This window comes from Carassius gibelio, chromosome B24, assembly GCF_023724105.1.
Source record: "Carassius gibelio isolate Cgi1373 ecotype wild population from Czech Republic chromosome B24, carGib1.2-hapl.c, whole genome shotgun sequence".
NCBI classification, from domain to species: domain Eukaryota; kingdom Metazoa; phylum Chordata; class Actinopteri; order Cypriniformes; family Cyprinidae; genus Carassius; species Carassius gibelio.
The window spans coordinates 3,480,891-3,625,069 of NC_068419.1; the positions used below are offsets into that span (position 1 = coordinate 3,480,891).

Consider the following 144,179-nt stretch of genomic DNA (forward strand, 5'->3'; position numbering starts at 1 on the left):
CAGCATCTTATAGGCAGCATGGTTAATCACAATCAATTTTCCACACCTGCATCACAGCACTTAACCTAAAGACACAAAAAGTGTTACCCCATGACACCTGCTGGGCAAAATAAAATACTACAGCCCCTTGGATCGTCACAGTAGATTCAGACTATAACTTTTGACTCTCCTTGCTATATTCGTGGAGTTATGAGTTGGTATTTTTGTGTATGGCACTCAGAAAGCAACAGTATTTAAATAGTATATTTTGGCGAGTCAAGAGCTAAACAAAAAGTCCTGTTTCATTACAAAATACTGTAACTTTTATAAACATTATACTATCACCAAAAAATGTCAATTAATATTTATTAAAAAATAAATATTTCATAAAACTGCAATTAAATTATATTATTTCTATAGTCTATACAAAAAAAAGACAAAATAATAAGGCTGAATAAGCTGATCTATAGCATGTTAAATGATGGTTGCCTGTCTGTGAATGGTACACCCCTCTAAGCTCACAGAAGTGGTTTGACCCAAGTCCTCAGCAGCCAATGACATTGACCCGTTCAAACTGATTTTTAACGCGTACTTCACGTGTACTTCACGTGTATTTAACACGTGAAATACACGTTAAATACACGTTAAATACACGTTAAGTACGCGCTGATTTTTAACACGTAAACAACACGTATTTAACGCGTTAAATACGTGTTGTTTACGCGTGAAATACACGTATTTAACGTGTTGTTGACGCGTTAAAATTCACGTGAATTTGACCCTCTTGGCCTTCCATATACTGATCACGCGTCTGTTGAGGCGGCGTACTTGTCACGCGTCTGTTGAGGCGACGTACTCTTATGACACGCAAAAGTACACGACTGTCGACTTCGGCAGGTAATCCTGTCACATTCCACCCGCCATAGCCAACCATTTTATAGACTCTACTGAAGTTCGCGATTCAAAGAAGAGCAGCCGCAGCGTCGGTCGTCAGAGAAACAACCGCTCGTCGCGGACTTGGACTTTTACTTTATCACTTGTGGGAAGTCGAGACACCAGTGATGGGAAGTTCTGATCATTTTACCGACTCGAACTTTTGAGTCGCGTTCAGCAAAATGAACGAATCTTTTTCCGATTCATTTCGTTCATTTTACCAAAATGTAGTTACGTGTTACTTCCCCAACACATCTAGTACTTACGCAAACGTTGATCACACTACAAACAATACAAAAATAAAATACAAAAATAAAATGCTATAAAGATACAGAAAAGATTAATTAATTCTCTACCTGGGTCTTCAGTCTGTGACTAACTCACCTCTTGTCTGACAAGTCTTCGGGTTCAAATCATTCCTTAATCACATGACAGCCACATACGCTATTTCTGACATTTCTGTGTGTTTTTGTAACTGTTTCTTGAGGATCTGTGGTGTGTTATTATTGTATAAATAAATAAAACCTTGTTATAAATAAAATATTGATTAATTTGTCTTTTTGACTGTCTATCAGTAAATAAATACTAGGCTATATAATAATATAATAATCCAAGTATTTATAGCCTAGTTAAATTTTTTATCCAATTCTGAGTTTGCTGGTATAATAATTGCTTAAATTGGTCTTATTTTTTTATAAGATGCTTGCTCAAAAAGGACATAATGACATAAATTAAAAGCAAATAACATTTTGAATCCTAAACAAGTAACACTACAGTTCTATAGTCTAATCTGAAGGGTGAACTCAAAAAGACATAAATCATACAACAAGGTAATTTTTGAAGATTACAATCCACTGTAAAAAAAAAAAAAAAAAAAAAAAAACCTTCAAAGTGATGTCGCCGTCATAGAGACGACTCGTTCTTCCCTAGTCACATTAAAGATTCGAATCGTTCAAGAACAGTAATTCTCAAAGTGTGGTCCGCGTCGCCCCCTAGTGGTCCGCGAAACGATGACCTAAACTAGGCAAGTGTTTGGAGCCAGACATTGATGTAGGATAAGCAGCACCACCCGTCTCATTAATATTCACGTTAAGTTTTAGATGGAAATCTCAAAATCTAGAATCCACAGATCTATTAGTTTTGTAATGTACTAGTTTTTGTTTCATGTGTAAAATCTAGGGCTGAAACGATTCCTCGAGTTACTCGATTACAAAAATTCCTCGAGGCAAAAACTCTGCCTCGAAGCCTCGTTAAATTCCTATGACGCGCACTATACGCGCGGCGCAGGGATTTGATTGTGTCACACGGACCGTTTATTCACACGGACCTTTTGAATTTAGTTGGCGCGATGGCGGAGAATAGATCTATAAATAAACGGCAGAAATTGTCACTTAATAAAGAAGAGAACAAGGTGCAGTGTCTCTACTGCAAAATAGAGCTGGCATACCACAACAGCACATCTTCCATGATTCAGCATCTGATCAGAAGACATCCACTCTATGCTGTTTCACCAAGCATCGCTGAAACAAGGTAAGTTAACGTAGTCTAAGCCTATTGATGTTCGCTGATTTTAATCCCATACTGCATTTGTAGCGATGTCGTGATGCGGTTTGACTAGATATGATGTTTAACTTTGATGACGTTTTAAAGTAGTAAACGTAACTATCACGTTCAATTGCAAGAGAGTATAGCCTAAAAAAAGAACCCCTTCACACACACACAAACACACGCACGCACGCACACACACGTCAGACCAATTGCAGCAATGCATCACATATGCTTAAACTTTTATGTAGCCACGCAACAATAATTTCAGCATGCATTCACTGTATACACCGGGACGTGATGGAGGAACAAATATTGTATTGCAGTCTTTGCGAGACCTTGTTTGTATGTCACGTCTGCCAACATGTTACAGTAAGTTCACTTAACTGTACATTGTTCTATAATTGTTGGCAATGCCAACTTGGCAATTAACTTTTGGAGCCAAACTTTTGGACTTGGAAATAAATACCTCTGTTGAGAAATAAAAGCCAAATGCTTGTTCATTTTACAGCCACATCATTTTTGTTATGCATTATTTGTTTTGGTTGTTCAAAAACACACACAAATCGTTTTATCCGATTACTCGATTAATCGATCGATTAAGTGCTAGATTAATCGATTACAAAAATAATCGATAGCTGCCTGCAGCCCTAGTAAAATCCCAGTAATTTCAGTGATATTGGACATTAAGGGGAACATTCTTTTCAGCATTTTATTGTTACCATAGTTACAACCATAGACTTCCTATACCCACCACCTCAGTTTTAAACTAATGGCTCTTTGGAATGGCATTAAGTGGGACCTAGGCTGTTACAGTATGTTTAATTGCAGTTTTTTTTTCCACATGTGCAGTTTGTTGTTCATATTAAGCTGCAACTCATTTCACATTTACTTTTTCAAATTAAATAAAAATGTATATAATAATTTCTGATCATATTATTGCATTTGTGTTTGAATAATTAGTTTTTTACTTGAAACAGTTGCATATTAAACTTAAATTTAGCTTATCCTTCCTATTTTGTTGGTTTTTGGGGGCGTGTTAGAGTGGGATTCTGTTAGGTGGTCCTCAGAAAAAAAATTGGAAGATAAAGTGGTCCTTGTGCTGAAAAAGTTTGAGAAACACTGTTCAAGAATGACACATCACAAAACACCGAACAAAGAGCTGGTAGGTAACCTTTATGTATGGTTTAATATGTTTGTATGGTTTTCTCAGATCAATATTTTTACACCGTCAGGCTCTGCTCGCGTTGGTCGTGGTTGATTTCAATCGAATGTTCAGTCAAAGTTTAATAAAACACAATAAAAGTAAAATACGCTGCAGGCGCTTTCAAACAATAAACAGTCATGGTGATTTGCATATTTTGTATCAGTTTATTTTGTGACAGTGACCACATAGCAAGATTGCACCAAATGACAATATGCACAGAATGTTCCATAATAATAATTGTATGGTGACACGTTACTTGTTAATGCATGAGAGTAAGTCAGTTAGATAGTCAGTTAAATTGTCAGGCCTAACTTAGTCATTTACACGTGAAATGACATGGATGCATTCTGTGCATTTAATTCACAATTAGATTTTTTTTTTTTTTTTTTTGAGATTGAGAATAACAGACACACATAAGTGTTTCTTTTGAAGGCAGGGAAGAGAGCAGTGCCAAGCCATGAAGTAAAGATATAGCAGAGATGGGACCAAGTCACACATGTGCAAGTCTCAAGTAAGTCTCAAGTCTTAACCTTCAAGTCTCAAGTAAGTCCCAAGTATTTTTTTCTTGGGCAAGTCAAGTCAAGTCAAGTCACAAGCTATGTCAAATCAAGTCCAAGTCAAGTCACCTTATTATTGTAATTTTACCTGCAGAATCTGATCTTAATAAAGTTAAAAGACAAGATATAAGTAACTGTCCAACAGACTCCTCTCTGAACACCTCTCTCTCTCTCAAACACAGTTTACATACAACATTAAACTTTGTTACATTTCTCGAAAGTTTGGGCACCCTTTGCAGAATCTGTGAAAATGCGAGTAATTTTCAAAAAATAAGAGAGATCATACTTAATGCATGTTATATTTTATTTAGTACCGTCCTGAGTAAGATATTGTACATAAAAGATTTTAACATTTAGTCCACAAGACAAAAAAAAAATGCTGAAATTATTAAAATAACCCCACTCAAAAGTTTGGGAACCCTTGGTTCTTAGTACTGTGTGTGGTCACCTGATGATCCTCGACTGTCTTTCTGTTTTGTGATGGTTGTGCATGAGTCCCTTGTTTGTCCTGAACAGTTAAACTGAGCAGCGTTCTTCAGAAAAGGTCCTGCAGATTCTTCAGTTTTCCAGCATCTTTGCATATTTGAACCCTTTCCAGTAGTGACTTTATGATTTTGAGATGCATCTTATCACACTGAGGACATTTGAGGGACTCAAACACAACTATTAAAAAAGATTAAAACATTCACTGATGCTCCAGGATGCTCCAAGATGTAGTAATATGCACTGTAATATGCACTTCTCATCAGGGCCGTGCAGAGACCTTTGGAGGGGCAGGTGCTTAAAGTATAAAAGGGGCACATGGAACAAGGCTTTAAAAAGCGCGGTTCAAAATAGCAATACAGCAATATATTGTGATGCATTCCTTGCCGATTTGCGTATCGATATGGATGATTATGTATTGATACGGCAGCAAATGCTGTGATGCAGTTTTGAAAAAGAAAAAGATTAGAAGAGACAATTTTAAGTTTAAAAGTAAAAAAAGAAAAATTATTTCCATCTAATAATAGCTCTGGGATTAGAAACTGAAATGTCTTAAATTGTCCCAACCTGATGGCTTTTTCTTCTCTGTTCTACAGAATAATTAAGAACAGCTGTTATAGTAAAAACTACAGAAAACACTCTACATTTTCCTCTTTCTCACCAGCCTCTGTCTCCTGGCTTGCTTACCTGCTCTTACTGTCACTTGTGCGTCTACATTTGCCTCTTTTTCTTCCTCTATCTCCATCTCTTCATCTGATCTATTACTTTCCAGTCTCTGTCCATCTAGGAACAAGGCACAATCTACTATTTCATTATCAATCTATTATTTTAACCATCACTACTATTCTTGCACCTAATCAATAAGTCCACCTTAAATATTGATACAAAACAATAAACAACTGAGTCATGCTATGGAAGCACTGTATAACTTATATAGGCTTATGTTTTATGAATTTTTACTTTTTATTCAAAACAATTCCAAACATGCTTAATATATCAGGAAATATCTCGATTCTCAAACGTGTAAGTAAACGCGTTTTGCACCTTTATAGATTGTTATTTGATCAATAAATGGAACGGTAGTGTAATCTATTAACTAAACATAAAACCCCGACTTTTTACTTAAGTGCCATATCATGCCATAAAATATTTTTAATACGACTGAATTTGTATTTAATGTAAATTTTAATAACAATATTGTAAGTTACTTATTTTAACACTTTCATTTTACAGAGAGTAAAGAACATTTACATTAACAAATAACATTTTCATTCAGTCTAGCCAGAGTTCAGGCACTCTCAAAAACTACCATTACAATCACTAAAGCACTTTACATTACATTATGCACATCAGGATTTTTTTTTTTTCTCTCTCTCTCTCTCTCTCTGAAAAGAATTCGCTAAATAATCTTCTGCACGTCTCCGACAGAACCGTTGATTGGTTATAATGAAGCTTTGTACGAACGTCTCTGGCCCAGCGCCAGCCAGCGAACACAGATTTGAATTTAGCAGCTGATGCTGTGCACTGAACAATCAAATCACTTCGGTGTGATTGTAACAAATATAAAAATATTATTCGCTATTTTTTATTTTTTTTTGTCGTTTGGAAGCTGCATTTAAAATCGACTTGGCTCAGAAATCTTTGAATGGGCATATGACGCCTCTGCCCTCGATGCCTGTGAAACGTTTCTCCCTCAAACAGCACGCTAACGTTACTTTACACTACAGGCTACACACCGCAATATAAACAACATATCTGCATGTTCTCACATCACGTCGTTCCTGTAAAATAATAATAAGTAAATAAATATCAAAATCACTTCGCTGAGAATGAAACACCACTTACCAGCTTCCGCGGTAATGAAAATATCCTCTGACAATTAAAAAATGCGCGTGCGGCGTGACGAATCGTCCGTCGTCGTCGTCAGGTCAAAGGTCATCATGTTGGTCATCTTATTGACGGTTAAATTATTATTCAAAATTTTACTAATATTTAGATTGGGCATGAGCAGGCATTTACAAAAGGAAACGTTATGACAAAAAAAAAAAATTAGAGGAGATTTTGCTTTGACAAAAGGGCACTTTGGGCACCAAAGGGCAAAGGGGCAGGTGCTCAAGCACCCAACACCCCCCCCCCCCCCCCCCTCTGCACGTGCCTGCTTCTCATGATTAGGTAATCGCGGCAGCTGTAGTCTTATTCACATTTGTTTTTCTAATTAATTGTTTTGCTCTATGAGAAAGACAAGGTAACAAAATATTCGGGGCTTAAGCCCCCTCAGCCCAGCCCTAGCGTTTTTTGACGGCCTGCTAGCAGATCGTAGGGGGGCGTTCGCATAGCACGTCTTTTCGTTATTTCCAATGTAGGCGCGCGGTATGCGCGCTCATAATGGAAGCAACGGTGCTACTCGCTCGTTTTTTCCAGGCGCGTCCGCAGCGCATAGAGTTAAAAACATCTGAACTTTTCAGAGAGCCGCATGCGCACTGCAGGTCATGTGACAAGAACTAACCAATCAGCTTCATCCTTTCCCGTGACTACGTTGAAAGCTCAGCCAAGATGAAGGAACAACTGATCATAGTTGTATATGGATTGCCATTTTGAAATAAATTTAGTAGAAGAGCTACTGCAAGCGATTTTTAGAGCTGCAAATACATTTATCCTTTGCTGAAATTTTCGCGTCTTCATGGAGAGAGCAGGTCACGGAGCTCGTCATGGTTGCTTAGCAACGGCAGACGCCTCAGGGGCGCAACTGCCCGAGCGCTTTGGAAAGAAGGAGAAAGCGGCGCACCCAGCGTTTTACACGCGTTTTTAGGTGCGAATTATTGAAGACAAAAGCGATGACCGTCAGTAACCCTCAGGCTGACATGTTGATGTGATGTGATATCTGATCTAAGTGGGCGTGGTGTGTGTAATTTAGAGAGGACATGACTGATGATAGTCATAGTGTCCCGACGCTATTCTCAGCCTGCGCTCCAGCTGAGTAATCAACTTTATTTTTTAAAAATAATTTATATATTTTATATTTAAACTGAAAACATGGTGTGATTAACACTCAAGTCATTCAAGTCATCGTCTCTCAAGTCAAGTCAAGTCCCGAGTCTTTAACTTCCAAGTCCAAGTCAAGTCTCAAGTCATAAAAATAGCGACTCGAGTCGACTGGAGTCCAAGTCACCAAGTCACAAGTCCCCATGTCTGAGATATAGGGAGTTTCTTTCAAATAAAAAAATAAAAAAAAATATTTATTCTCAAATGTAACTTAATAGATATATACAGGGATGACAAAAAAAACTAAATTAATCAAAAAAAGTGGTTTATTACTGCATTTGTTTACAAGTAACTTTATTCAAATAAAAAAAAAAAAACAATAAAATCAATAGGATTTACGTAATATACTGTAGAATTTAGCTTTTTTTTTTTTTTGGTCACTGGCGGCCACCCCATTCGGAGGTAGTGCCCCAGCATGGCCCCCCACTGAAAATGCTCTAGACACGCCCCTGTGCTACTGACAAGTTCTTCCATCGTTTCAGAAGATAACAGTCCTTCAATTCTTCTCAAATTTAATAATGATGACTCAATTGCCATCAACTGTGCGTTTCTAAGGTTTCCCTGGCTTATTGATCTTTCAACAAACTTGCATTTTCTACATGTTTGAGTAAGAACTTCTGCTATGTTGCGCCTCCTTTTTTTCTCCCCTCTCATCGTTTTCTGTCTAATCTCTCTCCTATATGTTGCTGACTCATTAATATTTAACATACAATTACCATACTGGGCAGAAATAAAAATTTAAAAAGTACTAGTATCTATTAAGTTTATGATATCTCTGGTCTAAAAAGTTACTAGTAACTAAAAAATAAGTACTAGTTCTATTTTGTGTTGACACGAATAGTTTAATTAAATACTAGTCACTATTGGAATAAGTACTAGTATCTAATGATTAAGTACTAGTATCTAATGAATAAGTACTAGTAACTTTACAAAAGACACTAGTACCTAAAGAATAAGCACTAGTAGTTAATGAATAAGCACTAGTACCTAATGAATAAGTACTAGTATTTAATGGAAAATATACTACTGTCTAAAAAATAAGTACTAGTAACATGAAAAAAAGATACTAGTACAGCTTATAGATTAAATGTTAAAAGGCTTGCCATAATAAGCTGTACTAGTATCTTTTTTCAAGTTACTAGTATCTTTTCCATTAAGTACTAGTACTTATTCATTAGGTACTAGTGCTTATTCTTTAGGCACTAGTGTCTTTTGTAAAGTTACTAGTACTTATTCATTAGATACTAGTACTTAATCATTATATACTAGTACTTATTCATTAGATACTAGTGCTTATTTATTAGGTACTAGTACTTATTCATTAGATACTAGTACTTATTAATTAGGTGCTAGTATTTATTAATTAAATACTAGTACTTATTGATTAAATACTAGTACTTATTTCTTAGATAATAGTATTTATTTATTAGACACTAGTACTTATTCATTAGATACTAGTACTTATTTTAATAGTGACTAGTAACTTTTACATTGTTACTAGTAACAAATTAATTTTTTTTGCTATTGACTTCTATGGGGATCCGTCATTGTGATATCAATTAGTGACTAGTACTTAATTTTTATGTACTAGTAGTTATTCATTAGTGTGTATTTTTTAGATACTAGTACTCATTCATTAGATACTAGTACCTATTAAATAGACACTAGTACTTATTTATTAGATACTAGTACTTATTATTAGATACTAGTACTTATTCATTAGGCACTAGTGCTTATTTATTAAAAACTAGTTCTCATTCATTAGATACTAGTACCTATTAAATAGATACTAGTACTTATTTAATATATACTAGTACACATTTATTAGATACTAGTACTTATTCTAAATGTTACTAGTATGATTTTTTTATTTGTATAGTAATTTTTTTTTTTTTTTTTTTTTTTTTTTACTCTACTGTAGCCATTTGGACAAGTCATAACATAAGACGAGTAAAAAAGCAGATCTGACTAGTAAGATAAGAATACTAGTAGTGATTAAAAAAGGTACTAGTGTCTAAAGAAGAACTAGTACCTAATGAATAACTACTAGTATCTATTAAATAAGAACTAGTTTCTAATGAATAAGTACCAGTATCTAAAAAATAAGTACTAGTATCTAATGAATACTTACTAGTAATATTTAAATAGAAACTAGATACTATTGCAATAATTACTTGTCAGAAATTAAAAGATGATATCAAAAACTGAATAACTCCAAGTCCCTGTTCGTTTGGAGATATCTTCAACCTCATTAAGAACTAGTAAGAATGCATTTGGAGATATCTTCATGATCATTCTAACCATTGTGTGATAGTCGTAATCCCAATTCAAGATATCTTTAAATATGATTTGCCTAGTCAAAATACTATTTAAGATATCTTTAATTATTATTTTTTAAAGATATCCACAATACATTTGTAGATATCTGCAATTCATTTATGACTAGTCAAATTACAGTTGTAGATATCTTGAATTTGAATTTTGACTAGGCAAATCATATTTAAAGATATCTTGAATTGGAATTATGACTAGTCAAAACCCATTTAAAGATATCTGCAATTTAATTATGGATATCCCAATCAGATTTGTGACTAGGAAGAACTAGATTTAGAGATATCGGCATTTAGCTTTGTGACTAGGCGTAATTGCAATGTAGATATCTGGAATTAACAATTTAACTAGTCAAAATACGTTTGTAGATATCTACAATGTGCATGCAAATACACCTTTGTTAAGACCCACCTTGAATATTTTATTTAACCAATCCTAGCTTGGAAACTGTTGTCATACGCAATTTTGCCTAAGAGTTGTATAATAAAGGTCCCGCGACTTTGGGTGATTTTAAACTGTTTTATAAAGAAGTAATTCAAAAGTATGGAAATAAAAATGTAACTGGAGCATGTGTAAAAGTGGTAGGTTAGACAGAGAGGACCTAAATAGGCTTTTGTCCTGTTTTTTTTTTTTATCGTAATGTTGAGACGTGTGTGCTGTGGATAAAATTGTGTTAGCCTTTATTTACAAACGAACACATGCATAAGCCTCATGTCAGCTGTTGCAACATTTGATATAATGTTAAAAGAATCAGTGTCTATTTACACTAAGTACAAGTATACCATCGCCCACCAACACATCAGTATCAATTGTGGTGGATTAGTGGTTAAAGTATGTGCTTTTTGACACAATCGACCCGAGTTCGCGTCCGCTTTTTCCCAAACATTTTTTTCTCCTTTTTCACATCTCATATCGTATCGGAAAGGCATTTATTTTCTATAAAAATTAAGGAAATAATTAAAAAGTTGAAAATAAATATTGGGTAGGGTTAGGGTAGGTGTGGGGAGGGCTTTAATTTTCCCAGTAAGGTGGCATCCATTTAAAAATTTGAATTAAAATTCAAATTAAAAAGTTATTATTGCGTACTGTTTTATAATGTACTACAATACTGAGGTGCAGATAATTGCCACTATTTCAAATAAGTAGTATAAATAGTGTATTGATCTAGATTAATTTCAAGATCACAGTGAGATTAATCTAGATTAAAAAATAATCTATGCCCACCTCTAATTTTAACTGAAATTTACTATGAAGTGTTACCTAAATTAGCTTTGAAACCAAAATTACCAACAAATTCACAAACAAGAGTGGATGGATGATTCAAGAAAAGAAAAAAAAATGCATAAATGACTATTAGTCTACACAAATGGATATAAGATACTCTACACATTTTTCAGGTCAATGTAACACCACAAAATCTACTAAAGCAATAAAGGAAAAATAATAAACAAACAGGAAAAATAAAAAGGACAAACGAAATGACAAACAAATAAAGGCAATGTAAGCAAATCCAAGATGGTAATAAAAAAAAGGAGAAATGAGAACAAAATGTGGAAAAAACAACAAGGACTTTTTTGTTTAGATGAGGAAGCAAGCATCATGACGATTATAATAAAACCACAAACATTTGTGTGCTTGAACTATTTTAATTAAAAAAGTGACCTGTTGTCTCTCATCATTCACATACAAAATGTTAAGGAATGAGATTGCCAGAGAAAGACAGAAAGTGTAAAGCTCTGCAGCGTACAGAAAATCAGAGAAAGAGTCAGGCAGATACAGAATACAGTATTGGCCCGGGAGAAAAGAGAGATCAACATTCATCAGACAGATGAGGTAAACCACTGCCGCTCCAGAATAATACCAGCACTACACAAACACTTGCATTGCTACTGTTCTCAGTTTCAACTTAATCATTATAATAGTGACAATAATAATAATAATACAATTCTTTAGTAAGGTTTAAACTCAAGTGAAAGATATAGTGTAAGCAGTGTTAGGCAGTACAGGAAAAACAAGACAAGACCTTTTTGAAGTATATATAGATATCAATATTTCCACAATGACCATACCTAATTGTGCAAACGAGAACTCGTGCACTTGAAAGGCAACTTTATATTGTTTAAAATGCCAAATATGAGGGCATAACAGAGATAATAAAGAGTAGAGCTGCCAACGGATTGCAAAGACAAACTGGAAAAACTACAAGGAAGTTTAGAAGCCCTTGCTCTCAGTCCAGCCAAGTGAAGCAAAGGGCCTTCAGCAAAAACACATTCTCGTGAAATACAGCTTTAATGCAGACTATATAGTGATTGTACATGTTTGATGTTGATGAGCGTATATTATTCATTTAGCAGTAAAACCAGTCACCATCTTCATGTCCTTCACAAATATAATAGCTTTTGGTATTGTATATTTCAATGCAACAATTGTGTTCAATCATATAGTGGTTATAGTAGTATAGTAGCATGCCTTGCATCTCTTGCGTTCTTTTAATTATTCTGTCAGTAATTGAAAGGAATATCTCACACAAAAATGAAAACTAGACAAAATGTATTCACTTTCAGGCCAACCAAGATGTAGATGAGTTTGTTTCTTCATCAGATCTGGAAAAAAATATTATTATAACACTCACTCAGGCAGCAATTAATGCTCTGAAGTGAATGGGTGCCGTCAGAATGAGAGTCCAACAGGTGATTAAAAACATCACAATAATCCACAAGTCATCCACACCACTCCTGTCCATCAGTTAACGTCTTGTGAAATGAAAAGTTGCATGTTTGTAAGAAACAAATCCACCATTAAAGCATTATAACTTTAAATCATCACTTTAGGTCAAAATAACATAACAAAATTACTTAAAACAGAATTTTTTTCTTGTGAACGGTGATATTTGATCAGTGCATATTTCTCTCCTGATTCATGATGAGATTACTTTTTTATGGACTCCTATTTTAGCCCGAAGTTCAACTGTTTTACGTTAAAAACCTCTTAATTATCAATTTGTTCATTACAAACACACAACTTTTACGTTCTTGTTGATTATTTCGGGATTATTGCGATGTTTGGAGATGATCCAAGCAAGTATTGGAATGCAAAATTTCTCTGAATCCGAAGAAGAAACAAACTCATCTAAATCTTTGATGACCTGTAAATTCTCAGAAAATCATCTTTTTTGAATGAAGTTTTCCTTTAAATCACACTCCTAAATTTTCTACTTTTTAAAAAATAAAAGTTTAGTATAAATGGTTTAGTATTAATATTAACTGCATTATAATCACGAGCACATTTAGCTTTGAAAGCATCCTAATGCAATTTAATCAGTTCATTAGGAGGTTAACCACATCATTTAATTCCAAGTTCACACTATTTAGAATTAAAATCATATCAGATTTTGTACTATAGGAGACGTCTCTTATGGATACAAGTAAACAGGAACTATTTGCAAGTGACTGGCCTTGATTTATTTTTGAAGTTAAATCAAGTATTTGAAACACCTGAGATAATAACAGAAATCTGTTTTGTCGTAAATGATTTCTTCTCAGGACATTGCTTTCTTTTTGCCTATTACACATATTTAAGCTTGCTAAATACATTGTGAATAATTATTAAGTTATTTTATATTAACTTAAAGAAACAAAGAAAAAGAGTACATTTACATAATAATAAAAAAACAGTTAAAATTAATAGACTTAATAGTGAGATCAACAAATCAATGTATCTGGACAATCACATTAAAACTGCAGTCACATGTAATATTCTGAGTCATTAGTCACTGAAATCGTAAATATACATCTGCTCTGGGTTTCAAGTAAAATGACACAGGATTTTAGTCCAAAGTCAAGTTATTCTAACACCTCAAAATATCCAGTTCAGATGAGGAGTTATTTTTTGGATGTGATTTATGGTCCTGTAAGAGCAGTGAAGTGCCTTCATCAGAAGGAACAGAGGTGATGCATTACTGAGATCCTCGCTCAAGCTTACCTTTAATGAACCTACAACCATTACATTAACTGGTCAGATCAGTAACCATTAGACGCTAATCATTTCAATTCTTCATTAGATTTAAAAATGAGGACCAAATTAAATCTAAACGGACTGGTCCTTCTGGAAAACACGAAAGGCTTTCCGCTATCTCTTGCTTTTAATGCTCTTTCATACATTTATTAAACTAATACTTTTTTTAGACGAAGCAGCTTCCACCATCATGTTGTTTCATGGCTTCATGGCATCGATTTCTACAGCAAGCATGGAATGTATGAATGCATGTTTGTACAGTATGTAATAACAAACATCCATTCAAACGAACACACACACACAAACACACTACTTTCTAGTTCTATGTGACCTCGTGTCTTCTTCTGACCGTCATGGGCCTTTTCGGTTCGACCTCTACAGATCTTTTTTGCTTTTCTTCGAGTGGTTCTGCTCAGCTTTGGACGGGTCTAGTTTCTCTGGTGACATCAGCTCCAGAAGATCCTCAAAAGCCTTCTTGATATCAGCTCCAAACTTGTGAGAATCCTGCAATTCAGAAAGGATATTAATCATAATTTTCATTAAACACTGCCATAACCACATGTAGCATCGTAAAGAAATTCATAAATGTTTTATAAGAGATATTTCACACAAAATGAAAATTGAATGTTGTCCTAAACCTAAATTATTCATTGTTTTTATTTTATTTCTATATATATATATATATATATATATATATATATATATATATATAAAACCAAGCAGCCAAGCAAGCAGTATGTATGAAACAAAATATTATGAAAGTCTATTTTTATATTTTTAGCATTTAATTAATTCTTTAATATTATTGATATATTACCATTTACTTTCAATTCCGTTTTAATTTTAAGTTAGTAATTTGTACAGTTCATTATAATATTTAAATACAATATGCGATTAGTCTTTTTCTTTCAGTGCGTACTATTATAATATTTAGGCCTATTTATATTTTATGAGCTTTTATTTGTATATTTTCAGCTTAAGATTTAGTAATTTTGTTACATATAACCATTTAACCTTTATATTTCATTTTTCACCTTTATTTACCTTAAATACCACAAACAATATTGAAATGGTTTTTATTGTAGTTTAGATCCTAACCAACTTAAAAAAAAAAGGCATTCTGTCAATTAGTTTACTAGTCTCAATTTTTCCATTTTCTGTAGTTTTAGGATATTGGAGATGGAAAAAAGCAGATGTTGGTGTACTAACAGTCTGAGGACATGAGTGTTTGCAGGAAATGTGCAGGTTGATCATGTTTTCTCCGATGATGATGTAAGACACTCCGTAACCATCATCTGCAACCTGTCAAGAGCACACAAAGGAAAATAAATGAAATGCACACAAAAGAAAAACTGAATTTGTGAATTTGCATGAATATTTCTGACCGGGCCAAATCCTCCACCGCAGGTGGTGTAGTCAGGGTGGTTAACGAAATCAAACAGCTCCACCTGCTGGAGAGGAGTCTGACTGGTGGACAGACGCCATGTTTCTGAAAGCACCTGAAGAAAACACACACACACACACTTAATAAAATAATAATTGTTTTATTTGCATAGGTATTATTTCAGTAGCAAGAATGAAATCTTTTTTTATAACGGTAATGAGAACTGTCATGAATGCAAAAAAAAGAGGAAATTGTGAAAGAAAAAATGAGGAAATTTTCTTTGCACAATTGTTTCTTTCATTTATGCAAGGGCATTTGCAAGGAAGCAAAAATCACTTAAACTTCCCTGTTGAGCAGATATATAGTAACTGTGTGTCACACACCTTGTTAAGGAAAGGGGACTCCTCTCCCAGGTATTTGGACACGATGTAGAGACAGAAGAGGTGTCTGTCTATTCCTCCTCCTGTCATTGCCATCCTGTACAGATGCTGGTGTTTCTCAGCCGCCGTGCGGAAGAGACGCCGACACACTTCCTTACTCTACAGTCACAGAGAAAGAGATGTTCAAATATGCACTTGTGTTTGAATTTATATTTGATTTGTGACCTAACTGTTCTTAAATGTAGCAATACAGTGTGAAATAATGTAATCTAACGCAATATAAACCTACATTCATTATTGCATTAAATTGGGAAAATTATAGCGTTTACAGTATTTGAATGCATTTTTTTATGGCTACCATCATAACCTGGGTTCCTCATGGCAATTTAATTTAACAGCATTTAACAAACGTTTATGTCACAACAAGATCCGAGCATGTAGCTGTTCTTCATCGATATGTTGATGTATGAGTGGATGGGTTACCTCTCCTCCCTCCAGAGCTCTGATGAAGGCGCAGCTCTCGCTGGTGCAGGAACGCACCGTCTCGGTCCGGCCCTCGCGGAACAGACGGGTCATAGACGCTTCGTAGGTCAGAGAGAACGTGCCTCGATTCTGGATGTGGGGAAGGAACAAGAACGAAAGAATATTATTGTTTTATCAATTATTTAGTCAAGTTTATATTTTAATACAATATAAATATGTTTTACTTTTTCTTTAGCAAGTTTTGTAAGCTTCTAACATATTTTAACACATTGTTAGCAGGTTACTATCATGTTAACGCCTTTAAAGTCTTTAAAGTTTCTCATATAAAAAACGATCTAGGGTTAAAATATGAAAACTAAATGTATTGTGCCACACTGTTTGTGAAGCGTTACCTGATCATATTAATTATTAATGTAATTCTACACATTCTGTTAGTGTGAACTATTGGAGTTCACTACATGTGGTTTTGTGTGTTACGTGGGTTTAATCTTACCCTATAATAGGCCAACTGTAGCGCAATCTGAATGAAGGCATCCGGGCTGATTTTACACTTTTTGATGTCACCCTTGCCAAACTCTTGAATTGGCAACACATGAAAGTCGACATCATCAGCTAGAGCCTGTGCCACAGCGAGAGAACGTTCGATACGCTCCTGACACTAAATGCACATACAGGAAGATTAATTATTCAGTGTGTCCATTAGCGGTCACCGTATACTCATATCTGTAAACATTAGAAGATGTGACGGTGTGTTTGTACCTCTGCAGGTATGTCCCAGGTCAGTCTAGTAGGTGGAGGAAGAGAGGAGGCCACGTCTCCTTTACAGTGACCTTCTTCAGTATAACCCAGCTGGAAACTATCGGTGGTCATCACATACTTAGACAGAAAGAGAGACCGCAGTGTTTGAAAACATAACAACAACAACAACTATACTGCATTTAATGAATAATAATGCAAGTCAGCAAAAGAATAATGAAAATGTTATTTAAACTTAAAGGGTTAGTCTAACCAAACAGATAGCAGTGTTAGTTTTATTAACTAAAACTATTAAAATATTTACTGGAACTTAAGATTCAATAAAATAAAAATTACATGAAAAACAAACCAATACATGTTGCTTTGAAAAAATTACTGAAAAGACCTGAAGAGAGTGATTTAATAATTAAAAAAAATGGACAAAAGCATACAATATCACTAAAACTAAAGAAAACTGAACAAATAAAAATAAAAGCCAATTAAAATAAAAAATTTTATTATAAAAAAATGGGTTGATGACGCATTTTAGTAGTCTTTATTTTCACATTTAGATTACCTTTACTATCCTCTTAAACTTGCGTAAAAAATTTGTACAATCATAAATAGGTGTATAATGTGGTGAATGTAGTCTAAATTAATATCAATTTTTTTATACTGTACATTATAATGTTGTGATGCCTAATTTCCCTTGAAGGATGTAAAACGATCAATTTATATTTTCCTTTTTTTTTTTTTTTTTTTTTTATACAAAATAGAACAGAATTTTCATAACATTGACAAAATAACTATCTGATCAGTGCTGTCATTGTATCCCTATTATGTAAGAATATTTAATTCAAACTAGACTATGAAGTCTTATGCTTGAGACAAAAAAGAGTTCTTTGAACGACAAGCATCATTAATGAGCTTATCTGGTATGTTACTCATTCATTTCTGTATTTTCTAAAGAAGACTCTCTTTTCTCTCATTCTGTCTCTCACCTCCCACACGTGAGCCATTATAGGTGCGTCTGCCCAGGAGTGTTCAGCATTGAGGCCGTTCTTCCCATTCTTATACACCACCACAGTGAACGACTTATCAAACCACCTGAAACACAAACACTCAGTAAAGACAAATCTACAAGACTATTTATTCTATTGACAATTAAGTCAACATTTAGAATGTTTAAAAACGTAACCGATGGACAAATTTGGACTGAAAATCATCTCACCTGTCGTAGCATTTGCCGTGCAGAAGGGACTTGGCATAGCGATCCAAATTGCCAGCAGGATCATCTCCCCTCATGCCTTGCTCATCGTCATCCAGGGCAACAAAGAACGCCGCTTTCTCAATGCAGTCCAGAGATCTCTTATTCACTCCTGAGCTGAAGAACTCTTTTCTGGCCTGAGCCCAAGGGATTCTGGGAATGAAGTTCAAACATCTGAGCTTTGTAGCAAGAATTTAAAAAAGTAATCTAGAGAGGGTTTCCGTAATATACAGATTTATATCATCAAGAAAGATTCTTAATATAAATGCATGTGAAATACTGAAACTTCAGTTAAAATTTATGTACCGAAATAGTTCAAACAAAAATGAATAAACTATAAACAATTAAAAAAAAAACAATAACTAATAAAAAGACAAAAGCAGAACTAAATTACTAAAACTTACTCAAATTAAAATGGAAACTGAAAATACAAAATAAATCTATTCTACAAGAAAAACATTCTCTCAATGATACTAAAACACATTAATATATTAAGGTATTTTATACATGTATGTACCTGTCTCCTGCCGTCAGAGCCGCGAGTTTAGCCTCTCCGGGCACTGGGGGTGATGGGTTGTCCATTATACGCTGAATCTGTTGCTCGATCTCTCTGGGAGACAGCATGCGGCCGGCGTGGTACAACCACAGGCGGAAATAACGGCCTCGGTGGAACACCGCCACATACTCGCTGTCCTGCCAGTGGATCAGGGAGTCTAAATACACACAGAAAACTAGTAAATGAACACCAATGCTCACCGTTCACACTTGCAAATGATGCCAAAAATTAATTAGAAGATTCTCAGAGAGGAGGACACATCTGATCTGAGTGGGTTTGACTGGGGCCAGTCTGTGTGTACGGTACAAACCAGGTCTGTCCAGGGTGTGTGTGAATGTTTATACGGTACAGTAAGACGTGTTTTTACTTGACACTTCCAGGAAAAGACTAAAGTCAAACATCTTTTCATCCTAGAAAGTATGAGGAAATGTGGTGGAGGAAAGACTGAAAAATTTACATTTTGAACTTTTGAACTGTTATTTTAAAGAGATTATTAAAGGAAAGAACAAATAAACAGTATATTAGTAACAGTAACAATATATATATATATATATATATATATATACACACACACACACACACACACATATAAACACACATACATACATACATACACACACACATACATATGTGTATGTATATTCATATATTCATACACACATATACACATATATAAAGAAAAGTATATAATATGTATTTTTGAGGATCAAAACCTTTCATCAAAGTTTTCCTAAAACCTAAAAACCAAAATGAGCTCTTGTTCTTAGGACAAGTCTGATGAACTTTTTTTGATCTTCTTCAAACGTTGACTACTGTATATTTAGATTAATAAACCTAGTTGTCTGTTATTCATCAAGTATGCATTCAATTGATCAGTGACCGTAAAGACGTTGCAAAGATGTTACAAAACACTTCTATTTGAAATAAATGCTGTTCTTTTAAACTTTCTATTCATCAAAGAATCCTGAAAAAATGCATCAGTTTCCACAGAAATATGAAGCAGCACAATTGTTTTAAACATTGATGGTAAGAAATGTTGCATAAGCACCAAATCAGTATATCAGAATGATTTCTGAAGATCATGTGACACTGAAGACTGGAGGAATGAAGCTGAAAATTCAGCTTTGACCATAGAAATAAATTACATGTTGACATATAAATACAAATAAAGACAGTTATTTAAAACTGTAATAATATTTCTCAATACTGCTATTTGTTCTTGGCTTACCCGTCTCTTCTCCTGGAATGCGTGTGGTGTTGAAGATCCTCTCACATTGAGCGGCACACAAAGGAACATTTAAAACTGGCACGCGACTCTAAAAGACAGAGTTACACTTTTAGTCAAAGTAACCAAAACGTAGTTTTAATTACACAATTAAAGGGACAGTCCAACCAAAAATATTATTTAAAAACAATATTCATTGTTACTACAATATTTTAGTTTGGACTACTCCTTTAAGAATGCTGTAAATGATATGTAAGTGACCTGTTATCAGTATCTAAACTCCACGTGGCATAGTTTAAAAGTTTGATTATCAATATGGGCCAGATTGCTAATATGATGATATATAAATTCATGTAATATCCTAAACTGATTAATATTGTATGTTAATTGGACTCAAGTTAAGTTCAAACCGAAAAAAAAATCTAACCAAACTCTTGAGGATGTTTTATGTTGTATAAAATTACATATACAAAGCACAGTATACTTGTAGTAATACATTTTTTCCAGTTATGTTCTCTTTAATGCAAATATGCCAAACACAGACTCAGGACACAGAGCCCTGCGGGTCTTCTCTATTCACACACAGTCTCCATCAACCATCCATATCCTAACAAAGTTCAATGCACAGCTAAAAACAGCTCTGCAATCAATCTCTGTCATCGCTCGGGGTGGCCAGACTTTCACCCCCCCCCCCGCCCGATAGCATCTGTCAGCGCTGTAATGTGGACTCACAGGTTTAATTTCCTCTCTGTTGAGTTTCCTGCGGTACAAGAGGCAGGCATGCAGTGTGTTTCCTGCTCTCGCGGCTTGAATCGGTGTAGGCGTCACATAAAGGAAGTCCTGAAGATGAAAGAGAAGGACTCAAGAGACTTGAATATGAAAATATCACTTTAGAACTTGTTTATGCATCTGTGAGCCGTACCATTCCATAATAGTTGCTATTGACCATGATTGGGCCACGCCCCCTCAGGTAGACATACTCCTCCCACCAATCACTGACCTGAAGATGCAAGCGCAAGAAAAAAATGGTTAGGAAATCTTTGTACCATCCTACAGTTCAAACCCACTAGCAAAATATGATTATCAAGTCAACATGAAATTAAATTAATTAAATTATTATTAAATGTTATATTCATTTTAATATGTTTAAATTAAATTAAAATTAATATTAAATAATAATATTAAAGTATTAAATTAAATATTAAACTCCTTGATTTATTAGCACACTATTTATTCTTTTTTTTTTTTTTTGCTTATGTAATGCCCATTTTAAATTAAATATTTAATAAATATTGAATTCCTTGTCTCTGCTTATTAAGACACTATCTATTCTAAATAAAATATAAATGTAAGCCTATCCTCTCCTTGTATAACCTTTAATTTGGTATGTGATGCCCATATTAAACTTAATATTTGATCAATTTGAAATATTACAGAGTTGCAAACAGGTAAGGGGGAAAAAATGTGAGAACATGGCACGGATCAGGGGCAAGCTCCACACAGAATTTCTTATAATGATATTTGCATTACATGCTTATTTGAAGTTACTTAAATAAAATGTATATATTTTTTAAATAAGGTTATTATTATTATATATAAAAAAAACTGATTGTTTAATGTAAGATTAGGGAAGCATTTTTAAGGTTGCATAGACGATTGACAGGCATTTTGTGAAGTTTTTGAGTATGGTTTGCTGTTTGCTCTCACATAGTTGGATGCCCACATGGCTTTCAGCTTGAGGTACCACTGCAGGCGGTTTCCCAGACTGCTCTCAAACTCCTTGGCCAGAGTCGTCATCTTCTCATAATCAGAATCGCTCATCAGTGGACGTGCAGACTCCAGGAACTGTAAGCAGGAGAGAATGTTAACAAATAAAAAAAAATCCCCCATATAAAGTGGTTTGGTGATGACGACATTATGATCTCACCCTCTTAACAGTGTCCTTCACTGCTGGAACAGGCAGGTTGGGCAGAGATCCTTGGTAACTGTACAATAGAGGCTGTCTGCCTGAGAAGATCCTGACCATGGCCTGAAAACAAGCATAATTGGTAAAGTGTGTGATTTTGATGAAATTAAAATACTCTTCAATACAGTTTATTATGCATTGACAATTATGCATGAGTAAATTATTTGTAGGATGGTTCCCTCAAAGCCCGGCACAAACACACTGACTCCACCAAAGCTGCAAAAGTCCAAACTTCTCCTTTATTCACCGTAACAGGTCGGGTGGTTGTAGGTTAGGTGTGTCTGGTAATAGGACTGTACTAACCGCCCAGACTTTGGTGGTGTTGGACACTTTCCCATGCTGTTCAAACATCCAGCCGTGATACGACAGTAACTGCTTCAGACAAAGCCTCATGGTGAAGATCAGCAACAACCAGAGCAGAGTGCTGAACAACACGGCAGAAACCACCGTCCGGCACTGAATGCTCAGAGAATCTCTACAGACAAAGAGACACTATATTACACTGCTGTATGCAATACTGTAAATAATGTTTTATTAGTTGATGGGACACTCTATGAAAACAGATGCAGTCTGATTTTTTAAGCACATTTTTGAAAGATTTTAAATATCATATCAGACAAATAATGTATTTAAGTGTTCACTTTCATTGAACTTTTAGATGATTCATTTTGTTTATTATGCAAAATCAGATCAGATATTTTAATATCGTCCTTGAAAGTGTCCTGTCCATAAGTTATCTTCTTAAAAGTATGATATATTCAATATGGCAGTTTTTTTTAAGTAGTAAATCATTATTTTAAAAAGGAAAATAAGACTGGAGAAACAACTAAATTTATTTTTAACTTGTTAAATGTCACCCCGTCCCGTATACGGGACACCTACGTTGACTATACTATATTACAATCAAATTTAATCTAATCTTGACAAACTATATATCGTTGGAAAGGTCTAAGACTCCCAAATATATATTATACCAATATTTTTTGTTAAAAATTATGTAGGAAAAGTAATAGATCAATTTATGACAAGAGTGCACCCTCAGAAATCTACATTACAAAAGGAGTTTTGACCTTTGTTTAAAAAAAAGACTTCCTCGATGCCTTTTTCTCTATCACATTTTAGAAATCATCAGAAGTTATATATCACTTGAAAACATAAAATCTCAAAATTCATCCTTCAAAACCCATTTTAAAATCAGACATTGCATTAACAAAAAACAAAACAAAAAATAAATATGTACATTGCTATTCAAAAGCCTTGGGATAGATTTTTATTTTATTTTACACATTTTTTTAATAATTATTTTATGTTCACCAAGGCTGTATTTATCTGGTCAAAAAAAGCAGTAATACTCTAAAATATTATTATTATTTTTATTGTAATATATTTTAAAATGCAATTTATTCTTGTGATGTTTTGCTGTATTTCCAGCATCATTACTCCAGTCTTCAGTGTAACAAGATTCTTCAGAAATCATTCTAATATGCTGATTTGCTGCTCAAGAAACATTTATTATTATCAATGCTGAAAACAGTTGCTTTTTGATGTCTAGAAATTTCAAAAGGACACTTATTTCAAACAGAAATCTTTTGTAATATTATAAATGTCTTTATCGTCACTTTTCCTCATACTTGCTATATAAAAGTACTAAATTCTTCAACAACAACAACAACAAAAAAACATATTGCTTCAAACTTTTGAATGGATGAAAGAATAATGTCTTAATGCTAGCTGTTGTTTCCAAATATGTTTTAATCGGAAATGCTAATAGAGATGAAAAAAACAACAACTGCAAAACACAGTGCTCCTTGTAGCGAAAACATTTTATTAAATTAAAATGACTGGATTATTGTTAATATATTTAGATTTTTTTTTATATTAAATCACACAAAAGTTAAAACCAGCTATTTATTATTAAAGTCATTGTCACACACATATGAGGGACACAAAATAACATCTGTTCTGTAGAATAACTCTTTTGCTTTTGTCTGAAAGCATCTGAATGAAGGTGTGTAAAGGTACACCCTCTTTGGGAATGTGTTTATAAGTTCATGGGTGGGAACCCCATATTTTTTTAAGTTTCAATGTGAGTTACATAAGAGGATGACAAATGTTTCAGTGTATGTTTGAGCCACTGAAGCGGTTCACACTGCAGATAATTCATTTGTTTTGCTAGTTCTCTCTTTAAAGAGCAAGGGATCAGATTTCCCTTTGGTAATGTGACCTCGATTACCCGACTGGCAGATGTTCCTGGATTTTAGCGATGAGGCCCATGGAAGGGTCCGAGCGTGTGTACATGGTGGCCAGGATTGCGATGACAACAAACAGCCATGAGGACGGGCTGGCAGGATACACACCAGTGATCACGTTGTTCTGTACAAGAGAAAGAGTAAACAAACACAAGGGGAAAAAATGAGGAATGATCTCCAGCATAAACAAAAGACACTTTACGAAATCCAGCTGGGGAACGTGTGACAATAAACATTATACAAAATTTCTAACTGAGCTATTTGCTTTTGTAAAAGAGCCTATATTGCTCATTTTAGTGTTCATGTGTGTATATAATTCTAAAATAAATGCATTTTATAATCAAATAGAAAATGCATTATCGACTTTAAACACATTATTACATGCACAAAAATAAACAGACTTTGCAGATGACAAAATAAAATCTAAATTAGCTATTTGGTTTTATAATAAATAAATGATTGCATATTTTATTTTTTCATTTGTGCATCTCATCCTTAAATAAATAAATGTGTATTTTATAATCAAGTATACAGATGCATCAGCAACATTAAAAATACTATTACATAAAAATAAGTACAAAATTGACGGATTTAATAGGTGATGAAATAAAATCAAGATGTCATTTGCTTTTGTAATAAAGATTTTATTGTGCATTTAATTGTTTGTTGTGAATTTTATCCAAAAATAAATGTGTTAATAACCAATCCGATGCGTTATCAACATTAAATGCACTATTGCATAAACATAAATAAGTATAAAATTGACTGTTTAATAGATGACAAAATAAATAAAAATGAAAATTGCTTTTGTAATAAAGATTTTATTGTGCATTTTATTTTTACATAAATAAATGTTTGTTTTTATAAATATTTGTTTTATAAACAAATATAAAAATAAACTTTTAAACTTTTTGACACACACATATACATATATATATATATACACACACACACACACACACACATATATATATATATATATATATATATATATCGTAGTATAGCATATATAGTACAAGCAATTTCTCACATAAATTTCATCACAAAGGATATTAAATGCATTGCAAATAGCACTTCATGTTACCTTTAAAGCTGTTAGTACGTACAGTATAATGTAAGTTTAGTTTACCTTCAGCCGTGTGACCCGTTTCTTCCAGGAGCGGAGGCCTGACAGATAGACCTGTCTCAGGGCCTGATGGGAAAGCTGAAGGTCGATCCCCTCTGGAGTGATAGTGAACTGAAACGCCACGGCCTGATGGGCTTCTGCCATTTCTAAAGAGAGTGTGAGACAAAGACAGAAGCTTATAAAAACAGCAGCTCAAATTTCCCTGCAGCAAAGGTACAGTACTTAGTGCATGATTGCAGCCCTTGACGTCCATCGCTTTATCTCACTTACACTTAGTTGAACCCCATCCAGCATCCATTATAAATCAACAAGTTGAGTTATGATCCATTAAAGCAAAAGCAGTGAGTGCTGATACAGACGTTTCTGTTAAGGGCTCATTTTATGCCTATAAAACCGATCAACAGCTACGGGAGTCTGCTTCCAGCCTGTGTAAATGAGGGGATACTTCCTTCAAATCTCTTCTCCTTTCTGCCTTTATCCAGCCTTGTCATGCTTTCATTGCTCATTCAGACTAGACACTTAGACTTTATATATAAATAAAACATATAAATAAATAAAATCACTCCCACATCTACATCCAGACAAGATGTATCTATGGCAACAGTGTTGTTATGGAAACCAGGAGCAAAGGGTTCCCTCATGACTACCAGTCTGCTCAACCAAAACACAGTTACAGTGTTCATCAACAATCCTCTTCATATATACAGTGATGCACAGAGGTTTGGCAAAAGAATGCAAAAAGAAGCAATGCAAAAGAAGCTTTACATTGTCAAAGATTTTTATTAAAATAATCTAAATACCTATGCATTTGCACTTGAATATAAACAATTCTTATAAACAAATAGCATTGATATTGTTGAGTAAAATTAAAATAAATTAAATGTAAATAATAAAAAACTAAAACTGTCTAAATGAAAACGAAAATATGATAAACTTCTAAATATTAATTAAATATAAATATTATTAAAAAACTACACTAAACATAAGTATGTTGGGTTAAAATGAGTCATATTTGGATTTAATTTGTAATTTTTTAATATCATGGATTTTTGAGTCATGAACATCAAAGCATGTTTTTAGAGTAATACCATGCTCAACTCCATACACAACCTCAGGAAAAAAAATACTAAACATTAATCAAAGTTCTAATAAGAAAGTACGTTCAAAATTTGTGTATGCAAATACACAATCCCAGATCAGCCTATGGGACACCGCTTTCTATTACTAAATCAAACTCAAGAAAATATGCAAATGAGGCCCTTTCACAAACGACCGGAAGAGGGCGCTGCACAGAGATGAATTGAATGACCTTTAACCCAATTAAAAAAACGACTTAAATTAATTCACATAGGTTGCATTAGATCGAGGAAATGTTGTCATTTGGAACAATAAAGCAATACTCAAACACTAAAAAATAAAAAAGTAACAAGACGAACAGGTGCTAGACTTTAGCAAGGGTTTATCGATTAAACGACATTTAAACCCTCCTACAAAGACACTGGCCTTTTTTTTATAAAAGGGTCTATTGCAAAACAAAACAGTTAATCATTAATCACCGATATTGATCTAAAAATAAAAAAACTGTAAGACACACAGACCTAGAAACACAACACACTGCCAATATAAACGGCGCTTGATCAACATGTGGGGAGCTTTATAAGATCAAAATGACAGCATGCTGCTAAACTGGGAGTCCAGTGTCATTAAATAGAGATGGAAACGTACATTTAAGCATGCCCAAGGCCAATAGCGGATGATGCTTAACCATACCAGCTATAAAAAGCGTAATCTTAATAAACATCCCACAAATATCCATCATCCATCGTCTCCAGCACACACAGACCATCCGCCTCAGATTAGCATCACAGTGTCAGAAAGCATCATTCCTAACGTTACCTGCTGTTTACTGATGACGGGAACAAAGTGACTGACTCCTCTCCTCCCTTAGGCTTTTGAGGAACATAAACACAAAAAAAAATTGACAAATAAGCGCGTAATAACCCCAATATAGATGCTAAGGGGTTCACTGGTATGAAGCGTAACTGTAAGTACCTTTGATACAAACTGCGAAAGAATGTAACAGATACAGCGAAAAGGGCGGAGAAACCAGCGGCTCGGAAGTGAGCTGTGATTGGTTAGAGAGCTGCTGACGTGTGCGTGGTGCAGCTTGACGAGCGGACTGGCAAATCAGCGGATAGAATGCCGCGCAAGGCGTCGGAGCCTTCGCTGTGATTGGACGTCACGGCTGTCAATCAAGGCTTACGGCCAAGCATCAGTGACATGGTTTACATTTTGAGTTTGGGTGTGGAGTGGGGAGAATAAAACGCAACAAAAAAATAATATATATATATATTTTTTAATATTATTATTAGATCACTTAAAGAAAACATTTTACAGTAGCCAGGGGGTGAACACAAAGAAAAAAAAAATACAAAAAAAAATTAATAATTTCCATCAAAAATATAAATGTCTACATACATTAATACATTTAACAGCTTTCTTGTTTATCAGACTGTAAATAGATTTTAGGTATTGCTTAACTTCTGATTTCAAAATAAGAAACAATGTTTTCTAATTGCCATACTTGCATTTATAAATACTTAACTTTGCCCGCAAAAGTTAAAAACAAATTAATCAAATAGTATTCCTTATAGAATGACATGTCATAAGTGTAAAAACCAAATAAAACATTTTCAAAACAAAGTTGAAAGCTGGGCATGATATATTTTCTAACAAACAAACAGGAATCTGCAAATTATTTAGTATTAGTATCAAGCAGAGGTAAATATTCATGCATAACCATTTCCTCTACGTCATATATAACCTATACTTTTATTATAGGTGGTCAATTTAGTTCATTTGTTATCTTCTAATTTTATTTATTTGCTTATTTTGTATTTCTTTGTTTCTCTATATGTTACATACATATCAACATACATATGTGGGTTAATTAAATAAGGATGTCTGAGATGATAAAAAGTAGAATCTTTAAAAAATCTAGTTTAATTAAATGTGCCCTGGTCATGGAAACGTATTATTATGCTAAAGTTTTAGTTTCCTACAATGCTAGTTTCCTTCAGTTTTATAAAACATTGATAACACTTTCCATAAATATTTTGATGTAATGACTCAAAAAAATGTCAAGTGAACTAAACATTTATGTAAAAAGTAGAAAAATAATTTCCTTGCTCCTTAAATACATGTTTTAAGAAATATTTGAATGTTTTCAAGGTAAAACATTTATTCAGAAATGCTTACATATAAAATATCAGCAATTGCATGAAATATATTAAATATTTGTAATAAAATATTAATTAATACAATTAATTGATATATTACTTTTGCAGACATATAAATCAGTTCAAGTCAAATAAACTACAATATGCACCGAAATGAAAATTCTGGATGCACTTGGACAAAAACCGAAAATGCTAAAGTGTTATGTAAAGTTACTACTACAGACGTAAGCACAGATTGGTTGTGGTTCGCTGTTAATCCTTCTTAAGGATTCATTTTCAAGCGTAGAAGTGGGAAAAGACCACCCAGCCCCTCGATCCACACTCTGGTCTTATAATAAGATGTTCATTTGACCTATTTCACAACTGTGGGACAGCAATGAACAGGTTCTACCACACTGTTTAATCAGAATCTGTCACCTTTCCCACACTTACTGAAGTCAAGATGTTCATAATGTGGAGTGTTGTATGAATCTGGACCTAGTGTTAAATTTGTTCTATTTATTCTGATGATTGTCTACAGTGTAGATTATTTCCCTGCACCGCAATTCAAACACACACACAGTTGTTCTGAAGAAAAGATTCAGTAGTTTATTTTGATCACGTGCACTGAAGAACTTTGTATCCATTAAAAAATATCCAAGATCCGCAAAGACATAGTTTGTTTCTTCATGGGTAGAGATTTAGAGAAAGTAGCATTAAATCACTTCTCACCAATGGATGCTCTGCAGTGGATGGGTGCCGTTAGAATTAGAGTCAAACAACTGCTAAAAACATCACACAATAAACAGTAATCCACAAGTAATCCACACCACTCCAGTACATCATTTAATATTTTTCAAATATTAATAATGAAAAAGTATATCCCTTGTTGTCCTCACAAATCAAAGTCAACATACATATTTGTTTATAAAACAATTTTGGACTGCTGTGGCATATATGGTGCTTGATCTCTGCATATTTCTCTCATGATTCAAACTCTTTCACTGGAGAAAGCAATATTAAAGGATGTTAAAACATAAAAGATGGATTTGTTTATTCCAAACTGAACTTTTAACTCCACAAGACATTAATTGATGCACTGGAGTGGTGTGGATTATTGTGATGTTTTTGGCTGTTTGGACTCTCATTCTGGCGGCACCCATTCACAGCATAGGATCCATTGGTGAGCAAGTGACATACGGCCAAATTTATCCAAATCTGTTTCCATGAAGGAACAAACCCCTCTACATCTTAGATGGCCCAAGGGTGAGTCAATTTCCAATTATAAAGTCTTAAAGTTCAGGTAAACTATTCCTTTAAGAAAGTTTTTATTGAGGCATTTGACACCAAAATCACTTCTAGTGTGGACTTTGACTCAGAACTTCCGTTACAGTTGCTGACACGACCTCCAACTTATCGCGGTCTTATCTATATGTAATCAGAACAGATTCCTAAAACAAATAGTTAGGTACTACAAAATTGCTGTGGGTTTAATCAAACGTACCGCCCTGTTTGTCCACGCGGGGGCGCTGTTTTCGTTTTATACTGACAATGAGAGGCGGCAGCAACGCAGCATCCCGCATCACACTGAAGGATGCTGGCAACCATGTCTGAAAACACACACACACATATGGCTGACGAGGTGGAAACAGCGATGTAGCTTTCAAGATGCCGTCCCTTTTCGTCCCTCGTTTTTTCTTTTTTATATTTTTGTGCGGTTTTAAAGGGACAGATGGCAAATCGATCCCTGAAAGGGAAGCTCTCGGTGAGTAGAGAATAATGGGACGCATAGCGGGTCTGGATGAGGGAGTGGTGGGCTATTTTGTGCCCAAAACATCGAGCAAACGAGACAAATGCTACTGCAACATCGTATCATTAGTATGCATCGGTCTATGATTGCTAAACGCAAACTCGGAAACGCAGATTTATATCAATTTCACACTGAATGCATCGCATGGCTTTATAGACAGGAAACAATAAGTGCATATTATTGAGTATCAGCCTTTACAAATTATATCACAATTCGACATAGCCTTCTCAAGCTTTTTGGCTGCGCGAAATCTTTCTAAACAGCAATTTGTCAATTATGCAAATCTGAGATTTCCTGAGGCACTGACAGCTCAGTATAAGTGTGCTTATATATTACTTCAGCTGTCTTCTGTATGATGGCATGCTATTGTTTCAGAGTGAGCTGTGAATGCTATATGAGAGTTACCTGATATGTTTTTATTAGAACCATGCAGTTGTCTGTGTTCAGATCTTTCTATATGAACTTGGTCTTTTATTTTATCATATTTTTGGGTTAGAATCTTATGATAGATTTATTTTTTTTGAATCCAAACGTGTCTGAAGACGTTCTCGCCATGCATCTGATCATATGAACTTGTTTTTGTCCCCTTCAGAGGTGCAGGTGAGGGTCCAGGTGTTTGACAGCGGTGATCTTTCACCCCTGGCTAATGCTGCTATTGCCGTTCATGGGAACCAGACTCTGCTGGCACAAAGCAAAGCAGGCAGTGATGGCGTGCAGGTCGTCAGCTTCCTGTACCGCACGGGAACATGGGTAATCATTACGGCATCTCAGAGAGATTACCTCACCAGCTCTGTGCCATGGCACGCCAGCCGTTTACCCTGTGAGTAAACTCTAATGTGAACTGAATTAACTCTGCATATTAAAGTCACATCTTGTTCAGAATGTTATTTTTCTTGATTTAATGTCATAACGTTCTTTGTTTTCAAATTTTATAAAAATCCTAAAACTTTGTTTATTAAGTGTTAAGTGTAAAAGGCGATGCTGAATAAACTCATATAAAATGTTTAGTCATGCTTAACCCTTATACTGTGCTGAAAAAACTTTACCCAATTTACTTTTCCCTATAAAAAATGGCTGGCCTATTGAAAATTTGCTTGTAAATTTCTTATTATGGTATTTCTATTCCCAATTTTTGGATTCAATCTTTTTGTCAACCTGTTTTCTCATAGTTAGCATTAGCTGAGATTTTATATTTCCTTCTGGAACTGAAGTATAAACCTCATTGGTCTGAGCTTATGCATCTCAGTTTTTGAGTGAAAAATGCATTATTTGTGCATAATTTTGGCCATGTTCACTCCAAAACTGAGGTGTATAAACAAAGATCAAAGAGACTTATGATTAATCAGTTCAAAAAAGAAAGCAAAGCTGTATTTCTGTTTTAATTAACTATCTTTTTAACACATCTCTATTTCTCTCTGTTAGTATATGCCTCTGTCAGTCTTTACCTGATGGCCCAGAAGCCCGGCACACTGATACTATACGATGATGTCATCCAAGTGTTTCATGGCTCCCCGAGTAAGAAAACGTCAATGACCATTAAAACAACTTTATATACAGACACAAAAACAAGCATGATTATCACAATATTCTTATCAGAAAATATAAGATTATTATTATTATTGCTTATTTTGGGTGTACAAAAATGTGAGAATTGGCATATGCATGTCCTTAACAAAGTAGTTTTTCCTTCTCACCCACTGTGTGTTTCTATTCATCTATTTTTATGGGCATTTTGGAATATTGCATTAAAAATGCTGGATGGGAAATCCCAAGATGCGTAAAAATTCTAAAAATGCGCAGAAAAAGCCAATGCGTACATTTTATCTGATAAGAAAAAATGTGCATAGCATTTAGTGCTAGTTTACCAGGAAGTGACGATTTTGTTCTCTTTATTCGCAAGTGTTTTATGCGATATTCAATTTTTGCACATAAGTGTAAATCGAATCTTTGGATTTAAACTTTGCTATTCAGGCTTTCAGCTTACGTCATCCTGACACTTAAGTTTTTTTTGCAGCTATCACCATAGCAACAGCAGAAATATTCTAATTCCATTACAGAATCGTTTGACATCTGAATCTGCTAATTGCTCTAATTCCACTGTAATGATAGGACGTTTATTGCAGCATAGAAGGCATCTATTGTAAGGTTATCAGTTATGCGCCTCGGAGAGGCTTGCATTTCAGAAAATAATAGAACAAAAGAAGTGAATTGCCTAAGTGGTAACCCAGCTACATTGCACAATCATTACCTTACATTCAGTAATTTTGCAGTCACTTATTCAAAGCAAAGATGTCCTATACACACACACACATTGGAAACTGGCATAAGATATTTATATTCCAGAATACACTACTTAGGCTCCCAGGCTTAATAATTTAGTCTGTTATGCAATCAGAATATTGTTGGTTTCCACAAAATGCACAATTCTGTGTGTCTTCCAAGGCTCCAAATAATGTGAAATGCATCAAATTTCACCACAAGTGCCTTTGATTTTTCAAAAAAATTTATTTCATTTCAATTCATTACGTAGTTTATAAGTTAACTTCTCTAAAAGTACATATGTATGTTACTTGACAGTCATTACACATTTTTCCTATGCTGTTTTAATTTCAGGTGGGCGGAGCCAGCCATGGCTGCAGGTTCCAAGGCGGAGCCTACAGTTTAACTCGTCCTACACAGATCTGACTGCAGTTTTAACAACAGCCAGAGACCAGAATGAAATTAACTCATTTCCTTACCCTCTCGCTCTGGAACCCAACAACACAGGTATTAAAAATACGAGAGTATTTCTATATAAAGATATTTAAATATTTAAACCATAATAAATTCTCCATAAAAAAAAAAAAATATATGAAGGAGAGACTTACTAAAAAATATATAGCAATAGATAATACAGTGTATTTATAACAGTGTAAATTGCTTTAAGGAGGAGAGAATGGCTGGACAGATCTAACAACAATAGCAGCGGTCAGCGCACAACTGTTTGACCGTGAGGGTCGAGCGGTTGAGGTCAGCGAGCCAGTTCACATCTCTGTGCCACTGCCTTCTGATACTCGCATACGATCTGCCACCAGCATACCTGTATGGATGTACGACACCAAGACAGGTTCGCACAACCTGATTTAGGCACCAAAAAATAGTGTTGGTAACTATGTAAATATTGTCCTATCTGGTATAATGGAAGCAACATGAACATCCTGCATAAACCCTGTCAATGCTAGCTCCTCTTTTTGGGAATAATGCTTTGCATTTTCTCTCTAGGATTATGGGTACGAAACGGAACAGGATTTATCACTCGAGAAGGATCACAGCTCACGTGGGACTTCACTGCCTCCCAGCTTGGCTACTGGATTGCAGCTTTCCGTTCTTCAGCAGGTAAAAGTGGAAAAAAGTGACGTGACATTCAGCCAAGTATGGTGACCCATACTCAGAATTTGTGCTCTGCATTTAACCCATCCAAAGTACACACAAACAGAGCAGTGAACACACACACACACTGTGAACACAGTAACATACTTGAATGCAATTGCACTTGTACATGCAACAATATACACACTTGTACCTCCTTGACTCAAACACAATTACATGCAGACATGCTAATCAGGCTTTATCTTTGAACACTAGGCTCAAGTTTGTCTCACCCAGGCCTGAGGGACATCACTGCCTACCATACCTTCTTCCTCCTGTCTATCTTGGGATCTCTTGCTTTGCTTGTACTAGTCTTGCTTTGTGTTCTACTTTATTATTGCAGGTATGTGCTAGTTTGTCTGAATTATGTGTACTTAAAAGTAGCATAGACTCAGAGGAAAGACATGCCTCTATTTTGATGGTGCTTTTGGTGCCTATCACTGGGCATTTCACTTTGAAAGTTGTTTGAAACATGCAAGAAGCAACATAATACCCTTTTGAAGAACTGTCACCACAGGCATGTTTTCCCTCTGAGCCTGGGTTGATTATAAGTTATATTTCACAAGATTACAGCAAATGACTCACTGAGAGTGTTTTTTCTAAATGTCAACATCCGTTTTCCAGACGAAGATGTCTGAAGCCCCGACGGCAGCAGAAACAGGTTCAAGCTCCATCAGCTCTGAACGGATCCAAGCGGGACCAAGGCACCTCTATGTCCCATTTGAACCTCATCTGTGGTGGCCATGTTGAATCTGCCTCCTCCAATGGCAACTTGGACGCCAACAAATCCGAAGGATCCCCATCCCATGCCTTCAAGGGTGCTCGGGATGAGTTTACCAGGCACATTCCTACCCACAAGCTTCGGCACTCCTCTAAGACCAAGCAGTCTAAAGGAGCCCAAAAGAATGCAGAGAGTTTCCCCATGAAGGTACATCGTTCCACAGATACAAGCAATCTGGATAGCAATCTTATACATGATGACTATGGACGCAACTATAGCCCTGACGACAAGGATAACGAGTATCGCCGGAGGCACATTGTCAATGATAACCGGGGCTACACATCCGACCCACCCTCTCCACCAATTGTGGACAAGCCACCGGAGTATTCGCAGGTCCTGCAAGGGCCGGATCACCTCGCTCGCCCAACATCACTCAACACACAACCAGGTCAAATTATATTCTGCAGCTCACTGGATCAGATGAAGGAGAACATGTACCGTTCCATGGTACCAACTCTTGTGATCCCGGCCCACTACATGAGGTTTTCGTCCGAGTATGGTGCCACAGATCAGGGTAAAGATGGGGCAAATCAAGCAGACCGTGATGGACACAGTTCACAAGGTGCCAACAGTGGGATTCAAGGCCAAAACCACCAAAACCAAACCCCTGGTTCAGGCCATGCAGAAGCCCAGCAAGGTGATTCTCCAGCAGGCTCTGATGAGAGTGTTTGGTCCCCCGGTGGAACACCAGCACCAGTTCACATACCTGTTTTATTTAATGACTCCACCATCTCCCAAATGAACGGGGAGCTGCAAGCGCTCACTGAGAAGAAGCTTCTGGAACTGGGGGTGAAGCAACACCCTCGTGCTTGGTTCATATCACTCGATGGACGTGCCAATGCTCATGTGCGCCACTCATACATAGATGTTGGTGCTGATCTCAGCCACAGTGGAACACATAGTGGCAACCACAGCGCCCAAAGCACGTTGAGCGCTCCTGCCGGGAGTAGCAAGGACCGTAACATAGATACAAGTTTCCAACCCACCCAACATGAGCGCAAGTCCACATCCAGTCGCAAGAACAAAGAGGAACACTATGGAAGCGGGCGTAAGGGCCATGGAGGAAGCAGTTCCAACAGTACAAGAGGCGGGAAACACTACTCCAAACCAACCTACCATGACCCTCTGGACCTAAGTGGAGGAGTAAGCCGCATGGGAGCCAGTTCACCACTGGAAAACCCATTGACCCCTCTTTTGGATGACGGTCCTGAGGATCCAAGGGGGTCTTCAATGCCGAAGAGGGGTCGAAGCCGGGGGAACAGCTCACGTAGTAGCAACAGCGAAACACAGCGTGACTCTGTCACCAGCCCAGAAGATGACAACGACTTGGATGATAAGGATGAGAACAAGAAGAGTCCCTGGCAGCGCATTGAAGAGCGCCCCCTAATGGTTTTTCATCCCAAGAAGTAGAGTGAGAAATCAATCCCACTAGCTGCCTTTGAATAACTGGACTATCTAGAGATGTGTTCAAATTGATTGACTAATGACTAATGACCCAGTGATATTTTTACAGACCGACTATTTGTGTCGTTATAATTTGATAGAAGTTACCAAAATGATTGGTGCGCCATTGAATTATAATTTTTTTTGTCTTTCTATGACAACGTACTTTCACTGATCAATTTGAATGCACCTCAGGGGTCAAAGAACACAAATTTGGTGGCATCATACCATCTTAGTGTTTTGCACAACAAGAATCACATTAAATTCAAGACTAGTTATAGTGAAAGTGAAGTGACATTCAGCCAAGTATGGTGACCCATACTCAGAATTTGTTCTCTGCATTCAACCCATCCGAAGTGCACACACACAGCAGTGAACACACACAAAAACCATGAACACACACCCAGAATGCCATTGCATTTGGAGGAACACAAGATACCAAACATCTGGGCAAGTGCATTAAAATAAAGCACAACACAACATGCTGGTTTACAACAGGAAGACTTTATCTTACAATCCACAAAAACATTATCTTACTGTTCCTCTATTTCCATACCAATTAGACTCAAACAAACGATTGCATCCATAAGTACCCAAGTACCTTTTCACTCTCAACGGCTTGGTGATAGACTTTTTCAATGGATGGCTTTCTCTAAAGCTTGAATCTTCAATATGTTGGGATCAAGAACTTGATGTTTTCCAAGAAGTCTTGTAAAATTTTTAGATTCCCATTTTCTTATGTTCTTATGCAGTATATTCCTTGGTATCTCGTCCCAACTTGCCGTTCTTCTACCTTCGAAACTCATTATTTTGATGTCAATTAAAATTTTCCTTCAATCTTTTAATACTATTTCATATTTTTTGTGCAGTGCTAATCTGAAATTTACAGTTCAAGTTTCAAACATTCCACATTTTTTACTGTTTGTCTTTAAGTAGATTAAAATAAGAAGGCTTAAAGTTTACATTTATGTGATGTTATAGCAATTTCTATGTCATTACACATTGCATTTTTGATTTATTGTATTAAATGTTATGCCACACAACATCTTCCATTCCAGTGCTGTTTTTGAATATAATCTTTAAAAATGTGATAGACCTAAACTTAGCATTAGTTGCATTAAAGTGCAGATTTGTATAGGAAAAGCTGATTCTGAATCTGGGCCACAATCTCACTTACAATGAAAAAGCATTGACTGTGATACAGTAGATATGAATGTATGTTCACCACAGTTAGCATTTTCAGTCCAGCTTTTCATTTGTTTAAAAGTGAGCCATTAGAATTTTGTGTATATGTATGATAGCCTTTATGTGCATGAGATATCTAATATAGGACAACAGATTTTTTTAAGCGTACAAATTAAAATAGACACTATCAAAGCATGAAGGTGGATAATAGGTGCATCTGCTACAGATGCCTGATAGGAAGAAATTTGCCAAAATTTCAAATGAAATATTATATGCCAGTTTACAGGCCAGTGTTTGGCTAATATTTCCATCCGAACTATCCCATGCACTGTTAATATTCACATTGTCTGCATTGCATTGACTGTGATAAAATTCTGACTTTAAAAAAAAAAAAAAAAAAGCCATTCAAATATTAAAAGCTCATAATTTATGACACTTTTCTATTATTTTTCCCATCATTAAAGACATGACATGTTATTTATGAAGCAACATTTTATGAATAATTAAGACCATAAGGAGCATGAAGGCTGAGACACTCAAGAGCTATTTGATGACTATCAAACATAATACAAAGAGACTTGAACTAAAATAGCTCTGCTCATGCTGCTCTGGTGCCAATCACATGTAGAGCAGTGATTAACGCTGTCTCTTGTGATGATTGTCAACTTGACACTACTGTTGCAACATGCCTCATATGTGTGTCAGTTGTTTCTCAACCCTTCATAACTTCCTCATAATAACTGAAACATATATAACTGGAACCGAGATTAAGTACTGGATTATTTTATACTAAGCTGGCGATTAAGAGTGAGACTTAACATCTAGTGTAAGATTTAGTGGTGGAATTCTTAAGAGGATTTTAGTTTGTTTTATATTATATACTCGGTGCTGAAACCCTTAACTTTACATACTGACCCACAATTTCACTGATTTTACATTTGCACTCTTTTTAGAACGAGTTTCACTCAAACCTACTAGAACTGAAATCAAAGCCATTTTCTTCCTCTGTCTGTTTATATTTTGTTCCCAGCCTGTGGGTAAAGTTTCACTGGAAATCTCGATATGCCTTTGTCAGTGTACATTTATCATGTGATGTGGTGCTCTGAAACACATTTCCCTCTGTACTGTGTAAATATTTCTCTCTCTGACTGAATATGAATATGACTCTGATGATAGTATGATGTTGTTTCCATTGTGCACAACAGCTTTGCTTAATTGTTCTACAATCAAGTCAGACGGACCTTTTGCAATTTTATAATTTGTTCATAATATCCTAGGGGAAAAAAATCACATGTGAAATGGACTGTTTGACTTCTGACGTGTCCGAAAGTCATGTGCTGTACAATAAACAAATTACATTTTTCCTGGATTTCTGTTTTTATTAAAAACAAAACTCAAAGTAATCCTGCATTTTCACACATGGCAAATTGTGTAATTTGCTATTTTTATTATAACTATTAGTATTAATAGTTTAGAACTTTTAGGCATTTTTAACTGTATTGGTTAAACATAATAAAAGCCAAAGTTAATAAAAATGTTAATAAAAATGTAAAACTGCATTGATTCAACAAGGAAAAACATTATACATAAAACTCATTAAAAGAGTAAATTCACTTCAGTTAGTGATAAAGAAATACATGACCTACCCACATTCACAAGCTTTTTTTGTAGTAAAGTCTGGCATGATCTTTGGAGATGTTTGATCCTTTAATTTTCTTGGGGAAAAAATACATATACTTCAATAAATATACAATTTTACACTTCAATTAAAACAAAACTTAAGGGACAATAATTAGATTTATTATCATACACCAGGTCTGAAAATGACCTCATCCTCTTGCCTACTAAAAAAAATAAATAAATAAATAAATACATTTTATAGATATATATTTGTACCTTTTTATCCCTATGGGGTACATATTGTTACCTTAAAGGTACATATAGCTTTGTACTTTGTGGTATATAGCTCTATCATCTGATTAAACACAGTCAGAGTTGTTAATAATAGTCATTATGCTCACTAGAAAACTAGACGCAGTGTGTTCGAACAAGATTAACTGGTTTTAGGTTGACCACCTTTGTTCTATCCAAAACATTGTTTGTTTAAAAAGTAGGATTGATTCATTGTCTACAAGCGTAGAGAAATGACATAAGAAAACCACACATTGTGTTGGATGAAATCATTAACCAAATGTCAAAACAGTGCAAGATTTTTCAAGATAGCCTCTTGGAGATCTATTATTTCTGCTCTTGTCTGTCATTGCATAAATAACAAAGATGGCATTAAACCAGTTTGTTGGTTCAGGTAGGTGTTTAGCAATCATTAAAAAAAGGATGGAAATGTAGACGTTTTACTTAAAAACGTGTTTTTACCTACAAAACAGGGTTGTCGTTGCGCTCCAGGCCGCGTGGCGGCGCTTGTTTGACGCGTTAAAATCGTTTACAAAGGAAGTAGAGGAAGAGAGACTTTACGTTCGAAGCGCACAGGTCAATGTTATGAACACAAATAATGGGATTATATTTATCTAGCATTATTATAGAGCCACCAGACCCTTTAAATACTTGCTTCTAACTAGCATATTGTGTTTTGAAATTCATCTCTGTTTTTCATCTATGCAGAAACGCGTTTATAATTTCTGTTTCACGTTTATGAAGTAGGTCATTGCTGTTGGGTAAGTGCGTCTTCTGTATATTTTTAACATTTTTAAATGTCAGTGCTGTTTATTAACGTCATAAGTCACATTATTATTGTGGTATGGGTGATTTTTAACCCAAGCAAAATGTAACTTAAGTTTTACCACTTTATGTGTTAAACATAGCAAGACAGCTATCATTATGAAGTCATTATTGAAATTAGAAATGTTGTTTGAATCTAGATGACCGATTAATCGTGTATTTACATATTTATGTGCCCGCATTTTAAATTGAAGTTCCAGTAAAGGCCGCTAGAAGGCGCCAATGACCAACATTCATCAGCCACATACTGTATAATTAGATGTTAGAGGGTAAATAACTATGATTTGTGTGTTTCAGCATGTTTCTTGTGGGGTTAACTGGAGGCATTGCCTCAGGGAAGAGCACAGTGTCTTCTCAGCTGAAAGAACTGGGCTGTCCTGTCATCGATGCGGATGTGGTGGCCCGGAAAGGTGTTTAGTGCTTGTTAGTCCTTAGTGTATTATAACATTACTTTGTAAAGTAATTCATAGGATTTTGTGTTTTGAAAAAAAAAAAAGAAAAGAAAAAAAGGTAGGCAGCATGTAGAAAATTAACTTTTTCTTAAGATAACAAATTAATGAAAATAAAATTCAATTTCATTTAATTGTAAAAACTTAAATAACTTTAGTAAGTGTGTATTCTAGATTCATTTTTTATAGTTTAAATATTAAATCAATATATAAATGTAATTTATAATGTGTATAGATTTTTATTTAATTGAATAATAAAAATTAACGATTTTTTTATTGGAAAAAAATGTACATACACATATAAAAATTATTGGCTTAAAATTGGTAAAAAATAATATAGTGCGTATTAATACATACTTTATCAAATATTTAATATTTTTAGCTATAATCATTTTAAAATAATAATAAAAAAATTGATTTAATGATATTATTTATTTAATATAAATTGATTTATTCAATCAGTGCTTTAATTGTGTGATTTTTCTTTGTGTATCAGTGGTGGAGCCCCAGAGTCCAGCATACAGACTGATCGTGCAGCATTTTGGACGTGAAATTTTGTTAGACAATGGCGAGATTGACAGACAGAAACTGGGGCAGATCATCTTCTCCAGCCCCGAGAAACGAAAACTTCTCAACTCCATCACACACCCAGAAATACATAAAGAAATGTTCAAACAAATACTGCTGTACTTCCTTAAAGGTATACTCACACATGCACATAATCAAACAGAGAATGATAAAAGTGTAGCAAAATCTCCTGAACTAATGTTTATTGCTGGTGGATCTTTAGGCTACAGATATGTGGTTTTGGATGTGCCGCTGCTTTTCGAAACACGACGCCTCACTCGTTTCCTAACACACACGGTTGTCGTTTACTGGTATGATGTTTTTTCTCTCTTCCATTTTCCTTGTTTTCATAAATATAAGTCAGACTGGGTTGTGTGATACTGTAGTTTTTAAAGCAAATAAAGGGTCTTTCAGTGTTATTTTAGAATTATTTATTAAGTTTCTTTTATTACTTGTTTACATTTTTGTATTATTTATTTACAATTTATTTTAAATTCAGCTTTTCAGGGAAGGACTTTGTTTTTCTTTAATGGAATATTTATTAAACTTTTTTGTAATTTTTAATTTAGTCTCTCATCACAGTTAACGGTTTTAACAAATTTAACAGTAATAAGCCTGGTCTCTTCAGCTCATGTGTCTGTATTTGGGCAGTGACCCGGCGACACAGCTGTCCCGTCTCATGCAGAGGGACGGTTTGAGTCAGGAGGAGGCCGAGCAGAGGATCGGCGCTCAGATGCCCCTCAAAGAGAAGCGTGGACTCGCCAGTCATGTGATCGAGAACTCGGGCTCTCGTGAGGACACTCACAGACAGGTGCTGAGGCTGCACACCAAGCTCGAGGACTCCATGGAGTTCCTGGTCATCAGGGCCATCGCCGTTGCAGCCGTCGCTGGGCTCGGCGGTCTGTTTTTATGTACAGTCAGACTGCTGGTCTCTTAGTAAACATACTGAAATGCTTCCACAACAATGGCAATAGGACTTAAAGGGATAGTGCACCCATAAATCTACATTCTGTCAACATTTGCTCATTATCTGCCGTCTTCTTTCTTCTGTGGAAGTGTGTGGACAGTGTTCCACAGAAGAAAGTAAAGTCCTATAGGTTTGTAACAATGTGAATAAATGATGACAGAATTTACATTTTTCAGTAAAGAAATGATTTTATATGCTAACATAGGTTTTTGTTGTCTAAATCATTTTTATGTGATGTTTAACCTCACTTTGTTGTTGATATTCTGACCTCACCACCGTCAGCCTGAGCTACATAAAGAGCCACATTTATGTTATTTGATTTGCACAGGCTGCGTTACTATAATCAACACAATTATTGTGATATTAGTCCTAAATGTAACACTGTATAAAACGGAACTATGACAACAATGCTTCTTTTTTAACTCGAAACATGTTTGTTTAATTCTGAATTCATGCATACATGGACTGAATGTATTGATGTCTTCTGCTGCTCTTTGTTAATATCAGATATTTTTATCTATATCTGAATTAAAAAAATGTCACAACTTGAATTGTTGCAGCAAATTCATTTTTTGTTATGCTTAATGACCCATCCAGTGATATGCAGGTTTAAGAAAAAAAAAAAAAATCACATTTGCAGATTTTCAGGATTATGCAAAATAGTTTCCCACACTTGTTAAAAGCAGTGTATCATTATATTAAATAAAACTAATTCTTAATAATAGATTATTATTATTATTTTTCACCATACTAATACTAATTATTTACATTCTATACATATATAAATAACATTTATTTTACGTATTGGTTTTAGTTTAGTTAAAATCTAATTAAAAAAATTAAGTAATACAAGTTAAATGTAAGTGTAAGGTAAGTAATGCGGGTAATTAAGAATCAATAAATATATATATATAAACCTTAATAAATAAAAAAAACATGACAACTAAAACTTTGGTTAAACAAAAACTGAACAACAGCTAATTAAAACCTAACATTAAACTATAAAATAAAATAACTGGTAAAATGTGTTAACCTGCAGCTTTTACCTAATTCAACAACAACGACAAAAAGTGTGTAGGTATAGACTGCTGTATTTAGGTTGGTTCAGTAATGTTTAATAAATATTTTGAATAATATTTTGACATAATTTAGTAATTAATTTCAGTGCATATGCATTTTTTAAAGCAATTTTTAACTCTCTTAGGCAACAGGTTTTGTTGCTGCAGCTCCATTTTTTTAGAGCGTTTATGTTCGTCTCGCTGTGTAAACATGAGCAATATACATGTACATCAGCCGGACACACAGACAGATATGACAGTTATGAGTTCTCTCTCTGTCTTCTTCACTCAGTCCTTCATCTTCAGGGTTGGCCTGTGGTGATGTTCTCTGTCTTTAATAAGCTGTTCTTATGCTAACACAGAGTGACGCGGGCCAGCGGCCCTGCACAGTAAGACCTCTCTGTGTGTGTGTGTGTGTGTGTGTGTGTGTGTGTGTGTGTGTGTGTGTGTGTGAGAGAGAGAGATGGTCAAGGTTTTAAGATTGTGCATCTGTCATTATGCAATGGATAGAGATTGTGTGTGTGTGTGTGTGTGTGTGAATGCAGTCCTGTCAGAGCACTTTAGTCTGAAACAAACATAATCAAGTGTCTGCATATCAAGAGCTAAAGTATCTAGAGTGAAAAGTAAACTTTTTGAACACTGTCACTTTGAGAAATGTTATGGGTGAAATTACCAGAAACATCTCAAAAATCACAAGTAACTAAAAAATGAGGTTTTTTTTGGCATAAAATTTTAAAAAACATTTTTAGTACCACACACACATATATGTGTATATATATATATATGTGTGTATATATATATATATATATATATATATATATTTTTTTTTTTTTTTCTTTTTTTTTTTTAAGTAATGATGCTGAAAATACAGCTGCGCATCATAAGAATAAATTATAATAAATTATAAATCTCCCAGGGAAAATTTCCTTGTTGTATCAAAAATAAATAAATAAAAAAGTTATTTTATTGCTCATAAAAGAACTTTGCAACAATTGTGTCACACCCCACTGATATGATTAGCACTTCAAAGAACTTTGTGTGGTGTCCTGATTGTGACCATGCATTTGTTTCTGCTAAAAACCTTCTGTGTTATAGTCCCACTTTATCAGCTCCTAACTTGTCTTTGCCTTTCAAGCTATAAGTTGACGCAAGATGATCCTGTCTGTTACTTTACCAAGAAGTTTTTGAAGTCTCAACAAAACTATAGTATCATCGAAAAGGAAGCTCTTGCATTAGTAATGGCACTCAGGCATTTTGAAATCTATGTTGGAGGTAGTTGTACCCCTCGTATTGTTTACACTGACCATAACCCTCTTGTCTTCCTGTCTGGAACCAACGTCCTGTTTTGTGGTAATTAAAGCAGTTAAAGGGTTAGTTCAGCCAAAAAGGAAAATGATGTCATTAATGACTCACCCTCATGTCGTTCCAAACCCGTGAGACCTCCGTTTATCTTCAGAACAGAGTTTAAGATATTTTAGATTTAGTCCGAGAGCTCTCAGTCCTTCCATTGAAGCTGTGTGTACGGTCTACTGTCCAAGGTAAGAAAAGCATCATCAAAGTAGTCCATGTGACATCAGACGGTCGGTTAGAATTTGTTGAAGCATCGAAAATACATTTTGGTCCAAAAAATAGCAAAAACTACGACTTTATTCAGCATTGTCTTCTCTTCCGTGTCTGTTGTGAACATGTTCTGCTGACGTGTTATCTTTGTTATTTGCCGCATCAGAAAACACATCAGCAGCGTCATACGTCATCAGCGCCATGAACGCACCTAAACAGACCAGTGGTGGACAGTAACAGAGTTTTATTTTGAGTAACTTTTACTTTTACTTCACTACATTCCAAAGCATAAGATCGTACTTTTAACTTCACTACATTTCATAAAACATATCGTTACTCCCTATAATATATCACGTGCTCCAACACGCAGAAGCGGTGTCTGATTCATCATGAACGAACTGAGTCTTTTCAAAATAAACTTTAATCGGATCGCGAATCGCACCAAACGATTCGTTTACAAATTAGAATGATCCGATTGCAGCTGTTCTGGAGTCGACCACTCACTGATTCAAATGAACCGTTTAGTCCGAGTCTACAGAAGTAAGAACCGGCAGATCTTGTGAGCGCACGTGCGTCTGATGTTGCTAAAAGTAAGTTATTAATGTGGAAATTTAAGATTAATTATTGTAACTGAAAATCATATTTAGGTCAAAATTGTCAGTTGTTTGGGAACTAAATCCGCTGTAAAGAGTGATCTGTTTAAGCCCACTGAAATGCTCGAGTGCAAACGATGCAGACACATCAATCAGCGTCTCTGTGTTTTAGGTTAAAAAAATAAAATAAAATAACCTTAAACTAACACAGATTAAATAAAATAACTCATGCATGTCCAAATTCCCCGCTACCATAATATTAACAGTTTTATTAAAATGCTACCATGACATCTGTTTTTATATTGTGTATCAACAGTAACGTTATAACATATGTATATTGTTTGGATTAACTAGACGAGTAACGTTAGACACATGAATGTTTATTCATAACCGTACTGAAAATAAGTAAATATTGTAGCTGATGCTAAATGTCTAGCTAACAAGCTTGCTGGTGCTAACTTGAGGTAATTTTTATAAATAATGTCCAAATATTTTTATTCAACCACCTATATATATATATATGTATATAGATTACATCTAGGGACAAAAGAAAGGATGTAATGTTCAGAACATGGTAACTACAGTAATTATCAAAGAGGGGAAGAGATGCACCCCATTTTTTTACACCACAGACGAGGTTTGAGAAGGAAAAAATCATTATGAAAATATAATTATATTTTCCTTAAAATGTTCTTCCTAACTTCAGGCCTTATTATCATGTCATATATAACTGTGATGTTCTGTAAAACCACAAACTTTAAAAGACAAATCCATATCAGCAACAAAAATATATCTTGACTCCATAGTGGTTATTTTGGAAAAAAATCCCAGGTATTTTGAGCAGTAGGATTATAAATATATATAAAAAAGTGCTAATATAAAATTAAATTAGCCTATACAAAATTGTAAACATCTATCTTTCAGTACTTTTTTACTTAAGTACACAACAAATTGAGTACTTTTGTACTTTCACTTGAGTAAAACTGAAAAAGGAGTACTTTTACTTTTACTGGAGTAATATTTTATTATACGTATCTGTACTTTTACTCAAGTTTATTTATTTAATTTTAACCTTTTTTTGCCTGTGAGGGGCCTAGACGCGCCGCGGAGCGTCAGACGCGCGTGAGGACCAAACGCAGCAGAAAGGTAGGAAACTTCACTCCTCTTATTATTTCTCTTTTACTATAGCGATTTATTTTTAGATATGTGATCCGAGTCTTTCATAGATTTGTAGAGTTATCAGAGTATAGAGTTATTAGAGAAATTTAGTTATTTTTTACATTCTTTGGTCGAAGTTTTCAGATCGGCACTTCGGAGCCTGTTCGCGACTCTGTTGATTCAGATCGGCACTTCGGAGCCTGTTCGCGACTCGGTTGATTCAGATCGGCACTTCGGAGCCTGTTCCCGACTCGGTTGATTCAGATCGACACTTCGGAGCCTGTTCGCGACTCGGTTGATTCAGATCGGGACTTCGGAGCCTGTTCCCGACTCGGTTGATTCAGATCGACACTTCGGAGCCTGTTCCCGACTCGGTTGATTCCAGAGATGGGACCAAGTCACACATGTGCAAGTCTCAAGTAAGTCTCAAGTCTTAACCTTCAAGTCTCAAGTAAGTCCCAAGTATTTTTTTCTTGGGCAAGTCAAGTCAAGTCAAGTCACAAGCTATGTCAAGTCAAGTCCAAGTCAAGTCACCTTAATATTGTTATTTTACCTGCAGAATCTGATCTTAATAAAGTTAAAAAGACAAGATATAAGTAACTGTCAGTAAATTAAAATAATTTGGATTTGCATTGTAAATACTCATGTTCAGTAAAATACATCATGGAATCAAACAAAATTGTAACTTCCTAAAATTATTTATTTTTCACTTCTGCCAACAGTGTTTGAAATGTTTTACATTTTCAACATTGAGTCCATAAAACAAATAATAGCTAAACATCCAACAGACTCCTCTCTGAACACCTCTCTCTCTCTCTCTCTCTCAAACACAGTTTACATACAACATTAAACTGTTACATTTCTCCTCTCTCTCTCACACACACACACACACACTCTCTCTCTCTCTCTCTCTCTCTCTCTCTCTTTCTCTCAGAGTATAGAATATAAATATGACGTATTTTCAGTTGTTTCATACTTTTTTGTTATGTACAGTACAGACCAAAAGTTTGGACACACCTTCTCATTCAAACAGTTTTCTTTATTTTCATGACTATGAAAATTGTAGATTCACACTGAAGGCATCAAAACTATGAATTAACACATGTGGAATTATATATGGAATTATAAACATAACAAAAAAGTGTGAAACAACCAAAAATATGTAATATTCTTGGTTTTTCAAAGTAGCCACTTTTTGCTTTGATTACTGCTTTGCACACTCTTGGCATTCTCTTGATGAGCTTCAAGAGGTAGTCACCTGAAATGGTCTTCAACAGTCTTGAAGGAGTTCCCCGAGAGATGCTTAGCACTAGTTGGCCCTTTTGCCTTCTGTCTGCGGTCCAGCTCACCCCTAAACCATCTGGATTGGGTTCAGGTCCGGTGACTGTGGAGGCCAGTTCATCTGGCGCAGCACCATCACTTAAAATACGTCATATTTATATTCTGTTCTGTATATATATATATATATATATATATATATATATATATATATATATATATATATATATATGCACTTCTCATGATTGGGTAATCGCGGCAGCTACATTAGTTTTTCTGATTAATTGTTTTGCTCTATGAGAAAGACAAGGTAACAAAATATTCGAGGCTTATGCCCCCTTAGCCCAGCCCTAGCGCCGACCCTGGAATGCGTTTTTTTCAAGGCCTGCTAGCGGATCATTAGGGGCCGTTCACATCACGTCTTTTGCGCGCGCAAGTACGTTATTTCCAATGTAGGCGCGCGGTATGCGCGCTCATAATGATAGCAACGCGCGCGCGTCGCACCGCATCGAGTTAAAAACTTCTAAACTTTTCAGAATGCCGCAAGCGCACCGCAGGTCATGTGACAATAACTAACCAATCAGCTTCATCCTTTCCCGTATCAACGTTGAAAGCTCAGCTAAGATGAAGTAACAGCTGTTCATAGCTGTATATGGATTGCCATTTTGAAATGAATTTAGTAGCAGAGCTACTGCGAGCGATTTTTAGTGCTGCAAATCCATTTATACTTTGCTGAAATTTCCGCGTCTTCACTGATAGAGAGCGTGTCATGGATGCTTAGCAACGACAGACGCCCCAGGAGCACTTCTGCACGAGCGCTTTGGAAAGAAGGAGAAAGCGGCGCGACTAGCGTTTTCCACGCGTTTTTAGGCGCGAACTATTGAAGACAAAAGCGATGACCCTCGGTACCTCTCAGGCTGACATGTTGATGTGATGTGATATCTGATTTAAGTGGGCGTGGTGTGTGTAAGGTAGAGAGGGCATGACTGATGATAGTGTCCTGATCCAGTCACGACGCTATTCTCAGCCTGCGCTCCAGCTGAGTAATCAACTTTATTTAAAAAAATAATTTATATATTTTATATTAAAACTGAAAACATGATGTGATTAACACTCAAGTCATTCAAGTCATCGTGTCTCAAGTCAAGTCAAGTCCCGAGTCTTTAACTTCCAAGTCCGAGTCAAGTCTCAAGTCCTAAAAATAGCGACTCGAGTCGACTCGAGTCCAAGTCACCAAGTCACAAGTCCCCATGTCTGGTTGATTCAGATCGACACTTCGGAGCCTGTTCGCGACTCGGTTGATTCAGATCGACACTTCGGAGCCTGTTCGCGACTCGGTTGATTCAGATCGACACTTCGGAGCCTGTTCGCGACTCGGTTGATTCGGATCGACACTTCGGAGCCTGTTCGCGACTCGGTTGATTCAGATCGGCACTTCGGAGCCTGTTCCCGACTCGGTTGATTCAGATCGACACTTCGGAGCCTGTTCGCGACTCGGTTGATTCAGATCGGGACTTCGGAGCATGTTTGAGATTTTTTTTTAATTCAGATCTGGACATCGAAGCAGGAAGTGTTTGTCAAACAGTTAATTGGTGATAAATGAATATTTGGACTTGAGGCTTTTTTTTACCTGTCGATTCAGCATGTATATGGACCCACACACAAAGTTGGACACACTCTAGACTTAATCATCTTCATCCATTGTTATTAAGGAAGTTATTCATAAACGTACTGAAAATAAGTAAATATTGTTAGCTGATGCTAACTGTCTAGCTAACAAGCTTGCTGGTGTTAACTTGAATTAATTTTTATAAATAATATTTGTATTCAACCACCTATATATATATATATATATAGCATCTGGGGAGAAAAGAAAGGATGTGATGTTCAGAACATGGTAACTACAGTAATTATCAAAGAGGGGAAGAGATGCACCTCGTTTGGCCAGGGGTGTTTTTACACCACAGACAAGGTTTGAGAAGGAAAAACTCATTATGAAAATATAATTATATTTTCCTTAAAATCTTCAGGCCTTATTATCATGTCATATATAACTGTGATGTTCTGTAAAACAACAAACTTTAAAATACTTTGTTCTTACTGGTGAAAATCAGATGGTCATCTCTGTTTTCTCTCAGGTACATCACAGTGTAAGCTTCACAGTTAACATTACTCTCATCAGTGTAGTCCATATCAAGAACAAAAATATATCTTGACTCCATATAGTGGTTATTTTGGAAAACATCCCAGGTATTTTGAGCAGTAGGATTTTAAAAAAAAAATTGCTAATATTAAACTAAATTAGCCTATATAAAATTGCAAACATCTATCTTTCAGTACTTTTTTACTTAATTACATAAAAAATTTAGTACTTTTGTACTTTCACTTGAGTAAAATTGAAAAAGGAGTACTTTTACTTTTACTGGAGTAATATTTTATTATACGTATCTGTACTTTTACTCAAGTACTTGATTTGTGTACTTCGTCCACCACTGCAACAGACCCAGAAGAGAAGACAATGCAGAATAAATTCGTAAAGTTAGTCATTTTCGGACCAAAGGGAAGAAGAGAAGGGAAAAGGGAAAACTGAGAAAACAAAAACTCTTGACTGACCCCAGAACAGTAGAAATTATGTCACAGGATGTAACGCATGTAAATGTCTTTGCTGTCCCTTTTGATCAGTTTAACACATCATTGAAAAATAAAATAGAATATTTATTGCTTTACGGTATTAAAAACTATGTTGCAAGAAAGTTGTTGTTCCTAAAAACAGGCATCATTTTAGTAAGTTATTTATAAGTAATGAAAATTAGGTGGCAAATTCATATTTTCTTATTGTTCCTTCTCATTTCTTACTGTAAAACTTCTGGTTCCCTTTCAAGGATCCAAAGATGTTGAGTTTTAATTCACAGCTTCTTGAATGAGTGGTTTGTATGGGACAGGCAGCAATAGAGAAGCATTTGATATACAGTTTTTTAGGATTAACTGTGTGTCCTGTAGATATTTTCCCTAAACTCTCTCTCTCTCTCTCTCTTTCTGTGGCCTGCAGGCTCGTCCACATCATAACACACTGTCGATGCACCCAGCCCTATCACAACACGTCAGCTGGAAAACACCCACCAAATGAGAAGTGACAGCTGCTTGTGTGTGCGTGTGGCCTGAATGTGGAAACTTATTTAATATACTGAATTTGACTTCTTAAAGTATTGGATAAAAATGCACATCAGGGCTCGAGAAGAGTGATTAAGCATGTTTCCATGAATACTTGGCAACACCTGTGGTTTTCTTTAAGAAAGCTAACAAGCTTGACCTATAATGATATTCTACTTTTATCTATTCAGGCTCTAAAAGGGATAGTTTACCCAAAAATGAAAATCATCTCATGTCGTTCCATGTCTGTATATGAAGCACAAAGGTCCATGCAAAATAAAAGTTAAAGGCATCCAATATTGTTTGGTTTCCAATGTTTTTGGCGTTTCTCCAGTATCTATTTATTACTTCGTATTACTGTAAAAATTATAATTTGTATTGTTTTCCATTACAGATATTTAAAAATCATGAAATCATGAAGGAAAATGTATAAAAATTAAGCCAGTTTGTGCTTAAAACAAGAAAATAATCATGTTTTGTCTTTGAATTTTGCCTCTCTCTTTTTTCTTTTAAGCATATTTTTACTTAATTGTCTATATAATTTAAAGGTGCTGTAGGGAACTTTTGTAAAAAAAAATATATTTTTTAAAATATTTATTAAACCTGTCATTATGTCCTGACAGTAGAATATGAGACAGATAATCTGTGAAAAAATCAAGCTCCTCTGGCTCCTCCCAGTGTCTTATTGCCATTTTTCAGAAACTCCATCGCTCCCGGTAAAAATAACCAATCAGAGCTGCGGTCCGTAACTTTGTTTGTGTTCAAAATGTAGAAAAATTTATATAATAAGCGAGTACACCATGAATCCATTTTCCAAACCGTGTTTTTGGCTTGTCCTGAATCACTAGGGTGCACCTATAATAAGTGTTTATATTCGGACTATTTTAGATGCTTCGGGGGTACCGCAGCGGAGTAACCCAGTACCTTTGTGATTCTTCATAGACATAAAGCGAGAGAAGTAGCTCCGGCTACGATGTTCTTCCGCAAGACGCAAGCAGTTCTGTTTATTAACCGCTAGAGCGTCAAAAGTTCCCTATCGCAGCTTTAAGCGTAAGGGCCAGAATATAAAATATAATTTATAATATAGTTATTCTCAGATTTTATTCCTGATTTTAAGACTGTGATGCTGAAGCATCTCTCAAGTGCAACCATGTAAAATCTAAATCATTCATTTGTACCTTGCAAATGTAGCTGGAACAATCTGAAAGCGCATTTCACACATTCGATATATCAAGTAAATCTAAATTGCAGCTACAGTACATGACATTAGATCACAGCAGTGCTACCGCTTGTCATTTACAGTTTGGAGGCTGCCAGAGCAGATAAAGCACCAGCTGACCCACATGCGGCCCACCTGCCAGTCCAGGCTCAGCGGGCCGCGTCTCGCTCTGAGCTAAAGGTGAGATCTGCTCCGTGTCCGCTGCTCCTGACCTGCCCTGAACTCCTGTCACACTGAGACAGCTGCTGGTGTCACTGGCCATGAGAGGAGGGCCAGACAAATCTCTTCATCTGCTCTGCACCCTGTTACCTGAAGCCATGACTTTGCCCAGTGACATTTACATCATCTGAGCACCACAAACATCTGGGAGGAGATTAATAATATAATTCCACCAATCACAAGCAGCACCGCCCCTTCAACACAGCCATCAAGCCACGCCCATCTTGCAATTCCACCCTATTGTACTGAATGAAAATGAATTGAATTTGGGGATTGGTATTTTGATGCATTAAACATATTTAAGAAGCTTTTATCTTTTATCTAATTTCTTTAGAGTAAAAATGATTTAGTTAATTAGTTAGCTAATTATTTGTTTAGTTAAAATTATCCTGTAAATTTGAGAAAATTTTCTTTCTAGGTCAAAAAAAAAAAAAAAAGTATTTCATGAAACATTCTCTACAAAACAGCCAAAACATTTTTCCATTCTATTTTAAAGTGTCTTCTGGAAGTCTCAGCTTATAGTTAAAAATAAAAAGCACTGACCTGTTTGTTGGTCTGGAAAATACACTGTTTTGCATTAATTAAGCTTTACAATTTATTATGATCATGATAATACATAATTATTTTCAGATTTAAAAAATGTGGGATGGTAAAGCATATTTCAAGTGTATTGTTAAAGTGCGCACAAGCTTATTAATTAACTGAAACCAAAATGGAAAAAAAAGTATATATATATATATATATATGTATTCATTAATTTAAGTAAACACTGACTGAAATAAAATATATTTTTATATATATTTTATATATTTATAAAATATATTTAAATTTTCATTAAGTGTTAATGTGTACTAGTAAAACTGAAATAAAAATGTATACAAAATTATATAGAATTAAAATAGAAAAGAAGATTAAAGCTGCTAAAAAAAGAAAAAAATACTAAAATCTTAGCTAAAATAAAAATGAAAACAGAACATATAAAAAAAAAAAAAACTAATTCAAAATATTAATAATAACTTCCAAAAATATTTCAGTTAACTAGTGTCTCAAAATATTCAAAAGCATTAATTGCACATACTAAAAAGTTTTATCCCGTCACCACTGTTGGTTTTCCAAGTAATTATTCCACTGAATTTAATTTCAAATTTAATTTTCCCAGTTCAGGGCTTTAATGTGAAATGTGTTTTTAAGGCTTTAGAGCTTGTAGTTTCATAAAGAGTTGCATAGAATTTGGTCTTTCCCATTTAAGTATAGATTAAGTTGTATTTGCATGGCTTAAAGTCAGCGGGGGCTGTTACAAATATGGCTGCAGTGAACTGACATTGCTAAATTAATAATACAATTAAAATGTAGGAAAGTTCAGCAAACCTTTTTTTGATGTTTCTGGCTGCACAGCAGCTGCTGATTCACAGATCCTTCAGAAAAACCCCAAGGTTAGATATAAGGAGCTACTTTTCATCAGCCATTCATAATCTAATCTGATATCAACAGTGTGATGTTGTGAAGCCTCTTACTGAAGGAAGGAGCAGTCAAAATCTATATTAAACCCAACAGCAGCCCATGTGTCAGCGCCACAAATGACTAAAACTCCTTTCACATGTGACAAAGATGGTTGTATTAAAGTTTTAAAGGCACAGCAACAAAAACGTCCTTGTAGGAAAATAATCGCGAAAAACTAATTCATGAACTAAATGTAAAAACTAAAATAAAAAATTAATTCAAGTTGTCAATAAAAGATTTTTGTAGTTATTACAAAAATATATTTCTGTCATTCTAAAATTGTAAGTTTTATTCAATTTGTTACTTTCTTTTTTTGTTGTTGTGAATTTTACTATTAACATCTGAACGAAAACTCTAGTAAATCCTATATATCCTTTAAAATCTAGTGTTTTTTCGTTGTTGTTGCTGTTGTGGTCAGTATTTGGCAAATAACAATGGCAAACTTTAAACAGAGATTCCTGGTGTCGATAATCACATTACTGAAGATCTTGCTGGTCGGTGATGAGAGCGCTGTTAATGTAAGCAGGTGTCCTGCTGTAGACTCAAGTCTGTCTCGATGAGATAAGAAAACCAGACTTATCAAAGCGGTCTGGAAATGGCATTGCAATCTCATTATGCACGAAAATCACCTTCATCTCTGCCTGTCTGAAATCAACCCTACACTGACTTGATCTGCTGATTTACACTGAGCTGCCTGTGCTCTTTAACAGCTTAATCCATGGATAATAAGAGATTACTCTATGCGAGCTGAATGAAACGTGCAAGTTTTAAATACTTGCTCTCGCAAAAGCTCAACAGGCTGTGCGTTTTTTATTAACATCATGTTTCATCATTGCTTCACCGCCGAAAGCCTGTTATTGGCAGATCTCAGTCGATGAATTGTTTGTGTTGGAGTCTCAGACTGTTACCTTTCTCACCTGTCAGTCATCGGCTGTTTGTTTTCCATCCTCCGCGTCTTGATGTGCGCGACGGTGGGTATCTCTGTGTCTGAAATGACATTCTGATTACGATGACTCTAATTTGAGGATACACATAGACACCCCCAGAGGAAAGGAGCAGGGGCTTGTGGGTAGACTGACCTCTCCTTGATGTTTGGTTATTGGCTGTTTAGCAGACGCTTCTTTTCATGCACAGTGACTTACTAAGTACACTTACCACAGGCGAAGTCCTGGGGTTAAATACCCGGCTCAAGGCCACAGTGGGGCAGTTTTCCAGGTCATCAATTGCCCCTTTTGGGACCTGCGACAAATTTTAATTGAACTTACAGTAAGATGACTTTGACTGGAAGGGCCATATTTGATATCTGACATGTAAACCAGCTGCTTACCAGTTCCATAAAGCTCTGGTAAGTTCAGCGAATAGTTTATCCTCAGAAGAACTCATTATTGCAGATGGAAATGGACTTTGTCAGCTATCCAGTGTTTTTTCAGTGACGCTCAGTGGGTGGTCAGTGGCCATGCATCTGAGGTTGACACTATAGTTTCTTGGCATCGCCTACCATTTGAGATATAAATTGTTGTGGCTGGAATGAACTTGTGGTATATTTTACAGGAAGGTGTCTTACTTAATGCAGTTTGATATGTGCAAACACCATATGACATTCAGATTAAAGTCAGCATAAAATGGCATTCAAATCCATTTCGATGTGTGAAACGAGGCTCAACTAAAAGAAAAAAAACCCATAAAGCTGCAGCCTGTAACTTTTTTGTGTGTTCAAAATTTACATAATTTATATAATCAGCGAGAACACCATCTTTTTTCCAAACCGTGTTTTTGGCTTGTCCCGAATGATTAGTTCAGCTTGTTACTCAAGTCATGGGTTGTATGGTTACTTTTATATTCAGACAGACGTCTAGACAACATGTCCATGCGCATCCATTACTGCAACACACTAACTAACTTTTGTTTAGTATTCAAAACCTGTTAAAAAAAAGTCTGTGTACATATATCCTAGAAACTAAATAAAAATGACAAAGTGCATAGTTAAAACTTAAACTAAAATAAAAATGAAAACTGAAAATGTATTAAAAATATTTGCTATTGCTGCAAGCTTTATTCCAATAATGTTAGCCAGCATTAAATTAATGCATTAAGCAGCTAACTGGTTAACATTATGTCTTGCAAAGTCATTTCAGAGAACTATAAACGTGATCAGTAGATTTTACTTACAAAAAAGTGCTGAAAACATATAAAATATAAGGTATAAGATAAAACGTATGTGAATAAAGATAAGATAAAAATATAAGATTAAACATCAGTGAATAAAGTTTAAAGTATATTATTTTTTAGGTCTTAACTAGCTGATTTGGTGGTTTTAACAGACATCTTTAAATGAAAGCTTACTGACTTAGTTTACCCAATGCAATGAGTTTCTTCACTAATCAGATTTTACATTGAAGCAAAGAAAGGTATTATATTTTGATAACATACAATAATCATAACCCAACCCATATCAGTGTATTAAGTAAATAAAGTGGACTCTGACTTCATGTTGACATCATCTGACTTTAAACCATTCTACAACCTCCACTGAAGATCGCTGCGAGCTATTATACTTTGACATTAGGAGTTAATTATATCATTTAACTGAGAGAGTTTTTCCATTAATGAAAGAGCAGATATGGTGTACATTCTTGACGAGAGGCTCAAAAATGTCATTAAAAAAAAAAAACCTCAAGGGTGATGATGATCATCTTTATATCTCCTCAAACGTGCAAGATGGTTAATCTGTCCACGGTTATAGACATGAAGTGTAGAGTGTCTCGGCAGTAGACGGTGTCATTTAAACTTCACATCTAAACATCTTGTTGTGTACATAAGCAGCCTTCATCTCTGGCCTCTCCTCCCAGCGCTCATGCAGCTCCAGGGCTCTCTCTCTCTCTCTCTCTCTGTTGTTTTGAAACACTGATCATCTCTGATTAGGAGGAAGTGCTTCCCTCCAGACATGTGGCATTTCACACTCATTATACCTAGCTGTGATCGCTCCTCTTTTCTTTATCCTTAAAATCAGTCCTTTTATCTCCTGTTCTGATTTCCTGTGTCTTTATAACAGAGGGATCTACTAATTTATAAGAATTAACAGCATATAGACCGGCACAGAAGGGAGATCTTTATCAAATTACAAATAAAGAAATGAGAAGTTAAACAGAAATATAAAATGACAAAATTACTGAAATTAAAATAAAAGTTGAAAAATATACAAATAAAAGGTAATTAAAAGTATATAATATATACAGTATATAAGACTTGAAAATGTTATAATTTGCTGAAAGTCTACTCACCCTCAGGTCATCCAAGATGTAGATGAGTTTGTTAGTTTGGAGAAATTTAACATTTAATTTAGCAGTTTTTGTTAAAATTGTTCACTGTTAAAGTACAATAAATAAAAAAAATAATATTATATATATATATATGCATCTGTTACAGCAGCACTAACTAACTTTGGCTCAAGTTGGGGACATTTAGTATTCAAAAGCATAAAACTGTTAGGCTTACAAAAAAAAAAATCATGATTTGTTCAAAATCTACTCACCTTCAGGATATCCAAGATATAGATGAGTTTGTTTCTTCATCAAATTTGGAGAAATGTAGCATTTCATCTTCTACAGTGAATGGGTGCCGTCAGAATGAGAGTCCATACTGCTGATAAAAACATCACAATAATCCACACTACTCCAGTCCAGCCCATCAATTTACATCTTGTGAAGCAAAAATCTGTGTTTGTAAGAACCAAATCCATTATTAAGAAATTGTTTACTTCAAAATGTTGCTTCCTCTATTCATAATAACACTTTCAAGTAGAAACTCATATTTTGGACAGAAGTGAAGGTTTTAAAGTTTAAAAGTCTTAAGGATGGATTTGTTTCTAACAAAAATGCAGCTTTTCATTTCACAAGTTGTTAATTGATGTACTGTGGACTATTGTGATGTTTTTATCAGCTGTTTGGACTCTCATTCTGACGGCACCCATTCACTACAGGGCATCCATTAGTGAGCAAGTGATGGAATGCTACATTTCTCCAAATTTGAAGAAGAAACAAACTCATCTACATCTTAAATGGTTTGAGGGGAGTACATTTTCAGTTTTAGGTGAACTATTTTGTGTTAGGATGCTCCCTTGGAAGGCAGCTGTCTATGTAGATAACACAGCAGACACTCCATGCATCACTTAGCAATCGACCGAGTGACCCAAAGAGTTAGAAAAATCCCATTTATTAGCAAAAGCAAAAATCTATAAGCTGTAACATTTAGATATTTGGATACATTTTACAGGTCATGGCTATTGTGATATATACAGAACATAATTTTAAATAGTAGTCATCATCATCATAAACCTGCATAAGTATTACAGTTATAACAGATCTCCATCCATTGTTAAGTAGTAACTTTTAGTTGGATAAGATTTATTTGAAATGGTAATATTAGCCACATACTTCATAATTCATTGGTAGAAACAACAATGAACGGGTTTAGCTTTAGCTGTAAGCTGAAACGAATGCTTAGCTTTATTAATGCTAATACTTCCACATTCACACAGCAATCACAAACAGATGCACTACTATGATTTACAACAGACTCTCGGGGACAGGGTGTAATTTACAGCAGTCAAAAGCAGGTGCATACACTCATTATGATTTTAGGGTCATTCACTTCACATAAAGTCAGAGACATTGATAAACAGCAGTGCAGATTGACAGATTGATCATACATACAAAGACAACATCATAATAAAATATCAACTCTCACTTGACTAGGCTTTTGAGAAGTTATGACTTTGATGAGGCTCTCTCATTCTTGTTTATTTCATGTGTGTCTGTTGAAGGGTTTTTAGCAGATTCAAGAACTGAAAACCACATCCAGTTGTGTTCTCATTGGATCCAGGTTTTAAAAGCACATGTCTACTACCTCAAAACATACAAGCCATTCCCTTCAGGCTGCATAATGACTCTTTAAACAAATTAGCTCGTGTTTTGTGACTCAGTTATGAGTGTATAGCTGTTGATTTTCAGGTGAACATACCCTGTGGCAAACAAAAACAGTTCAGGTAAAACAAAAATAAGAAATCGTTCTTGACCTAAACATGTCAGGGTTGTTAATAGCCATCAGATTTACAACCTAAATCAGTTAAGATCCCCTAACAACTCTTACCTACAGACCGAGACTGAATTCAATGACCTTTTGACCTCTAGTCACTGTACAGAATGAAGCCAGCGAAAGTGCTGTACTTGTTGCTGTTCCCGCCGTGTGCTTTCCCACCGTCCAGCTTGATGAAGATCTCGTCCCCGGGGTCGAGGTGCAGGATGACGGTGTTTGAGGCGTAGTCATAACTCTGATCCTGATCCTGAGCAATGGCACTGGCTCTCACCTGCAAAGAGAGGAAGAGGAACAAGAGAGACCTTCAGCTCAATTTGACATTTAGTACAACTGTTCAGTCTTTTTAAACCTGAAAGAGAGTGACTCATAATATGTATACTATCATAAAAATTTGGGGTTTTTAATGAAACAGAAAAAATTGTGAGTGACAGTAAAGACATGCTACAAAAGATTTATATTTTAGTTTTTTATTTTTACTTTTTTATTCAATAAACAATTGTGAAAAAAGTTGTATCAAGGTTTCCAGAAAGAAATTAAGCAGGACAACTTCTTATGAAAAATGCTGAATTTTACATGACGTAAGGGGAAAGAAATAACATTTTTGGATGAAGATTTTCTTTACAGCTTTTCTTTAGGTGAAACTGATGGGATTGAAACACTATTTTGTTTTGTTTTTTTCCTTTTTATGCAATGGCATATAATCTCATTTCTTTGATGACATACTGTCTGACTCTCAAATTACCAGCTATGTTTTTTTTTCCGGCAGATTAAAATGAGTTAATGTTTTCATGAATCTGTTTCAAACAGCTGATGGTTTATCTGTGCTTCTTCTAAGGCAGACCTTTTAAAAATGTAAATTATGAAAATGCGATCAGAAGTAAAGCTGGAGGCAAACAAGAATTGGATGTTCCTCAGTTAATTTAAATACAAGGATCCTACAAAGGAAATGTGGTTACAAGCTTTAAACAAGTCTACTTCCTTCATACAGGTGTACACCAATTCTGATAAAACTAACATGCATTAATATACAATTCAATACGAAACATGAAAGCTGCATCTTTAAAAAACAAACAAATCAAAAGGAATTCATGCACATTCTCAGGGACAATTTCCGTTGTTATTTGCACATGCTTTACAAATGCATTGCATTAAGAAAATAATAAATGCAAGCTTGGAACAATCTGACATACTTTACTGAAACTATAGAATTAATCCACTTAAATCCAGACATCTTAAATGCAAAATGGTCAGTTAAGTGCATGATTTAATCTAAAGAAGCATATTTTATCATACAATTGCTGCCAGGTCTGTAATATGCAACTGAAATAAAATTTTGTCAAGAACTTTTGGTGATTTTGCTCTTTCTTCATTCAACTGCATATAACCTGTAATTGTATGTCTACTGCCAACACAGAAAAATGCAGTCGGGGGTTTTACCAGATGGCCACAGAGTGCTTTAAAATGGACCAATATGGCTTGACATATTGAGCTGTTTCTTACTGTGAAATGTGGGTTTGCGTCCAGTCTGTGTCACAATCCCATCAAATTCTCACTATACCCTCCTCATTATTTCAAGCCTCTATAAATAATACAGGCCACCTCCTCTTTAAAACCAGGTTGGGCAAGCAGGTTTGAGCTAATGGGATAAAAAAGCTGTAAGTGTTTATTGGGGACCCCGAGAGAATGGACAATTTTGTCATTTACTTGTTTGATGGACAGGGACTGAAGTCGCTGAGATATGAGGGCATCAGTCAGACGGTGAAATGCTGTCGCTGTGAGCCATCTCTCTCTGCGCTCATATGAGTAACACAGCTGACTCAAGCACACAGCATGCGTGGGTGTGTGTATATACATGTATCTTTGTGTATAAACTCATATCCATCATGTGTGCTTCCTTGTGTATAACTGACCGAGCATGAGGGAATTATAATTAGAGCCCACAGCCTGGCTAAAGCAAAGGGGATAAAAGATATATACAGAATAGCCATGTGTGCACAGTGTTTGTGTCAAGACTCTAGTGTTTTGTGTTAAATGGATAGTTCAATTAAAATTGAAAAATACACCATGATTATATGACCTTTGTCTTTCAGAGAAATACATTCAAGTTATATTAAAAATGTCCTGCCTTTTCCAAGCTTTTATAATGGCAGTGAATAAGATCCGAAATTTTAAGCCCAAAAAAAGTGCATATATTCATCATAAAAAAGTACTCCACACAGCAAAATCTCTACCCCCATTATAATGCTTGGAAGAAAGTCAGATAGACCTAAGATGGTTTGTAATTGTATTCACTATCCCTTTAATAGCAGCAATAAAAATAGCAATATTATAAATATGTGTATGTGTATATATATATTATTAAAAATACTAATAATAATTCACAGTATATTTAAAATGATCCATCTATCCATCCATATCTTATATATATATATATATAAGTACACACACTTTTAAAGTATTTATTTTGCATGTGAAAGACTCATACTGAATTTTGAGTAGCCGTGAGTGTCTGAGAAGTGCCCCCTGATTTAGAATCACAAACTGAGGGATGTCAGAAAGAAAAGTATAGTATGTATACACACACACACACACACACACACACACACACACACACACACACACAAAGCGACACAACTGACTAAAGGTGAACTGTTGGTTTAGTGAAACCTTTTCTTGTTTACGGTTTACATTGACCATAGACATGACAGAAGTTCATCTCAAACATGAAACTGACCTTTGCTGGAAAGCAACCCTAAATGCACTCTCTGTTACATATGGGATATCCTGATTTATAAATAATCTAATTGAAACCCATTGGAATAGAATTGTTCAGAAACTCGATGAATTACATACCAGTGGCACTCTGTTTTTCCAGTGTTATGTAATGTATGAATTGCATGTGTTGCCGGAATAATATGCACCTTATTTTCCATTTAAATCAGACATAGACATTATTGCAATGTTAAACAGCTCTAGGATTGATAGACATCTTAATCTGCAGTCATTATATTTAACATTTTATAAAATGACAGATGTGTAGTAAAATACATGAAACATTTGAAACCTATATATATATAACAAAAATATTGTTTTCATAAACTTCAGTACAGGTGTGTTAGCTGCAAAACTCTTACCTGTCCGTTTTTCAGGAGATCTGCCCACATACTTGTTCCATCTCCTCCTCTCATGAGGACGTTATATGTGAAGAAGTACGTCCCTGGAACCTTGCACACAAATTTCCCAGTCGATCCATCGTAGTTATTCCCAATGTTTGTAACTATGTCATCAAACCTCAGAACCTCGTAGCCCTCCTGCGGGTTTCGCAGACCTGCGTAAAAGGCCACACGGGGTCCCATGGTATAGATGGCTGTCCCCATTCCGGTAGCTGTTCTTCCACCCAGAGCAAAGATGTCCGGCCGCTCGGTGTGGTTTTTATTTCCCGGTGGCCCCATTGGTCCTGGAGGACCTGGCTCTCCGGGTGGTCCCGGGGGTCCTGGAGGACCTGGAAGCCCTGGTTTTCCTTGGCGGCCGGGTTTGCCCTGTGGTCCGTGGGTGTAGGTGGGCAATGGGGGTCCCATGCTATGATCAGTCAGCGCCTCAGCTTCCAACTGCGTATTAGTGATAGCCGTGCCCGTACCGATACCATCGGTAGTGCCAGTTTTTTCCAAGAATGGATCGCAGACCATTCGGCAAGTGCCCAGCATCTCGTACTGACCTCCGTTTTCAGTGCTGCCCGCCAAATGAACCAGAACAGGAATGAGGACCACCAGCACCAAGAGCAGCATGACGGCCGTACCGGCCCCCAGCAGGGTCTTCCGTCCCAGGCTAAAGCGGGAAAGCGGCTGGGCCGCCAGCACGGAGCTCTCGCCGTAAGCCGGAATATTGACCTCTGGAAGTGAGAGGGAACAAATTCCCTCAACGTCAGGTGCTCACGAAGATGAGAGGGAAAATGAGAACCACCAGGTATCTCAGATGAGTGTGTGTGTGTGTGTCTTTCTTGCCTGAAAGAGAGAGAGCAGTCACTGTTTCAGCAGGTGAGTGCAGAGAAGTGTTTGGGCGTTGAGGAAGGAAGTAGGATTGAGAGAGACAGAGAGAGAATGCCCTTCTAGTGGGTTTCTTTGTATGACTCAAAAAGGACAAGTGGGAGGAGACTTTCTGCAAAAGAAGAAACAGTGGGAGAGCGAGAGAAAATCAGAGAGAAAGAAGGGTATTTGGGGAAACCCAATGCCAAGTCCTTTAAGTGTGTTTTATTGTGCAGTCTTTTGAAATATGATTTGATTTTCCACTTGTTGAACAGCAAGACTCGATGGCAGGGTTTAGACGTGGTGGTTAGATAAAGCACGAGAGGAGAGGGAAAACGAAGAAGAGATAGTCTGTTTTCTCTGTCTGCGTGATGGTCAAGTAAATATGACAGGATGCATTCTAAGCATCAGTTAATCGAAAGGGACACCTGCTGAGTGCAAGAAAAAGGATTTTTCCACTTCCCTCTTTCTCTGTCTCTTAAACCGCCCTCGACACATCTTCCTGGCATCGTTATGTAATTATGTCATTGTTTATTTATGTGCACTTAACACACAGTAATTCTTCCATTGCTCACTCGGATTATGACAACATGCTACTGGCATGCTAGTATTGTGTCATTTCATTAAATAAACACTAACTCATATGAGAGTTGATCATCATTTGTTGTCTTGCGCTATGATCCATTTGTACCATGAACAGCAGGCTGCTTTAATGAACACAAGTGTATGAAAATGGGAATATTTACATTATATTTGTTCATTCAGGAGGTATTTCGATCCAAAGCACATGCAATGCCAGCTTTCCCATATCGTTTACCTGAAAAGTTGAAGAAACAAGATGTGAATGGTGAATGGAGAATTAAGGCCCAGACTTCTTCATCAACCCAACTTTATAAAGCCCAGTAAACCACACTTATTCCATCAGAGAAAAAAAACAGCATTTCTGGAATGGTTTTATTACAGGTATTTTAATGTTAAGTGTGACATGCTCACCAGCAAACAATCAGTTGCCCTTGTGATTAATCTTAGCCTCCAACGAAGTTCTGACAGGGTCAGAAATTATGCGTCACAATCCTGCTGTGTGGCTGCTCCTACGATGGTCATCTAATTAAGAATCAGTTTGAACAGCAATTAATGACATACTTTGTCTGTGAGAGAAAGAAAATAAAAGTTGATATCTTGGTAGTTTTCTCTTGATATTTATATTCATATTTACAATTTACCTTAAGTTTGCTTTGAAAAATGAACGGTCCACAAATTTCCTTCCGCCAGCCATGATCGAGTTCAATCACTTGAGTTCTTTGTCATGCACGTCAAAGTTGAAGTCAAAACATGACCCTATTGATGGCATAACTAACTCTGTCTAACATAAAAGACTACTAACTTTCATGCAAGATCTCAATACATTTGTTTGCATGCTGTTTTCTAAAGCACCTTACATCACATTCAACATACACATTTCTGACAAGCAACCATGATAAAGGATAGAACAAACTGCACTGCCTGCACCAACCTTAAGCGAAGAGCTCAAGAACATCACACAGCCGGTTGAAGCAGGTGGTAAATGGTTTCCGGAGGTTGCTGGATTATTACAGGTCCTTTCTGGCCATTTATTTAATGAATGCCAAGTCTGAAAGAGGACTTGCTTAGAAATGCACAGCCTTGGGCTTGTTATGGGCACATTTCTGGTACAGTGGTAGAATTTTCCCACCATGCTGGACACCTGGGTCTGATTCAGCCCACGTAAAAAGATGTTCCATTGCAGCTGCAGGAGCTAATGCTCAATCTTGAGAATGGAGTCGTGTTGGTAAAGTTAACATGGAATCAAAACAGGGTTTTCTGCTAAAACTTAATTTTCTAAACGCAAACTTTTGAAAGTTGGTGTCAAAGTAATGTATTTTTATTAATTTTTTAACATGTTACTATTATTGTCTTTGTGTAAACTAAATTTATGGAAATGGTGACCTCTTATGCATGCATAGCCTTTCCTTACAAAGTGACATCGTCAACTACTGGCCAAGCATGCACAATACAATGTTTTAGGTCATTTTCGCAGATCTATGTGAAAAGGGATTGTTTTGACAACATTGTCGTCTGTACACAAAAAACATAAAAGGAAAAACATTTTAAAAAATTTTTGTATATCATTCAGGTAAACATACCCTAAAAGACGGAATTAAACATTAAATATAAAAATGAAAAACTAAAATTCTAAATATTACTAAAAACTACAATACAAAATGTTCTCTACTTATTTACCTATTTAATGCATGCTCCTGGTCTTATTGCGAAGAATGCCTCAGTGCACATTATTTACTCAAATTATGTACAAATTAAAAGTGACTTTGTAAACATTTGTTAAATGACATAACTTGTTTCTCACTTACAACAGGATATAATTTAGTCCCAAGCTACATATTTCTCTTGGTTCATTAAGAAATGTGTTGCATTACAGAAGTAAAATGAGTTATGAATTCATTTTATTCATTAGATTCCAGTTCAAGTTCCTGGTTGCAATGGTGTAATGGCTAAAGGTCAGCGCTAGTAACCAGAATAGCTATAAGCCATGCGCCATCACTTGAGAAGGACAATTAAAGTGACAGTTCACCCAAAAAGAACTTTTCATAATTTTTCATGTCATTCCAGACAAGAGTGTCTTGCTTTTGTGGAATATGTTTTGAAATATTTTATATTTATACATTGATAATAGATGGGATTCAATGTTGTTTTGGACCCCATATTCTTTAAAGGCATGGATAAAACAGTTCTTAAAACAAGTTCTATATACAGCAAAAAAAAAAAAAGCATTTAGTATCACTTTAAATTCATGTTGCTTCAGGAATTTTCTCTTTGTAAGTACACGGTGCCTTTCATTTATTCCACCGTACACAACAATCTAAAACCGAAGGTGCGTTTTCACGGAGACATTGCATACTTTTCCATCCTCTCTAGTGGCTTGTGATGCTGTCATGGGACATGATGAAGACTAGGGGAGGGTTTGCTGACTATCACTGTGAGTCACTGAAACAGAGAGAATGTTGATCATTGGCTGCAGGGAACAAAGGCCGTGTGGAGCTCCGAGCGCAGTGACTCAAACCACGGCTGCGGTGCCCTTGACGCCGGCCGCAGTAATGCGACAAGAACAGAGACTTTTCCAGCCCTCCCTATGTAATTTACTTCCTCCACTGCTCTTCTCCTCCCCATGCCTCGGCCAGCTGAGAACAACAAGCCCCTTGAGTCAGTCACAAGCCCCCAGAGAGATGCACGCGTCCTGCTCATCCTTGAGCGAGGGGGGATTTCTTGTTCCTTATTCGATTTTACTTGAAAGCAAACATAATGTACAGATAAACCTCAGGCTGGGCCGGACAGTCCATGATTTAAGCTAGAATGATCTTTTAAGCTGATTTTGCATGCATGTGCTCAGTGTCTGTATGCATGGACATACATGTGCGAGATTTTTTATGAAATGGTGTCCATGTCTGGCAGCACACTGAGGAAAGGCGATAGCTGGTAACTTTAAAAGCGATGAAAAGCATTATAAAAACTACTGTCCAGTCATTTCAGCATCACCTCACAAGTTACACAATGCATTCACACAGCCGAAATATCAAACTATTTTATGGTACCACTGCATTTGAGGAAGTCGTGCTACAAAATATTGTGAGAGGCACTCACCAATGTCCCAAACAGCCCTGAAGGGAAAGGTAAAAACAGCAGGAAAAACATTTTTATTATTCAGTTTTATTATCATGTTTTTGCACTGTGTGTAACAACATAAAAGCACCTAAAATATTTATGCATGACTTCCCTGCATTTTTCTTAGCGTCTACTCGAAAGCATTTATCTCTCATAGTCAAGTTGACCTGGGGCAATTTATGGAGGAATAAATAAAAAATCATAATTAGCAATGTTCCTCTCTTGGCCAAAGTTGACACTACTGTACATGCTAATTACGGTACAGAAATATGTAATTTTTATGTGTTTGTGTTGTTACACATAGCAGGAATAAAAAAGGAAATAGATATGAATGCACATATTAAAATGCTGGCTGATGTTATTAACGGTTTTGATGAATAATTATTTTTAGTATGACTGGTAATATAGAAATTCTATACAAATTTCATATACATAAAGTATATAAATACATAAATATTTATATACATACTAAAATAATCAAGAAAATTTAGGTATCACATTACACACAGTATAAAACAATGTACAATATGAAGAAAAAAAAAAAAAATTATCTAGCAGCATATAAATGTATAAATAGCTAAAAGTCATAATAAATGCACAAAGGTCCAATATCTATTTCTGCCACATAAGAAAAAAACTGGCATAGGCCTATAATGTTGAAATTAAGAGACAAGTCTCATCACTAAAACTTTATTTCAAAAGAATGATTGTTTTATTTTTATGTGGTAGAAATGGGTTTTAATATCGATCCCAATAAAATAATCTCTAAAATCAACCAAAAATAAACATAGTGCAGACATATTGTGCATTCCTATAAATACACTCATGAAGGCAAATCAAAAATACACTTTTACCTTCTTCTTCAGGGCTTCTGCAAGTTTTAAGTTAAAAAAAACAATTGCTTATGGTTCAGTGTGTGCAAAAACATATATAGTAGGAGATGGTACTTTTCTTTTAATTCTTATGAATTAAACACAAAATTGTTTACAAGCCAAAAGAGTATTTACTGTAATTTAATTTTTAATTATTGTTTTTGGTCAAGGTTTTTTAAATCAGTGAAATAAAGATTTGTTTGTCTTTGTACAAGTAGGAGTGATTGTTGTCTCTGTGGAGGCCGTAAACCTCAAAATAATATGTGGGGAATCAAGATGGTTTTGATTTACATATGCTTGCTTCCTACGGCATGTACCACACACACACACACTCAAACAAACACACACACACACACACACAAACAGTAACGTGCCAAAGTGTACTTTTTGATGTCAGATTGCTACCTGCCCACAGATCAGTGTGTTTCTCTCTCTATGTGTGTGTGTGTGTTTTCCACCCACCATACAGAGCAACATGTCAGTTTGTGTTTGCATTGCAGGCTGTTTGTAGATGCACACACATGACTCAGAATCTGTGCTTAAGATCTATATGACATATTACTATTTGAATTAAATCTGCTGATATGCTTAGATTGCTTCCATATTCACACACAAATTCATACATAAACTAGCCTATGTACTTTTACAAAATATTTTCAAATTATAGTTAATTGGTTTGGCACATTGTTAAAAGACTATGAAATAAGGACACATTTATTTGAAACTAAACAACACACATTTGTCTGACGACTATTTTTTATGATGTATGATCATTTTCAGTCTTTCACAGTGGATTTGAACTTTTAGTTCACTTAAATATAAAGTGGGTTCCCGTCCTATTAACTAACATTGATTTTGTCATTTGGATTGTGGATCAGGAGGGCAAACATTCAGATGTTATCTTCGTGACAGCACTAACCTTTTCTGACCTAGAAATCAACCTTTCATTCATTAAGAAATGGCCCAAATCATAAATGAATCATATCAGACAAGTGTGTTGAGTTTTCTTAGACTCCACTATAGTAACTTAGGCCTTTCAATGACGAACATTAGAATTTAAATGTTTATTAATTGTTGATTTGTCTTCAAGCTCAGCCACAATATTCACTTGTAAATGTCGCCATCCTGTGGCACTATGCTGCTATGCTAAAGTTACAGATAAATAAGACATAGTGCACATTAAAATAACACATTTGTTGTTTTAGACTTACCAGCACGAACTGGAAATAGATATAAATACAAGAAAATACAACATAAGGCAAATACCCACATTTACAAACTTCGTGTGATGCCTCATACACCTACAAATTAAAAATTCACCAAAAAATTCACCTTATTTCGCAATATGTAGGTCGAAGTTTACAGTGTCCTCAACAACGTGCTCGTGATGAGTAGTTTACCGCCCTCAGGATGTGCGCATGCTCAAATCGTCTGATTTGCCGCCTTTATTTTTCATTTAGATGGCGCGAAAACGGAGTGGAAAATAATTATTTCAGTAGTTGATCAATGATTAATAATTTCGTTTTATATTAAACACCGTTATGGTAAATGTCACATTTGCATTTTTAAATAAATAAGTAAATAAAGTTTAGTTGAGTATTATATTAATTGATTAACTTGACGTTGTTACCTACTATGAAGGACAGCATGATTTTTATTCAACAATGCATAACTTAACTTTTTCGATATAAAATGGGAAACTCAAGAGCTCATCATAAGTCTCTCTGAACTTTGACCTTGGAAGTATTTGTCCTCAAATGTTCTATGATCAATAAAAAATAAATCAAAGTACAAACACAATTTAGATTATTTAGATTATTGATTACTTTATTCACTATGAATGATATATATATATATATATATATATATATATATATATATATGTATATATATATTATGCAAAAGTGTGAAAAGACCTAAGATTATTTATATTACATATGTGTCTTGTTACTATTTTTGAGTTTCTTGACCATTTAGAATATTTTTCACTATATTTTCTTCTCACCCCATTCTCATGGTGTTGTCTTGCGTGCTTTACAGTCTACCAACACTTTATTCTTATCTAAAGAGTTTAATGACCTGACATTTAATCTAATTTGCTAAATATATTAAACATATAACCATGTTGCCATCATCCTTGAACTTTGCCAGTAACGAGAAAACAATTAATTGAATTAATTAATTCACTGATTCTCTCTTTATATAAACATGGAAATCTGTTTATTTATATCAATAAGTGAATTTTCCTTGTTTAAGTCCTAGAGAAATCATTGGAGAAGGTTTTTATGAAACAGTACTAGTGCACACTTCTCACCAAACTCAAACACATTAACAATGCCAACTTTTCTAGGATTACCTCCACAAAGTTATGCAATACTAAATCATGATCTAGATGTGGAACCAGACAGAACAAACTCTCGTTTAATCAGAGAGAGAAAGACAACAGAAGAAGGTAAAGGTGATTTATTTTCTTTTTTCTTTGCAAGAAAACTACATAAATCAGTTGTTTTAATGAATTTGTACCTTACTACTTTCTGTTATATCATACTCGTCTCAAAATGCAGAAATTTCCGTCAGCATTTCTATTCTCACTTTCCATCGAGTCTTTTATAACATGCATGATGCACACGAAAAGAACGTGCAAATACAACATGCAATCTTTCTCCAAAAACTCAATGGTTGACATGACACATCTGTTTTTAATAACACTGTCTATTCAGGTTTTCCGAAACACTGTGTGTGTCCATGCATGCACTCAAGTATTAAGTATTTTCCAACATTGGAGGAATGTGTTCAATCAAATAAACACTGAGCAAACATGTTTTGTTCAAGGAATTACGATTTCATCACGTTATGCATTATGTCTGTCAAACATTAGTGTTTTTCTGTGCATTAGGGCGTAACGAATGTCATAAAATCTTCACGCTGTCTTCTGCTGCTAACTCTGTACTCCTTTTCATAAACCTTCCCTCTGCTCTGGCTGGGAATGTCCTTGTTTTTCCTGTGGACGGCAGCCGCTGGGTCAACATGAATGTACTGATCCAGGTCACTGATCTATATATATAACATATTATAGATCAGTGATCCAGGTCCTTCACTCCAGAGGTCACGAGGTCACCGTGGTGTGAACTGCCAGCAGCTGATAAGTCAAGGAGCATCATAATGCACCGCACTGCAAATCCATAATAGTGACCCTACCAATAATAGCAGCGCCCTCTCTTGGATAGACTACGTCATGTGACATGAGGATGCTTCTCATTTACATACAGACTCATATTAAATGCCGTGGTACTCGTATCACTCTTTAGACGTGATGGCATTTTTGCTAGCAGTGGTGTTGGCAGTAGGAGGAGCTGTGGTTCTTTTCTTACACTATTTGTGTTTTAGAACGTGCAGGAAACAGAAATCAAAATATGAGTGATACACTGATAAACAATAAATGATATTCAGTAATACTCTCTATGAAGCCTGTATTTATAATGTATTTCAGGTGTATTCTAAAGGCAAAGCACCTCAAATTAATAGGTACAAAAAAAAAAAAAAAAAAAACACTTTAAGAACATTAATAATATATATATATATATATATATATATATATATATATATATATATATATATATATATATATATATATATATAAACATACCATACCATTTCAGAAATCTTTTCTGAAATGGTATGTTTTAATATCCAAAGGAGGCACTATCTTATTAAATATGCACTAATGAACTTGAACACTGGATAAAGCCTTGTGTATTTTGAATATTTTCTTTCCGTCTGAAAAAACTCTATGAAAAGCCAAAGAGCACAAAATTGACCAATGCATGAAAAAGCATGCATTTTAATGTCTAGTCTTATGCATGCATAACTGCTCACTAAATTAATGTTAATAATTATAATTCCTATATTTGTAATATTTAGATGTTGTTCAGAATATGCACAGTATCTTACTAATTTTATGAGTGTTTTGTTACTGCTTAAAATCAATATATACAATGTATACAACTGAAATACATTGTAATGATAAATAATAATCATTTAGCAGTTGTCTGCTTTTCATAAAATAAAAAGTCTTGATCTCGAATAATTACGATATTATGAAGTGGTTATAAGACATTAAACCTAAGGTTAAAATATTCTAAACAATGTCAAAATATAAGACTATGGGACCCATAATGCATTGTAGCTTGTATATAATGTGTTCATTGTGTGTTATAAATCATTACGCTTTTAAAAGGCATAAACAAAAATTGTTAGGTATTGTAATGTATTATAACTGCAGTTAAGACTCATGAGATGATGAAACGATTATAATGGTTTTTATAAGGGATTATTCATGCCATTACAAATATGCTTATAATGCATTAAAAATAGGGCTTCGATATTTTGTTTAATGTTTAGGCTTACATTTGTGTGAGTTGCTGAGCATTTTCAAACTTAAAATAAATAGCTGTAAACTGACATACAACACCCGAAAAAAGTCTAGCAGGATATTTTCAGTAAGCCACAGTATATTCATATCATGATCACAAATCGTGCATCTGTTATACATTCAATCATGAGTGTGTTGAAAATTCACACACCCACTGCGTGTTTTATTTACAGTAATTACATCATTGTGAACCACATGAACTTTGTATAGTCCAAGTTTACTTTAAAGCAACCACTCACTCAAAAACTAAAAACTGGGTCATCATTTACTCACCCTCATCTCATTTCAATCCTCTGTTCTGCAAAACACACACAAAAAAAATCTATTCTGAAGAACATCCAAACAACAACTTCAAAATATCTTCTTTAGAAGAATGAAAGTCATACAGGTGGCAGACGTGAGTGTGAGTAAATGATGACAGGATTTCAATTTCTGAAGCGAAGTATCACTTTAACTCATCCGGGATAAGGCAAAAGCATTCAGTCCCTTAAACTACTCTTCCAGATCACGATGTAGACTATGAAGGGTATGAGGAGGATAGGCAGCAGTGTGGATATGAGCACGACTCCAGCCGGGGCGTCGGGTAAATCTTCTTCATTGTTACAAGAACTGAAGTACTGCTGGTGTATCCTCACGAACAGCTCCTCCATCACGTGATTAGGGTAGAAACACTTTAGCGCATAGCATACGTTCTCAACACACTCAGTTAACATGTTGTAGTTTCTGGACATAAGAGAAAGAGAGAGAGAGAGAGAAACACAAAGTGAGCGTGTGACAGAAAGAAATGTGTAATCACAAAGGTTTACTAAAATGTACAATATGAAGGAGTTGGAAATGAATGTGTTAAACTGATCAGAAGTGACTTTGTTACAAAAAAAAACTGTTCTTTTGAACTGTTCATAACAGAATTCTAATGTAAAATGTATCACAGTTTCCACACAAAAAAATTATATTTAAATGAGCAGCAAATCATCATATTAGAATGATTTCTCAAGGATTATGTGACAATGTAGACTGGAGTTATGATGCTGAAAATTCAGCTGTGCATCACAGGAATAAATTACATTTTAATATATATTACAATAGAAAACAGTTTTAAAGTGCAGTAAACACATTACAATTACTGTATTTCTGATTAAATAAATGCATAGTTGAAGAGCATACAATACTTCTTTCAAAAACGTTAACAATATACTGACCTCTTTTGAAATATATGTGGTGATACTGTTTATAATGATACTGTCCTAAAGTCAGTTGTGTGACAGAAAACAGTAGCAAAAAAACCCCTAACTCTGGTTGACAACAATGACATGATTTCTTATCTGTTTTTATAGAAAATGGAAATGTCTCTTATTGTTCAATGGAACAGGAAGCCTCTGTGTCCCTTAACTAGCCAGCAATCAGTCTTCAAGCAATACCCCACTTCTTTACCGCACATCCTTCAATTGTTCTATGACCATTTCCTTTCTCTGTGCATATACCATGTAGGTAAGCAAGCTTGTATGTACGAAAAGACATAGAAACTCTTAGTTTTGGCTTACCTTATCACCATCTCCATATTACACCAATTGTCCTTGCCCAGTTCACTCATGTTGACATTGAAAATCTCCCAGCACAGTCCACCATAATAATTCAAAACCTCTTCATGACAGTAACTGTAGTGTATTGGAGAATCTTGATTCTGAAAATTCTCTGAGTCACAAGAGATTTGTTTATTAATTGATACTGACACCAATGATCTAGTGAAGTCTAATACTGAAACATCCAGAGTCACAGAAATCTCTTACCATTGTCCTCATACGTGACATTGTGTCTCTCTGAAACAGTGAAAATATCATTTTGAATGTCAGCAGTGTGTGCGATGAAATCATGCAAGCATAAATAATGCAGCCATTATTTACATGTGCTAAAAGATTTGTCCAGTTTTTGCTGTACACTTTCATTTTTGACTCTTATCCTCTCATCTAGAGAAAAATACCATTACGAAATGAGTAAATGACGTTTTAGCATTCCTATTATCAATGCAATTCAATATAGGGTGAATAGACACTTTGTGAAATGTTATCATAGTTTTTTTTTTTAAATATGAAAACATTTTTTTTTTAATATATAGAAAAAAAATGCATAAAAAATCTGCAGTGTCCCTGTTTAACTGTATAAACCTTCACCTTTGTGAATGAAAGAGTTTTGATATAAACTTAAGTGTATTAACATCAAAATTGTTTGAGATTATTTTTAGTGTGTCTAGAGAGAAAATAGGATTTCTTATGGATGTCAGTTGTCTTTCATTCAAATTGCAATCATATAAATACCCAGACAATGTTATTGCTCAGAGGTTTCTCTTTCATAGCTCATGAGACTTCATTGAAGTTTAATCTTTGACTCATCCCAAACTTTCTTAACTCAAAAAAAGACACAAACGAGACAATGATGACATGCAGCAAGAATGAACATGGACATCGTAGATGAGAAATATTTGAGTTCATATCGAAATATCTCACGTTTAACTGCAGACTTTGGCATCTTGGCAAATCTGAGAACAATTTTAAACAATTTGAGATTGCGATTGAGATTTGGGGAAAACCATTTATTTCATGAAAAAAAAGGTAATCTTTCTCTCACAATTCTGACTTTTGTTCTGATTTAAAGGTTCACCCACAAATGAAAATTATGTCATTATTTACCCTCTTGTTGTTCCAAACCTATATGAATTAATTTCTTCTGGTGAACACAAAAAAAAACAAAAAGTTGCTGATAGCCTTTGAAGTATACCATTGAAGTCAATGGCTGCCAGCAACAGTTTGGTTACAAACATTAATTTTTGTGTGAACTATGCCTTTATTATCTCATAATTCTTACCTTTTACCTCACAATTCAGACTTTTTGCAAATTACGACATATAAACTCATAATTGTACGATTTAAAAGTCACAATTACTTTTTGTTTTTTTGCATTTTATGGTGAAAACAGACTTCCATTGGGATTGCTTTAGCTTTCTCAGAAGAATGTGTTTAAAGCAGGTGATTTTGGAAAATTTCAATTTTCTCTCTCTGTTGATGTCTAAAAGAAATAACTATGATTTTTAAAGAGTATTTTTTCTTTTTAAGAGATAATTTAGTAGTTTGTTGCTTACCTTCAAGTACTATTCTGTAATCTTGCATCGTTTGACCTGAAAGAAACAAACTTTTTAATGATCATCCATGTTGCTCCCAGACGTGCTACAACTTCTTATAATAAATCTATTCTATTGTAAACCAGATGGAAGCTTAGTGCAACAATAGTAATGTTGATGATTCATAGAAAAGCTTGTAATGTGATTTCATGTCTCCTAGATAATATCCACAAACAATACTAACGGCATTGCTGATGTTCACACAGATATGCTTTATCTTAGATCTTAAACTAAAGATCTCCTACCACAGATCATAGATGGATCCAGCAAAAGCAAAAGTAATCCAGAGAGATGAAGCATTGTGAAATTATGAATGTTAACTACATAGAGTGAGTGAGGGAGCTATTGGGTGAATAAATGGATGTGGGTTAGCTGTGGCTGGAGCATTTAAGGGGAGAAACAAAAGAGGGGAGGAACGGAGGAACACAGGGAGACTGCAATTCTGTGTGTGTGTGTGTGTGTGTGTGGCTAAAGAAAACATCCCACCCATTCCCATCCATTGGGAGTTCGTGGATAGTTTGGGATGAGAGATTTCTTTGGAGCTCCAGTTAGTGGTAATAGGAGTGCAGCTTTGTGTTTGCACATTGGAGCCAGAGCTATTGACTTCCTGCCCTGATGATAAGTCTCTGCGCAGGGCGTTTTCTCAGTGGACACTGGGAATTATACAACTCAACTACAGGATTACATGATTCCTATGATAACTTCCAAATGGCTTTTCAACATCCGGTAAGTGTGCTTTATTATCAGATATGTTTTCATAAATTACATTACATTAACAATGGTCCAGTAAAAAAACAAACTAACAGCCAAAAATACCATTTCACATATTTCTTTGACTGTGAATGATTCAGACGAGTCTGCAATTTTGTGTCATGCACTTCATAAGTTTCCATGTATTTCATATTTTAGCCTTTGACAAGCTACAATAAAGATTTTCAGGATATTTATTTATTTTTTACCTGACTTTTTAGTGTTTTTCAAAGTTTTTTTGGCAAATTGGATGAAAACCAAGGGTTGTTAAAATTTTTGTGCAGCCTCCAAAACACATCTATGTGTTGAAACTTTGCATTAACACCCTAAATGAAAAAAAGGTCACAAAAGTTTAGGAGTAAAAACATTGTTTAACAATTTTTAAGCAATTGAAAAATTTGTTGTGAGAACTTAGTAAAACTGTTGACGTGGTAAACATGTCTATTTCCGATGTTGACTAACCTGTGTTTTAAGTTCTGTATTGTGGTTTCGGAGACACATTTCATTTCCGCTCCTACTGTGTTAAGAAAGACGACAACCAATAAACTATTATTATTTACTTTTTCATTTTCCTTTCAGTAAATCATAAATCGATAATTTGACTGTAAAACACCTCTTCATTTCACTCTTTAAAATAAAGCTTTCAAAAAGGGGTTTTTGGAGTGATTCCAGAGAAGAAGAATTTTTGTTTTCCTTCCAGCGAACCTGAATTTTTCTTGGTGTAAAGAACATTTAAATAATAGAAAGGATTGTTTTCCTCTATAAAGAACCTTTTGTGGAATAAAAATGTTATTGATGTTCAAGGTTCTTAATGGAACCAATAATTACAAAAAAGAACCTTTAAGAATGTTGTATTGAAAAATAAATAAAATCTCTTTATGGCCACTCTTTGAGTCGTAAATCATTTATTTCACTAAAATGCCATTTTACCACAATTTCATTCTAAGTGACTTCTTGTGGTTTGCAGGTATGACTCGAACTGTAGAGTTTTGCCGCTTTCTTTGAAAACACTTTCCTTCCAGACTGACACCTTTCATAGTTTCTATGTTTCTATCTTTATAGCGTGATCTTGCAAAATTTCCACAACGAGTGCCAGTTAGTCCCTTGCAGATCGCATTAAAAAAATTACATAATTTGTTTATTTTGCTCTCTTATGTTCAACCCTGTTCACAATTACGTGATGTATAATCTGGTGTACATACAGTATTCTGAAATAAATAAAGCTTTCTGTCTTAGTGCAATCAACATTATAGTGACATGAATGTTTACAAAGATCAGGGTGATCCAACATTATAATCAAGGTGAGTAAATAAACTTCACAAAGTGAATTATACAACACAAAATTTTTTACAGAAACTCAATTTCAAATAAAGCACACAGCTAAAGATGTCTAACCCTCATAACGAATGTGTGTAAACTTGTTTTGTCAGTGTCTTTGCACCTTGGTCCATCAGAAATGACATTTAATTCTTACTGTGTATGTGGAAGAATGACAGTACAGTAAAGTTGAAGCTGAAATGCACATGGCGTGCATTTATGAGCAAAATGTTGCACAAGACGAAAAATTGGATAATCTTATACAATTGTTGGCTATGTTCATTTTTTAGGTCTTCCTGTAGATAGATTTCGATTGAAAAAATGCAATATGTTTGCGAAAGAGCTTTGCTGTAATCACTTCTGTTAAACTATGTCTCAAATTCAGATAATATTAGGTAATAAAACAAAACAGCTGAAACTCCATGAAGCCACAGCACACACAGCAGGATTTAGTAATTTTTTGGCATAAATATGAATGTTTCTGCTGACCATTTACAGCTTTCATGCTTTAAGCAGTACAACGGTCAGCTCAGTTCATACGTGATGTAATGCAAGAAACTATAAATTCAAGAAGACGCAATAGTATTTCAAAATTTTCATCACCAACTCAGCAGCAAAACATTGTTTTTTTTAGTGTTAATGCTTTTCTGCACCGACTGAAATATGTACCATAAGGGGATCTCCAAACCCAGACGTCAATATTTAATCATACAACTTGCGGCTGATTTGCGTGAGGTTGCATGCTATCTGCGGAGAACATGTACAAGAGATAGACATGCAACGAGACCTGACACACTTTGTCTAAAAAAGGTCATTTACTGTCAACAGATCAACAGAACATTTATAGCCTACTTTTTTATATATAAAACCAAATAACTGAAAGTACTCTTGTAATTAATATATTTATAGAATACTTCAGAATAAAGATTACTTTAAACAAATTAGCGTGACTGCTGATAGTTTTTAAGTCTAAAAACTCATTATATCATTATATCCAAAAAGTATGGGTTTAAAACTCTGAGATTACAATGAAAGTTTCTTTTTACTTTTTTTGTATTTAAACCATAAATAAACACAAACAAAAATAAGCTATAAAATAGAAAACCAAAGGAATTTATGGACATTTAAGCAATTAACATTTTACTCATCTATGGTTGTTGATAACAGAATTTTTAAGGAAAAACATTTGTGCTCATTTTTTTTTTTCAAAATAGAAGCACACTAAAAACCTGTTTTCGAAATATTTTCACATTTCACAAATAATTACAAATAAATGACGATTAACCAAATGTGAAATTTGGACCCACTTAATATTAAGTGGCCTTAACTACTATGTACTTACATTTTAATTACATTGTACTTATATTTAAAAAAAACTACATGTAATTGCATGTGTATTTAATTTCTGTAATTACATTTATAATAACACTATTGACCCATACTTTACACCTTAACCCACCCTTAAACTTACCCATACCTCCAACCCTCTCCCTAACCTTACCCCTATCCCACCTCAATAGCAGCAAAAGTGTTTTACAATACAATATAAACACAATAAGTACATTGTACTTATTTTTTTATGTAAGTACATAGTAGTTAAGGCCACCTAATATAAAGTGGGACCTGAAATTTAGAAAGTAGAAAGACTTAAATAGTAATTTCTTGTAAAACTTAATCCAATAATGTTAATTTTCCTACTTCAGAAATAAAATAAGTGTAGAAAAATTTTCACTCACAAATTATTAGTAAATTTCACAAATACTAACAAAGAATTGGCAAATTTTAAATATGCAATTTTTAAATAGAAAAACTAAAATATAATTTTCTTGTTAAATGTACTCCAATAATCTATGTTTCATTTAATTGTTTAAGAACTTTAATAAACTAGTTTTGTTAAATGTAAAAATACGTCTATATACATATTGTTTTTATTATTTCACAGTCAGTTGTGAAGATGGACAGCTGTGGAGATTCTATCACTGCTGTAAACTGTGATTTCTGGCATGAAGCTAACAACACTCCAGGCACAGTGTCAAATAAAAAAAAACAGGACTCATTTCTGCAAATAACTCACAGGAAATGGGCTTTAGCTAGTTTGGCAGTGCTGCCACTACCAAACATCTGTCACATCCTGTCACATATTACCCAAAATGCTGCCCTACTGATTAATATCTTTATTTTGAGCACAGTTATCTAAATGGCACCCAGTACTCTGAGAAAACAGTGCCGTGTGTGCACGTCTGCTATCAGTCAGCGGCCCGTATGTGAGAAAAATACTCTTTCTGTTGGCAAATACAAGATAAAAATAGAAAAAAAGTGGAAAAGAAAAAGCATAAACTGAACAAACATAGCATGAGGAAAAGTGCTGATCTGAAAACATGGCATCTTTCTACAGCATGGTGTGAAATTAACACCCACCACCAGTCAAATGTGAGCATGCTGCGGGTAATTTTGCTTATTTGTGTATTTTCAGTAACCTGTAAGACGTCTCATACTGACAAAAATGAAAATCCTCATAGGCAAATGTTTGCATGTGCTTTTAGAGTTAAATTCATCTGCTAAATAAATGTCTTGAGTGAACTTAAAATGATGCCTTCGTTGATCAACGATTTATTATTTCAGAAAGTTTTCTTCAGTTATGTGGACTTGAGCATGTGCCTGTAATGTATTAGTGTGTATGTACAGATTCTTGAATTTCTATTGTATTGCAATGACTTGTTTCCAGGATGTGACAATAAAGCTAATCGAACTGAAATGTATTGATATGTATTAAACATTGATCACATAAACACTCACATGAAATAAAACTCTTAAAATGTCTTTAAAAGCCATACTCAGTACTCAACACTTGTGAAGCCCGATGAGGCTAACAGTCATCTAATCTGCAACTCTGACAGAGGAACAAACCCAACCTGACATCACAAGACAACAGCTTACTAAACATGAAAAAATGTAATAAAATCTGCCATTACGGTGTACACACAACTGGAAAATTATCAACTATGTAAAAGGGACAGTAACCCAAAAACATGCAAAAAAAACTTTCATTATTTACTCACCCTCAAGTTATTGCAAACTTGCATGAATTTCTTTCTTCTGTTGAACATAAAAGAAGATATTCTGAAGAATGTTGGTAACCAAACAGTGGACGGTAGCCATTGACTTCCATAGTGTGGGAAAATACACTGTGTTCTGCAGAGGAAAGAAACTCATACAGGTTAGAAATAACATGAGGCTGTGTAAATGATGACAGAATTTTCATTTTTGGGTGAACTATCCCTTTAATATTTATCCAGTATCCCTTAGTGTTTATAAAGAAAGGGCAAATGGCACTGAACCACAAAAGTAAGTTTTTTTTTTTTTTTTGCTGCATTAACCCAACCTGCTATATTTGTTGGTTTAAACAGAAAAAATAAATAACAATTAATGATAAATAATACAAACATATCATATAAAAGCTCCACTAAATATGCATTATGTGTGTTCCTGAAATAGTAAGTAAATTTGAAAACAACAATATAAAGTAACATTTTTAGCATAATTGCCATGATCTAGAAACATATCTAACTTTAGATTTACAGTTTACTAGAAATAGCAAGCAGTTAAAAAAAATAAAAAAAATAAAAAAAAATAATAATAATAATAATATATATATATACATATGTATACATGTATATATATATATATATATATATGTATATATGTATACATGTATGTATGTATGTATGTGTATATATATATATATATATATATATATATATATATATATATATATATATATATATATATATATATATATAGCCCCCCCCCCCCCCCAAAAAATAAAATAAAAAATAAAATAAAATAATAATAATTTTTAATTGGGTCACTGTATTGCACTAGAGTCTGCAGATGTCACCAACACTGTCTCTGCATTATCGTTCTGATCGGAAATTGTCCAGTTGCACCAAGTAAGCATACTTCCTGTGACACTCTATAACACATCTCGTATCGTGACAAAATTGAAGTGTTGCAAAAAAAAAAAAAAAAAACAACCGGTCATAAGCATTTCATTTCATTAAAACTGCTATCAACTTGATTGCAAGCATACACACAACTTATTTTAAAACCGCATAAAGCAACATATAAGAACTGCAGAAAGCAGCAAATATATATGAAAATAATAATTTTGCATTTAAGAAAATGCATAAAAACACAAACATAATACATAAATTAGCAAGCGTTGAATTAAGAATTTTATTAAAATCAAAGTGTCCATATATGCCACATGCAAGTAGTTTTTAGGTGTTTTGTGTGTGTGTGTGTGTGTGTGTGTGTGTGTGTGTGTGCGTGCTCTTGTTTTTTTGACATATCAGGACACAACTTTGTATAATGTCATGGGTATGACACAGGTATTACAAGGAGACGGTGACTTATGAGGACATAACCCATGTCCCCATTTTTCAAAACACTTATAAATCATATAGAATTAGTTTTTTTTTTTTTGAGAAAGTAAAAATGCACAAAGTTTCCTGTGAGGGCTAGGTGTAGGGTTGGTGCAGGGCCATAGAATATACAGCTTGTACAGTATAAAAACCATTACACCTATGGGATGTCCCCACTTTTCATAAAAACAAATGTGTGTGTGTGTGTGCGTGTGTGTGTGTGTGTGTGTGTGTGTAATGTAACAGTGATTAAACTCTCATTTTGTTGTTATCAAAACTTAAAACTTAGTTAGCAGCCTCTATTTTCAATAGCGTGAAGTGCAGGAGACTCAACTCTTAATAAAGTTTAACATTGACATGTTTTTGGATGCAAATTTAACTTCTTGGAACAGACTTTGCATTGAGAGCCTCTAATGCCTTGCAATTACCTTCCACAGGCGAAACAAGGTCAAATGTTATGTGTGTGTGTGTGTGTGTGTTTCGAATGAACTGTGAACGGCATGCTTCAAGTAAACATTGTACCCATCAACGATCTGCCAACCACAGATTACTCAAAACAAAACAGAGAAACGGGTGGGAAAGAGAAAGGGTGTAGGGCATTGTGTGAGAAAAGATATGTGCTCTCTGAGAATCAATTGAATTTTACGATCCTTTTCGATACTTACTCAGATTAAATTACACACATAGCATGTAGCAAAGACATAAGGATTGTGTTCAGTTAATTATTATTATTATAAATCATTAATGCAAATTAAGTGATCAGCACCACTGATACTAAACAAATGACTGAACATGATCCTGCTTATATGGTTACTTACTGATTAAATGGGCTTGAATATTAAAATGCAGTTTTATCAGATGTCCCTCAGAACATGTTTTGAACAGAACGCTTTATCTAACAATTTTCTGCAAACATACTGCTTCTCATTTGCAAGTTTAAAAGCTTGTGGTGTTCTGGTGCAACACTCAGACACCCAAGCAGATTCGACCTCAAATTCCACTGATCAAAACCTACAATATAACCGCAATTAAAACCTACCTGGTCTCTGCACTTTGGGGAACCATTATGACTTTCTGCTGAACTCAAGACCAAGCCAAGAGACCCAAACCATCTAAACAAACATCTTTAAAGCCAAACATGTTCAACTGCAATTACATTCTATTGCAAATAACTAATATATATATATATATATATATATATATATATATATATATATATATATATATATATATATATATATATATGTAGAAATTAAATTATATATATATATATATATATTTTTTTTTTTTATATATATATATAACAATACAATAAAAATTTATACTAATAATGACTATATATATATATAGATTAGTGCTATCAAATGATTGTACTTTGTATATTTATTATTTATATATAAATACAAACACATGCATGTCTGTAATTCATGGAAATGTTGTTTGTATATTTCATATATTTATATATAATATAAAATATATGAATATAAATATATACATTTAAACACGTAAATATTTCCTAAATATATACTGTATGTATGTTTTTTTATATACATAATAAATATACACAGCACACACAGGTATTATGTAAACAAAAACTTTTATTTTGGATGTGATTAATTGGGATTTATTGTGATTAATCGTTCGACAGCACTAATATATATATATATATATATATATATATATATATATATATATATATATATATATATATATATATATATATATATATATATATATAATGTGTGTATCACATAAATGCTACAAACCTACAAGAGTTCCTAAGTAATTAAAGGGCTAGTTCACCCAAAAATTACAATTCTATCATAATTTACTCACCCTCTTGTCATTCCAAACCTGTATGAGTTGCTATCTTATGTTGAACATAAAAGATTATTTTGAAGATTGCTGGTAATCAAACAATTGGTGGTTCCCATTGACTTCCATAGTAGGAAAAAAAATACTATGGAAGTCAATGGGATCACCATCTGTTTGATTACCAGCAATATTCAAAATATCTTTTATGTTCAACATAAGATAGCAACTCATACAGGTTTGGAACGACATGAGGGTGAGTAAATTATGAAAGAATTAAAATTTTGGATGAACTATCCCTTTTATGTTAAAAATATAAAAATAATATAAATGAATAAAACATAAAACACATCAGAAAAGAATAATTGTTCTTCCATGTTTGTTTTTTGAGTTTTGCAAAAGAAAAATTTATGCAGAAAATGACCTAGGCTAAATGATCTAAAGTATATAATGATTTAAAGCCACTTTTCATGTATCAATTTGTCCCACAAACGCCCCCCCCCACCCCCCCCCCCCAGACCTGTTACTGTCTGCGTTCCCATTGTGGTCTAAAGTAAATAGTCTGGTGACATGTCTTTTAAAATAAACCTAATTAACATCATTTTAAAACTACATTTCATTACACAATAACAGTAATAATTTAAACAATTCTGCAAATATATGGTGGTTGAAATACAATGTTGCAGGAACTCAACCAATCAGAATGTGACGCGTCCAAGCCCCGCCCCCAAAAGTTCCGGCCCTTTGAAAAAGTACTACCTAGCAAGCAGGGACTTTCTTAGGGACAAATTTAGCATTTAAATTTGTGTGGTGGAGCTGAAAATTGCCTGCCAAATCAGATATTTATGAAACTACAGACAGCTGTTCTAAGCACATCCTTTAAAATCTGCTTATTGCATGATTTAACGTTGCAAAACAGAGATAAGTTCAGATTGCTGAAAAAGTCCTGAAGTCATGTTAACATAAAACAATGTGACATGCACTGTGCACAGCGATACCATGAAACTATAAAAGATGTGCATTAATTACCATTGCTTTAATCATGGTTCACATGCTTGTGACTCAAATATTACGGCTTTTGATGCAAGACCATCTTAGGGTGCTCTTTTAAGGAAACAGCAACCACACTTAAACACGCCTCCTCCTGTTTATGAGATTCGTTGTGCTTTAAATGTTTTGGTGTGAAATGTGGGGCAATGCAAAGTCAGCCAAACAAAGAAGTGAAAGCCCAAATAGGGTGCCAGGCAGAGTTTCTCTCAGAGCGACACTGGCCCCTTAACAGCAGAGAAGTTCAGAGAAACCACTGAGGTCTGAATTACATGCAGATATCCTGAAGACCTGCGCTCAGAGGTGAGTCAACACAAATAATATTGAATTTAATACCTTCCAGGGTTACAGATGCCCACATTCAAAGTTTAATGGAAGTCAGACAGATAGATTGTTATTAAGATTGTAATAATAAATATATGCTTTCAGTTCTGCATTTATGCCTGTGAATTAGGCTACGCTAAAAATAAAATGCTTTAATTTTTGCAGACAAAATATTAAATTGTCATGGTATTTTCATTGCAAACACTTACTAACAGTGGATATCAATGTAATATATTTCTATAATAATGTCTGCAATAATTTAACGAAACATAGGTTTAAAAAATATTAGTGTTTTTTAATAAAAAAAGTATATATATATTTATATATATATAGCAGTTGGGTAAATATGATTTATTCCAAATTTTCAGGCTTAACACCTCACCAATCTTTCCTCAAAAGTATTTATATTTTTTTCTATGGTAAAAAAAAAGCTTTTATTTCATATAAATTATATTTAATATAATTTACGAGATATCAATGCAGAAAGTTTTTTATTTTTATTACTAAAAATAAATAAACAAATAAACAAATATAATCCCAGATACCAGGCTACAAATAAACTTTTTATTTTACCTGATGTGTAAACATTAAAGAAATGGTTACATCTAAATCAACTGTTTTTATTTATGTCAGAAATATAATTTAATATTACTGAACCAATCGACATATGGGTTATTTATGGGTTAAATCGCGTAGAAATACCTCCTAAACAACTGGACGTTATAGGGCACCACTCATTAAACGGTCAATAATAATAACTTTTATTATAGAGCTCAAATATAAGAAAAATAGATGAACTGATCAATTATAAAAAATTTAATAAAAACTTTTCATTCCGATACGAATGTGTTCAGTTATATATATTTAAATGTATTTTTTCTGTCTCGTTTTTTTCCCATTGTTAAAAATTATAAAATGTATCGTGCTTAAGTTCATATTTAATTTGTTAAATCTGTGTTAAATCTGTGTTAAACCTGTGTTAAATGTGTTAAATCTGTGTTAAACCTGTGTTAAATGTGTTAAATTAAATCTGCATACATAAGTTATTAAAATAATGCCAAAGCATTGCCACTTTCGGTTATCAAATCAACAACTTTAAACGCAAACTCAGTTTAAAAATATATATTAACACGATGAACTCAACAATTAGGATTATTTAAAGCATGGTTTATTAAAACACTTTTTTAAAATGTATTATGTCTGGAATATTTTAAATTTTATAAACGTTTGATAGCTTACGGTTGTTTCTGATGCAGTCTCGCCGTTGGCTTAAACCTTTGATGCAGTCCTGAGCTTCATCGTCACCATCATCATTATCCTCTTCCTTCTCATAACCAGAGAGTCGCACAGAAGCCTGTGTCTCCACAAAACCATCATAAAAAGAGATCTCCCTTCAGTCTGCTCTTCCAGCTTCACTTCTGCTCGAATAAATAACCCGTTCCTCACGAAAGTGTTTTAAAGCGCGTTGGCACGCGATGCTGACTGAAAGCGCGAAATGGATGACAGATTGACGCCAACGACTGTCTGACTGTGGCACGCGATGACTATTAAAATGAGTAAAATTTCATCCTAGACGTTATTTAAAGATTTTTTAACAGAGATATTTCGTGCTCTCATTCACCACAAAACACACCTGAAACTAAAGGTGACATTTCTTAAGAGACGCATCTGGCAGCACCCAGGCCGAGTTACTATAGATACCGTTTGTTGTTGTGACACGCGAGACTTTCCGATCTTAATGTTTTTCTAGTAAAAAAAAAAAAAGAAAAGAAAAATAACAAAAAAGTATATATATATAAATAAAAGTTCAAAAACTCTGGATAAGATCAAATAAATATAGGCATGTGTATAACAAACTATTTTAAGGGCGTATGTCTATGTATGTAAGTATATAAATTGTATTATTAACAGCTAGCCTGTTAAAAGTAAAGTTAGCTATTCGTTACACGGAGATCAAACTGCTTGCTGAATTAAACTATACTGCGTCACAAACAACACCATACATTTCTTAAGAGAAATGTCACTAACTGAAAAACTCACAAGACTGAATAAAAGACGATGAGGATTAAATAAATAAATAAATAAATAATCCAACGCATAGTTTTAAGAGAAGGAAACTCACCCCGAACATAAGACATTACTCTATTATTACGTGACAGTAAAATCACCAAGCTTAAAAACTGGCAAGTAGTCAAGCAATGCAAACCCCAATTAATCTGAATTTTGAATGTACGCTTTGCATTAAAAAAAGAAAAATGCATACATCCAATTGACATAGCTAAATGCTGGTTCAAATAAAAAACATGCTAACAGCTGCATTTTAAAAGATCTGTTAAGGAATAGTTGTTAAAATAAAAATCCACAATAATTGACTAAACCTTTGGTTATTTTTCTGCATTATTTATTTAATATAAAAATTGAAGTTGCATCCATGAGCAAGTGATTAATTAGATTTTTTTCTGCTTCAATCACTAGGAAACCCCTCAGATTCCTGCTTTAATCCCACACGTGAAATTATGAATGACATGACTAATTTAGTCAACTAAGCCAGACTGGTTGATTAAAATTTCTGAAAAATGTGTAATTGTTTGATCAGATAATTGTTCATTGTTTTTAGCACTTTCTAAATCTTATTGAAATCTAAAAATTCTCAGTTTAGAGATTAGTATTCACATGAAACCAGACTCTCAATAGCGCCATTAGTTGGTAGAAAACTGCAATAACACAACCTTTGAACCCTTTTGACCCAACCTGAACCTTCATACCAAATCTAAATATAAAACAACTGCATGTATTTTTCTTATGTTTTGTATCATATTGAGCTTTTATGGCCCATATAGTATGATACAGTATATTGAGAATATGGGACAACATATCAGGTTTGTTCCTTCAGAAGTCCAAACTAAGCAAAAATATGCATTTTGGTTAAGTTGTTATTTATGTGCGCAAACCGTAAGATGAAATAAGGTCAACTATACTAGCCTTTTACTTGCTAAGGATGATGAACTAATAATTAAAACAAAGAATGCATTGAATAGATTGTGTATAACAGGGTTTTGAGGAAGGTTTTGATCATGTTGATCATTTAGAGGACTTAGAAATTGATGCATCAAAGATGATAACCTGATGAACTGTTTCTGCCATGTTATACAGGTATGGAGCGATTTGATTCAACTACAGAAGATTTTTCATCAAGCTACACTTATGATTATGATTACAATTACACTGATATGGTCACCGAGGCCAATGTCACTGATGTTGAGGAGCTGTGTGTAGCCAGCAAAGAACAGGAGCTGACCATTACTGTTGTCCAGACCACGGTCTTCCTCATTGTCTTCTTCTTAGGTGTGTTTGGTAACGGGCTGGTCATTGCCACATTTGCACGGTACCGCCGTCTACGTCTACGCTGCATGACCGATGTCTTCCTGTTCTACCTGGCTCTGTCCGACTTGCTGCTTCTGCTGACTCTTCCGTTAGAGACGGGAGAGACACTGATCGGCAGCTGGGAGTTCGGAGAGGGGCTGTGCAAGCTAAACCGTGGTATGTATGCCATCAACACCTATGGAGGTCTGCTGTTGTTGGCTTGCATTAGCGTTGATCGCTATTTGGTGGTGGTTCGCACCAGGGCCATACGGAAGAGGAGTTCTGGGACTCTGTTTTACAGCACACTGTCTGCGCTTGGAGTCGCACTTACTTCTGTCTTCCTGAGCCTGCCAGACTTGCTCTTCAGCTCCGTGGAGAACGACATGGGTTCAGACGTCCTCTTGTGTGATATGAAAGTTTGGGGCGATGGAGTGAGTAAATGGAAGCTGTGGGCCCAGATGGCAAAGATCGCAGGATTCTGCATCCCTTGCGTGGCGATGGTGGTGTGTTACGGCGCGATCGGACGTGTCTTGATCCGTGCCGGTGGCAACTGTTGGCGCAGACAGAGGACTTTGCGCCTGATGGCACTTCTGGTGGTTCTTTTCCTTCTCTTTCAGCTTCCTTACACGATGGTGCTTCTGATTAAAATATTCAAACCCACTCAGATAAACTGCGAAGACTGGACCAAGTTCCACCTTCAGGAAAACATAACGCGCAATCTGGCTTATGTGAGGTGCTGCCTGAACCCTTTGCTCTACGCACTCGTTGGGGTCAGATTCAGAAATGACATTATCAGGCTCTTGATGGACACCGGGTGCATGTGTACGTGTGTGTCCCATATAACTCCACAGCATGACAACGGAAGCTCCATCACACCATCGTCTCCGGCTCCAACCATCCTTTCATCCTTCCCATCTTCTTACATGTCTTCCAAGAAAACACCTGCCCTGGACACACCTGCCGCAGACACAGCTGAAACCTTCATTTTTCCAATGCCCATATCTAGTAAAAAGACTTCAGGACTTATGAGCTGGTGTCATCAATAAATGCACATTAGATTATCTGAAATAAATAATTTCTAATTTTAAAGGTAATAATTATAGAAACCCATTTACTGTATGCCACAAGAAAAAAAAACATGCTTTGGTAAAACAATTATGAGATTAAAAATGATCACATGTTAATATAAGAGTTTTATATCAATATTTTGGACTTCCAGTGGATAAGAGACAAAACTGCATGTACACAAAAACTCTTTATACATTTTAAATACAATGAGCAGCATAAATAATTTTAGTACAGTGTTAGATTAAGAGTTAATAATATATATATAAATATATTAGACATATGCTGTAAATACATTTTGCACACATTTATTCTGCTCACATTTATTACAGTTAAAATTATTTAGTTTTTTTATATGTGTTATTCTCTGCTATTTTCATTTCTCATTTTACCTGTATTCCTCATTTTACCATGTATTACTGTTACTGGCAAAACTGCAAAATAAAGATTATTTTTCTGTATAAATTTTGTATGCATTTTTTTTTCATTTCAAAACGATGTGTAGAAATGAATGGAAATCTATGGAAATACATTTCTTTCAGCATTTAATTCTTGTTAGTTGCCTATTTTTGAAGTGTTTAAAACACTCAAGCAGGTCTTTATTAACGTGTTGGCGCCACCTTGTGGTCAAATCTGATTTCATAGGTGAAAAATGGAAAGATAAACCTTTGGTGTCATCAATAAATGCGCATTAGATAATCTGAAATAAATAATTTCTCATTTTATTTACTGTATGTCACAAGAAAAAAAATCATGCTTTTGTAAAACAATTATGAGATAAAAAATGTCATAATTATAAAAAAGGATTTTGAGATTTAGAAATCAAAAATACAAGAATGTTTTGACTTTGTTGTAATTTTGATTTTTTTTTTTTTTTTAAGTTTTATATCAATAATTTGGACTTCCAATTTTTAAAAGACAACTGCATGTACACAAAAACTCTATATAAAGCTTTACATACAACCAGTAGCAGCATAAAGAATAGTCTATGGTTTCCAGGAATATTCATTTCTAAATAATTTTAGTACACTGTTAGACTAAGAATGTTAGAAGAAATATATATATATTAGACATATAATTTAAATAATATATGCTCACATTCATTACAATGAAAATTATTTTGTAATATATGTATGTTATTCACTACTATTTTCATTTTTTTATTTCTGTACCCTGTATTTCTGCTACTGACAAAAATGCTAAATAAAGCTCGTCATGCTCGTCCTACAGCAGCCATATAAATATAATTGAAATAGGCTATTAATTTTTTCCCGTTTTTTTTTTTCGAAAGATTCATGTGTTAAATATAATTTCACATAATTTAAATTTAATTTAATTTAAATTTAATTTAATTTTAAAATTTTAAATATAACATGAAATATCTCGATTCTCAAATATGTGTAAGTAGATGCATTTCCCTATCATAGGTCACTTCGATGCTGCGGTGACGTCACCACGTATGGGAACACCTCCGGTGTGACGAATGTCTGAAGCCCTATACCATCCCGCCAATCCTATTGGCCAAATGGCGCATAGCACCACCCTACGCATGCGCACGCATGATATACCTGGGTGCAGCGCGCCATTTCACTCAGATTTCATTCCTTCAGGAATAGCGAATCATCTGTGCCCTATCATCTCGCGTTCTCCAGCGATTTTCTTCGAGCAGTGTTAACTCCTCTTTCGCGGACGCGATGAGTCAACGAAAGGTAAGAGCCGTATATGGGTTTATCACAGGGAGGCACTCATGAGAGATTCGTTTGCAGCCTCTCTCATGTTCTCTCTGTGATAGCCTACGGCTATGGTAAAATAAGAAAAGTATCCGCGCTCTGGAGTCTATTTCTTCAGTCGCCTCGCGTCTAACCCCCACCGTTCGCTTCTGCGGTCGCCGAGGCCCCGCACGAGGTGTTGGTTAGGGGCGATATGTGCGGCTTGACTATGAGTACAGTGATGCACTGGAGTTTTCCACTTGCTCACTCTCCCCTACTCGAGCGCGTTAATCAGAGCAGTTTTGCTTTTATACTATGTTGTCTAACCGCAGCTTCTACTCAGAGTAGGCTCTGACCGGCATAAGCGGTTCTCTCCCTCCGAGCGGACAGGAGAAACGCGCTTCCCCTTCCTCAGTGTGCTATTATGTGGCTATCCACGCGGTGGATAAATTACCCTTCTCACGGACCTCAACCAAGAGGTTTCGAGGTCCTGGAAGCAGCCTTATCAGCGCATATCACGAACGGCGCGGGTTTTTGCCACGATTAAGTGACATGGCGGACTGCTATTATATAGCGATGCCGTTTGACTACCTCTCTAGCCGAACGGATCGCGCCAAACTCCGCCGCGACCTAGTCTCGTCTAGACGTATCGAGTCGTGTCTATTTCGGCAAATTTTATTCTCTTATTACGGTTCTTTACGAGAAGCCTCTCGTTCTTTTCCCTACACTCTAACATTGACCGTCTCGCAGCACAAGCACTTCGAGCGTCACTGAACTGAGCTGTTATTTGAGCGCCCCTCAGACACTGCACAATTCAGTCTTCAGAGTTTGAGGGACGGCACAAAAGACTGGCGAATTTGGCCAGTTTATGACGGCTCACACAGCTGCTGCGTTCTCGCTAGCGGCGTGGCCCTATGTTTATCTTGTTGGATTAAATCCTGCAGCAAACAGCGCTTCGAGCAGCATTGGATCGGGCTGTGACGCCAGGCGTAAATAATAAATAATAATCCCTCAGACACTGCGCAATCCAGCTTTCAGAGTTCGAGGGGCGATTCAAGGGTCTTACACAGACGACCCGTTTATGACGGCTCGCACAGCCGCCGTTTTAGTTAGCGGCAGAGCCTGATGTTCAATTCGTTGGTCTAATTCCTGCCGTGGACACGTTCAGGATTATACACAACGGGACGCAATAGCTCTTATGCATACACTTCCCCTGTGCACGAATGCCGCAGGCTTTTCCGTGCACGGACATTATGTGTATGACAGCGTTGCAGAAAGCGGAAATTTGGGACTGCTAGTATCGTTTTGGGTCGCGTGGAACGCTTGCCCGGCATTTCTCAATGGGTGTTACGCACAATTGTCACGGATACACCAATTCGTTTTTTTTAGAGGCCCGCCTCTTTCCGCTGAATTCTTTCCACGGTGGTAGACTGATGGTAATAGCAGTGTTGTGACAGGAGATGTCAACTCTGCTGAGCAAAGGGGCTATAGAAGTCGTAGACCCCGTACTTCTCAATGCATGGATGTAGCTCTGGCCCCGTTGCGGCTCCAGGGCGTCCGTCTGTTAACCACTTGGACGATTGGCAGCGGCATTCCCCGTAATTTGTCTGGGGTTACTTCACATGCGCCCTTTTCAGTGGAAAAGTGGGCGGAAAGACGAAATATTTCACCCCGTTGTCTTCCGCATCCAACGATTTCGGTGACACGGAGTTGTGTGATGTCATTAAAGCTATGGATGCCAACCGAGTTTCTCCTACCGGGGTTCGGCTGGGGATTTGAGCTTTCCCAGAGACCGTCACGACGGATGCGTCTTTGACCGGTTGGGGAGCTGTTTGTCAAGGGCTACCAGCCCATGGAGTGTGGACAGCTGCACAACGCAGTTGGTATATAAACCGGTTGGAATTACTGGCAGTTTTCTGGCTCTCCAGTAATTCGCAAATCTGCTGATCAGACAACACAGCGTTTGTCTCATACCTGAATCATTAGGAAGGATTACGCTCTCGCCCCCTGTGCAGGCTGGCGAGACATGTTCTTCTCTGGTCTCAGAGAAAATTTCTGTCGATCCGAGTTGTTCATGTCCCCGGACGTTTGAACTTCGGAGCAGATATGCTATCCAGACAGGCTCTGGAACAGGGAGAATGGAGATTACACCTCCAGACGGTGAATCTTTTATGGCGGATATTCGGCAAGCGAAAGTGGATTTATTCGCGTCAAACATGACTACGCATTGCCCGCTATGGTTCTCCCTATGCCCCCCATCGCCCCTGGGCGTGGATGCACTAGCTCACAGCTGGCCCAGGACCAGTCTGTATGCTTTTCCTCCGATTCGTTTGATCCCAGCGGTATTATGCAGAATACCGCGGGACAGAGTGGAACAGCTGCTGCTGGTGGCTCCGCGATGGCACACGCAGCCGTGGTTTGCGGATCTGATCAGTCTGCTAGCGGGCTCTCCTTGGAGATTCCCCTCAGACAGGATTTATTATCACAAGCACAGGGGCTGATTTGGCACCCGAGACCGGATCTGTGGAAACTGTGGGCGTGGCCACTGAGCGGAGTGCATTAGTATGTCCCGGTCTTTCTGTTGAAACCGCTGAGACTATATTGAATTCTAGAGCAGCTTCTACGAGACGCTTATATGCTTTCAAGTGGAGACTGATTACAGCCTGGTGTGGCAATCGTAATGTGGATCCAGTTTACTGCCCAGTGGCTTCAGTGCTGGAGTTCCTCCAGGATTGTTTTTCGGATGGCGTAACACCAGCCACTTTTAAGGTTTACGTGGCAGCCATTTCAGCTTACCACGAATACATAGGCGGTGCCTCTATGAGGCGTCATCCACTAGTTTCTCGTTTCGTACAGCGTGCGCGACGGCTGAGGCCTTTCCGCCCTGTGCGAGTTCCTTCATGGGGTTTATCCATTGTGTTGCTAGGTTTATCAGGGCATCCGTTTGAGCCCTTGGAGACCGTATCGGATAAAATCCTGACACTGAAGACACTTCTTCTCATGGCTTTATCCTCCCTCAAGAGAGTTGGGGATTTACAGGCTCTTTCTGTTTCACCCTCATGCATGGAATTTGCACCGGGCTCTGTGAAGGTGCTGCTGCGGCCCAGACCTAACTATGTTCCTAACGTCGCATCTAACCTCTTTCGCTTTCAGCAAGTGTTCCTGGAAGCTTTTTCACCTGCTGAGGCTGGATCAGAAGATCTAAGTCTTTGCCCTGTGAGAGCTTTAAAGACTTATGTGGATCGTACAGCCCCTTGGCGTGAATCTGACCAGCTGTTTGTCTGTCTTGGACATAAAAGTAAGGGCCATGCGGTTACAAAGCAGCGCATGTCCCATTGGCTGGTGGAGGCAATTTCTTTGGCCTATGAGGCGCGCGGACTCGCTTCGCCCTTAGGAATTAAGGCTCATTCCACTTGAGCTGTGGCTTCTTCTCAAGCTTTTCTCAGTGGATCTTCTATGGATGATATCTGTGCTGCGGCAGGATGGTCCTCACCGAGCACTTTTATCAAGTCCTACAGTCTGGATGTGAGGATGGCTCCTGGCTCCCGGGTTCTCTCCGCTTGAGCAGATGCTTCCTCGGATCTCAGTTATCAGGTACGTCAGGCGTTTTGGTATATCGTTCCCATACGTGGTGACGTCACCGCAGCATCGAAGTGACCTATGATAGGGAACATCTCGGTTACGTATGTAACCTTGGTTCCCTGAATAGGGAACGAGATGCTGCGGTTCTGGCCGTTCCGTACCTTGATAACTTCTTCATCTTCAGTCATGAAATCTGAGTGAAATGGCGCGCTGCACCCAGGTATATCATGCGTGCGCATGCGTAGGGTGGTGCTATGCGCCATTTGGCCAATAGGATTGGCGGGATGGTATAGGGCTTCAGACATTCGTCACACCGGAGGTGTTCCCATACGTGGTGACGTCACCGCAGCATCTCGTTCCCTATTCAGGGAACCAAGGTTACATACGTAACCGAGATGTTTGTACGGTGCCCGTAAAGGGCCCTGTTCGGTTTACTTAGTTTTGTCGTGGCCACTAAATAATAACTCGTGGGAACGTGATAATATGTCCTGGCCACGGGATATTAACTTGTGGGAACGTCATATTAACTCGTGGGAACGTCATATTATGTCGTGGCCACGAGATCATTTTGTCGAGGTAACGACATCCTTATGTCGTGGCCTCAAGATGCTATGTTGAGAGAACAACATCCATTTCCATTCCACACATTAAACACGAGTTTAATGCGTAAACAAACCTGCGTGACCATAGCAACCCAGGATTATCAGAAATGGATTCATTCATATTTTATTTTGATTAATAACACAGTTCCGTGTAATGCATACGCCAAATGCCAATTTTGCGTGCATATGATACGCCAATCCTTCACATTAATTTCGGTGGAGAGCAGATGCGTCCAAATAGCACGCATCATCTTCAGCTGCAGTGACGTCACGATTCTATCACTGCTGTAAACTGTGATTTCTGGCATGAAGCTAACAACACTCAAGGCACAGTGTCAAATAAAAAAAACAGGACTCATTTCTGCAAATAACTCACAGGAAATGGGCTTTAGCTAGTTTGGCAGTGCTGCCACTACCAAACATCTGTCACATCCTGTCACATATTACCCAAAATGCTGCCCTACTGATCAATATCTTTATTTTGAGCACAGTTATCTAAATGGCACCCAGTACAGTGCCATGTGTGCACGTCTGCTTTCAGTCAGCAGCCCGTACGTGAGGAAATACTCTATCTGCTGGCAAATACAAGATAAAAATAGAAAAAAATGGAAAAGAAAAAGCATAAACTGAACAAACATAGCATCTGAAAACATGACATCTTTCTACAGCATGGTGTGAAATTAACACCCACCACCAGTCAAATGTGAGCACGCTGCGGGTAATTTTGCTTATTTGTGTATTTTTGGTAACCTGTAAGACGTCTCATACTGACAAAAATGAAAATCCTCATAGGCAAATGTTTGCATGTGCGTTTAGAGTTAAATTCATCATCTAAATAAATGTCTTGAGTGAACTTAAAATGATGCCTTCGTTGATCAACGATTTATTATTTCAGAAAGTTTTCTTCAGTTATGTGGACTTGAGCATGTGCCTGTAATGTATTAGTGTGTATGTACAGATTCTTGAATTTCTATTGTATTGCAATGACTTGTTTCCAGGATGTGACAATAAAGCTAATCGAACTGAAATGTATTGATATGTATTAAACATTGATCACATAAACACTCACATGAAATAAAACTCTTAAAATGTCTTTAAAAGCCATACTCAGTACTCAACACTTGTGAAGCCCGATGAGGCTAACAGTCATCTAATCTGCAACTCTGACAGAGGAACAAACCCAACCTGACATCACAAGACAACAGCTTACGAAACATGAAAAAATGTAATAAAATCTGCCATTACGGTGTACACACAACTGGAAAATTATCAACTATGTTAAAGGGACAGTAACCCAAAAACATGCAAAAAAACTTTCATTATTTACTCACCCTCAAGTTATTGCAAACTTGCATGAATTTCTTTCTTCTGTTGAACATAAAAGAAGATATTCTGAAGAATGTTGGTAACCAAACAGTGGACGGTAGCCATTGACTTCCATAGTGTGGGAAAATACACTGTGTTCTGCAGAGGGAAGAAACTCATACAGGTTAGAAATAACATGAGGCTGAGTAAATGATGACAGAATTTTCATTTTTGGGTGAACTATCCCTTTAATATTTATCCAGTATCCCTCAGTGTTTATAAAGAAAGGGCAAATGGCACTGAACCACAAAAGTAAGTTTTTTTTTTTTTTTTTGGTGCATTAACCCAACCTGCTATATTTGTTGGTTTAAACTGAAAAAAAAAAAAAAAAACACTTAATGATAAATAATAAAAACAAATAATATAAAAGCTCCACTAAATATGCATTATGTGTGTTCCTGAAATAGTAAGTAAATTAAAAACAACAATATAAAGTTACATTATTAGCATAATCGCCATGATCTAGAAACATATCTAACTTTAGATTTACAGTTAACTAGAAATAGCAAGCAGTAAAAAAAAATATATATATATATATATATATATATATATGTATATATATATATATGTATATATGTATACATGTATATATATATATATATATATATGTATACATGTATACATGTGTATATATATATGTATATATGTATACATATGTGTATATATATATATATATATATATATATATATATATATACACATATAGCCCCCCGCCCAAAATTTTTTTTTTAATAAAAATAAAATAATAATAATAATAGTTTTTAATTGGGTCACTGTATAACACTGAATTTCAGTGTAGAGTCTGCAGATGTCACCAACACTGTCTCTGCATTATCGTTCTGATCGGAAATTGTCCAGTTGCACCAAGTAAGCATACTTCCTGTGACACTCTATAACACATCTCGTATCGTGACAAAATTGAAGTGTTGCACAAAAAAAACCCACAGGTCATAAGCATTTCATTTCATTAATACTGCTATCAACTTGATTGCAAGCATACACACAACTTATTTTAAAACCGCATAAAGCAACATATAAGAATTACAGAATGCAGCAAATATATATGAAAATAATAATTTTGCATTTAAGAAAATGCATAAAAACACAAACATAATACATAAATTTCGAATTAAGAATTTTATTAAAATCAAAGTGTCCATATATGCCACATGCAAGTAGTTTTTAGGTGTTTTGTGTGTGTGTGTGTGGGCGTGTTTTTGTGAAATATTAGGACACAACTCTGTATAATGACATGGGTATGACACAGGTATTACAAGGAGAGGGTGACTTATGAGGACAACCCATGTCCCCATTTTTCAAAACACTTATAAATCATACAAACAAACAAACATCTGTGTGTGTGTGTGTGTGTGTGTGTGTTTCGAATGAACTGTGAACGGCATGCTTCAAGTAAACATTGTACCCATCAACGATCTGCCAACCACAGATTACTCAAAACAAAACAGAGAAACGGGTGAGAAAGAGAAAGGGTGTAGGGCATTGTGTGAGAAAAGATATGTGCTCTCTGAGAATCAATTGAATTTTACGATCATTTTTGATACTTACTCAGATTAAATTACACGCATAGCATGTAACAAAGACATAAGGATTGTGTTCAGTTAATTATTATTATTATAAATCATTCATGCAAATGAAGTGATCAGGACCACTGATACTAAACAAATGACAACATTATCCTGCTTATATGGTTACTTACTGATTAAATGGGCTTGAATATTGAAATGCAATTTTATCAGATGTCCCACGGAACATGTTTTTGAACAGAACGCTTTATCTAACAATTTTCTGCAAACATACTGCTTCTCGTTTGCAAGTTTAAAAGCTTGTGGTGTTCTGGTGCAACACTCAGACACCCAAGCAGATTCGACCTCAAATTCCACTGATCAAAACCTACAATATAACCGCAATTAAAACCTACCTGGTCTCTGCACTGTGGGGAACCATTATGACTTTCTGCTGAACTCAAGAGCAAGCCAAGAGACCCAAACCATCTAAACAAATATCTTTCAAGCCAAACATGTTCAACTGTAATTACATTCTATTGCAAATAACTAATATATATATGTAGAAATTAAATAATATATATATATATATATATATATATATATATATATATATATATATATATATATATATATATATATATATATATATATATATATATATATATAAAATATAAATTTTATATAACAATACAATAAAAATGTATACTAATAATGACTATATATATAGATTAGTGCTATCAAATGATTGTACTTTGTATATTTATTATTTATATATAAATACAAACACATGCATGTCTATAATTCATGGAAATGTTGTTTGTATATTTAATATATTTATATATAATATAAAATATATGAATATAAATATATAAATTTTAACACGTAAATATTTCCTAAATATATACTGTATGTATGTTTTTTATATACATAATAAATATACACAGCACACCCAGGTATTATGTAAACAAAAACTTTTATTTTGGATGTGATTAATTGTGATTAATCGTTCGACAGCACTAATATATATATATATATATATATATATATATATATATATATAATGTATGTATCACATAAATGCTACAAACCTACAAGAGTTCCTAAGTAATAAAAGGGATAGTTCACCCAAAAATTTAAATTCTATCATAATTTACTCACCCTCTTGTCATTCCAAACCTGTATGAGTTGCTATCTTATGTTGAACATAAAAGATTCTTTTGAAGATTGCTGGTAATCAAACAGCTGGTGGTTCCCATTGACTTCCATAGTAGGAAAAAAAAAATACTATGGAAGTCAATGGGATCACCATCTGTTTGATTACCAGCAATTTTCAAAATATCTTTTATGTTCAACATAAGATAGCTACTCATACAGGTTTGGAACGACATGAGGGTTAGTTAATTATGAAAGAATTAAAATTTTGGATGAACTATCCCTTTTATGTTACAAATATAAAAATAATATAAATAAATAAAACATTCTCAGAAAAGAATAATTGTTCTTCCATGTTTGTTTTTTGAGTTTCGCAAAAGAAAAAATTATGCAGAAAATGACCTAGGCTAAATGATCTAAAGTAAATAATGATTTAAAGCCACTTTTCATGTATCAGTTTCAGTGTATCAATCTGTCCCACAAACTTCCCCCCCAGACCTGTTACTATCTGCGTTCCCATTGTGGTCTAAAGTACCAAGAAGGCAAATGGTCTGGTGACATGTCTTTTAAAATAAACCCAATTAACATAATTTTAAAACTACATTTCATTACACAATAACAGTAATATTTTTAAACAATTCTGCCAATATATGGTGGTTGAAATACAATGTTGCAGGAACTCAACCAATCAGAATGTGACGCGTCCAAGTCCCGCCCCCAAAAGTTCCGGCCCTTTGAAAAAGTACTACCTAGCAAGCAGGGACTTTCTTAGGGACAAATTTAGCATTTAAATTTGTGTGGTGGAGCTGAAAATTGCCTGTCAAATCTGATATTTATGAAACTACAGACAACTGTTCTAAGCACATCCTTTAAAATCTGCTTATTGCATGATTTAACGTTGCAAAACAGAGATAAGTTCAGATTGCTGAAAAAGTCCTGAAGTCATGTTAACATAAATCAATGTGACGTGCACTGTGCACAGCGATACCATGAAACTATAAAAGATGTGCATTAATTACCATTGCTTTAATCATGGTTCACATGCTTGTGACTCAAATATTACGGCTTTTGATGCAAGACCATCTTAGGGTGCTCTTTTAAGGAAACAGCAACCACACTTAAACACGCCTCCTCCTGTTTATGAGATTCGTTGTGCTTTAAATGTTTTGGTGTGAAATGTGGGGCAATGCAAAGTCAGCCAAACAAAGTGAAAGCCCAAATAGGGTGCCAGGCAGAGTTTCTCTCAGAGCGACACTGGCCCCTTAACAGCAGAGAAGTTCAGAGAAACCACTGAGGTCTGAATTACAGGCAGATATCCTGAAGACCTGCGCTCAGAGGTGAGTCAACACAAATAATATTGAATTTAATACCTTCCAGGGTTACAGATGCCCACATTCAAAGTTTAATGTAAGTCAGACAGATAGATTGTTATTAAGATTGTAATAATAAATATATGCTTTCAGTTCTGCATTTATGTCTGTGAACACTTACTAACAGTGGATATCAATGTAATATATTTCTATAATAATGTCTACAATAATTTAACGAAACATAGGTTTGAAATACTAGTGTTTTTTAATAAAAATATATATATATATATTTATATATATAGCAGTTGGGTAAATATGATTTATTCCACATTTTCAGGCTTAACACCTCACCAATCTTTCATCAAAAGGAGTATTTATATATTTTGTCTATGGTTAAAAAAAAAAAAAGCTTAATTATATTTAATATAATTTACGAGATATCAATGAAGAAAGTTTATTTATTTTTATTACTAAAAATAAATAAACAAATAAACAAACATTATCCCAGATACCAGGCTACAAATAAACTTTTTATTTTACCTGGTGTGTAAACATTAAAGAAGTGGTAACATCTAAATCAACTGGTTTTATTTATGTCAGAAATATAATTTAATATTACTGAACCAATCGACATATGGGTTATTTATGGGTTAAATCGCGTAGAAATACCTCCTAAACAACTGTACGTTATAGGGCACCACTCATTAAACGGTTAATAATATTAACTTTTATTATAGAGCTCAAATATAAGAAAAATAGATGAACTGATCAATTATAAAAAATATAATAAAAACTTTGAATTCCGATACGAATGTGTCTCGTTTTTTTCCCATTGTTGCAAATTATAAAATGTATCGTGTTTTAGTTCATATTAAATGTGTTAAATCTGTGTTAAACCTGTGTTAAATGTGTTAAATCTGTGTTAAACATGTGTTAAATGTGTTAAATCTGTGTTAAACCTGTGTTAAATGTGTTAAATTAAATCTGCATACATAATTTATTAAAATAATGCCAAAGCATTGCCACTTTCGGTTATCAAATCAACAACTTTAAACGCAAACTCAGTTTAAAAATATATATAAACACGATTAACTGAACAATTAGGATTATTTAAAGCATAGTTTATTAAAACACTTTTTTAAAAAAGGTATTATGTCTGGAATATTTTTAATTTGATAAACGTTTGATAGCTTACGGTTGTTTCTGATGCAGTCTCGCCGTTGGCTTAAACCTTTGATGCAGTCCTGAGCTTCATCGTCACCATCATCATTATCCTCTTCCTTCTCATAACCAGAGAGTCGCACAGAAGCCTGTGTCTTGAATAAAAGTGTCTGACAACTGTTAAAAATGGGTCAAACTGGCTAAGGGTCGATATGTAAATCCACAACTTAATTTGTTTGTTAATAAAATCATCAAATACTAAAGCAATAACTCTCATCTACATTACATGACATTAACTGATGATTTAGTTTAGCTGTGTAAATACTTTAATTAAATTTCTGTATATTTCAGGCCATTGATCAACAAACTGCTAAATTAAGAAGGTTCAAAAGGACATCAAACGAAAACTTCATTCATGAATTTGCAACAGGTAAAAAAAAAAAAACAGTACAGTTATGAGTACAGTTATAAGGAATGAAGGATTAACCGTTCCTTGCATGAGCTCCTCTGATGTGGAAGCTTGCATTGAAATGTTAAAATCACATCCAGGTCCACTGCTGTTCAGAAATGGAGAGATCTCCAGACAGTCTGTTAAGAATGAATTCCGGTTACCAAGAGAGCCAGTGTGCTTGATCAAACTGAAAGGAGAAAAGAAAATCAAGTCCTGCTATGGAGTCTACCTGGGCAATGATTACATCTTGACCGCCGGTCATACATTTGAGTACTCTTGTCTATATGACACATATGTGTTCTTCCCCACCACAGACTCTGTTCTGATTTATGAGGCAGAACATCCCATAGAGCAGCACATGTTTCATGACAAAGATCAATGCCTTGTTAAATTACTCGGTCAAACCGATGTTTTGGGAAAAGGTTTACTTGACCGCATTTGTGCACCCGGTAAGAACGAGGATTTATATTTCTACACATTTGATAGCCAGGGGAATCTTCAAATGCACACGTGCACAGATATCACTCATTCCTCTACCATGAATGAAAAAAGGCAAAGAAATGAGTTTCTGATGTCCACGGCAGGTCAGCCAGGTGACAGTGGCACTCCTATTTTCAGTTTGAGATCCAAAAAATGTGTGGGAATATACAAAGGTATCACAAACTCAGAGGAAGGATGTGCCTCAAAAATAGATTACGAACAGTTGATAGAAAACACAGCAGGAAGAACAGATCTGTACTGTTTGAACATGCTCTACAGCATCTTGTCCATTGTTAAGACTGGATTTTTCTGTTTGCTGACCCCAAACAATCAAACCTCTGCTGATGACTCAGATTGAAGTGCTGGTGTATCTGGTCTCAAATCTTAAAGGGAGTCCACATCAAACCCTCTCTTTAGGCTCATCTAAGAATGTGTAAAATCTGTGCCTGACCCATCACTAGTGATCCCTGTGAGATGTGTGCTGGTTAGAACTTGTTCCTATGCCACAAAAGGAAAAAACACTAAAGTGACGTGGCGATGTCCTGTAGGTGCTGCAGGTGCTCCTCCTCCTCTGCGCTGACAAAAGGCCCGATGTGAAATGTCTTTCTGATGACTCCTGCTAAAAACCATGTTTTATTCTGTTCTAAAATACACTGATGTGTGTATGAAAGTGTGTGTAAATATTCCCAAACATTCTGGCATTCTCTGTATTGGATAAATGATTGTTGTCATAAAAATTGTTTTTAAATAAATAAAAATGGACGAAAAACACACAAGATATATTATGTGGAACTGATTTATTATAACAATGTTTTGGACAAACATAATTACTTTAGGTACACAGTTACCAAATAGCCTTTTAAAGAATTAAATAAGCAAACAGTTTGATGTTATTCTTAAATACTTCGTGTGGTGTTCACATTAACACATTACTGCAAAACTGACACTGTAGAAAAGACAATGAAATATATTTATATTTTTGCCATATATAGGCCTATATTTGTATTATTATAATATCACAGACTGGTAATAGCGTTAATGAAAAATATTATTAGTAAAAAAATATTTGTAACATTTTTATTCATGTACACAATAACACATGTACATATGTAACAAATTACTACATAATTGTTTTGTAATTGAATCATCAAAGACACACAATGATGTAAAAGCCACTAAAAGAATCAGCATTAATTCATGTTTTATCATTTAATACTTTAACATGAGTTTATGGAGTAACTTCAGTTAATATGCTGTTACTAGATACAGCAAATTTACTCTGTAATTATAACATTTTCAATTTATAACTTCTACTGAAATTCCACATGAAACAACCAACATTTCACGTACGTCAAAAACAGAAACATAACTCTCGTTGTATTTTACGTGTAAAGTGTTCAGGTGTGTGTGAAGCCCATGAGGACGAATTCTGTCCATATTCTATCTGTCTTCACCAAAAATGCTTTATTGTGAATTCATGGAAGAAAAGATATGAAAAGAAGTTTGGAAAAGTTTACAGACCAGAGTTTATTCCTTTATTTTAATGCTTCAGTGTTCGGGTCTGAGCTCTTGAGCCAGAGATTCCAGCACGTTCTCGAATGTTCTCCGTATCTGCGTCATCACCAAACTGCTTTTTGCTAGTTATGAAAAAAACTATGGTTGTTAAGAAGCTTGGAATATTTTAGACAATGTTGTGCAGTTAAAAATACTTTAAAACTGATACTGGATCAATGTTTTTTAACCGTAAATGATATCTTCACATTACATTTTCAATCAAATACCAATCTTTTAGGTAATCATATGTCTGCTGTCTACTGTATTTATGACCAAAAAAATCCTGTAATATGAAAGATTTGTAATAGTTTGAAGATAAACACTGAGTCGGATATAAATATTCCACACTTTTTATATATTTATTTTGTTTTGCTGAAAATGTACACTTCCGCATGCACATTACTACATACATCATTCTCTCTATAACAGTCTGTTATTCTATATCTCACAAGACCAACTAAACAAAACTCACATAATGGCAATTATTTGATAAGAAGACAACTGTAATTTAAAGATTAAATAAATACATTGATATTAAAACATCAGCAAAAGAATCAGCATTAGCTCATTTTATCATTCAAGACTTTAGTTTATGGAGTCAGCTAACCTTAGTTAATATGCAGTCACAGGATGTCCGTCAAACACCTGATTTTCCTTTCAAATGTTATTTGTTAAATGCGTCTGTAGGTTGTTCTCTTTGAGAATAGTCCAGTGGAATCTCTTCAAGGCTCCTTACAGCAAGCGCTTGATTTTCTACTTATCAAGCCTAAGAGCAGTGTAAGCCTCACCCTCTGTGTGTGTTTGACTGCCTTGTTTTTCTGCGTCACAGGAATGGAGCATAACTCAAACACATTCTGAGTGTTACTACACTTGTCTAAATTCCTCAAGCTCTAGGCAAAGGAACTCCTCTCTACACACAGATTGAGACTTGTCATTGAGGTGCCAGAGCTCAGGCTAAAGATGAGCTACAGAGTGAGCGCAGTGGGCGAAACACAATGAATATATACAATGAGTAGATTTTGAGATTTAAAAATAAAAATACAAGAAGGTTTTGACTTTGTTGTAATTTTGATTTTTTTGTTTTTGTTTTATATCCATAATTTGGACTTTTTTTAAAAGACAACTGCATGTACACAAAAACTCTACATAAAGCTTTACATTCAATCAGCAGCAGCATAAAGAATAGTCCATGGTTTCCAGGAATATTCATTTCTAAATAACTTTAGTACACTGTTATACTAAAAATGTTAGAAGAAAAATATATATATTAGACATTTAATGTAAATAATATATGCTCACATTAATTACAATGAAAATTATATATGTACCTATGTTATTCTCTGTTTTCATTTTTTTATTTCTGTACCCTGTATTTCTGCTACTGACAAAATGCTAAATAAAGCTCGTCATGCTCGTCCTACAGCAGCCATATAAATATAACTGATATATGCTTATCATGTTTTAATAATTTTTTCCCGTTTTTTTCGAAAGATTCATGTGTTAAATATAACATGAAATATCTCGATTCTAAAATATGTGTAAGTAGATGCATTTTGCACCTTAATGTTAGCCGATCTATAATGGGAGATGAGCAATGTAGCCTAATAGTGCAATCAAACTACGCATAAAACCTCAGCTTTTTTACTTAGGTACTACAGTATATGGGTCGGGTGTCATGCCATTATATATGACTGACGTTGTTTTAATGTGAACATTGTAATTATAACACTTTCATCGTAGAAAAAGAAAGCCAAGAACATTTACATTATCAAATAACAATTGAACCACTCTCATAAACTCTCAGTATAATCACTGAAGCTGTTTACACTGTGAAATGAATATCTTACTTACATCGTATGTTGGCCTACATCTGTACTTTGTTGTTTCTTATGAGAAAATCGTCAGAGAATAGAATTCCTTCAGCGAGTGCGCGAACTGAACAAAACATTTCAGCGATGACTCATCTCAACGCCTCCGATTGGTCTTTGCAGCTCAACAGAATCGTGTGTGATTGGTTACAAGTTGCAGCGCTGTAAAAACGCGTCTCTCTCGCTCAGTGCCAGCCAAAGCGAGAAGATTTGTATGGAGGACCAAACCTGCAGAAAATAAAAAAAAAAAAATATATATATATAGATGAATAAATAAATGTATTAAAAAGGTGAAATAAATGATGTGATAAAACCAAAAACAGTTCATTTGTAAAAATGTAACCCTGAATTTATATTTTAAATTACTTTTTATTTTATGTATTATTTTCTGTATTTATTTAACTTTTATTTCTATAATTATTTACTTTTATTTATTTATACTTTCATTCGTGTATATATTTATTTTATTTATATATTTTATTTTTCAGTGTATTTATTCATGCATTTTTATACATATTTATTTATTCCCACATTTATTTATTTATTCCCACATGTATTTATTTACAGATTTATTTATTTATTTTTATTTTCTGCAGGTTTGGTCCTCCATACACGACTGCCAAAATCACGTGGTTTCAGAGAAACAGGCTTCATGTTACGAACATAAGTATACCAGAAATCACTGTGGGTGTGCTTCGAGGTCGATAGCCAGGTGAGCAACGCGCTGACATGGAACGCCGAGACTCTTCGGAAGTCCAGAGTTCGAGTCCCAGCTCGCGAACTCTCACTTCGCTACAGAACAGCAATAGCTTCGAACATCTCCCTCTTCGTTTCATTTCAAACCCGATGTCGGCATCCCTGCAAGACAAAAGTGCGCTTCGGATATCCTGACTTCGCTTCATAGCAGCAGTTTCAAATTGCCGAAAATTTGGCATCATGTCTCCACACAAGTATCGATACCGACACTCTTCGGCATCCGGAGTAGGAGTCCCAGCTCGCGAACTCTCACTTCGCTACAAAACCTCGGACATTTTCCACTCGTTTCGTTTCAAGACCGGCTCGCGAAATGCCGAAGTGGGAGATGTAACTTCGGACATCTCCCACTCGGTTTCAATCCTTGGGTATCTGAGCGCTTCGGATGTCCCTGGTTCAACATGAAAGCACCGGGTCGACGCCATCCCTACAAAGACACAAGTGCGCTTCGGGAATTCTGATATCGGGGGTTCCTTCAAGACCGAGAGTAATGCCTCGTAGCTTAGCCGGTATGTGCGCCTCGGACATCCTGAGTCGGGTACGAGTCCCATTTCGCTTCATAACAGCAATTTACCCGCAATTTCAAATTTGCGGAGAATTTGGCATCATGTCTGCATATAAGTATCTGTTGCAAGTGTTTCACCTCAGTCTGACGGGCTGGATCTCTGGATTTCTGGACTGGGATACAAGTGTGAATCCGGACAAGGTAAGTTCTTACTTTACTATTATTCAGAGCTTTAGTTAGACTACTTTATATAGGCTACTATCTATTCAATAATAAACAAAATTAGAGTTATAGATGATACCGGTATTTTGAGATTGAGGTCACTGCAGAGCAAAAGTGGGGTTTTCTGACTTTGTGGGTGTTTTCAAACTGGTGGGTGTTTCTAAGTCACGCATTGATAAAAGGTGCGTTCGACATCAGTTTTGCGTAAACCGATCGCAATCTGACTAAGCAGTCCATGCCGGTTAGAAATTTTGCCCGACTTCAGACAGCGCTGATGCAAACATAACTCTCACTTGTGGCATCAAAGTACCACGAGAGCATTTCAAGAGCAGCCGGCTGACTCAGCCGCCGCAGTTTTTTTATTTTTTATTTTATTATCCATAGCGACTGCAGGTGCGCTGATGACGACACAGCTGTTTCACGATTGGCCAGATTCACCACATGACAACGATCACGTGTGTTTCGGGTTATTCGAACCTTTTCAGTTCCAATAATGTAACTCGCCTATCGCCATCTGTAACTGTGCTTCTAAGTCGAACGCACCTACAGATCTCTCTTGAACCCACCCCTAAACCTACGCGTGACTATGACGTAGGCCAATCAGGTAACATGGAAACGCCCCTCTGTTTTGGTCCACGCCCACAGATTTGATACCTCCCATGAATTTCATGCAGAGTTCTGTATCGCTCTGTGATATATCAATGAACTATATATATATATGTGTGTGTGTATATATATATGTATATATATATATATATATATATATATATGTATGTATATGTATATATATATACATACATACATACATACATACATATATATATATATATATATATATATATATATATATATATATATACATATATATATATATATATATACATATATATATATATATACATATATACATATACATATACATATATATACACACATATACACATATATAGTTCACTGATGATGCGTGCCATCCGTGTTTTTGAGTCCAGGCTTGAGGACCTAGTTTCCCGCTCCAATCAAATCTCTTTTACTTAATTTTAAAACAGCAATTTCACATTGCTAGCAATATGTCTCTCTTTTCATTATTCTTTTTGAAAAGCTTAGCCTTCAAAGTTCTTTATTAAACAGATATGTAAAGTGTTCTGTTTGAGAATAACCCAAATGAGGATTTTTTTAAAGAAATCTTAGAAGGCTTGTCTTAGAAACTGGGGGTAAAAGTTAGTCTTTACTCAAACTGAAAATTAGATAAAGGGCCCAATTAAGGTGTAAAAGAGGGTCTCAAACTACAGAGCACAGTGCTAGCAATGCCTGGGTCATGGGGTTTGATTCCCAGGGAAAGCAAGAACTGACAAAATATGTACCTTGAATGCTATGTAAGTCCCTTCGAATAAAAGTGTCTGACAGCTGTTTAAAATGGTTCAACTGGCTAAGGGTCGATATGTAAATCCACAACTTAATTTGTTTGTTAATAAAATCATCAAATACTAAAGCAATAACTCTCATCTACATTACATGACATTAACTGATGATTTAGTTTAGCTGTGTAAATACTTTAATTAAATTTCTTTATATTTCAGGCCATTGATCAACAAACTACTAAATTAAGAAGGTTCAAAAGGACATCAAACGAAAACTGCATTCATGAATTTGCAACAGGTAAAAAAAAACAATACAGTTATGAGTATAATAAATACTTTTCATACAAAGTATCAAAGTAACTACCATTATCTCAGAGTGACAAATAATTGTTACATGTTGATGTGTGTGTTGTGTGTTTCAGACTGTGTTTGTAGCTGATGAGAGCACTGGTCCTTCATCCAATTCAACAAGCCATGAGGAAGATGTCTCTCTCCACTGCAGCATAAGGAATGAAGGATTCACCGTTCCTTGCATGAGCTCCTCTGATGTGGAAGCTTGCATTGAAATGTTAAAATCACATCCAGGTCCACTGCTGTTCAGAAATGGAGAGATCTCCAGACAGTCTGATAAGAATGAATTCCGGTTACCAAGAGAGCCAGTGTGCTTGATCAAACTGAAAGGAGAAAAGAAAATCAAGTCCTGCTATGGAGTCTACCTGGGCAATGATTACATCTTGACCGCCGGTCATACATTTGAGTACTCTTGTCTATATGACACATATGTGTTCTTCCCCACCACAGACTCTGTTCTGATTTATGAGGCAGAACTTCCCAAAAAACACCTCATGTTTCATGACAAAGATCAATGCCTTGTTAAATTACTCGGTCAAACAGATGTTTTTGGAAAAGGTTTACTTGACCGCATCTGTGCACCCGGTAAGAGCGAGGATTTATATTTCTACACATTTGATAACCAGGGGGATCTTCAAATGCACACGTGCACAGATATCACTCATTCCTCTACCATGAATGAGAAAAGGCAAAGAAATGAGTTTCTGATGTCCACGGCAGGTCAGCCAGGTGACAGTGGCACTCCTATTTTCAGTTTGAGATCCAAAAAATGTGTGGGAATATACAAAGGTATCACAAACTCAGAGGAAGGATGTGCCTCAAAAATAGATTACGAACAGTTGATAGAAAACACAGCAGGAAGAACAGATCTGTACTGTTTGAACATGCTCTACAGCATCTTGTCCATTGTTAAGACTGGATTTTTCTGTTTGCTGACCCCAAACAATCAAACCTCTGCTGATGACTCAGATTGAAGTGCTGGTGTATCTGGTCTCAAATCTTAAAGGGAGTCCACATCAAACCCTCTCTTTAGGCTCATCTAAGAATGTGTAAAATCTGTGCCTGACCCATCACTAGTGATCCCTGTGAGATGTGTGCTGGTTAGAACTTGTTCCTATGCCACAAAAGGAAAAAACACTAAAGTGACGTGGCGATGTCCTGTAGGTGCTGCAGGTGCTCCTCCTCCTCTGCGCTGACAAAAGGCCCGATGTGAAATGTCTTTCTGATGACTCCTGCTAAAAACCATGTTTTATTCTGTTCTAAAATATACTGATGTGTGTATGAAAGTGTGTGTAAATATTCCCAAACATTCTGGCATTCTCTGTATTGGATAAATGATTGTTGTCATAAAAATTGTTTTTAAATAAATAAAAATGGACGAAAAATACACAAGATATATTATGTGGAACTGATTTATTATAACAATGTTTTGGACAAACATAATTACTTTAGGTACACAGTTACCAAATAGCCTTTTAAAGAATTAAATAAGCAAACAGTTTGATGTTATTCTTAAATACTTCGTGTGGTGTTCACATTAACACATTACTGCAAAACTGACACTTTAGAAAAGACAATGAAATATATATATATATATATATATATATATATATTTTGCCATATATAGGCTTATATTTGTATTATTATAATATCACAGACTGGTAATAGCGTTAATGAAAAATATTATCAGTAAAAAAATATTTTTTACATTTTTATTCATGTACACAATAATACATGTACATATGTAACAAATTACTACATAATTGTTTTGTAATTTAATCATCAAAAACACACAATGATGTAAAAGCCACTAAAAGAATCAGCATTAATTCATGTTTTATCATTTAATACTTGAACATGAGTTTATGGAGTAACTTCAGTTAATATGCTGTTACTAGATACAGCAAATTTACTCTGTAATTACAACATTTCCAATTTATAACTTCTACTGAAATTCCACATGAAACAACCAACATTTCACGTACGTCAAAAACAGAAACATAACTCTCGTTGTATTTTACGTGTAAAGTGTTCAGGTGTGTGTGAAGCCCATGAGGACGAATTCTGTCCATATTCTATCTGTCTTCACCAAAAATGCTTTATTGTGAATTCATGGAAGAAAAGATATGAAAAGAAGTTTGGAAAAGTTTACAGACCAGAGTTTATTCCTTTATTTTAATGCTTCAGTGTTCGGGTCTGAGCTCTTGAGCCAGAGATTCCAGCACGTTCTCGAATGTTCTCCGTATCTGCGTCATCACCAAACTGCTTTTTGCTAGTTATGAAAAAAACTATGGTTGTTAAGAAGCTTGGAATATTTTAGACAATGTTGTGCAGTTAAAAATACTTTAAAACTGATACTGGATCAATGTTTTTTAACCGTAAATGATATCTTCACATTACATTTTCAATCAAATACCAATCTTTTAGGTAATCATATGTCTGCTGTCTACTGTATTTATGACCAAAAAAATCCTGTAATATGAAAGATTTGTAATAGTTTGAAGATAAACACTGAGTCGGATATAAATATTCCACACTTTTTATATATTTATTTTGTTTTGCTGAAAATGTACACTTCCGCATGCACATTACTACATACATCATTCTCTCTATAACAGTCTGTTATTCTATATCTCACAAGACCAACTAAACAAAACTCACATAATGGCAATTATTTGATAAGAAGACAACTGTAATTTAAAGATTAAATAAATACATTGATATTAAAACATCAGCAAAAGAATCAGCATTAGCTCATTTTATCATTCAAGACTTTAGTTTATGGAGTCAGCTAACCTTAGTTAATATGCAGTCACAGGATGTCCGTCAAACACCTGATTTTCCTTTCAAATGTTATTTGTTAAATGCGTCTGTAGGTTGTTCTCTTTGAGAATAGTCCAGTGGAATCTCTTCAAGGCTCCTTACAGCAAGCGCTTGATTTTCTACTTATCAAGCCTAAGAGCAGTGTAAGCCTCACCCTCTGTGTGTGTTTGACTGCCTTGTTTTTCTGCGTCACAGGAATGGAGCATAACTCAAACACATTCTGAGTGTTACTACACTTGTCTAAATTCCTCAAGCTCTAGGCAAAGGAACTCCTCTCTACACACAGATTGAGACTTGTCATTGAGGTGCCAGAGCTCAGGCTAAAGATGAGCTACAGAGTGAGCGCAGTGGGCGAAACACAATGAATATATACAATGAGTAGATTTTGAGATTTAAAAATAAAAATACAAGAAGGTTTTGACTTTGTTGTAATTTTGATTTTTTTGTTTTTGTTTTATATCCATAATTTGGACTTTTTTTAAAAGACAACTGCATGTACACAAAAACTCTACATAAAGCTTTACATTCAATCAGCAGCAGCATAAAGAATAGTCCATGGTTTCCAGGAATATTCATTTCTAAATAACTTTAGTACACTGTTATACTAAAAATGTTAGAAGAAATATATATATATTAGACATTTAAGGTAAATAATATATGCTCACATTAATTACAATGAAAATTATATATGTAGGCCTATTTTATTCTCTGATGTTTTAATTTTTTTATTTCTGTTCCCTGTATTTCTGCTACTGACAAAATGCTAAATAAAGCTCGTCATGCTCGTCCTGCAGCAGCCATATAAATATAACTGATATGTGCTTATCGTGTTTTAATATTTTTTCCCGTTTTTTTCGAAAGATTCATGTGTTAAATATAACATGAAATATCTCGATTCTCAAATATGTGTAAGTAGATGCATTTTGCACCTTAATGTTAGCCGATCTATAATGGGAGATGAGCAATGTAGCCTAATAGTGCAATCAAACTACGCATAAAACCCCAGCTTTTTTACTTAGGTACTTCAGTATATGGGTCGGGTGTCATGCCATTATATATGACTGACGTTGTTTTAATGTGAACATTGTAATTATAACACTTTCATCGTAGAAAAAGAAAGCCAAGAACATTCACATTATCAAATAACAATTTAACCACTTTCATAAACTCTCAGTATAATCACTGAAGCTGTTTACACTGTGAAATGAATATCTTACTTACATCGTATGTTGGCCTACATCTGTACTTTGTTGTTTCTTATGAGAAAATCGTCAGAGAATAGAATTCCTTCAGCGAGTTCGCGCACTGAACAAAACATTTAAGCGATGACTCATCTCAACGTCTCTGATTGGTCTTTGCAGCTCAGCAGAATCGTGTGGGATTGGTTACAAGTTGCAGCGCTGTAAAAACTCGTCTCTCTCGCTCAGTGCCAGCCAAAGCGAGAAGATTTGTATGGAGGACCAAACCTGCAGAAAATAAAAATAAATAAATAAATATATAGATGAATAAATAAATGTATTAAAAAGGTGAAATAAATGATGTGATAAAATCAAAAACAGTTCATTTGTAATAAAATGAATTTATATTTTAAATTACTTTTTATTTTATGTATTATTTTCTGTATTTATTTAACTTTTATTTCTATAATTATTTACTTTTATTTATTTATACTTTAATTCGTGTATATATTTATTTTATTTATAAATTTTATTTTTAAATGTATTTATTCATGCATTTTTATACGTAGGCCTATTTATTTATTTCTATATATATATTTATTTACAGATTTATTTATTTATTCATTTATTTATTTTTTATTTTCTGCAGGTTTGGTCACGTGGTTTCAGAGAAACAGGCTTCATGTTACGAACATAAGTATACCAGAAATCACTGTGGGTGTGCTTCGAGGTCGATAGCCAGGTGAGCAACGGCGCTGACATGGAACGCCGAGACTCTTCGGAAGTCCAGAGTTCGAGTCCCAGGAAGCGAACTCTCACTTCGCTACAAAACAGCAATAGCTTCGGACATCTCCCTCTTCGTTCTCTTTCAAACCCAATGTCGGCATCCCTGCACCTGCAAGGTGGTTCAAACCCGATGTCGGCATCCCTGCAAGACAAAAGTGCGCTTCGGATATCCTGACTTCGCTTCATAGCAGCAGTTTTAAATTGCCGAAAATTTGGCATCATGTCTTCACACAAGTATCGATGCCGACGCTCTTCGGCATCCGGAGTAGGAGTCCCAGCTCGCAAACTCTCACCTCGCTACAAAACAGCCATAACCTCGGACATCCGCTCGTTTCGTTTCAAGACCGGCTCGCGAAATCCCGAAGTGGGAGATGACAACTTCGGACACTTGGTTTCAATCCCTGGGTATCTGAGCGCTTCGGATGTCCGTGGTTCAACATGAAAGAACAGCAGTGTACAGGACCGGGTCGACGGCATCCCTACAAAGACAGAAGTGCGCTTCGGGAATTCTGATATCGGGGGTTCCTTCAAGACCGGAGAGTTATGCCTCGTAACTTAGCCGGTATGCGCGCCTCGGTCATCCTGAGTTCGGGTACGAGTCCCATTTCGCTTCATAACAGCAATTTCAAATTGCCGAGAATTTGGCTTCATAAGTATCTGTTGCAAGTGTTTCACCTCAGTCTGACGGGCTGGATCTCTGGATTTCTGGACTGGGATACAAGTGTGAATCCGGACAAGGTAAGTTCTTACTTTACTATTATTCAGAGCTTTAGTTAGACTACTTTATATAGGCTACTATCTATTCAATAATAAACAAAATTAGAGTTATAGATGATACCGGTATTTTGAGATTGAGGTCTCTGCTAAGCAAAAGTGGGGTTTTCTGACTTTGTGGGTGTTTTCAAACTGGTGGGTGTTTCTAAGTCACACATTGATAAAAGGTGCGTTCGACTTCAGTTTTGCGTAAACCGATCACAATCTGACTTAAAGCAGTCCATGCCGGTTAGAAATTTTGTCCGACTTCAGACAGCGCCGATGCAAACATAACTCTCACGTGTGGCATCAAAGTACCACGAGAGCATTTCAAGAGCAGCCGGCTGACTCAGCCGCCGCAGTTTTTTTTATTTTATTTTATTATCCATAGCGACTGCAGGTGCCCTGATGACGACACAGCTGTTTCACGATTGGCCAGATTCACCACATGACAACGATCACGTGTGTTTCGGGTTATTCGAACCTTTTCAGTTCCAATAATGTAACTCGCCTATAGCCATCTGTAACTGTGCTTCTAAGTCAAACGCACTTACAGATCCCTCTTGAACCCACCCCTAAACCTACGCGTGACTATGACGTAGACCAATCAGGTAACATGGAAACGCCCCTCTGTTTTGGTCCACGCCCACAGATCTGATACCTCCCATGAATTTCCTGCAGAGTTCTGTATCGCTCTGTGATATATCACTGAACTATATATATATATATATATATATATATATATATATATATATATATATATATACATATATATACATATATATATGCATATATACATATACATATACATATATATACACACATATACACATATATAGTTCACTGATGATGCGTGCCATCCGTGTTTTTGAGTCCAGGCTTGAGGACCTAGTTTCCCGCTCCAATCAAATCTCTTTTGCTTAATTTTAAAACAGCTATTTCACATTGCTAGCAATATGTCTCTATTTCATTATTCTTTTTGAAAATCTTAGTCTTCAAAGTTCTTTATTAAACAGATATGTAAAGTGTTCTGTTTGAGAATAACCCAAATGAAGCCCAAATTAGGATATTTTTTAAGAAATCTTAGAAGGCTTGTCTTAGAAACTGGGGGTAAAAGTTAGTCTTTACTCAAACTGAAAATTAGATAAAGGGCCCAATTAAGGTGTAAAAGAGGGTCTCAAACTACAGAGCACAGTGCTAGCAATGCCTGGGTCATGGGGTTTGATTCCCAGGGAAAGCAAGAACTGACAAAATATGTACCTTGAATGCTATGTAAGTCCCTTCGAATAAAAGTGTCTGACAGCTGTTTAAAATGGTTCAACTGGCTAAGGGTCGATATGTAAATCCACAACTTAATTTGTTTGTTAATAAAATCATCAAATACTAAAGCAATAACTCTCATCTACATTACATGACATTAACTGATGATTTAGTTTAGCTGTGTAAATACTTTAATTAAATTTCTTTATATTTCAGGCCATTGATCAACAAACTACTAAATTAAGAAGGTTCAAAAGGACATCAAACGAAAACTGCATTCATGAATTTGCAACAGGTAAAAAAAAACAATACAGTTATGAGTATAATAAATACTTTTCATACAAAGTATCAAAGTAACTACCATTATCTCAGAGTGACAAATAATTGTTACATGTTGATGTGTGTGTTGTGTGTTTCAGACTGTGTTTGTAGCTGATGAGAGCACTGGTCCTTCATCCAATTCAACAAGCCATGAGGAAGATGTCTCTCTCCACTGCAGCATAAGGAATGAAGGATTCACCGTTCCTTGCATGAGCTCCTCTGATGTGGAAGCTTGCATTGAAATGTTAAAATCACATCCAGGTCCACTGCTGTTCAGAAATGGAGAGATCTCCAGACAGTCTGATAAGAATGAATTCCGGTTACCAAGAGAGCCAGTGTGCTTGATCAAACTGAAAGGAGAAAAGAAAATCAAGTCCTGCTATGGAGTCTACCTGGGCAATGATTACATCTTGACCGCCGGTCATACATTTGAGTACTCTTGTCTATATGACACATATGTGTTCTTCCCCACCACAGACTCTGTTCTGATTTATGAGGCAGAACTTCCCAAAAAACACCTCATGTTTCATGACAAAGATCAGTGCCTTGTTAAATTACTCGGTCAAACAGATGTTTTTGGAAAAGGTTTACTTGACCGCATCTGTGCACCCGGTAAGAGCGAGGATTTATATTTCTACACATTTGATAACCAGGGGGATCTTCAAATGCACACGTGCACAGATATCACTCATTCCTCTACCATGAATGAGAAAAGGCAAAGAAATGAGTTTCTGATGTCCACGGCAGGTCAGCCAGGTGACAGTGGCACTCCTATTTTCAGTTTGAGATCCAAAAAATGTGTGGGAATATACAAAGGTATCACAAACTCAGAGGAAGGATGTGCCTCAAAAATAGATTACGAACAGTTGATAGAAAACACAGCAGGAAGAACAGATCTGTACTGTTTGAACATGCTCTACAGCATCTTGTCCATTGTTAAGACTGGATTTTTCTGTTTGCTGACCCCAAACAATCAAACCTCTGCTGATGACTCAGATTGAAGTGCTGGTGTATCTGGTCTCAAATCTTAAAGGGAGTCCACATCAAACCCTCTCTTTAGGCTCATCTAAGAATGTGTAAAATCTGTGCCTGACCCATCACTAGTGATCCCTGTGAGATGTGTGCTGGTTAGAACTTGTTCCTATGCCACAAAAGGAAAAAACACTAAAGTGACGTGGCGATGTCCTGTAGGTGCTGCAGGTGCTCCTCCTCCTCTGCGCTGACAAAAGGCCCGATGTGAAATGTCTTTCTGATGACTCCTGCTAAAAACCATGTTTTATTCTGTTCTAAAATATACTGATGTGTGTATGAAAGTGTGTGTAAATATTCCCAAACATTCTGGCATTCTCTGTATTGGATAAATGATTGTTGTCATAAAAATTGTTTTTAAATAAATAAAAATGGACGAAAAATACACAAGATATATTATGTGGAACTGATTTATTATAACAATGTTTTGGACAAACATAATTACTTTAGGTACACAGTTACCAAATAGCCTTTTAAAGAATTAAATAAGCAAACAGTTTGATGTTATTCTTAAATACTTCGTGTGGTGTTCACATTAACACATTACTGCAAAACTGACACTTTAGAAAAGACAATGAAATATATATATATATATATATATATATATATATATATATTTTGCCATATATAGGCTTATATTTGTATTATTATAATATCACAGACTGGTAATAGCGTTAATGAAAAATATTATCAGTAAAAAAATATTTTTTACATTTTTATTCATGTACACAATAATACATGTACATATGTAACAAATTACTACATAATTGTTTTGTAATTTAATCATCAAAAACACACAATGATGTAAAAGCCACTAAAAGAATCAGCATTAATTCATGTTTTATCATTTAATACTTGAACATGAGTTTATGGAGTAACTTCAGTTAATATGCTGTTACTAGATACAGCAAATTTACTCTGTAATTACAACATTTCCAATTTATAACTTCTACTGAAATTCCACATGAAACAACCAACATTTCACGTACGTCAAAAACAGAAACATAATTCTCGTTGTATTTTATGTGTAAAGTGTTCAGGTGTGTGTGAAGCCCATGAGGACGAATTCTGTCCATATTCTATCTGTCTTCACCAAAAATGCTTTATTGTGAATTCATGGAAGAAAAGATATGAAAAGAAGTTTGGAAAAGTTTACAGACCAGAGTTTATTCCTTTATTTTAATGCTTCAGTGTTCGGGTCTGAGCTCTTGAGCCAGAGATTCCAGCACGTTCTCGAATGTTCTCCGTATCTGCGTCATCACCAAACTGCTTTTTGCTAGTTATGAAAAAAACTATGGTTGTTAAGAAGCTTGGAATATTTTAGACAATGTTGTGCAGTTAAAAATACTTTAAAACTGATACTGGATCAATGTTTTTTAACCGTAAATGATATCTTCACATTACATTTTCAATCAAATACCAATCTTTTAGGTAATCATATGTCTGCTGTCTAGTGTATTTATGACCAAAAAAATCCTGTAATATGAAAGATTTGTAATAGTTTGAAGATAAACACTGAGTCGGATATAAATATTCCACACTTTTTATATATTTATTTTGTTTTGCTGAAAATGTACACTTCCGCATGCACATTACTACATACATCATTCTCTCTATAACAGTCTGTTATTCTATATCTCACAAGACCAACTAAACAAAACTCACATAATGGCAATTATTTGATAAGAAGACAACTGTAATTTAAAGATTAAATAAATACATTGATATTAAAACATCAGCAAAAGAATCAGCATTAGCTCATTTTATCATTCAAGACTTTAGTTTATGGAGTCAGCTAACCTTAGTTAATATGCAGTCACAGGATGTCCGTCAAACACCTGATTTTCCTTTCAAATGTTATTTGTTAAATGCGTCTGTAGGTTGTTCTCTTTGAGAATAGTCCAGTGGAATCTCTTCAAGGCTCCTTACAGCAAGCGCTTGATTTTCTACTTATCAAGCCTAAGAGCAGTGTAAGCCTCACCCTCTGTGTGTGTTTGACTGCCTTGTTTTTCTGCGTCACAGGAATGGAGCATAACTCAAACACATTCTGAGTGTTACTACACTTGTCTAAATTCCTCAAGCTCTAGGCAAAGGAACTCCTCTCTACACACAGATTGAGACTTGTCATTGAGGTGCCAGAGCTCAGGCTAAAGATGAGCTACAGAGTGAGCGCAGTGGGCGAAACACAATGAATATATACAATGAGTAGATTTTGAGATTTAAAAATAAAAATACAAGAAGGTTTTGACTTTGTTGTAATTTTGATTTTTTTGTTTTTGTTTTATATCCATAATTTGGACTTTTTTTAAAAGACAACTGCATGTACACAAAAACTCTACATAAAGCTTTACATTCAATCAGCAGCAGCATAAAGAATAGTCCATGGTTTCCAGGAATATTCATTTCTAAATAACTTTAGTACACTGTTATACTAAAAATGTTAGAAGAAATATATATATATTAGACATTTAAGGTAAATAATATATGCTCACATTAATTACAATGAAAATTATATATGTAGGCCTATTTTATTCTCTGATGTTTTAATTTTTTTATTTCTGTTCCCTGTATTTCTGCTACTGACAAAATGCTAAATAAAGCTCGTCATGCTCGTCCTGCAGCAGCCATATAAATATAACTGATATGTGCTTATCGTGTTTTAATATTTTTTCCCGTTTTTTTCGAAAGATTCATGTGTTAAATATAACATGAAATATCTCGATTCTCAAATATGTGTAAGTAGATGCATTTTGCACCTTAATGTTAGCCGATCTATAATGGGAGATGAGCAATGTAGCCTAATAGTGCAATCAAACTACGCATAAAACCCCAGCTTTTTTACTTAGGTACTTCAGTATATGGGTCGGGTGTCATGCCATTATATATGACTGACGTTGTTTTAATGTGAACATTGTAATTATAACACTTTCATCGTAGAAAAAGAAAGCCAAGAACATTCACATTATCAAATAACAATTTAACCACTTTCATAAACTCTCAGTATAATCACTGAAGCTGTTTACACTGTGAAATGAATATCTTACTTACATCGTATGTTGGCCTACATCTGTACTTTGTTGTTTCTTATGAGAAAATCGTCAGAGAATAGAATTCCTTCAGCGAGTTCGCGCACTGAACAAAACATTTAAGCGATGACTCATCTCAACGTCTCTGATTGGTCTTTGCAGCTCAGCAGAATCGTGTGTGATTGGTTACAAGTTGCAGCGCTGTAAAAACTCGTCTCTCTCGCTCAGTGCCAGCCAAAGCGAGAAGATTTGTATGGAGGACCAAACCTGCAGAAAATAAAAATAAATAAATAAATATATAGATGAATAAATAAATGTATTAAAAAGGTGAAATAAATGATGTGATAAAATCAAAAACAGTTCATTTGTAATAAAATGAATTTATATTTTAAATTACTTTTTATTTTATGTATTATTTTCTGTATTTATTTAACTTTTATTTCTATAATTATTTACTTTTATTTATTTATACTTTAATTCGTGTATATATTTATTTTATTTATATATTTTATTTTTAAATGTATTTATTCATGCATTTTTATACGTAGGCCTATTTATTTATTTCTATATATATATTTATTTACAGATTTATTTATTTATTTATTCATTTATTTATTTTTTATTTTCTGCAGGTTTGGTCACGTGGTTTCAGAGAAACAGGCTTCATGTTACGAACATAAGTATACCAGAAATCACTGTGGGTGTGCTTCGAGGTCGATAGCCAGGTGAGCAACGGCGCTGACATGGAACGCCGAGACTCTTCGGAAGTCCAGAGTTCGAGTCCCAGGAAGCGAACTCTCACTTCGCTACAAAACAGCAATAGCTTCGGACATCTCCCTCTTCGTTCTCTTTCAAACCCAATGTCGGCATCCCTGCACCTGCAAGGTGGTTCAAACCCGATGTCGGCATCCCTGCAAGACAAAAGTGCGCTTCGGATATCCTGACTTCGCTTCATAGCAGCAGTTTTAAATTGCCGAAAATTTGGCATCATGTCTTCACACAAGTATCGATGCCGACGCTCTTCGGCATCCGGAGTAGGAGTCCCAGCTCGCAAACTCTCACCTCGCTACAAAACAGCCATAACCTCGGACATCCGCTCGTTTCGTTTCAAGACCGGCTCGCGAAATCCCGAAGTGGGAGATGACAACTTCGGACACTTGGTTTCAATCCTTGGGTATCTGAGCGCTTCGGATGTCCGTGGTTCAACATGAAAGAACAGCAGTGTACAGGACCGGGTCGACGGCATCCCTACAAAGACAGAAGTGCGCTTCGGGAATTCTGATATCGGGGGTTCCTTCAAGACCGGAGAGTTATGCCTCGTAACTTAGCCGGTATGCGCGCCTCGGTCATCCTGAGTTCGGGTACGAGTCCCATTTCGCTTCATAACAGCAATTTCAAATTGCCGAGAATTTGGCTTCATAAGTATCTGTTGCAAGTGTTTCACCTCAGTCTGACGGGCTGGATCTCTGGATTTCTGGACTGGGATACAAGTGTGAATCCGGACAAGGTAAGTTCTTACTTTACTATTATTCAGAGCTTTAGTTAGACTACTTTATATAGGCTACTATCTATTCAATAATAAACAAAATTAGAGTTATAGATGATACCGGTATTTTGAGATTGAGGTCTCTGCTAAGCAAAAGTGGGGTTTTCTGACTTTGTGGGTGTTTTCAAACTGGTGGGTGTTTCTAAGTCACACATTGATAAAAGGTGCGTTCGACTTCAGTTTTGCGTAAACCGATCACAATCTGACTTAAAGCAGTCCATGCCGGTTAGAAATTTTGTCCGACTTCAGACAGCGCCGATGCAAACATAACTCTCACGTGTGGCATCAAAGTACCACGAGAGCATTTCAAGAGCAGCCGGCTGACTCAGCCGCCGCAGTTTTTTTTATCTTATTTTATTATCCATAGCGACTGCAGGTGCCCTGATGACGACACAGCTGTTTCACGATTGGCCAGATTCACCACATGACAACGATCACGTGTGTTTCGGGTTATTCGAACCTTTTCAGTTCCAATAATGTAACTCGCCTATAGCCATCTGTAACTGTGCTTCTAAGTCAAACGCACTTACAGATCCCTCTTGAACCCACCCCTAAACCTACGCGTGACTATGACGTAGACCAATCAGGTAACATGGAAACGCCCCTCTGTTTTGGTCCACGCCCACAGATCTGATACCTCCCATGAATTTCCTGCAGAGTTCTGTATCGCTCTGTGATATATCACTGAACTATATATATATATATATATATATATATATATATATATATATATACATATATATACATATATATATGCATATATACATATACATATACATATATATACACACATATACACATATATAGTTCACTGATGATGCGTGCCATCCGTGTTTTTGAGTCCAGGCTTGAGGACCTAGTTTCCCGCTCCAATCAAATCTCTTTTGCTTAATTTTAAAACAGCTATTTCACATTGCTAGCAATATGTCTCTATTTCATTATTCTTTTTGAAAATCTTAGTCTTCAAAGTTCTTTATTAAACAGATATGTAAAGTGTTCTGTTTGAGAATAACCCAAATGAAGCCCAAATTAGGATATTTTTTAAGAAATCTTAGAAGGCTTGTCTTAGAAACTGGGGGTAAAAGTTAGTCTTTACTCAAACTGAAAATTAGATAAAGGGCCCAATTAAGGTGTAAAAGAGGGTCTCAAACTACAGAGCACAGTGCTAGCAATGCCTGGGTCATGGGGTTTGATTCCCAGGGAAAGCAAGAACTGACAAAATATGTACCTTGAATGCTATGTAAGTCCCTTCGAATAAAAGTGTCTGACAGCTGTTTAAAATGGTTCAACTGGCTAAGGGTCGATATGTAAATCCACAACTTAATTTGTTTGTTAATAAAGTCATCAAATACTAAAGCAATAACTCTCATCTACATTACATGACATTAACTGATGATTTAGTTTAGCTGTGTAAATACTTTAATTAAATTTCTTTATATTTCAGGCCATTGATCAACAAACTACTAAATTAAGAAGGTTCAAAAGGACATCAAACGAAAACTGCATTCATGAATTTGCAACAGGTAAAAAAAAACAATACAGTTATGAGTATAATAAATACTTTTCATACAAAGTATCAAAGTAACTACCATTATCTCAGAGTGACAAATAATTGTTACATGTTGATGTGTGTGTTGTGTGTTTCAGACTGTGTTTGTAGCTGATGAGAGCACTGGTCCTTCATCCAATTCAACAAGCCATGAGGAAGATGTCTCTCTCCACTGCAGCATAAGGAATGAAGGATTCACCGTTCCTTGCATGAGCTCCTCTGATGTGGAAGCTTGCATTGAAATGTTAAAATCACATCCAGGTCCACTGCTGTTCAGAAATGGAGAGATCTCCAGACAGTCTGATAAGAATGAATTCCGGTTACCAAGAGAGCCAGTGTGCTTGATCAAACTGAAAGGAGAAAAGAAAATCAAGTCCTGCTATGGAGTCTACCTGGGCAATGATTACATCTTGACCGCCGGTCATACATTTGAGTACTCTTGTCTATATGACACATATGTGTTCTTCCCCACCACAGACTCTGTTCTGATTTATGAGGCAGAACTTCCCAAAAAACACCTCATGTTTCATGACAAAGATCAATGCCTTGTTAAATTACTCGGTCAAACAGATGTTTTTGGAAAAGGTTTACTTGACCGCATCTGTGCACCCGGTAAGAGCGAGGATTTATATTTCTACACATTTGATAACCAGGGGGATCTTCAAATGCACACGTGCACAGATATCACTCATTCCTCTACCATGAATGAGAAAAGGCAAAGAAATGAGTTTCTGATGTCCACGGCAGGTCAGCCAGGTGACAGTGGCACTCCTATTTTCAGTTTGAGATCCAAAAAATGTGTGGGAATATACAAAGGTATCACAAACTCAGAGGAAGGATGTGCCTCAAAAATAGATTACGAACAGTTGATAGAAAACACAGCAGGAAGAACAGATCTGTACTGTTTGAACATGCTCTACAGCATCTTGTCCATTGTTAAGACTGGATTTTTCTGTTTGCTGACCCCAAACAATCAAACCTCTGCTGATGACTCAGATTGAAGTGCTGGTGTATCTGGTCTCAAATCTTAAAGGGAGTCCACATCAAACCCTCTCTTTAGGCTCATCTAAGAATGTGTAAAATCTGTGCCTGACCCATCACTAGTGATCCCTGTGAGATGTGTGCTGGTTAGAACTTGTTCCTATGCCACAAAAGGAAAAAACACTAAAGTGACGTGGCGATGTCCTGTAGGTGCTGCAGGTGCTCCTCCTCCTCTGCGCTGACAAAAGGCCCGATGTGAAATGTCTTTCTGATGACTCCTGCTAAAAACCATGTTTTATTCTGTTCTAAAATATACTGATGTGTGTATGAAAGTGTGTGTAAATATTCCCAAACATTCTGGCATTCTCTGTATTGGATAAATGATTGTTGTCATAAAAATTGTTTTTAAATAAATAAAAATGGACGAAAAATACACAAGATATATTATGTGGAACTGATTTATTATAACAATGTTTTGGACAAACATAATTACTTTAGGTACACAGTTACCAAATAGCCTTTTAAAGAATTAAATAAGCAAACAGTTTGATGTTATTCTTAAATACTTCGTGTGGTGTTCACATTAACACATTACTGCAAAACTGACACTTTAGAAAAGACAATGAAATATATATATATATATATATATATATATTTTGCCATATATAGGCTTATATTTGTATTATTATAATATCACAGACTGGTAATAGCGTTAATGAAAAATATTATCAGTAAAAAAATATTTTTTACATTTTTATTCATGTACACAATAATACATGTACATATGTAACAAATTACTACATAATTGTTTTGTAATTTAATCATCAAAAACACACAATGATGTAAAAGCCACTAAAAGAATCAGCATTAATTCATGTTTTATCATTTAATACTTGAACATGAGTTTATGGAGTAACTTCAGTTAATATGCTGTTACTAGATACAGCAAATTTACTCTGTAATTACAACATTTCCAATTTATAACTTCTACTGAAATTCCACATGAAACAACCAACATTTCACGTACGTCAAAAACAGAAACATAACTCTCGTTGTATTTTACGTGTAAAGTGTTCAGGTGTGTGTGAAGCCCATGAGGACGAATTCTGTCCATATTCTATCTGTCTTCACCAAAAATGCTTTATTGTGAATTCATGGAAGAAAAGATATGAAAAGAAGTTTGGAAAAGTTTACAGACCAGAGTTTATTCCTTTATTTTAATGCTTCAGTGTTCGGGTCTGAGCTCTTGAGCCAGAGATTCCAGCACGTTCTCGAATGTTCTCCGTATCTGCGTCATCACCAAACTGCTTTTTGCTAGTTATGAAAAAAACTATGGTTGTTAAGAAGCTTGGAATATTTTAGACAATGTTGTGCAGTTAAAAATACTTTAAAACTGATACTGGATCAATGTTTTTTAACCGTAAATGATATCTTCACATTACATTTTCAATCAAATACCAATCTTTTAGGTAATCATATGTCTGCTGTCTACTGTATTTATGACCAAAAAAATCCTGTAATATGAAAGATTTGTAATAGTTTGAAGATAAACACTGAGTCGGATATAAATATTCCACACTTTTTATATATTTATTTTGTTTTGCTGAAAATGTACACTTCCGCATGCACATTACTACATACATCATTCTCTCTATAACAGTCTGTTATTCTATATCTCACAAGACCAACTAAACAAAACTCACATAATGGCAATTATTTGATAAGAAGACAACTGTAATTTAAAGATTAAATAAATACATTGATATTAAAACATCAGCAAAAGAATCAGCATTAGCTCATTTTATCATTCAAGACTTTAGTTTATGGAGTCAGCTAACCTTAGTTAATATGCAGTCACAGGATGTCCGTCAAACACCTGATTTTCCTTTCAAATGTTATTTGTTAAATGCGTCTGTAGGTTGTTCTCTTTGAGAATAGTCCAGTGGAATCTCTTCAAGGCTCCTTACAGCAAGCGCTTGATTTTCTACTTATCAAGCCTAAGAGCAGTGTAAGCCTCACCCTCTGTGTGTGTTTGACTGCCTTGTTTTTCTGCGTCACAGGAATGGAGCATAACTCAAACACATTCTGAGTGTTACTACACTTGTCTAAATTCCTCAAGCTCTAGGCAAAGGAACTCCTCTCTACACACAGATTGAGACTTGTCATTGAGGTGCCAGAGCTCAGGCTAAAGATGAGCTACAGAGTGAGCGCAGTGGGCGAAACACAATGAATATATACAATGAGTAGATTTTGAGATTTAAAAATAAAAATACAAGAAGGTTTTGACTTTGTTGTAATTTTGATTTTTTTGTTTTTGTTTTATATCCATAATTTGGACTTTTTTTAAAAGACAACTGCATGTACACAAAAACTCTACATAAAGCTTTACATTCAATCAGCAGCAGCATAAAGAATAGTCCATGGTTTCCAGGAATATTCATTTCTAAATAACTTTAGTACACTGTTATACTAAAAATGTTAGAAGAAATATATATATATTAGACATTTAAGGTAAATAATATATGCTCACATTAATTACAATGAAAATTATATATGTAGGCCTATTTTATTCTCTGATGTTTTAATTTTTTTATTTCTGTTCCCTGTATTTCTGCTACTGACAAAATGCTAAATAAAGCTCGTCATGCTCGTCCTGCAGCAGCCATATAAATATAACTGATATGTGCTTATCGTGTTTTAATATTTTTTCCCGTTTTTTTCGAAAGATTCATGTGTTAAATATAACATGAAATATCTCGATTCTCAAATATGTGTAAGTAGATGCATTTTGCACCTTAATGTTAGCCGATCTATAATGGGAGATGAGCAATGTAGCCTAATAGTGCAATCAAACTACGCATAAAACCCCAGCTTTTTTACTTAGGTACTTCAGTATATGGGTCGGGTGTCATGCCATTATATATGACTGACGTTGTTTTAATGTGAACATTGTAATTATAACACTTTCATCGTAGAAAAAGAAAGCCAAGAACATTCACATTATCAAATAACAATTTAACCACTTTCATAAACTCTCAGTATAATCACTGAAGCTGTTTACACTGTGAAATGAATATCTTACTTACATCGTATGTTGGCCTACATCTGTACTTTGTTGTTTCTTATGAGAAAATCGTCAGAGAATAGAATTCCTTCAGCGAGTTCGCGCACTGAACAAAACATTTAAGCGATGACTCATCTCAACGTCTCTGATTGGTCTTTGCAGCTCAGCAGAATCGTGTGGGATTGGTTACAAGTTGCAGCGCTGTAAAAACTCGTCTCTCTCGCTCAGTGCCAGCCAAAGCGAGAAGATTTGTATGGAGGACCAAACCTGCAGAAAATAAAAATAAATAAATAAATATATAGATGAATAAATAAATGTATTAAAAAGGTGAAATAAATGATGTGATAAAATCAAAAACAGTTCATTTGTAATAAAATGAATTTATATTTTAAATTACTTTTTATTTTATGTATTATTTTCTGTATTTATTTAACTTTTATTTCTATAATTATTTACTTTTATTTATTTATACTTTAATTCGTGTATATATTTATTTTATTTATATATTTTATTTTTAAATGTATTTATTCATGCATTTTTATACGTAGGCCTATTTATTTATTTCTATATATATATTTATTTACAGATTTATTTATTTATTTATTCATTTATTTATTTTTTATTTTCTGCAGGTTTGGTCACGTGGTTTCAGAGAAACAGGCTTCATGTTACGAACATAAGTATACCAGAAATCACTGTGGGTGTGCTTCGAGGTCGATAGCCAGGTGAGCAACGGCGCTGACATGGAACGCCGAGACTCTTCGGAAGTCCAGAGTTCGAGTCCCAGGAAGCGAACTCTCACTTCGCTACAAAACAGCAATAGCTTCGGACATCTCCCTCTTCGTTCTCTTTCAAACCCAATGTCGGCATCCCTGCACCTGCAAGGTGGTTCAAACCCGATGTCGGCATCCCTGCAAGACAAAAGTGCGCTTCGGATATCCTGACTTCGCTTCATAGCAGCAGTTTTAAATTGCCGAAAATTTGGCATCATGTCTTCACACAAGTATCGATGCCGACGCTCTTCGGCATCCGGAGTAGGAGTCCCAGCTCGCAAACTCTCACCTCGCTACAAAACAGCCATAACCTCGGACATCCGCTCGTTTCGTTTCAAGACCGGCTCGCGAAATCCCGAAGTGGGAGATGACAACTTCGGACACTTGGTTTCAATCCTTGGGTATCTGAGCGCTTCGGATGTCCGTGGTTCAACATGAAAGAACAGCAGTGTACAGGACCGGGTCGACGGCATCCCTACAAAGACAGAAGTGCGCTTCGGGAATTCTGATATCGGGGGTTCCTTCAAGACCGGAGAGTTATGCCTCGTAACTTAGCCGGTATGCGCGCCTCGGTCATCCTGAGTTCGGGTACGAGGCCCATTTCGCTTCATAACAGCAATTTCAAATTGCCGAGAATTTGGCTTCATAAGTATCTGTTGCAAGTGTTTCACCTCAGTCTGACGGGCTGGATCTCTGGATTTCTGGACTGGGATACAAGTGCGAATCCGGACAAGGTAAGTTCTTACTTTACTATTATTCAGAGCTTTAGTTAGACTACTTTATATAGGCTACTATCTATTCAATAATAAACAAAATTAGAGTTATAGATGATACCGGTATTTTGAGATTGAGGTCTCTGCTAAGCAAAAGTGGGGTTTTCTGACTTTGTGGGTGTTTTCAAACTGGTGGGTGTTTCTAAGTCACACATTGATAAAAGGTGCGTTCGACTTCAGTTTTGCGTAAACCGATCACAATCTGACTTAAAGCAGTCCATGCCGGTTAGAAATTTTGTCCGACTTCAGACAGCGCCGATGCAAACATAACTCTCACGTGTGGCATCAAAGTACCACGAGAGCATTTCAAGAGCAGCCGGCTGACTCAGCCGCCGCAGTTTTTTTTATTTTATTTTATTATCCATAGCGACTGCAGGTGCGCTGATGACGACACAGCTGTTTCACGATTGGCCAGATTCACCACATGACAACGATCACGTGTGTTTCGGGTTATTCGAACCTTTTCAGTTCCAATAATGTAACTCGCCTATAGCCATCTGTAACTGTGCTTCTAAGTCAAACGCACTTACAGATCCCTCTTGAACCCACCCCTAAACCTACGCGTGACTATGACGTAGAACAATCAGGTAACATGGAAACGCCCCTCTGTTTTGGTCCACGCCCACAGATCTGATACCTCCCATGAATTTCCTGCAGAGTTCTGTATCGCTCTGTGATATATCACTGAACTATATATATATATATATATATATATATATATATATATATATATACATATATACATATACATATACATATATATATACACACATATACACATATATAGTTCACTGATGATGCGTGCCATCCGTGTTTTTGAGTCCAGGCTTGAGGACCTAGTTTCCCGCTCCAATCAAATCTCTTTTACTTAATTTTAAAACAGCAATTTCACATTGCTAGCAATATGTCTCTATTTCATTATTCTTTTTGAATAGCTCAGCCTTCAAAGTTCTTTATTAAACAGATATGTAAAGTGTTCTGTTTGAGAATAACCCAAATGAAGCCCAAATTAGGATATTTTTTAAGAAATCTTAGAAGGCTTGTCTTAGAAACTGGGGGTAAAAGTTAGTCTTTACTCATACTGAAAAGTAGATAAAGTGCCCACTTAAGGTGGATAAGAGGGTCTCAAACTACAGAGCACAGCGCTAGCAGTGCCTGGGTCATGTGGTTTGATTCCCAGGGAAAGCAAGAACTGACAAAATATGTACCTTGAATGCTATGTAAGTCCCTTCGAATAAAAGTGTCTGACAGCTGTTTAAAATGGTTCAAACTGGCTAAGGGTCGATATGTAAATCCACAACTTAATTTGTTTGTTAATAAAATCATCAAATACTAAAGCAATAACTCTCATCTACATTACGTGACATTAACTGATGGTTTAGTTTAGCTGTGTAAATACTTTAATTATATTTCTGTATATTTCAGGCCATTGATCAACAAACTACTAAATTAAGAAGGTTCAAAAGGACATCATACGAAAACTGCATTCATGAATTTGCAACAGGTAAAAAAAAAACAATACAGTTATGAGTATAATAAATACTTTTCATACAAAGTATCAAAGTAACTACCATCTCTCAGAGTGACAAATAAGTGTTATATGTTCATGTGTGTGTTGTGTGTTTCAGACTGTGTTTGCAGCTGATGAGAGCACTGGTCCTTCATCCAATTCAACAAGCCATGAGGAAGATGTCTCTCTCCACTGCAGCATAAGGAATGAAGGATTCACCGTTCCTTGCATGAGCTCCTCTGATGTGGAAGCTTGCATTGAAATGTTAAAATCACATCCAGGTCCACTGCTGTTCAGAAATGGAGAGATCTCCAGACAGTCTGTTAAGAATGAATTCCGGTTACCAAGAGAGCCAGTGTGCTTGATCAAACTGAAAGGAGAAAAGAAAATCAAGTCCTGCTATGGAGTCTACCTGGGCAATGATTACATCTTGACCGCCGGTCATACATTTGAGTACTCTTGTCTATATGACACATATGTGTTCTTCCCCACCAGAGACTCTGTTCTGATTTATGAGGCAAAACTTCCCAAAAAACACCTCATGTTTCATGACAAAGATCTGTGCCTTGTTAAATTACTCGGTCAAACAGATGTTTTTGGAAAAGGTTTACTTGACCGCATCTGTGCACCCGGTAAGAGCGAGGATTTATATTTCTACACATTTGATAACCAGGGGGATCTTCAAATGCACACGTGCACAGATATCACTCATTCCTCTACCATGAATGAGAAAAGGCAAAGAAATGAGTTTCTGATGTCCACGGCAGGTCAGCCAGGTGACAGTGGCACTCCTATTTTCAGTTTGAGATCCAAAAAATGTGTGGGAATATACAAAGGTATCACAAACTCAGAGGAAGGATGTGCCTCAAAAATAGATTACGAACAGTTGATAGAAAACACAGCAGGAAGAACAGATCTGTACTGTTTGAACATGCTCTACAGCATCTTGTCCATTGTTAAGACTGGATTTTTCTGTTTGCTGACCCCAAACAATCAAACCTCTGCTGATGACTCAGATTGAAGTGCTGGTGTATCTGGTCTCAAATCTTAAAGGGAGTCCACATCAAACCCTCTCTTTAGGCTCATCTAAGAATGTGTAAAATCTGTGCCTGACCCATCACTAGTGATCCTTGTGAGATGTGTGCTGGTTAAAACTTGTTCCTATATGCCACAAAAGGAAAAAACACTAAAGTGACGTGGCGATGTCCTGTAGGTGCTGCAGGTGCTCCTCCTCCTCTGCGCTGACAAAAGGCCCGATGTGAAATGTCTTTCTGATGACTCCTGCTAAAAACCATGTTTTATTCTGTTCTAAAATACACTGATGTGTGTATGAAAGTGTGTGTAAATATTCCCAAACATTCTGGCATTCTCTGTATTGGATAAATGATTGTTGTCATAAAAATTGTTTTTAAATAAATAAAAATGGACGAAAAATACACAAGATATATTATGTGGAACTGATTTATTATAACAATGTTTTGGACAAACATAATTACTTTAGGTACACAGTTACCAAATAGCCTTTTAAAGAATTAAATAAGCAAACAGTTTGATGTTATTCTTAAATACTTCGTGTGGTGTTCACATTAACACATTACTGCAAAACTGACACTTTAGAAAAGACAATGAAATATATATATATATATATATATATATTTTGCCATATATAGGCTTATATTTGTATTATTATAATATCACAGACTGGTAATAGCGTTAATGAAAAATATTATCAGTAAAAAAATATTTTTTACATTTTTATTCATGTACACAATAATACATGTACATATGTAACAAATTACTACATAATTGTTTTGTAATTTAATCATCAAAAACACACAATGATGTAAAAGCCACTAAAAGAATCAGCATTAATTCATGTTTTATCATTTAATACTTGAACATGAGTTTATGGAGTAACTTCAGTTAATATGCTGTTACTAGATACAGCAAATTTACTCTGTAATTACAACATTTCCAATTTATAACTTCTACTGAAATTCCACATGAAACAACCAACATTTCACGTACGTCAAAAACAGAAACATAATTCTCGTTGTATTTTATGTGTAAAGTGTTCAGGTGTGTGTGAAGCCCATGAGGACGAATTCTGTCCATATTCTATCTGTCTTCACCAAAAATGCTTTATTGTGAATTCATGGAAGAAAAGATATGAAAAGAAGTTTGGAAAAGTTTACAGACCAGAGTTTATTCCTTTATTTTAATGCTTCAGTGTTCGGGTCTGAGCTCTTGAGCCAGAGATTCCAGCACGTTCTCGAATGTTCTCCGTATCTGCGTCATCACCAAACTGCTTTTTGCTAGTTATGAAAAAAACTATGGTTGTTAAGAAGCTTGGAATATTTTAGACAATGTTGTGCAGTTAAAAATACTTTAAAACTGATACTGGATCAATGTTTTTTAACCGTAAATGATATCTTCACATTACATTTTCAATCAAATACCAATCTTTTAGGTAATCATATGTCTGCTGTCTACTGTATTTATGACCAAAAAAATCCTGTAATATGAAAGATTTGTAATAGTTTGAAGATAAACACTGAGTCGGATATAAATATTCCACACTTTTTATATATTTATTTTGTTTTGCTGAAAATGTACACTTCCGCATGCACATTACTACATACATCATTCTCTCTATAACAGTCTGTTATTCTATATCTCACAAGACCAACTAAACAAAACTCACATAATGGCAATTATTTGATAAGAAGACAACTGTAATTTAAAGATTAAATAAATACATTGATATTAAAACATCAGCAAAAGAATCAGCATTAGCTCATTTTATCATTCAAGACTTTAGTTTATGGAGTCAGCTAACCTTAGTTAATATGCAGTCACAGGATGTCCGTCAAACACCTGATTTTCCTTTCAAATGTTATTTGTTAAATGCGTCTGTAGGTTGTTCTCTTTGAGAATAGTCCAGTGGAATCTCTTCAAGGCTCCTTACAGCAAGCGCTTGATTTTCTACTTATCAAGCCTAAGAGCAGTGTAAGCCTCACCCTCTGTGTGTGTTTGACTGCCTTGTTTTTCTGCGTCACAGGAATGGAGCATAACTCAAACACATTCTGAGTGTTACTACACTTGTCTAAATTCCTCAAGCTCTAGGCAAAGGAACTCCTCTCTACACACAGATTGAGACTTGTCATTGAGGTGCCAGAGCTCAGGCTAAAGATGAGCTACAGAGTGAGCGCAGTGGGCGAAACACAATGAATATATACAATGAGTAGATTTTGAGATTTAAAAATAAAAATACAAGAAGGTTTTGACTTTGTTGTAATTTTGATTTTTTTGTTTTTGTTTTATATCCATAATTTGGACTTTTTTTAAAAGACAACTGCATGTACACAAAAACTCTACATAAAGCTTTACATTCAATCAGCAGCAGCATAAAGAATAGTCCATGGTTTCCAGGAATATTCATTTCTAAATAACTTTAGTACACTGTTATACTAAAAATGTTAGAAGAAATATATATATATTAGACATTTAAGGTAAATAATATATGCTCACATTAATTACAATGAAAATTATATATGTAGGCCTATTTTATTCTCTGATGTTTTAATTTTTTTATTTCTGTTCCCTGTATTTCTGCTACTGACAAAATGCTAAATAAAGCTCGTCATGCTCGTCCTGCAGCAGCCATATAAATATAACTGATATGTGCTTATCGTGTTTTAATATTTTTTCCCGTTTTTTTCGAAAGATTCATGTGTTAAATATAACATGAAATATCTCGATTCTCAAATATGTGTAAGTAGATGCATTTTGCACCTTAATGTTAGCCGATCTATAATGGGAGATGAGCAATGTAGCCTAATAGTGCAATCAAACTACGCATAAAACCCCAGCTTTTTTACTTAGGTACTTCAGTATATGGGTCGGGTGTCATGCCATTATATATGACTGACGTTGTTTTAATGTGAACATTGTAATTATAACACTTTCATCGTAGAAAAAGAAAGCCAAGAACATTCACATTATCAAATAACAATTTAACCACTTTCATAAACTCTCAGTATAATCACTGAAGCTGTTTACACTGTGAAATGAATATCTTACTTACATCGTATGTTGGCCTACATCTGTACTTTGTTGTTTCTTATGAGAAAATCGTCAGAGAATAGAATTCCTTCAGCGAGTTCGCGCACTGAACAAAACATTTAAGCGATGACTCATCTCAACGTCTCTGATTGGTCTTTGCAGCTCAGCAGAATCGTGTGTGATTGGTTACAAGTTGCAGCGCTGTAAAAACTCGTCTCTCTCGCTCAGTGCCAGCCAAAGTGAGAAGATTTGTATGGAGGACCAAACCTGCAGAAAATAAAAATAAATAAATAAATATATAGATGAATAAATAAATGTATTAAAAAGGTGAAATAAATGATGTGATAAAATCAAAAACAGTTCATTTGTAATAAAATGAATTTATATTTTAAATTACTTTTTATTTTATGTATTATTTTCTGTATTTATTTAACTTTTATTTCTATAATTATTTACTTTTATTTATTTATACTTTAATTCGTGTATATATTTATTTTATTTATATATTTTATTTTTAAATGTATTTATTCATGCATTTTTATACGTAGGCCTATTTATTTATTTCTATATATATATTTATTTACAGACTTATTTATTTATTCATTTATTTATTTTTTATTTTCTGCAGGTTTGGTCCTCCATACACGACTGCCAAAATCACGTGGTTTCAGAGAAACAGGCTTCATGTTACGAACATAAGTATACCAGAAATCACTGTGGGTGTGCTTCGAGGTCGATAGCCAGGTGAGCAACGGCGCTGACATGGAACGCCGAGACTCTTCGGAAGTCCAGAGTTCGAGTCCCAGGAAGCGAACTCTCACTTCGCTACAAAACAGCAATAGCTTCGGACATCTCCCTCTTCGTTCTCTTTCAAACCCAATGTCGGCATCCCTGCACCTGCAAGGTGGTTCAAACCCGATGTCGGCATCCCTGCAAGACAAAAGTGCGCTTCGGATATCCTGACTTCGCTTCATAGCAGCAGTTTTAAATTGCCGAAAATTTGGCATCATGTCTTCACACAAGTATCGATGCCGACGCTCTTCGGCATCCGGAGTAGGAGTCCCAGCTCGCAAACTCTCACCTCGCTACAAAACAGCCATAACCTCGGACATCCGCTCGTTTCGTTTCAAGACCGGCTCGCGAAATCCCGAAGTGGGAGATGACAACTTCGGACACTTGGTTTCAATCCTTGGGTATCTGAGCGCTTCGGATGTCCGTGGTTCAACATGAAAGAACAGCAGTGTACAGGACCGGGTCGACGGCATCCCTACAAAGACAGAAGTGCGCTTCGGGAATTCTGATATCGGGGGTTCCTTCAAGACCGGAGAGTCATGCCTCGTAACTTAGCCGGTATGCGCGCCTCGGTCATCCTGAGTTCGGGTACGAGTCCCATTTCGCTTCATAACAGCAATTTCAAATTGCCGAGAATTTGGCTTCATAAGTATCTGTTGCAAGTGTTTCACCTCAGTCTGACGGGCTGGATCTCTGGATTTCTGGACTGGGATACAAGTGTGAATCCGGACAAGGTAAGTTCTTACTTTACTATTATTCAGAGCTTTAGTTAGACTACTTTATATAGGCTACTATCTATTCAATAATAAACAAAATTAGAGTTATAGATGATACCGGTATTTTGAGATTGAGGTCTCTGCTAAGCAAAAGTGGGGTTTTCTGACTTTGTGGGTGTTTTCAAACTGGTGGGTGTTTCTAAGTCACACATTGATAAAAGGTGCGTTCGACTTCAGTTTTGCGTAAACCGATCACAATCTGACTTAAAGCAGTCCATGCCGGTTAGAAATTTTGTCCGACTTCAGACAGCGCCGATGCAAACATAACTCTCACGTGTGGCATCAAAGTACCACGAGAGCATTTCAAGAGCAGCCGGCTGACTCAGCCGCCGCAGTTTTTTTTATTTTATTTTATTATCCATAGCGACTGCAGGTGCCCTGATGACGACACAGCTGTTTCACGATTGGCCAGATTCACCACATGACAACGATCACGTGTGTTTCGGGTTATTCGAACCTTTTCAGTTCCAATAATGTAACTCGCCTATAGCCATCTGTAACTGTGCTTCTAAGTCAAACGCACTTACAGATCCCTCTTGAACCCACCCCTAAACCTACGCGTGACTATGACGTAGACCAATCAGGTAACATGGAAACGCCCCTCTGTTTTGGTCCACGCCCACAGATCTGATACCTCCCATGAATTTCCTGCAGAGTTCTGTATCGCTCTGTGATATATCACTGAACTATATATATATATATATATATACATATATATACATATATATACATATATATATACATATATACATATACATATACATATATATACACACATATACACATATATAGTTCACTGATGATGCGTGCCATCCGTGTTTTTGAGTCCAGGCTTGAGGACCTAGTTTCCCGCTCCAATCAAATCTCTTTTGCTTAATTTTAAAACAGCTATTTCACATTGCTAGCAATATGTCTCTATTTCATTATTCTTTTTGAAAATCTTAGTCTTCAAAGTTCTTTATTAAACAGATATGTAAAGTGTTCTGTTTGAGAATAACCCAAATGAAGCCCAAATTAGGATATTTTTTAAGAAATCTTAGAAGGCTTGTCTTAGAAACTGGGGGTAAAAGTTAGTCTTTACTCAAACTGAAAATTAGATAAAGGGCCCGATTAAGGTGTAAAAGAGGGTCTCAAACTACAGAGCACAGTGCTAGCAATGCCTGGGTCATGGGGTTTGATTCCCAGGGAAAGCAAGAACTGACAAAATATGTACCTTGAATGCTATGTAAGTCCCTTCGAATAAAAGTGTCTGACAGCTGTTTAAAATGGTTCAACTGGCTAAGGGTCGATATGTAAATCCACAACTTAATTTGTTTGTTAATAAAGTCATCAAATACTAAAGCAATAACTCTCATCTACATTACATGACATTAACTGATGATTTAGTTTAGCTGTGTAAATACTTTAATTAAATTTCTTTATATTTCAGGCCATTGATCAACAAACTACTAAATTAAGAAGGTTCAAAAGGACATCAAACGAAAACTGCATTCATGAATTTGCAACAGGTAAAAAAAAACAATACAGTTATGAGTATAATAAATACTTTTCATACAAAGTATCAAAGTAACTACCATTATCTCAGAGTGACAAATAATTGTTACATGTTGATGTGTGTGTTGTGTGTTTCAGACTGTGTTTGTAGCTGATGAGAGCACTGGTCCTTCATCCAATTCAACAAGCCATGAGGAAGATGTCTCTCTCCACTGCAGCATAAGGAATGAAGGATTCACCGTTCCTTGCATGAGCTCCTCTGATGTGGAAGCTTGCATTGAAATGTTAAAATCACATCCAGGTCCACTGCTGTTCAGAAATGGAGAGATCTCCAGACAGTCTGTTAAGAATGAATTCCGGTTACCAAGAGAGCCAGTGTGCTTGATCAAACTGAAAGGAGAAAAGAAAATCAAGTCCTGCTATGGAGTCTACCTGGGCAATGATTACATCTTGACCGCCGGTCATACATTTGAGTACTCTTGTCTATATGACACATATGTGTTCTTCCCCACCACAGACTCTGTTCTGATTTATGAGGCAGAACTTCCCAAAAAACACCTCATGTTTCATGACAAAGATCTGTGCCTTGTTAAATTACTCGGTCGAACAGATGTTTTTGGAAAAGGTTTACTTGACCGCATCTGTGCACCCGGTAAGAGCGAGGATTTATATTTCTACACATTTGATAACCAGGGGGATCTTCAAATGCACACGTGCACAGATATCACTCATTCCTCTACCATGAATGAGAAAAGGCAAAGAAATGAGTTTCTGATGTCCACGGCAGGTCAGCCAGGTGACAGTGGCACTCCTATTTTCAGTTTGAGATCCAAAAAATGTGTGGGAATATACAAAGGTATCACAAACTCAGAGGAAGGATGTGCCTCAAAAATAGATTACGAACAGTTGATAGAAAACACAGCAGGAAGAACAGATCTGTACTGTTTGAACATGCTCTACAGCATCTTGTCCATTGTTAAGACTGGATTTTTCTGTTTGCTGACCCCAAACAATCAAACCTCTGCTGATGACTCAGATTGAAGTGCTGGTGTATCTGGTCTCAAATCTTAAAGGGAGTCCACATCAAACCCTCTCTTTAGGCTCATCTAAGAATGTGTAAAATCTGTGCCTGACCCATCACTAGTGATCCTTGTGAGATGTGTGCTGGTTAAAACTTGTTCCTATATGCCACAAAAGGAAAAAACACTAAAGTGACGTGGCGATGTCCTGTAGGTGCTGCAGGTGCTCCTCCTCCTCTGCGCTGACAAAAGGCCCGATGTGAAATGTCTTTCTGATGACTCCTGCTAAAAACCATGTTTTATTCTGTTCTAAAATATACTGATGTGTGTATGAAAGTGTGTGTAAATATTCCCAAACATTCTGGCATTCTCTGTATTGGATAAATGATTGTTGTCATAAAAATTGTTTTTAAATAAATAAAAATGGACGAAAAATACACAAGATATATTATGTGGAACTGATTTATTATAACAATGTTTTGGACAAACATAATTACTTTAGGTACACAGTTACCAAATAGCCTTTTAAAGAATTAAATAAGCAAACAGTTTGATGTTATTCTTAAATACTTCGTGTGGTGTTCACATTAACACATTACTGCAAAACTGACACTGTAGAAAAGACAATGAAATATATATATATATATATATTTTGTCATATATAGGCTTATATTTGTATTATTATAATATCACAGACTGGTAATAGCGTTAATGAAAAATATTATCAGTAAAAAAATATTTTTTACATTTTTATTCATGTACACAATAATACATGTACATATGTAACAAATTACTACATAATTGTTTTGTAATTTAATCATCAAAAACACACAATGATGTAAAAGCCACTAAAAGAATCAGCATTAATTCATGTTTTATCATTTAATACTTGAACATGAGTTTATGGAGTAACTTCAGTTAATATGCTGTTACTAGATACAGCAAATTTACTCTGTAATTACAACATTTCCAATTTATAACTTCTACTGAAATTCCACATGAAACAACCAACATTTCACGTACGTCAAAAACAGAAACATAACTCTCGTTGTATTTTATGTGTAAAGTGTTCAGGTGTGTGTGAAGCCCATGAGGCCGAATTCTGTCCATATTCTATCTGTGTCTTCAACAAAAATACTACTTAATACTTTAAAACTGATACCGGAGAAAAGTTTTTTAACCGTAAATGATATCTTCACTTTACATTTTCAATCTAAATACAAATTTTTTTTTGTTATCATACGTCTGCTGTCTACTTTATTTTTTACCAATAAAAATACCGTAATATGAAAGATTTGTAATAGTTTTGAAGATAAACACTGAGTCGGATATAAATATTCCACACTTTTTATATATTTATTTCATTTTGCTGAAAATGTACACTTCCGCATGCACATTACTACATACATCATTCTCTCTATAACAGTCTGTTATTCTATATCTCACAAGACCAACTAAACAAAACTCACATAATGGCAATTATTTGATAAGAAGACAACTGTAATTTAAAAATGAAATGGATACAGGGATGTTAAAACATCAGCAAAAGAATCAGCATTATTTCATTTTATCATTCAAGACTTTAGTTTATGGAGTCAGCTAACCTTAGTTAATATGCAGTCACAGGATGTCCGTCAAACACCTGATTTTCCTTTCAAATGTTATTTGTTAAATGCGTCTGTAGGTTGTTCTCTTTGAGAATAGTCCAGTGGAATCTCTTCAAGGCTCCTTACAGCAAGCGCTTGATTTTCTACTTATCAAGCCTAAGAGCAGTGTAAGCCAGTGTGTTACTACACTTGTCTAAATTCCTCAAGCTCTAGGCAAAGGAACTCCTCTCTACACACAGATTGAGACTTGTCATTGAGGTGCCAGAGCTCAGGCTAAAGATGAGCTACAGAGTGAGCGCAGTGGGCGAAACACAATGAGTATAAGCACACAACATTACAACATCTGTACCTTGGTAATGGTGCAGTATTTGGATGAGAATAGAAGTAGTTTAAGAAGTTATATCTTAACTATACTTTATATATATATATATATATATATATATATATATATATATATATATATATATATATATATATATATATATAAATGTATTTATGTACACACAAATATATACAAATAGAATATAGATAGCATATCAAATGTTGAAAGAGTTCTAGAACAACATATGCTCCCATCCAGACGTCGTCTCTTTCAGGGAAGACCTTGCATTTTCCAACATGACAACGCCAGACCTCACACTGCATCAATTACAACATCATGGCTGCGTGGAAGAAGGATCCGGGTACTGAAATGGCCAGCCTGCAGTCCAGATCTTTCACCCATAGAAAACATTTGGGGCATCATAAAGAGGAAGATGTGACAAAGAAGACCTAAGACAGTTGAGCAGCTAGAAGCCTGTATTAGACAAGAATGGGACAACATTCCTATTCCTAAACTTGAGCACCTTGTCTCCTCAGTCCCCAGACGCTTGCAGACTGTTATAAAAAGAAGAGGAGATGCCACATAGTGGTAAACATGGCCTTGTCCCAACTTTTTTGAGATCTGCTGATGCCATGAAATTTTAAATCAACTTATTTTCCCTTAAAATTATTAATTTTGTCAGTTTAAACATTTGCTATATCATCTATGTTGTATTCTAAATAAAATATTGAAACTTGAAACTTCCACATCATTGCATTCTATTGTTATTCACAATTTGTACAGTGTCCCAACTGTTTTTTGGAATCGGGTTTGTACACACACACACACACACACACACACACACAAAAAAAAAAAAAAAAAAAAAATATATATATATATATATATATATATATATATATATATGTGTGTGTGTGTGTGTGTATGTGTGTGTATGTATGTATGTATGTGTGTGTGTGTGTGTGTCTATATATTAGTATGGTAGTAGAAAACACTATCACAACACTTTGTCAATTATCTCTCAGATAGATATTGTTTTGGTGCCCCCTATCGGTGTTTTATGGGAAAACTTCCACAAAGTGCAAATTTTGAATTACCTGCAATGTACTCTTTTAAGAATCACAGCAATCAATGGAGATCTCAGTTTTTCAGCTTCGTTGACCTGCTCTCCTACAAGAATACCTGAAAGCTCAAACCCGGACAAGGTAAGTTATTTGCTTAATAACTGTTTGTTATTTGCTTGTTAGTTTTTATTCCTTTACTTATTTGTTCGTCTATATGATATGAATGCATTTGTGCACTTGGCAGAAAGGTTTTATCCAAATCAACTCACACTGTATTTAAGAAAGACATTTTCTAAATGAAAGTTTTCTGTGGGATTCGAACTCATGACTTCTGTTTCACCTGCGCTGCTCGTTACTCTTTGAGCTAAACAATGAGCTGAGTGATGATCTCGAACACCTACCGGTTAAATAGGTGGTTAAATTATCTAGCGCCCCCTAGTGCTGGTCAAACGAAGCTCTGGCAAACGAGGCTGTTCTTGCAACTCTGTAGTAAACATGGAACTCTGACGTCATCTGGTGGTTAAAACGACGACTAGCACCAAAGCCTGTACAACACCTTAAAGAGTCATTGCTAGCTCTTAGCTGGTGTTTAAATAACATTCTTCATGACAGATTATGTGTTTTTTTTATTCTATTTGAAAGTTTTAAATGATTAAACGCCACAAAATGTGTGAAATATACAGTAGGCTACTTGAAATACATTTTAAAATTAGGCAAATCAAACTAATACATCAGACTTTGTCAGAAATTGGAAACAAATGTTTTCAGTCAATCGTGGATAAAAATTATAAAAACAAAACCCAACAGCAAACAAATGAGTTCTATAGAAAAACAAAAAATTTGACACTGACTTTTTTTCACTGACAACTGGAAAGTGTTTACATTTCATTTCAGTGTTTTTTTCTTCACAATCAAACATTCATATAATATTTCCATATTTATTCCCTAAAGATATGATGTCTGAAATTTCTCTGAGAGATTATGAGATACAGATGGAGGAGTGGATGGCTTTAAAAAAACTGGAGCCAGTGACGGGGCCACAGAGACCAGATGACATCGCCATCATTGACCATCAGTCTCTCAACGTCCAGGTGGAGAACTCTGGAGATGTGCTCAAGCCTCCTTTAACCATGACAGAGCGATTATTGCAGGCTGTAACATGGGCCTTCACCAGCTTCCTTTGGTCCGTCTGGAGAAAGATCTACTGACACAACCTTTGTGTGTCCCTTCAAGAGAGCAACCACTTGTGTTGTGTTTTACTCTCTTTATATATTCCTTTATTCTGAAGATATGGCAGAAGTGAATGTCTGTTTCCCCTTTAATACAATCATGTCAAACAAATCAATAAAAACTCACTTCTGATTTCTCTCTAGCTTCATCGATTTGTTTTCAAATAAATAATTAGAATCGGAAAGAGCTTTATTACCATGTTTACACACACAAGGAATGTGACTTGACAGGAGCTTCCAGTGCAGAAGAAAGTACAGACATAGTGCAAGCATGCATGATAGCGCAGATATAGAAAGGACAAAACTGAATAATATAATAAGATAAAAATAAAGAAATAAATAAAAACAGTTGAAAAAGGTGAGGTTGTAAAGAAGGTTGGGAAAAAGTATACAACGTTATGGAGTTCAAATTAACCTTTCACTTTAAATCTTATAGTGGAGCAAATTATGAATTTCTTCTTTGTTTAGAATAAATTTCATCTTTAATTTTCAGTGTTAATATATACATATACAACATTTCTTCTGTGTTTTACCAGTGAAAATACTGCAGTAATATGACAGATTTGTAGTGTAGTTTTTATTTTGTTGAAAATGTGAAGTGACATTCAGCCAAGTATGGTGACCCATACTCAGAATTTGTGCTCTGCATTTAACCCATCCGAAGTGCACACATACAGAGCAGTGAACAAAAACACACACACACACACACCCAGAGCAGAGGGCAGCCATTTATGCTGTGGCGCCCGGGGAGCAGTTGGGGGTTCGATGCCTTGCTCAAGGGCACCTAAGTCATGGTATTGAAGGTGGAGAGAGAACTGTACATGCACTCCCCCCACCCACAATTCCTGCCGGCCCAAGACTAGAACCCACAACCCTTCGACTTGGAGTCCAACCCTCTAACCATTAGGCCACGACTTCCCACTTCCCCAAATGTCCACTTTTGCATGACAAATTACATATAACAATCACTATATAATGTAACACAATTTGTTATTCTGCATCTTATGAGGCCTACTTAACAAATCTGACATATTTAGTTATTTGAAGTGGACTGTGATTTAAACATTAAATACACAGAGTGATCTTATCACCTAAAAGACTAACTTTATACATTCACTGGATACAATAGATACAATAGAGTGCTTTATCTAACAATAACCATCTAGCTCATAACTACTACAACTGAAATTTCCCATAAAATAACTGATAGTTCACTTATGACAAAAACAGAAACACTGAAAATTGTGCAATCCATCAAACAGCAGAAGGTTTTCATCTTATCCGTCTGTGTTAAAGATGTATAAGAGAATCCTTTGTGTAATGATCCTACACTCTTGGAAAA

General features: G+C 35.4%; 6 protein-coding genes and 2 long non-coding RNA genes across 15 annotated transcripts; 4 read left to right on the forward strand and 4 right to left on the reverse strand.

Moving 5' to 3' along the window:
- Positions 1-11,703: 11,703 nt before the first annotated feature.
- On the reverse strand, positions 11,704-27,612 carry LOC128013202 (carnitine O-palmitoyltransferase 1, liver isoform). Of its 2 annotated transcripts, XM_052595996.1 has the most exons (20): positions 27,515-27,612; positions 27,359-27,411; positions 25,466-25,608; positions 24,321-24,460; positions 22,391-22,562; positions 22,049-22,150; positions 21,829-21,966; positions 21,044-21,121; positions 20,854-20,961; positions 20,125-20,212; positions 18,858-19,053; positions 18,305-18,493; positions 18,075-18,180; positions 17,098-17,214; positions 16,832-16,996; positions 16,339-16,467; positions 15,859-16,014; positions 15,477-15,590; positions 15,301-15,393; positions 11,704-14,595 (listed from the first exon to the last, which is right to left on the reverse strand). In XM_052595996.1, exons 3-20 carry the CDS (start codon positions 25,604-25,606, stop codon positions 14,467-14,469), a joined length of 2,361 nt encoding a protein of 786 aa, XP_052451956.1. In that variant the 5' UTR covers positions 25,607-25,608; positions 27,359-27,411; positions 27,515-27,612; the 3' UTR covers positions 11,704-14,466. The 2 variants fall into 2 exon arrangements, with proteins under 2 accessions (XP_052451956.1, XP_052451957.1); XM_052595997.1 differs by having other exon boundaries at positions 27,359-27,595.
- A 2,636-nt stretch (positions 27,613-30,248) lies between these two features.
- LOC128013201 (protein FAM171A2) lies at positions 30,249-36,967 on the forward strand. Of its 2 annotated transcripts, XM_052595994.1 has the most exons (8): positions 30,249-30,445; positions 31,083-31,310; positions 31,913-32,005; positions 33,104-33,256; positions 33,417-33,596; positions 33,752-33,865; positions 34,115-34,241; positions 34,523-36,967. In XM_052595994.1, the coding sequence occupies exons 1-8, from the start codon at positions 30,349-30,351 to the stop codon at positions 36,087-36,089; spliced, it is 2,559 nt and encodes an 852-aa protein (XP_052451954.1). In that variant the 5' UTR covers positions 30,249-30,348; the 3' UTR covers positions 36,090-36,967. The 2 variants fall into 2 exon arrangements, with proteins under 2 accessions (XP_052451954.1, XP_052451955.1); XM_052595995.1 differs by lacking the exon at positions 31,913-32,005.
- A 2,737-nt stretch (positions 36,968-39,704) lies between these two features.
- On the forward strand, positions 39,705-42,577 carry dcakd (dephospho-CoA kinase domain containing). Of its 2 annotated transcripts, XM_052595410.1 has the most exons (6): positions 39,705-39,794; positions 39,927-39,979; positions 40,341-40,453; positions 40,989-41,192; positions 41,283-41,370; positions 41,711-42,577. In XM_052595410.1, the coding sequence occupies exons 3-6, from the start codon at positions 40,342-40,344 to the stop codon at positions 41,994-41,996; spliced, it is 690 nt and encodes a 229-aa protein (XP_052451370.1). In that variant the 5' UTR covers positions 39,705-39,794; positions 39,927-39,979; position 40,341; the 3' UTR covers positions 41,997-42,577. The 2 variants fall into 2 exon arrangements, with proteins under 2 accessions (XP_052451370.1, XP_052451371.1); XM_052595411.1 differs by having other exon boundaries at positions 39,754-39,979.
- Positions 42,578-57,956: 15,379 nt separating this feature from the next.
- Positions 57,957-63,130, reverse strand: LOC128012944 (C1q-related factor-like). 2 transcript variants are annotated; one of them, XM_052595552.1, is made up of 3 exons: positions 61,990-63,130; positions 58,910-59,126; positions 57,957-58,781 (listed from the first exon to the last, which is right to left on the reverse strand). In XM_052595552.1, the coding sequence occupies exons 1-2, from the start codon at positions 62,638-62,640 to the stop codon at positions 58,947-58,949; spliced, it is 831 nt and encodes a 276-aa protein (XP_052451512.1). In that variant the 5' UTR covers positions 62,641-63,130; the 3' UTR covers positions 57,957-58,781; positions 58,910-58,946. The 2 variants fall into 2 exon arrangements, with proteins under 2 accessions (XP_052451512.1, XP_052451511.1); XM_052595551.1 differs by having other exon boundaries at positions 57,957-59,126; positions 61,990-63,126.
- Positions 63,131-65,180: 2,050 nt separating this feature from the next.
- Positions 65,181-68,850, reverse strand: LOC128012945 (uncharacterized). The gene is made up of 3 exons (XR_008183216.1): positions 68,778-68,850; positions 66,553-66,569; positions 65,181-66,197 (listed from the first exon to the last, which is right to left on the reverse strand). It is a non-coding gene; the product is annotated as an uncharacterized LOC128012945 (long non-coding RNA).
- A 950-nt stretch (positions 68,851-69,800) lies between these two features.
- On the forward strand, positions 69,801-70,905 carry LOC128013481 (uncharacterized). The gene is made up of 2 exons (XR_008183322.1): positions 69,801-69,897; positions 70,460-70,905. It is a non-coding gene; the product is annotated as an uncharacterized LOC128013481 (long non-coding RNA).
- Positions 70,906-71,742: 837 nt separating this feature from the next.
- On the reverse strand, positions 71,743-101,710 carry LOC128013343 (receptor activity-modifying protein 1). 4 transcript variants are annotated; one of them, XM_052596261.1, is made up of 6 exons: positions 101,593-101,710; positions 80,176-80,308; positions 75,011-75,046; positions 73,665-73,694; positions 73,419-73,569; positions 71,743-72,600 (listed from the first exon to the last, which is right to left on the reverse strand). In XM_052596261.1, the coding sequence occupies exons 3-6, from the start codon at positions 75,036-75,038 to the stop codon at positions 72,357-72,359; spliced, it is 453 nt and encodes a 150-aa protein (XP_052452221.1). In that variant the 5' UTR covers positions 75,039-75,046; positions 80,176-80,308; positions 101,593-101,710; the 3' UTR covers positions 71,743-72,356. The 4 variants fall into 4 exon arrangements, with proteins under 4 accessions (XP_052452221.1, XP_052452222.1, XP_052452220.1 ...); XM_052596262.1 differs by lacking the exon at positions 80,176-80,308 and adding an exon at positions 96,376-96,508; XM_052596260.1 differs by lacking the exon at positions 101,593-101,710 and adding an exon at positions 85,963-86,148.
- On the forward strand, positions 84,450-89,601 carry LOC128013342 (C-C chemokine receptor type 7). Its single transcript, XM_052596258.1, has 2 exons — positions 84,450-84,702; positions 87,877-89,601. Exon 2 carries the CDS (start codon positions 87,879-87,881, stop codon positions 89,130-89,132), a length of 1,254 nt encoding a protein of 417 aa, XP_052452218.1. The 5' UTR covers positions 84,450-84,702; positions 87,877-87,878; the 3' UTR covers positions 89,133-89,601.
- Positions 101,711-144,179: the final 42,469 nt, after the last annotated feature.

Coding starts and splice junctions, on each gene's coding strand:
- LOC128012944 (XM_052595552.1), bottom strand. CDS start 62,640: ATGCTGCTCTTGGTGCTGGTGGTCCTCATTCCTGTTCTGGTTCATTTG. Junction 59,127..61,989: donor ATCTCCTGAAAAACGGACAG/GTAAGAGTTTTG, acceptor CTCTCTTTGCAG/GTGAGAGCCAGTGCCATTGC.
- LOC128013201 (XM_052595994.1), top strand. CDS start 30,349: ATGCCGTCCCTTTTCGTCCCTCGTTTTTTCTTTTTTATATTTTTGTGC. Junction 32,006..33,103: donor AGTGTTTCATGGCTCCCCGA/GTAAGAAAACGT, acceptor TTTTAATTTCAG/GTGGGCGGAGCCAGCCATGG. Junction 33,866..34,114: donor AGCTTTCCGTTCTTCAGCAG/GTAAAAGTGGAA, acceptor TTTGAACACTAG/GCTCAAGTTTGTCTCACCCA.
- LOC128013343 (XM_052596259.1), bottom strand. CDS start 75,349: ATGCTTCATCTCTCTGGATTACTTTTGCTTTTGCTGGATCCATCTATG. Junction 75,047..75,294: donor GGATCCATCTATGATCTGTG/GTAGGAGATCTT, acceptor TGTTTCTTTCAG/GTCAAACGATGCAAGATTAC. Junction 73,695..75,010: donor TTACAGAATAGTACTTGAAG/GTAAGCAACAAA, acceptor TCACTGTTTCAG/AGAGACACAATGTCACGTAT.
- dcakd (XM_052595410.1), top strand. CDS start 40,342: ATGTTTCTTGTGGGGTTAACTGGAGGCATTGCCTCAGGGAAGAGCACA. Junction 40,454..40,988: donor GGATGTGGTGGCCCGGAAAG/GTGTTTAGTGCT, acceptor TTTGTGTATCAG/TGGTGGAGCCCCAGAGTCCA. Junction 41,193..41,282: donor ACTGCTGTACTTCCTTAAAG/GTATACTCACAC, acceptor GTGGATCTTTAG/GCTACAGATATGTGGTTTTG.
- LOC128013342 (XM_052596258.1), top strand. CDS start 87,879: ATGGAGCGATTTGATTCAACTACAGAAGATTTTTCATCAAGCTACACT.
- LOC128013202 (XM_052595996.1), bottom strand. CDS start 25,606: ATGGCAGAAGCCCATCAGGCCGTGGCGTTTCAGTTCACTATCACTCCA. Junction 16,468..16,831: donor TACAGTTGGCCTATTATAGG/GTAAGATTAAAC, acceptor CCCCACATCCAG/AATCGAGGCACGTTCTCTCT. Junction 14,596..15,300: donor AACACTCATGTCCTCAGACT/GTTAGTACACCA, acceptor TCTGAATTGCAG/GATTCTCACAAGTTTGGAGC.